The sequence below is a fragment of the Mobula hypostoma genome, chromosome 18, assembly GCF_963921235.1.
Source record: "Mobula hypostoma chromosome 18, sMobHyp1.1, whole genome shotgun sequence".
Lineage (NCBI taxonomy): Eukaryota > Metazoa > Chordata > Chondrichthyes > Myliobatiformes > Myliobatidae > Mobula > Mobula hypostoma.
In genome coordinates, this window is record NC_086114.1 from 56,963,596 (window position 1) to 57,107,774 (window position 144,179).

At 43.9% G+C, this 144,179-nt stretch overlaps 1 protein-coding gene and 1 long non-coding RNA gene across 5 annotated transcripts; one reads left to right on the forward strand and one right to left on the reverse strand.

Moving 5' to 3' along the window:
- Positions 1–55,799: 55,799 nt before the first annotated feature.
- LOC134358563 (uncharacterized) lies at positions 55,800–66,819 on the reverse strand. Its single transcript, XR_010020898.1, has 3 exons — positions 66,717–66,819; positions 65,734–65,865; positions 55,800–56,328 (listed from the first exon to the last, which is right to left on the reverse strand). It is a non-coding gene; the product is annotated as an uncharacterized LOC134358563 (long non-coding RNA).
- Positions 66,820–71,847: 5,028 nt separating this feature from the next.
- Positions 71,848–114,899, forward strand: LOC134358562 (hydroxylysine kinase-like). 4 transcript variants are annotated; one of them, XM_063070936.1, is made up of 6 exons: positions 93,269–93,578; positions 97,752–97,883; positions 109,935–110,271; positions 110,452–110,591; positions 111,999–112,179; positions 113,116–114,896. In XM_063070936.1, the coding sequence occupies exons 3-6, from the start codon at positions 109,935–109,937 to the stop codon at positions 113,586–113,588; spliced, it is 1,131 nt and encodes a 376-aa protein (XP_062927006.1). In that variant the 5' UTR covers positions 93,269–93,578; positions 97,752–97,883; the 3' UTR covers positions 113,589–114,896. The 4 variants fall into 4 exon arrangements, with proteins under 4 accessions (XP_062927003.1, XP_062927006.1, XP_062927005.1 ...); XM_063070935.1 differs by lacking the exon at positions 97,752–97,883 and adding an exon at positions 107,096–107,233; XM_063070933.1 differs by lacking the exons at positions 93,269–93,578; positions 97,752–97,883 and adding an exon at positions 71,848–71,953 and having other exon boundaries at positions 113,116–114,899.
- Positions 114,900–144,179: the final 29,280 nt, after the last annotated feature.

Genomic DNA, 144,179 nt, shown 5'->3' on the forward strand with positions numbered 1-144,179 from the left:
TGATCTACTGTATTGAGATCGGGGTTGCAGTGCGCTCTCCTCTGTGTTGGGGAGATTGCTGTGAGGAAGGGTCTGAGCATCCTGTTAATTCTCCATCCCACTCACACCGTCCGCCGGGAGGATCCCGCACTGTCATAATAAGGCACCATGTGGTCTTGAGGGACCACACCTTATCTGAGGGTGTTGCAATCTCCTCAAAGTCAAATTCAACAACTTCAGGTAACTTCAAACAACACACTAAATGCTAGAAAAAGTCAACAGGTCGGGCAGCAAATGTGGAGTGAAATGGACTGTGACATTTGGACAGGTGAAAGGTCTCAACCAGAAACATTAACTGTCTGTTCCATCCATAGATGCTGCCTGACCTGTTGAGATCCTCCAGAATTTCACGTTGCTTCAGATTCCACCATCTACACTCTCTTGTGTCCCAACCTCGGGTAACTCTCTTTCTCGGTGTGGAACAGAATTGGCAAGAGCAAGCATGTAAGCTGAGGCTTTATAAGGCATTGGTCAGACCACACTTGGAGTGTTGTGAGTAGCTTTGGGCCCCTTATCTAAGAAAGGGTGTTCTGGTACTGGAAAATGTCCATAGGAATTTCAGGAGAATGATTCTGGAAATGAAAGGGTTAATGTATGAGGAACATTTGATAGCTTTGGGCCTGTACTCACTGGAGTTTAGGAGAATGAGGGAGGATCTCATTGAAATCTATTGAATATTGAATAGCCTAGATAGAGTGGGTGTGGAAAAGATACTTCCTACAGTGAGTGAGTCTGGGACTAGAGGGCACAGTTTCAGAGTGGAAGAGAGTCCATCTAGAGCAGAGATGAAGAGGAATTTCTTTAGCCAGGGGATGGTGAATCTGTGGAATTCATTGCCATGAATGGCCGTGAAGGATATTTGTGTTGCACGGGACGACTGAGGAGAACCCAAGTGCAGGATACCAGCACGTCAACTGAGTTGGGGATGCTGGCGTAGACATGAATGTAGCATAGCAAACCGGAGGAATCTTGACAAGGAGATGGCATCTACAGGGACTATCTTGAAACTAGGGCGGGAGGAGAAGATGGCGGCGTGACACAGCGCGTGCGGCCGTTCCGAATGAATATCGATATGTATAACTAGAGGTGCCGTGCACAATCCGGATTTGATGGGGACAGCCGTGAGAAGCGCAGAGGAACATCTGGGGTAACTTCTGAAATGCCCGCTTCACTGCCGTTGCTACTGCGCGATCGAGAATCTCCAGAGACGAAGGCCCCAAATCCTCGGCTTTGCGTATCGCCTGTTGCCAGGGCCAGGGTCAAAACGCTCTGCAGAGATGGTGCTCGGTACTCGGTGTTGGGAGGTGGTCGGAGGCTCAGAGTTTTTTGGATGGACTTGGAATCGGACTGTGGTCAGATGCTTCCGGGATGCTGCATCAGCAAGTTGGCGGCGCTGGAGGTTTACCGTCTGCGTGAGACAATGGGACTTTCGAGTGACTCTGAAACTTTTACTGTGCCATGGTCTGTTCTTATCAAATTACGGTATTGCTTTGCACTGTTGTAACTATATAGTATAATTATGTGGTTTTTGTTAGTTTTTAAGTTGGTTTGTCATGTGTTTACGTGATATCATTCTGGAAAAACACTTTTGTCATTTCTTAATGCATGCATTACTAAATGACAATAAAAGAGGACTGTGTGTCCTCATAATCATAATCATAACTTGGAACTAAGCTTAGAACTAATGGTTCTAAGCGGACGAGAGAACGAAGTAACACACAAGAATAGACCAACAAACTGGCGACCTGTGTAGTGACGCCATCGTGCTCATTTCACAGTCTCTGATGCAAACCGGGTGCACCATAATTAAGTAAACTAGCAGCAATTGGAAATCTAATGGCTGAAATTAGGGCATAATCAGGGAGAAAGGAGCGTTAAAGGGGAACAACCAAATGGAACCATGACAATTTGAGTATATTTAAAGCAGAGTTTTTGATCAGTCAGGGTGACATAGGTTATGGGGAGAAAGCGGGAGAATAGGGTTAAGAGGGATAATAAATCAGCCATGATGGAATGACAGAGAAGACTCAATGGGCTGAATGGCCTAATTCTGCTCCTATGTCTTATGGTCTTATAATATAATATAATCCCATTAATGTGGTCAACCCTTTCTTACTCCTCAGTTCCACTCATGTAGCCTCAGTCGACGAGCCTCTCAGATTGTTGTGTCTTTTCCTGACTAGTAATGCCGCTCCTCAAAACTGTAAACTGTTTACACAGATCAAATCATTGCACGGTGGATTAACCAGAATAAGGTACAGCAATAACAATGCAGAATAAAGAGTAAAGCTACCGGTGGAGATAAGCGATAAGGTAGCAAGACCAAATCGAGGAGGATTCATTTTCTAGCTGGCATTAACAGGAAAAAGGATTAGACCAGCTTTATTTGTCACACGTACACCGGAGCAAAGGGTGCACCGCATTATCTGCATCGACAACCAGCACGGTAGATTGTGAGGAGCCCCCAGAGGAAACCTACACAGTCGTGAGGAGAACGTACGAACTCCTTGCAGACAGCAGAGGGATTTGAACCCCAGTCTCTGGCGCTGCAGTAGAATTACATGAGATGCTATACTACCGACAAAATTGTACATAAACAGATACTGACAAACAACTAACGTGCAAAAGGAGACAAACTGTGCCAGTAAAAATAACTCTTTTGAAGCAAGTGTTTTATAAGGTGGTTGTAATGTGCTTCTGGGGAGAAGGTGGAAGCAGATATGATAGCGCATTAGGCGGGGGGGAAGGTTATGGACCATTTGTAGGCAGGTGACGTTAGTTTAGGTTGGTACACTCATCGTGGGCCAAAGTTCCTGTTCCTGCACTGTACTGTTCTGTATTCACCGCGTTCTCAGTTCCTGCACTCCAATCCACTTCCCCCCCCCCAACCCCCGCAGCCAGGACTCAATTCACTTGCTCCCCCTAAATTTACCCAGCTCATTGCAACAATCATTATGATACTGTGAAACATCAAAAAGAGACAAACATTTTGGAGTCATAACAGAAATAAAATCCAATCTTCCAGTAAATCATCCAGTCCAGCAAAGTCTAAACCCTGAAAGTGCCAGATTCTCAGAGTTCCGCTGCACCTCCATTTGTGCCCCCTTTGTCCACAGTCACTGCGACTGTCCCAGACAAACTCTCAGACATTGAAATACTTCTGTAATGCAAACAAACCTGCAGACCAAAACTGGACACCGCTGTTTGAATTAATTGTACCAAATGTTCCATTTAATACCAGATATGAAATGGTCACATGTTCACTGAATCTTACTTCTCGGATGAAAGAACTTCAAGACTCAAGATTCTAGATTGTTTAATGTTATTTCCAGTACACAAGTGTAAAGAACAAAATAATAATTACTCTGTATCTCACGCAGCACAAAAAACACTAAGATAAAGAATTCAAAAATTAAAAAACACAATAGATATAAATACATAAGTTAGTTTATGTACACAGATTGATATATCTATAAAGTGACACTAGACACAGGAGTGTATGTACATATGGTGATTGACAGGAAATGATAAAGTTGGGGTAGTTGAGGGCATGGAGGGTGGGTTGCTCGGTGGAGGTGTTGATCAGCCTTACTGCTTAGGGAAAGTAACTGTTTTTGAGTCTGGAGATCTTGGCATGGTGGAGGGTAAGACAAACAGTCCATAAGCAGGGTGGGTAGGATCCTTCATGATGTCATTGGCCCTTTTCTGGCACCTTTCTCTGTATATGTCCTTGATGGTGGGTAGCCTACAGCCAGTGATGTGCCGGGCAGTTTGTAATCCATCACAGAGCCCTCCTGCACTGAAGAGTTTCGAGTGAGGTATGAAGTGTTCAAATGAAGGGTCTTCGGCATGAAACACTGACTCTGTTTCTCTGTCCACTGACAGACCCACTGAATGACTTCAGAATTCTCTGATTTAATTCAGATTTTCAGCATTTGCTGTTGTTGGAATTCCATCGGGCTCGGGAGGAAGAGGGAAACAACATCGCCATCATCTGGTCAGATATATAATTGGAACTTCAATTATCAGTTTATTCTGTCCCATAAATTGTCTCAGCCCTATAATCTATTTGAAGTCTAATTTCATATTTCGGTAAAATGAAAGTTGATAAATATGCTCCCTCTCCTATCAGATTCCATTAACTGCAGCTCATTGTTGAATTGAAATGGTTTACTATTGTCACAGGTGAACATCTTGTCTTGCATTCTATTCAAACAGATCAAATCATTACACAGTGCATTGAAGCAACACGAGGTAAAACAATAACAGAATGCAGAATAAAGTGTAACAGGCACAGTGCAGGTAAATGATCTTCTAGGTAGATTTTGAGGTCAAGACTCCATCTTATTGTACTAGGAAAACACTTAATAGTCTTAGATTAGATTAGATTATGAGGACATGTGCTCCTCTTTTATTGTCATTTAGTAATGCATTCATTAAGAAATGATACAATATTTCTCCGGTATGATATCACAGAAACACAAGACAAACCAAGACTAAAAAAACTGACAAAAACCACATAATTATAACATATAGTTACAACAGTGCAAAGCAATACCATAATTTGATGAAGAACAGACCATGGGCACGGTAAAAAAATGGTCTCAAAGTCTCTCGAAAGTCCCATCATCTCATGCAGACGGTAGAAGGAAGAAAAAAACTCTTCCTGCCATGAGCTTCCAGTGCCGCAAACTTGCCGATGCAGCATCCTGGAAGCACCAGACCACAGCCGACTCTTGAGTCCATCTGAAAACTTCGAGCCTCCGACCAGCCCTCCGACACCGAGCACCGAGCATCATCTCTGCCGAGCGCTTCGACCCCTGCCCCGGCCACAGACAATAGGCAAAGCCGAGGATTTGGGGCCTTGCCCTCTGGAGATTCTCGATTGCACAGTAGCAATGGCAGCAAAGCAGGCATTAAAATAATGAGGTAGAAGCTGTCCTTGAACCTGGTGGCACGTGCTTTCAGGGTTTTATATTTTCTGCCCATTGGAAGAGGGGAGGAGAGAGAATGTCTGGGCTGGGTGAGGCCTTTGATCATGACAGCTGCTTTACTGCAGCAGCGAGAAGTGTAGACAGATTAATGGAGGGAAGGCCATTTCCTGTGATGTGCTAAGCTGTGCCCACAACTCTCTGCAGTTTCTTATGGTCACCTGTAGACCATTTGCCACACCGAGCCACTATGCATCCAGTAGAATGTGTTCTATTCTGTATTGACGTAGAGGTTTTCTTGGCTGTGGCGTCCCCGTGGTTTGACCAAGACAACCTATTAGTGATGTTCACTCCTAACAACTCGCAGTCCTCTCATCCTCCACACCATTGATGTAAACCAGAGCATTGGCTGCACCCCCTTTATGAAGTCAACAAGCAGCTCGTTTGTTTTGGCAACTTTAAGAGAAAGGTTTTTGTCATGAGCTCTCTATCTCCTTCCTGTACTCTGTATTTGAGATACTGTGGTGTATCATCTGTAAACCTGTAGAAGGAGTTAAAGCAGAATTTGTCCACACAGTCATGAGTGTACAGGGAGTAGAGTAAGGGCTGTGGACACACTGTTGGGAATAACCGTGGTGGTGATGATGTTGCCTATCCATACCAATAGGGGTCTGCAAGTCAGGAAGTCAAGGATCCAGTTGCAGATGGGAGACTGATTCCTAGGATCTGGAGTTTGGTTATGAGTTTACTTGGAATTTTAGTACTGAATGCAGAGTGGTGGTCAATAAACAATGCCCACCCATCACCACCCTGTCTCTGTCATGATTTTCACTCTCCCCTCCTCCATCAGTCTATCACTACTCCTTAACTCCATCCACTTGCCAGCTCTTGCTCCCCTCTTCTTCTCAGTGTTATATATCGGCTATCTCCCTCAGTCATTCAGCCCAGAAATGAAATGGTGACTGTCCATTTCCCTCCACAGATGCTGACTGACCCACTGAGATCCCCCAGCATCTTGCTTATGTTTCAAAGCACTTCACAGCCGATAATGTAGCTGTGAATTGTAGTTATGTACTGTATGTAGTATCGAGAAATGTCCATCAGGGAGAAAGCACCATGTTACCGTTATACAATTATATGCCAAACTGAAGGACAAAGATATTATGGGCTGGTAAGTAGCACGGAGATCATTTATATAACATGATTCACACAGATCCCCAGTGTATGACAAAGGGTGCAGTATTTACAGAACAGTGATGGGAGATAATACGTTTGCAGTTAATTTATGCACAGTAAGGAGTCACAAAGAACTCCCATTGTAATGAAGAAATAATCTGATTTGGGCTAAATACTGATGAGGCTCTCTTGTTCTTTAGAATAACTCTGTCAGATGCTTTAACCTCCTCCCAGCAGGTCCAGTATGCTCTCAGTCTGTTGTTTGATCCCAACGTCTGACATCAGACACCCTCGCGGAACACAACGGCAACAGCCAGGGTTTGTGCTCACTATCTGGAGTGCGGCCTGAGCTCTCGAGCCTCTGACCTAGAGGTGAGAATTCTGAGCTGCAGCCCAGAGATTCATCAGCACATCAGGCACAGCCGTCTGCAGCGATCAGACACCACACTGCCTCAGGGCTTTGGAACTAACAAGTAGCCCTCTCAGTTGGATAACATCTTGCTGCATTTGTTCAATGTATTCCTACAAGTGTTTTGAACCGTGATGGTCTGCCAGCAATGAATTCTTAGAATGGGAACTCAAACTGTTAAGTGTACAGCCATATAAAATCATTTAACTGTTAAAAAAAATTCCGTCATTGTGGTTTATGAGCAACGATGAGTTTATATTGTTTAACAGGGATGGATTTTCAGGTATTCTTCATTGAGATGAGAATTAACAGCATGATGGGACGTATTCCTTAATGTGTCAGGCTGAAAGAAAGTTCAGATTTCAGCTTCCAATCCGAAGATTCCTTTCTAAAGATCTTCTATCCCAATGTGCAAAGCCTTTGCACCATCTACTGACAGGAGAGTGAAGACATACCCTCGGCCTGAAACGTCGACTGTACCTCTTCCTAGAGATGCTGCCTGACCTGCTGCGTTCACCAGCAACTTTGGTGTGTGTTGCAGTCAACATTTTGGACTGACTCCATTCATCAGGACTCGGCCCAAAATATTGAGTATTTAATCACTGACACAATTTGTTTTCTAATTAACCTTGCAGCTAAAGTAAAGAAGGGCCCAGTGTGGGTATAACTTGGATAAATGGCAAGTGACCGACAGCAACTCTTGTGTGTGCAAATATGGGATAAGAACGATTACAGACATTTCGCAGACAGATTTAACAGTAACTTTTCAAATGAACTGATAGGCACTTTACAAAGAAAAAGTTACAATACAGAAAACAAAGGGGAACAGAATGAATTAGATCATTCTTTCCAAAAACTGGGATAAACATTTGGACCAAAGAGTTCCATCTCTTTCTATGCACCAACATTTAAACATATGAACACAGACCTCAAAGCAATGTAGAGGAAATCCTCTTCCTAATGAAAGAACAATTTTGCATTTACTTAGCTCCTTGTATGACCTTATGGTGTCTTAAAGAATTTCAAAGCCCGCAAGAAACCTCTGAGGGTGGCCATTCTACCATGGGGGAATTGGTACTGCAGCATTAAAACCTGGATCAACAGGCTCTGGGACAGCTTTATCCAACGGGCCATCAGACTGATTAATTCACACTGACACAATTGTATTTCAGAGGTTTCAAAGGTGCATTTAATATCAGAGAAATGTATACAACGTACATCCTGAAACGATTTTTCTTCACAACCATCCATGAAAACGGAGGAGTGCCCCAAAGAATGAATGACAGTTAAAGGTTAGAACCCAAAGTCCACCCGCCGCCCCCCGGCTCCCTTGCCTTCTGCACATAAGCAGCAGAAAGCAGCAATTCCTCCCACCAGCAAAAAAGAGCATCAGCACCCGCCACCAAGCACTCAAGCATGAGGAAGACAACAGCAAGGACACGGACTTGCAATACTCCAAAGACTATATTCTTCACCCTGCATTCGACATACCACAGACTCTCTCTCTCCCGAATAAAGAGATGTCTCCGCTTCACAGCGAGAGGGGAGACATAACAGACAACTTGCTGGTTTACGATGTTAAAAGTCTGTTGCATCGCCTTTTTCGAGCTCTGTACCCAAAGATCTCAGGTCTCTGGGCACACAGCCAAAGATGTTCCAGGTCCCATGACACACCGGTCTGGGACACCGACTTTCGATCCACCCGTCTCCAGAGCCCCGAGATCCTAGGCCTCCAAAGCCGAGCCGAACTCTTAGGCTGAGCCCTTGGCGTGCCGATCAACGGCCAGTCGTGAAACCCCGAGAGCAGATCCCATTCCCGCAAAGAACCGAAGTCAGCGTGTAACTCCAGGTCAGGGTCTTCAAAAGAACCCTGAAAGGGAAAAATAGAGATATTAAAGATGGAGATAGAGCTGTTTCCGAAGATGCAAACAAAGGAGTCACCATTTAGCATCATCATCACTTCGCTCTGCCCCTGCTATATTGACTGTTCTGTTGTATATCTTACTGTATATATGATTATATGTACTATAATTTGCACATTCCACATTCAGACAGAGACGTAACATAAATATTTTTACTTCTCATGTATGTGAAGGATGTAAGAAACAAAGTCAATTCAATTCAATTCAATTTATAGGTGTAACAGTGGATATATAGTAGACAGAAGAGTCCCACAAACAGTAATGAGATAGAAGACGTGATTGAAGGTAATGTTGTAATGTTCAAGTAAAATACTTTAGACAGTGCACCTTCCCTGAGGTATTACAGCCGAATGTTTGAATGCCATCAATGTCAAGGCCAAGATATGAGCGAGAGGCAAAGAACCTCGCCTTTCAGGTGTTGATGTAGATTTGTTTGGTCATCTAGAAGCCAAAGAATGATTATGGTCCATATACCCAACACTTCATAATGGCTAGAAGACTTCATGAATCTCAGTTCAGTGGCAGTATATGCATTGCTGGAAAACAAGGAATGGAAGATTCGGTCAGTTAATTCACACTCTGGGAACATTCTCCCACCTTAGAGTGATAAAGTATACATGGAAATGTGTGAGGTGTCCGGTTGATCTGAGGGCCTGACACAAACCCTCGAGGGTAGCGGTGTCCCGATCTTTGTTGAGCTTTAGCCTGAGTTGCAGAGGGAAAGAGATATCAGATGTTTGTCGATTCAAGGCCTCCTCTGCAATCTTGAGCACATGACCCAGATTTACATCTCCAACATGACGCTGAGGGAAGGGGAAGGTGTGGGGATTAATGGGTATGGATAAATGTTAATAAGGTGAGGGGAGGGGCATTGGGAGTCTGGGGGAGAAGCTTTCAGGTGTTCAGATGGGAGGGGTGGGATCAATGTTTGGGAGGGGGCATTCTGGTGGTCAGAAGTTTGGTTGCTCCTCCTGGTTTATTGTTATTGTCTTATTATTGTCACATGGGCAGAGTAAAACTTTGTTTGGCCTGCCATCCATATAGGTCATCCTATTCCAACAGTGCGTTAAGGTAGTACAAGGTAAAACAATAACAGAATGTAGAATAAAGTTACAGAGGCAGTGCAGGCAGACTATCAGGTACAGGGCTATAACGAGGTAGATCGTGTGGTCAGGAGTCCATCTTGTCGCACCAGGGGGCCACTCAGTAGTTTCATGAGCTGAGCTGGAAGGACACTGACCGGGTGGACCCAGCTCCTGTCCTGTGGCTGGGTTTGACAGCAAGTACAAGTAAAACTGGGTAACTTGATAAAATCAAACCACGCAGTTTCCTTAGTAACTCACTTCATCCTCAGCCAGCCCCACCCTGGTGTCTCTCTCCTTTCAGCAAGAAATATTGGCATCTCTCTCTGATACTTTTGTCATCACCTTCCAAAACTCAAATGAGAGTCAGTGAAGTTGCCATTACACAACAGGAATTAGAGCAGCAGGGACAGGTTGTGGGCAGTCAGGGATCCACAAAGTCAAAGTCAAGTTTATGGCCATGTGCACAAGGACCTGTCCGCACAGTGCAATGAGAAACTTACTTGCAGTTCCATCACAGGCACAAAGCATCGGTGTTCACGTGGAAAGCATATATTAAACACACATTATAAACATTGTTTATCAGAAAGAACAAAGAAGAATGAAGTTTGATTTAGTGCAAAGTAGTCATGGATTTGTGATACTGTATTGATTAGAGTTGTGCTGGTCAGTTCAAGAACCGAAAGGTTGAAGGGAAATAGTTGTTCCTGAACCGGCTGGTGTGGGACTTCAGTTCTACTTGTGGTTTTAACATTTTATTCCCTTGCCACCCCCCACCTTCCCTCAAAGGACACCTGGGATCAAATTTACCCAAGTACTTCGAGCACTTTCTGTTTTAATTTCAGATTTTCAACATCTGCAGGAGTTTTACTTTAATATATACTTCATTTAAAAACTTTCTTCCAATTAAGGAAGACCATTTAAAAGAGAGGGAGCCTGTGCTGGAGTTGAAATTTGTTATTCACCTGCGCTCCCTGTCTGTGTCTGAGTGGACATGAGTAGTATCAATTATCAAGATCTATCCCACAGAATTATTTGCCAGACCGTATATGAGACAGTTCACATCATCTGGATTCTAACTGCACATTAATGAGCCTGTCACATTTTACAAAGTTTTCTGTCTATATACTCTTTGGGTTTTAGTCAAGATACTGGGCCAGGGCTGATTGATATTCCATGATTCTGGCTGTAAGTCTGATGGAAATAGTTCTATCCCTGCTCTATGAAGATGAATTACTGGATTGGTCTGATTCATGTTTAAAATACAAAACTGGTTTGACTGGGCAATTTCAGAGAATTTCCCCAGGAAAGTTGTAATTTTCTGATCTGGGCCGTACCCTCCAAAACTATCCGGACCTGCCTCTCGGTTTTTTGCACGACCTTACTTTCCATTTTTCTATTTTCTATTTATGATTTATAATGTTTAATATTTACTAATTTTTACTATTTTTAATATTTAATATTTGTAATCAAGGGAGCGGGAAGCGCAGAATCAAATATCGCTGTGATGATTTATGTTCTAGTATCAATTGTTTGGCGACAACAAAGTATAATTAAGAACAACAAGCTATAATCTTTTAATGTACAGCAAGATGGGGAGACATATTTTTACGCCACCGGCAGAAGGAATGTGGAAATTCCACATATGGGGGTGGGATTACATTTTATGATCAGTGGCTTCTGAGAATCACGAAAACTGCAGAAGTCGGAAATCTGAATGCAAGGGAACATTCTGGAAAGACTCTGCAGGTGAGGCAGCATCTGAAGGGAGAGAAGCAGAGTTAATGTTGCAGGTTACGGACTCTGAATCAGGTTTACTGCCACTGACATCGGTTGAGAAATTTGTTGTTTTGTGGCAGCAGTTCAGTGCAGGCATAGCATATTTTTATAAGGTACAATAAATAATAGTGCAAAAGATAAATAGCGAGATGGTGTGCATAGGATCATGGACCGTACAGAAATCTGATAGGAGGGGGAAGAAGCTGTTTCTAATACATTGAGTGTGGTCTTTAGATTACTGCAACCAATATCTTATGGTAGTGATGAGAAGGTAGCATGTTCTGGATAGAGAGCACACATAATTCCTTGGAAGAGGCATCAAAGGTAAATGTTTCCTTCCCTTTCTACTACTGTCCTCTCTCCTCTCCTATAAGGTTCTTTCTTCTCTTGCTCTTGACCTCTCCCACCCACCTGACTTCACCTATCATTCTCCAGCTAGCTTCTTTCCTCTCCTACCCCATCTTGTTATTCAGGCAACTTCCTCTTTCCTTTCCAATCCTGAAGAAGGGTCTCAGCCCAAAACGTTGACCATTTACTGTTTTCCATAGATGCTGCCTGACGTGCTGTGTTGCTCTGGGATAATGGACTTTGGTTTTGCTGAGGAGCTGAGTCTACCCACCCTGCGGGAGAGCGCAGTGGGAGGAAGTTATGTTAGAGGCAAAAAGTGGTTTCCAGTCACAGAAAGCTTTGCAAAAACCAGACTGACTTAGAAACTAAAGGGTGAGGCAGTTGGCCACCATTCTGTTCCCAAACAATCTGGCTGCTGTGGGAAAGAATTAATTGACTCAGAAACAACAGCTTTGCTGGGAATTCATTCAAATATTTGCAGGCTTACAGGCAATTGTCCCTGGAACAGTTATCGGCTCAAGTCCCATTCGAGAGTTCAATATGTAGGCTCACTCCATGATGCACTGCTGCCAAGCCTTCAGTCAGTTGTTTAAGCTTGCAGGCGACTTAGAAAAAAGATATTCAGCAATTATTTTTCTGAATAACAGCAGCAGATTTATCACTCAACCAACGTCAATAAACCAGATTAACTAGTCTGTTAATGACTGTGCTGAGGACACTTACTGTCTGCATACCTCACAACCAACTTCAATTCAGAACTGAGTGAAGTATGAAAAAGTTAGTCACGCAACTTTCATTCTCCTTTTCTGTCCTTCATAGAACATAGAAAACATAGAAAACCTATAGCAAACAACAGGAATTCTGCAGATGCTGGAAATTCAAGCAACACACATCAAAGTTGCTGGTGAACGCAGCAGGCCAGGCAGCATCTATAGGAAGAGGCACAGTCGACGTTTCAGGCCGAGACCCTTCGTCAGGACCTATAGCACCTTACAGGCCCTTCAGCCCACAATGTTGTGCCAACCATGTAGCCTACTCTAGAAACTGCCTAGGATTTCCCTAGCTCATAGCCCTCTATTTTGCTAATCCTATTTTCCGGTCCTACACCAATTTATTTCACTTTTATGCTCCTTAGCTTGTTTACAATTATCTTGACATTGAAAATATCTTATGCTGACATTATCAGTTGGCAGTTTGTGAATAGTGTGGGATTTCTGGCTCCCAGGAAGACAGGTCTGGAGATATTAGAATTAGATGTTAAAATGAGGCTTTCCTTTCCAGGACATCAGAGATGTCCTCCTTCATTGATGCTGTCCTCTCCCACATCTCCTCCATTTCCCAGATATTTGTCTTCCCAGTGCCTTGGCAGGGATTGGGTTCCCCTTGTCCTAACCAACCACTAAGTGATCCTTCGCATCCAACATGTCATTCTCTACAACTTACGCCACTTCCAAAGGGATCCTACCATCAAGCACATCTTTACCCCCTCTCCACTTCCTGCAGGGAGCGCTCCATCCCTTGTCCATTTGCCCCTTCCCACTAATCTTCCTCTTGGCACTTATCCCTGCAAATGGCCAACGTGCCACACTCGCCCATTCACCTCCTCCGTCTCCACCATTCAGGGCCCCAAATGTTCCTTCCAGGTGAGGCAACACTTCACCTGTGAATCTATTGGGGTCGTCTACTATATCTCCTGCTCCTGATCTGACCTCCTCTACATTGATGAGACCTGTTGTAAACTCGGCACTACTTCGTTAAGCATCTCCGCTCCATCCGCCAAAGGCAGAATTTTACAGTGATCAACCATTTTAATTGCTGTCCTCATTCCTGTTCAGACATATCTGTCCATGGCCTCTTCTTTAGCCACAATGAGGCCACTCTCAGGGTGGAGGAGCAACACCTAAAATTCCATCTAGTAGCCTCCAACCTGGTGACATGAGCGTCAATTTCTCCTTCTGGTAAAAACTTTTTCCCTCGCCTTTCCCTGTTCTTCAATTTTCCGTCTGACCTGTCCTCACCTGTCTGTCACCTCTCCTTGGTGCCTCTCCTTCTTCCCTTTCTTTCAGCTCCATTCTCCTCTCCTATCAGAATCTTTCCTCTCCAGCCCTTTATTTTCCCACCCACCTGGCTTCATCTATCATCTTCTAGATACCCCTGCCACCAACCTTTTTATTCTGGCGTTTTCCCCCTTAATTTCCATTCCTGGAGAAAGGTCTTGGGCCAAAAATTAACTGTTTGTTCACTTTCATAGATGCAGCCTGACCTGCTGAATTCCTTCAGCATTTTGTGTGTGTTGCTCTGGATTTACAGCATCTGTGGAATTTCGTGTGTTTATGTTAAAACTGCAGTCCTACCTGCTTCCCAACTATTAACTTCAATGACCCAAGAAAATCCGTAACTCTCTATACCATTTTACTTTGAACTTTCAACCAAACACACTAAGTACTTTCTCAACTGCTTGTGCTCCTAAAGGCTGTTTACCAAGAGAAATAATCTATTAAATTCATTCCTAGAAAGCTTGGTTCTGCTGACCTCACTCTTTGTCCCTCTTTCGTACAACCGAGTGGCTTGGTGGCCAATTTCAGGACACAGTTACAAGTTACCCACAATATTGTGGGACCAGTCATATATATTATGTGGTCTGTCCAGAGCCGAACATCATTACTACTGTGTCGATGCAGTCAGAATAACACACAGGCCTACGCTGTCTGCACACAGTCATCGTGCTGCATTCTGAAAGTAGGAGAAAAAGACCACAATCCTCCTAGTTCTTCTATCACCCACAAGCAATGAGAATGGGATTGTTTACTATTCACAGCAAATACTTTCTAATCACTTTCTCCACTATATGGGGACATAAGTTGAGGAATATCCCAAGGATAGACTTCTGAGTTTAAAAAGTCAGTTGTCTCCAAATTAGTGTCACTTTGCACAAGTAATTTGTAAGGAATCAGTGGATTCCGATTAGTTGAGTCACCATTTAATCAGGGCAGCCACTTATTTCGGCCAGCTCTTAAAAAACAAAAACTAATTGCAACAGTATAGCTGGGATACTCTTCATCTATCTGGTACGCGATGCCCCTTAACTGGACAGGAAACTGTTGCCAAATAGTTTCCAACTAGCATCAGTTGCATGAACTTGTGTAAGCTTTAGGCACACCATGTTAGGAGCATTCCCGCGTGGCTCCGACAAACAGCTTGAAAAAGCAGCAAGTTTTTTGACGGGGGTCATCGATTGGAGTACTGTGAGGATGCAACAGGAGAATTCCCATGCAGGTCCAACAAAGAGCTTTAAAATATCCAGTCTCCATAAAAGAGAGGTACTGCCAAGCGGAGCGGTCATTGTGGGAGCGGTCATCATCAGAGTAGTAAGGCTTTGGCTCAACAAGGCTTCAGCAATAACAGGCAGTGTCGAGGTAAGTTCATTCCTTATTTCTTATTTGACTCTTGAGAGAATAGGGAGTATGTCTACAGAGCCAGTATTCTGCTCTGGGTGTCGCATATGGGATTTCCTGGAGACTTCCAGCCTCCGGATGGCCACATCTGCACCAGGTGCATCGAGATGCAGCTCCGTAGAGACCGCGTTAGGGAACTGGAGCTGCAGTTCCGTGACATTTGGATTGTTAGGGAAAGTGAGGCAGTGATAGACAGGAGCTAGTCATCCCAGGTCTGCAGGAAAAGGATAAATGGGTGACTGTCAGGAGAGGGAAGGGAAAACATCAGCCCTTAACAATAAGTACATAATTTTGAGTACTGTTGGAGGGGCTGCGTCCTGCCTGGGAGAAGCAACAGTGGCCATGCCTCTGGCACTGAGTCTGGCCCTGTGGCTCAGAAGGGTAGGGGATGGAAGAGAATGGCAGCAGTAATAGGGGATTCTATAGTCAGGGGGACAGATAGGCAATTTTGCGGACTCAAAAAAGGAAACACGGAGGTTAATTTGCCTCCTAGGTGCCAAGGTCCGAGATGTTTCTGGATGTGTCCACAATATCCTGAAAAGGAAGGGTGAGCAGACAGAAGTTGTAGTACATATTGATACCAACGACATAGGAACAGAAAGTCAAGCGGTCTTGAAAAAAGAATACTGGGAATTAGGAAGGCAGTTGAGAAGCAGGACCTCAAAGGTAGCAATCTCGGGATTGCTGCCTGCGACACGCGACAGTGAGGATGGGAATAGAATGAGGTGGCAGATAAATGTGTGGCTGAAGAATTGCTGAAGGGGTAGGGACTCAGATTTCTGGATAATTGGGACCTCTTCTGGGGTGAGTGGGACCTGTACAAAAGGGACCAATTGCACTTGAATCTGAGGGGGACCAATATTCTTGCAGGCAGATTTACTAGAGCTGTTGGGAGTGGTTTAAGCTAATATGGCAGGGCGATGGGAACCAGTATGGCAAGCGCTGAGGATGAGCCAGCAGGTTTACAAGTAGATGATGGGTGTAACATGAATGTCAGGAAGGACAAGCCAATGATTGGGTACAAAAGCAAACAGAGCAAATAGTTAAATTGTACCACAGAGGCAAAATTCAAAGGGGCGAGGAATGCAGGACTGAAGGTTCTGTATTTAAATGTGTGTAGTACTTGGAAAAAGGTAGATGAACTCATGGTGCAATTAGAGATTGATTGGTAGGACATTGTGGACATTACTGTGGTGGGAAGAAGGCCATAGTTGGGAGGTTAACATCAAAAGATACTCCTTGTATCGAAAAGCCAGGCAGGAAGGCATAGGCGGTAGTGTAGCTCTGCTGGCAAGAGATGGATTTATATCTTTAGAATAAGGTGACATGGGTCAGAGAATGCTGAATCTTTGTGGGTGGAGTTAAGAAATTGCAAGGTAAAATAACAATTATGGGAATCATATCTAGGCCTCCAAATAGTAACCAAGACATAGGGTTGAGATTGCAAAGAGAGCTGGAAAAGGCATGTAATAAGGGTAATGACACAATTGTAATGGGAGATTTCAATATGCAAGGGGATTGGGAAAATCAGTTTGGTGTTGGATCACAAGAGATGGAATTTGCTGAATGTCTACGAGTTGGCATTTTAGAGCAGCTTGTGCTTGAGCCTATTATGGGAAAGACTATCTTAGATTAGGTGTTGTGTAATAACCCAGATCTTATTAGGGAGCCTAACGTAAAGGAATCCTAAGGAGGCAGTGATCATAATATGATTGAATTCATACTGCAATCTGAGAGGGAGAGGCATCAGTCACAGGTATTGGTATCAAAATTGAATAAAGGGTATTACAGAGGTGTGAGAGAGGAGCTTTCCCAGGTGGATTGGAGGAGGATACTGGTGGGGATAGCAACAATTTCTGGGAATGGTTCTTAGCTCTGTGGGATTGATATGTCCCACAGAGGAAGAAATTCTCAAATGGCAGGTGTAGGCAACTGTGATTGACAGAGGAAGTTAAGGACTGCATAAAAGCCAGGGAAAGGGCATATAATGTAGCAAAAGTGAGTGAGAAATTGGATAATTGGGAAGCTTTTAAAATCCAACAAAAGGCGACTAAAAAAGCTATAAGAAGGGAAAAGGTGAAATATGAGGGCAAACTAGCTAACAATATAAAGTAGGATACCAGAAGTTATTTCAGTTATATAAAGAGTAATAGGGAGGTGAGAGTTGATATTGGACCACTTGATTCTGACATGGTCGCAAAGGACTGGAAGATTGCAAACACCACTCCACTCTTTAAGAAGGGAGGAAGGCAAAAGAAAGGAAATTATAAGCCAGTTAGCTTAACCACAGTGGTTGGAAAAGTGTCGGTCTATTAATAAGGATAATAAGGAGACTAATGATAAAATAAGTCAAAGTCAGCATGGTTTCTGTCAAGGGAAATCTTGCCTGACAAATTTGTTAGAGTTCTTCAAGGAAGTATCAAGCAGAGTAGACAAAGGAGAGGAAGTGGATGCAATTTACTTGGATTTTCAGAAGACGTTTAATAAGGTGCCACCCATGAGACAGCTTAACAAGATAAAATCCTTTGGTGTTACAGGAAAGATACTGGCATGGATAGAGGAATGACTGGCAGGCAGGAAGCAGCGAGTGGAATAAAGGGGCCCTTTTCTGGTTGGCTGCCAGTGACTAGTGGTTTTCCTCAGGGGTCAGTATTGGGACTGCTACTTTTCACATTGTTTGTCAATGATTTAAATCATGGAATTGATGGCTTTGTGGCAAAGTCTGTAGATGATACGAAGATAGGGGGAGGGGTAGGTAGTGCTGAGGAAGTAATGCAATTGCAGCAGGACTTAGACAATTGGAAGAATGGACAAAAAAATGGCAGATCGAAAACAGTGTTGGGAAATGTATGATAGTGCATTTTGGTAAAATGAACAATAGTGCAGACTATTATCTAAATGGGGAGAAGGTTCAAACATCAGATGTGCAGAGTGACTTAGGAGTCCTTGTGCAAGACTCCCAGAAGGTTAATTTACAATTTGAGTCTGTGGTAAAGAAGGCAAATGCATTGTTGGCACTTATTTCAAGTGGAATAGAATATAAAAGCAAGGAGATAATGCTGAGGCTTTATAGGGCATTATTTAGGCTATACTTGGAGTATTGTCAACAGCTTTGGACCCCTTATCTCCGAAAGGATGTGTTGTCATTGGAGAGAGTCCAGAGGAAATTCACGAGGATGGTTCCGGGAATAAAGGGGTTAACATATGAGGAGCATTTGGCAGCTTTGGGCCTGTACTCACTGGAATTTAGAAGAATGGGGGAGGGGTGGCATCTCATTGAAACCTGCTGAATGTTGAAAGAATTAGATAGGGAGGATGTGGAGAGGACGTTTCCTACTGTGGGGGTATCCAGAACTAGAGAGCACAGCCTCAAAATTGAGGGCAGTCGAGGTAAGGAGGATTTTTTTTTTTAGCTAGAGAGTAGTGAATTTGTGAAATGTTCTGCCACAACTGCAGAGGAGGCCAAGTCTGCGGGTATATTTAAGGCAGAAGTTGATTGTTTCCTGATCTGTCAGGGCATCAAAGGATATAGTGAGAAGGCAGGTGTATGGAGTTGAGTAGGATCTGGGATCAGCCATGATGGAATGGAGGAGCAGACTCGATGGGCTGAATGGCCTAATTCTGCTCCTATGTCTTATGGTCCTGTGGTCTAACACCGTGCTTTGAGCAAGCAGTTTTTAATTAGCATCAGTTGCATGGCTTTGTCTTCAAAAAGCAGAGATCTTTGCCACTGATAGTTGGCAAGAAATAGGCAGTAAGATAATTCAGAACTGCTCTGCTCGCTATGGTTCCAAGCATTTAAGCTTGGAGATGCCAGAAACAGCGGGAGTGAAAATTAAACGATTTCACTTCTTCAAGTTAGGAACTACAAAGAATTTTAAGGTATTGAAAATCATCTTCAATGATAGAATGAGAATGAAGATTTAGTGGATGCGATTGTTAAAAGGGTTGTGTAAAGTCAGTTCATTGCCCACAGTAGGCGTTTGCACAGATTTTATTCAGTTACAGTCAATCAACAGAACAAGACAGCATACACTTGATTAATTCCTCCATCGATAACTATTAGGAATGAATTCTCAGTTTTATAGTACTGTAGTAGTATTGATGGTATTCTAATTTGTTCTGTTCTTCATTTAAATATATAGCTGCTGCTCAGTTAAATGGTAGTTTGTCTTTTTTATACCTTTTTAACTATTTCCATGAAACTTTGGCTAACTGGGGCAGCCAGTTAACTGTGTCAAAAGGTACTGGTCCTGCTGTGTTCCAATTAACTGTAATCCAATTAACATATATATAGCACGGGTGCCTAAGGTCTTTGCACTGTACCGTAGCAATTTTACGTATTGCACTGTTTTGCTGCAAAAAAAAATGTATTTCATGACGCATGTGAGTGATGATAAACCTGATTCAAATACGGGTCTCTACTGCGGACTGAGAGTTGGAGGGGGGTAGGGAGAGGGGAATCATGGTTGGAAAAAGGGAAAGAGAGAAGGGAGGGAGTGGGAAGCACCGGAGAGACATTCTGTAATGATCAATAAGCCAATTGCTTGAAATCAAATGAACTTGCCTGGCATCTCAGGGCTGGGTGTGTCTGCACCCTTACCAGCTCCCACCCCAGGCACTCCTCTGCCACCTGTCCCACACCCCTGCCATGTCAGTCCACCCTTGCCATTTCCAAAATCCTTTGAAAAACTTCTAGCCACAAGTTAGGCTGCCTCCTCCTCACAGCAGACAGTAGATACAAAAGCCTGAAAGCGCAAACCACCAGGCCCAAAACCAGCTTCTATCCAACTCTTGAATATAACTCTTGTACAATAACATGGGCTTTAGACATCACAATTGTGGTGATACCACGTGCAATGATGTGTCCGTACATGATTGGACAGAGCACTGAGCAAGTGTGGGATTGCCAGAATGTTCTACCACCTGGCTGGGTTAAGACGTGTTTGTTTATCACTGTAAATAAAAATTCTCTAATTCTTCCAGAACATGATTCTTTACTGTTAATCCATGGAACGTTTAGACAGAAGTAACATAACATGGTGACGGAAGTGGTTCTAGAAGAATGATACGGAAGGAATTGAGAAGTGTTATTGAAATGGTGAAGTCTCAGCATAAAAAAGAGATTACACAGTTAATGAATGAATTAGATGAAGAAAAGAAGATCCGTATTTCATTACAAATGGAAGTGGAATGTGAATTGACTGATCAAGGAGACAAAGTGAGGATACAAGATAAAAAGAACGCGTAGACACAGACCAGATCATACATGGTCCAAACAGAGGAGGGAGTGGTGTTAAGAAAGAATTGCAAAGGCTTTAAAAAAGAGCCAACTTCAGAATTTCAGTTATCTGATACAGATGTGTTTTGATTAACGCTGTTAATTGTTTTTTCTTTTTAAGGAAAGGAAGATGTGGCGATATCACATGCAATGATGTGCCATTACATGATTGGACAGAGCACTAAGCATGTGCTGGATTGCCAGAATGTTCCAGCACGTAGCTGGGTTAAGATGTGTTTGTTTATTACTGTAAATAAAAGTTCTCTAATTCTTCCAGAGTATGATTCTTCACTGTTAACCCACGGTACGTTTAAACAGAAGTAACGTAACAACAATCAACCTCATTATTGGTTTGCACCCTTATTGTTTACCTGCACAACACTTTAGTCTGCACTCTGTTACTGTTTTTCCCTTGTACTGCCTCAGTGCACTGATGTGCTGAAATCACCTGTATGGATGCCGTGCAGAACAAAGTTTTTCACTGAACCTCGGTATGTGACAGTAATAAGCCAATTAACAGTCACAGAAAGATCACAACAACTGCATTCTGTGCACGGAATATATTGGATGTCATATACAGTGGCATGCAAAAGTGTGGGCACCCCTAGTCAAAATTTCTGTGACTGTGAATAGCTAAGCGAGTAAAAGATGACCTGATTTCCAAAAGGCATAAAGTTAAAGATGAAACATTTCTTTAATATTTTAAGCAAGATTACTTTTTTATTTCCATCTTTTACAGTTTCAAAATCACAAAAAAGGAAAAGGGCCCGAAGCAAAAGTTTGGGCCCCTACATGGTCAGTACTTAGTAACACCCCATTTGGCAAGTATCACAGCTTGTAAACGCTTTCTGTAGCCAGTTAAGAGTCTTTCAATTCTTGCTTGGGGGGTTTTCGCCCATTCTTCCTTGCAAAAGGCTTCTAGTTCTGTGAGATTCTTGGGCCATCTTGCATGCACTGCTCTTTTGAGGTCTATCCACAGATTTTCGATGAAGTTTAGGTCGGGGGACTGTGAGGGCCATGGCAAAACCTTCAGCTTGCACCTCTTGAGGTAGTCCATTGTGGATTTTGAGGTGTGTTTAGGATTGTTATCCTGTTAGAAAACATAGAAACATAGAAAATGTACAGCGCAATACAGGCCCTTCGGCCCACAAAGTTGTGCTGAACATGTCCCTACCTTAGAAATTACTAGGCTTACTATAGCCCTCCATTTTACTAAGCTCCATGTACTTATCTAAATTTCTCTTAAAAGACCCTATCGTATCAGTTTCCACCACCATTGCCGGCAGCCCATTCTATGCACTCACCACTCTCTGAGTAAAAATCTTACCACTGACATTTCCTCTGTACCTACTCCCAGCATCTTAAACCTGTGCCCTCTTGTGGCAACCATTTCAGCCCTGGGAAAAAGTCTCTGACTATCCACATGATCAATGCCTCTCATCATCTTATACACCTCTATCAGGTCACCTCTCATCCTCCGTCACTCCAAGGAGAAAAGGCCAAGTTCACTCAACCTGTTTTCATAAGGCATGCTCCCCAATCCAGGCAACATCCTTGTAAATCTCCTCTGCACCCTTTCTATGGCTTCCATATCCTTCCTGTAGTGAGGCGACCAAAACTGAGCACAGTACTCCAAGTGGGGTCTGACCAGGGTCCTACATAGCTGCAACATTACCTCTCGGCTCCTAAATTCAATTCCATGATTGATGAAGACCAATACACCATACACCTTCTTAACCACAGAGTCAACCTGCGCAGCTGCTTTGAGTGTCCTATGCACTTGGACCCCAAGATCCCTCTGATCCTCCACACTGCCAAGAGTCTTACCATTAATACTATATTCTGCCATTATATTTGACCTACCAAAATGAACCACTTCACACTAATCTGGGTTGAACTCCATCTGCCACTTCTCAGCCCAGTTTTTCATCCTATCAATGTCCCGCTGTAACCTTTGACAGCCCTCCACACTATCCACAACACCCCCAACCTTTGTGTCATCAGCAAATTTACTAACCAATCCCTCCACTTCATCATCCAGGTCATTTATAAAAATCACGAAGAGTAAGGGTCCCAGAAGAGGTCCCTGAGGCACCCTACTGGTGGCCGACCTCCATGCAGAATATAACCTGTCTACAACCACTCTTTGCCTTCTGTGGGCAAGCCAATTCTGGATCCACAAAGCAATGTCCCCTTGGATCCCATGCCTCTTTACTTTCTCAATAAGCCTTGCATGGGATACCTTATCAAATGCCTTGCTGAAATCCATATACACTACTTCCACTGCTCTTCCTTCATCAATGTGTTTAGTCACATCCTCAAAAAATTCAGTCCGGCTCATAAGGCACAACCTGCCCTTGACAAAGCCATGCTGACTACTCTAATTCATATTATACCTCCCCAACTGTTCATAAGTCCTGCCTCTCAGATCTTCTCCATCAACATATCAACCACTGAGGTGAGACTCACTGGTCTATAATTTCCTGGGCTGTCTCTACTCCCTTTCTTGAATAAAGGAGCAACATCCACAACCCTCCAATCCTCCGGAACCTCTCCTGTCCCCATTGATGATGCAAAGATCATTGCCAGAGGCTCAGCAATCTCTTCCCTTGCCTCCTACAGTAGCCTGGGATACATCTCATCTGGTCCCGGTGACTTATCCAACTTGTTGCTTTCCAAAATCTCCAGCACATCCTCTTTCTTAATATCTACATGCTCAAGCTTTTCAGTCTGCTGAAAGTCATCATTACAATCACCAAGATCCTTTTCCATAGTGAATACTGAAGTAAAGTATTCATTAAGTGCCTCTGCTATTCCCTCTGGTTCCATACACACTTTCCCACTGTCACACTTGATAGGTCCTATTCTTTCACCTCTTATCCTCCTGCTCTTCACATACTTGTAGAATGCTTTGGAGTTTTCCTGAATCCTGCCCGCTAAGGCCTTCTCATGCCCCTTCTGGCTCTCCTAACTTCCTTCTTAAGCTCCTTCCTATCTTTGTATTAGCCTTATAATCTTCTAGATCTCTAACATTAGCCTGCTCTCTGAACCTTTTGAAAGCTTTTCTTTTCTTCTTGACTAAATTTTTCCAGCCTTTGTACACCATGGTTCTTGTACCCTACCATAACTTCCCTGTCTCATTGGAACTTACCTATGCAGAACTCCACACGAATATCCCCTGAGTATTTGCCACATTCCTTCCATACTTTTCCCTGAGAACATCTGTTTCCAATTTAAGCCTCCAATTTCCTGCCTGATAGCCTCATAATTCCCCTTACTCCAATTAAATGCCTTTCTAACTTGTCTGTTCCTATCTCTCTCCAATGCTATTGTAAAAGAGACAGAATTGTGATTACTATTTCCAAAATGCTCTCCCACTGAGAGAACTGGTATCTGACCAGGTTCATTTCCCAATACCAGATCAAGTACAGCCTCTCCTCTTGTAGGTTTATCTACATATTGTGTCAAGAAACCTTTCTGAACATACCTAACAAATTCCACCCCATCTAAACCCCTCACTCTAGGGAGATGCCAATTGATATTTGGGAAATTAAAATCTCCCATCACGACAACTGTGTCATTATTACGCCTTTCCAGGATCTGTTTCCCTATCTGCTCCTCAATATCCCTGTTACTATTGGGCGGCCTATAAAAATCACGCTGTGAAGTTATTGACCCCTTCCTGTTTCTAACCTCCACCCACAGAGACTCCGCAGATGATGCCTCCATGGAGTCCACTTTTTCTGCAGCCGTGACACTATCTCTGATCAACAGTGCCACGCCCCCACCTCTTTTGCCTCCCTCCCTGTCCTTTCTGAAATAGCTAACACCAGGCACTTGAGGTAACAATTCCTATCCCTGGGCTATCCAGATCTCTGTAATGGCCACCTCATCATATCTCCAAGTACTGATCCACACTCTAAGCTCATTCACTTTGCTGACAACACTCCTTGCGTTAAAATAGACACATCTCAAACCTTTGGTCTGAGCGCGTCCCTTCTCTATCACCTGCCTATCCTCCCTCTCGTACTGTCTACAAGCTTTCTCTATTTGTGAGCCAACCTCCTCTTCCTCAGTCTCTTCAGTTCAGTTCTGAACTTAAGGAGGGGTAACTTTGAAGGTATGAGACGTGAATTAGCTAAGATAGACTGGCAAATGACACTTAAAGGATTGACGGTGGATATGCAATGGCAAGCATTTAAAGATTGCATGGATGAACTACAACAATTGTTCATCCCAGTTTGGCAAAAGAATAAATCAAGGAAGGCAGTGCACCCGTGGCTGACAAGAGAAATTAGGGATAGTATCAATTCCAAAGAAGAAGCATACAAATTAGCCAGAGAAAGTGGCTCACCTGAGGACTGGGAGAAATTCAGAGTTCAGCAGAGGAGGACAAAGGGCTTAATTAGGAAGGGGAAAAAAGATTATGAGAGAAAACTGGCAGAGAACATAAAAACGGACTGTAAAAGCTTTTATAGATATGTAAAAAGGAAAAGACTGATAAAGACAAATGTAGGTCCCCTGCAAACAGAAACAGGTGAATTGATTATGGGGAGCAAGGACATGGCAGAGCAATTGAATAATTACTTTGGTTCTGTCTTCACTAAGGAGGACATAAATAATCTTCCAGAAATAGTAGGGGACAGAGGGTCCAGTGAGATGGAGGAACTACATGAGTGAAATACATGTTAGTAGGGAAGTGGTGTTAGGTAAATTGAAGGGATTGAAGGCAGATAAATCCCCAGGGCCAGATGGTCTGCATCCCAGAGTGCTTAAGGAAGTAGCCCAAGAAATAGTGGATGCATTAGTGATAATTTTTCAAAACTCGTTAGATTCTGGACTAGTTCCTGAGGATTGGAGGGTTGCTAATGTAACCCTGCTTTTTAAAAAAGGAGGGAGAGAGAAACCGGGGAATTATAGACCGGTTAGCCTAACGTCGGTGGTGGGGAAACTGCTGGAGTCAGCTATCAAAGATGTGATAACAGCACATTTGGAAAGCGGTGAAATCATCGGACAAAGTCAGCATGGATTTGTGAAAGGAAAATCATGTCTGACGAATCTCATAGAATTTTTTGAGGATGTAACTAGTAGAGTGGATAGGGGAGAACCAGTAGATGTGGTATATTTGGATTTTCAAAAGGCTTTTGACAAGGTCCCACACAGGAGATTAGTGTGCAAACTTAAAGCACACGGTATTGGGGGTAAGGTATTGATGCGGATAGAGAATTGGTTAGCAGACAGGAAGCAAAGAGTGGGAATAAACGGGACCTTTTCAGAATGGCAGGCAGTGACTAGTGAGGTACCGCAAGGCTCAGTGCTGGGACCCCAGTTGTTTACAATATATATTAATGACTTGGATAAGGGAATTAAATGCAGCATCTCCAAGTTTGCGGATGACACGAAGCTGGGCGGCAGTGTTAGCTGTGAGGAGGATGCTAAGAGGATGCAGGGTGACTTGGATAGGTTGGGTGAGTGGGCAAATTCATGGCAGATGCAATTTAATGTGGATAAATGTGAAGTTATCCACTTTGGTGGCAAAAATAGGAAAACAGATTATTATCTGAATGGTGGCCGATTAGGAAAAGGGGAGGTGCAACGAGACCTAGGTGTCATTATACACCAGTCATTGAAAGTGGGCATGCAGGTACAACAGGCAGTGAAAAAGGCGAATGGTATGCTGGCATTTATAGCAAGAGGATTCGAGTACAGGAGCAGGGAGGTACTACTGCAGTTGTACAAGGCCTTGGTGAGACCACACCTGGAGTATTGTGTGCAGTTTTGGCCCCCTAATCTGAGGAAAGACATCCTTGCCATAGAGGGAGTACAAAGAAGGTTCACCAGATTGATTCCTGGGATGGCAGGACTTTCATATGAAGAAAGACTGAATGAACTAGGCTTGTACTCGTTGGAATTTAGAAGATCGAGGGGGGATCTGATTGAAACGTATAAAATCCTAAAGGGATTGGACAGGCTAGATGCAGGAAGATTGTTCCCGATGTTGGGGAAGTCCAGAACGAGGGGTCACGGTTTGAGGATAAAGGCGAAGCCTTTTAGGACTGAGATTAGGAAAAACTTCTTCACACAGAGAGTGGTGAATCTATGGAATTCTCTGCCACAGGAAACAGTTGAGGCCAGTTCATTGGCTATATTTAAGAGGGAGTTAGATATGGCCCTTGTGGCTAGGGGGATCAGAGAGTATGGAGGGAAGGCTGGTGCAGGGTTCTGAGTTGGATGATCAGCCATGATCATAATAAATGGCGGTGCAGCCTCGAAGGGCCGAATGGCCTACTCCTGCACCTATTTTCTATGTTTTCTATGTTTTCTATGTTCCTACTCCCCAACAATTCTAGTTTAAACTCTCCACAGTAGCCTTAGCAAACCTCCCTGCCAGGATATTGGTTCCCCTGGGATTCAAGTGCAAGTGTTGTAAAAGCCATCCTCTTTTCTTCTTCAGCTTTTTTACAGATGGTGTGATGTTTGCTTCCAGAATTTATTGGTATTGAATTGAATACATTCTTCCTTTACCAGTGAAATGTTCCCCGTGCCACTGGCTGCAACACAAGCCCAAAGCATGATCGATCCATCCCCTGTGCTTAACAGTTGGAGAGGGGTTCTTTTCATGAAATTCTGCACCCTTTTCTCTCCAAACATATCTTTGCTCATTGCGGCCAAAAAGTTCTATTTTAACATTATCAGTCCACAGGACCTGTTTCCAAAATGCATTAGGCTTGTTGAAATGTTCCTTTGCAAACTTCTGATGCTGAATTTTGTGGTGAGGACCACAAAAAGGTTTTCTTCTGATGCCTCTTCCATGAAGGTCATATTTGTACAAGTGTGGCTGCACAGTAGAACAGTGCACCACCTCTCCAGAGTCTGCTAAATTTTCCTGAAGGTCTTTTACAGTCAAATGGGGGTTTTGATTTGCAATCCTACAAGCAGTTCTCTTGGAAAATTTTCTTGGTCTTCCAGACCTCAACCGTTCCTGTTAACTGCTATTTCTTTATTACATTATGAATTGAGGAAATGACTACCTAAAAACACTTTGTTATCTTCTTATAGCCTTCTCCTGCTTTGTGGGCATCATTTATTTTAATTTTCAGAGTGCTAGGCAGCTGCTTAGAGGTGCCCATGACTGCTGATTGTTGGGACAAGGTTTGAGGAGTCAGGGTATTTATAAAGCTTTGAAATCTGCATCACCTGACCTTTCTTAATGATGATTGTGAACAAGCCATAGCCCTAACAAACTAATTAAGGTCTGAGACCTTGGTAAAAATTATCTGAGAGCTCAAATCTCTTGGGGTACCCAAACTTTTGCATTGTGGTCCTTTCCCTTTTTTCACTCTAAAACTGTACAAAACAAAAATAATACACTATTCTTGCTTAAAATGTTGAAAAGAATGTTTCATCTTTAGCTTTATGACTTTTGGAGATCAGTTCATCTTCTACTCACCTAACTATTCATAGTAACAGAAATTCCGAACAGGGGTGCCCAAACTTTTGCATGCTGCTGTATATCATAGGAGCTCTTCAAAATATGTTATCACCAATATTTATACATTGTTACATACCTCGTGGGTGTCTTGTGACTGTCTTATGACCATGATGTAATTGAGTATCTTGTGAGCATGATGTAATGGTCTTGTGATGGTGGGGTGATGCAATTTTTCTGCCAGTGTGAGGTCACATGATGTAATTTTCCCGCTGGTGTGATGTCACGTGATTGCATATTCCCAACAGGTATATAAAGGGGAAACCCCTGTTGTCACGGAGTTAATTTGTCAGTTAATTCGTTAGTTACTTCGTTATGCTGTGTATTCGTCTCATGACGCAGTCTCGTTTTAAAGTGGAGTTTTTACTTTCTATTGTAAGTTACAAAACCGTTGTGCCAGCAGTTTCGCCAATCACTGCCTGTTTTTGTTTGTTGCACCATTGATTTGCCTTTACAGTCTAGTATTGGAGAGTGAAGACCTTACCAAAGTACAGAAACCTGAAGGATTGAGTAAAGTTGGTGTAGTTCGGCGGTTTTATAAAGGATCAACCTTATTGAATCTCCATTCAGGAATAGTGGCCTGCATTGAGATAAGCCCTGCAAGATCAGGAAGGTTTGTGCAGTGTTCACCCTGCAGGTAAAAAGTCAGTTCCTTTAAGCTGTTTTATTTCCTTCGTCATGAATTCTTTGGACAAGGCATCTCTCGGCTGGGTTCAACAGTAACGTCATGTCTTCGAAGAAATTAGTTTGCAGGGAAATATCTCCTTACTGACTGTATAAATCACATGGACTTTTGAATTTACCACTTTAAGACTGTGTTCGAATTTGCCACTTTAAGAACTGTTCCAGAGTTTGGCTGCTTGTTAAATGCTGTATAGCAGTTAACTTCTGGTTAAGTTAGTCATATGTTTACTTTTTACTAGTGCTGAGCAGAGTTTAATAAATGTTTATGTTTGTTTATAAAACCTGACTCAGTTCTATATTCATTGTTGCTGATGCCATAACAAAAATTGGGGGCTCGTCCGGGATTTGTTCCAATTTTTAGCTTAAGTGCTTGTTTAATTATCAATCTGATTTGGAAAAAGGAAAGACCCGATTCTTTTGTTTGATTGGTCTGTGGATGGTATTTGGCAGCAATGAATATTGGTGACTTTATGGAATCGCCAAATCCGGAGTTATTAGCGAAGGCGAAAACAGGTGATGTATCCGAGATTGCTAGAAGGTTGAACCTTAAAGGAATTTTTAAGGTTACAACAAAGCCAGTAATTCAGAGGAAAATAGCTGAACATTATATAAATTCAGGTGATTTTGATAAAGAAGTGTTAGATATGTTTCCAATGAGTAATCTAGAGATGCGATTACATATCGGACAGATAAAGTTGGAATTATTTAAAGCGGAGGTGGCCGAAAGTGAAGCCAATAGGAAAAGGGAATTTGAAGAAAGAGAAGCAGATAAACAGAGGGAGTTTGAGCTAATGATGGAAAAATTAAAGTCCGAGAATTAGTCCTCTGGTTCTAGGAAACTGTTTGTTGCTAGTCGGGAAGTTATATTGGCTCTTCCATTTACTGTGGCAGAAATGGATAAATATTTCCAGCATTTTGAAACTATTGCTCTGATTTCAGGGTGGCTGAAAGATAAATGGCCAGTGATGTTACAAAGTATAATTGGAGGTAAGGCACAACAAGTTTATACAGCTTTAACTAAGCAAGCCCTCGATTATGATATTGTGAAGCAGCATATACTGAAAGCATATGAACTGGTTCTGGAAGCTTATAGAGAAAGATTCAGAAATTTGAAGAAATCTGTGGAAAAAACTTATGTGGAATTTGCCTATGATAAATCTGTGTGTTTTGAGAGATGGGTTTCCTCTAAAAATGTGAATGGGGAGTATATTAATTTAAAAGAGTTGATTTTAATGGTGGAATTTAAAAGGTGTGTCCCTGTTGACATAATGATATACTTAAATGAGAGGGACACTGCTACACTACAGGAGTCTGCTCAGTTAGCAGATGAGTATGCTTTAATCCATAACAGTAAGTTTCCTCTGGGTAGAACTTTTAAAAGAAAAAATAGCACAGAGAGTCAAAGTAAACCAGAAATTAAATCAAAAGTTAGTGAGAAAAGTAAGGATGAAGGGAAACATGTGAAAGAAAGACATTTTGGTCCTGTTTGCAATTATTGTAAGAAACCAGGTCACGTAATAGCTAACCGTTTCCGACCGAAGAAAAAGGAGAAGGAGGCAGTCCCAGATGCTTGTGTGCAACATCTTGAAAAACCTGTAAACCCACAAGGTTCGATAAATACAAATGAAGCTTTGTTCGAGTCTGACCATGTTAAGAGGGAATATGATCATTTTATAACCGAAGGATTTATATCCTTGAAAGAGGGATCCACTCCGGTGCCAATAAAAATCCTTAGGGATACTGGAGCTTCTCAGTCACTTATGTTAGACAGTGTTCTAGAGTTTAGTGATGAGTCTGACATTGGTGAGGTAAACTATATTTGAGGTGTTAGGAGTGCCCTTATGCCTGTACATTTGCGTAGAGTAAATTTAAGGTTAGGGTTAGTTACAGGACCTGTTAAAGTAGGACTACAACCCAGTTTATCCGTGAATGATGTTTCTCTATTGTTAGGGAATGACTTAGCAGATAGACAAGTTTTTGTGAAGTGCATTTGACAATAAAGCCCATCTCTGATGAACCAAAGATGGATTCTAACACAGATTCTTCCTGTGTTGTAACCCGAGCTATGGCAAAAAGGATTAATGTGCAGGATGAAGCTGCTACCCATGACTGTTCAACTCAGGATTCGAATTTTGAGGATGTGTGAGAAACTCTCTTACCTTCATTGTTTGATCAAGATTCTTGTAGTGAGTCTGACCATGAAAATTTTTCTCTGTCTCAGAAGGAGATAATAGCAGAGCAGAGCAGAGACCCTGAGATGATCAAATTAAAGGAACAAGCTCTCCCAGATAATGAAATTGAGAAGGTGCCAGTAGGATATTATTTTGAGAAGGAAGTAGTAATGAGGAAGTGGAGATCACCTACAATTCCTACAAGTGAGGAATGGGAGGCTGTTCACCAGGTAGTAATTCTTAAAGTTTATCGGAATGAGATTTTAACTTTGGCTCATAGTATACCCTTGGGTGGCCATCAAGGTGTGAAGAAAACTGTGAACAAGGTTTTTAAACATTTTTATTGGCCTGGTTTAAGACATTTAGCGACATTTTGTTGAACGTGTCATACTTGCCAGATTGTGGGTAAACCTAATCAAGTAACTCTAGTGGCCCCACTGCAACCTATTCCTGCATTTGGTGAACCGTTTTCCAAAATTATTGTAGATTGTGTAGGCCCATTGCTAAAAACTAAAACTGGCCATCGATATTTGCTGACCATCATGTGCACAGTGCCTAGGTTTCCAGAGGCAATACCACTCAGGAATATAATGGCTAAAGCTGCAATAAAGGCTCTTATAAAATTCTTTACCTATTTTGGGTTGCCGAAGGAAACACAATCTGATCAAGGTAGTAATTTTATGTCTGGATTGTTCCAGCAGATAGTTTATAAACTGGGAGCCAAACAGACTACCTCATCTGCATACCACCCAGAATCACAAGGAGCCTTAGAGAGGTTCCATTCTACTCTCAAAACCAGGATTAGGATGTTTTGTGTGGAAAATGAAAAGGATTGGGATGAGGGCGTTCATTTACTTTTGTTCGCTGTAACGGAGTCAGTGCAGGAATCCCTAGGTTTTAGTCCTTTAAAATTTGTGGGTGGGCATAGAGTTAGAGGACCCTTGGCCTTGTTAAAAGAACATTGGATTAATAAAGAGGTACATGCTAATTTGCTGGATTATGTTTTGAAATTTAAAGAAAGATTACATAAAGCTTGTAGCTTAGCCAGGGTAAATTTAAAATCGGCTCAGGAGAAAATGAAAACTTGGTATGTTAAGGAAGCTAGAATGAGGTCATTTAAGCCTGGAGATAAGGTGTTGGTTCTTTTCCCGGTGCAAACGAACCCTTTACAAGCTAAATTTCATGGTCCTTATGAGATTATATCTAAAGTTAATTATGTGGATTATGTGATAAAAATACCAGATCGAAGAAGGCCAACATAGCTTTGTCATATGAATATGATAAAACCATATTATGAGAAACAGTCTGCTTCTATGACTGTTGTGGTGAATAATAATGAGTCTGATCCCACTGGCAACTTAATGGATGATTCATCTGGATCTCATTTTAAACTAAACATTATTTCTGCCAGATTACCAAACTCAACAATACTGGAAAATATTGATAAGAAATTAGCTCATTTACAGCCAGAGCAGAGGCAGCAGATGAAGCAGTTATTTTTTAAATATAGGGATTTATTTCCAGATATTCCTAAAAGAACCACAGTAGCTTCACATGATGTAGATGTTGGAGATGCCAAACCCATAAAGCAACATCCATATCGGAGGAACAGGAAAAAATGTGAACTTGCTGAACAAGAAATTAAGTACATGTTAGAGAAGAATATTATTAGACCTTCTAATTCGAATTGGAGTTCACCGTGTGTTATGGTGCCTAAACTAGACAGCAGTATTTGGTTTTGTACTGATTATAGGAAGGTGAATGCTGTGACAAAAACTGATGCATATCCAATCCACAGGGTAGATGATTGTGTGGATAAAGTTGGAAAAGCAAAGTTCCTTACAAAGATTGATTTGTTAAAAGTTTATTGGTGTGTTCCACTGATGGATAGAGGTAGAGAGATTTCTGCATTTGTAACCCCATCTGGGTTATATGAATATAATGTTCTTCCTTTTGGGGAATCACTCGACCCAAGTACTTTCCAGCAGATGATTGTGGTTCATGGGTTAAAAGATACAGATGCCTATATTGATGATTTAGTTCCAGGAAATGATACTAGGGAAGCACAAATTGCAGTGGAGAAGCTATTTGAAAGGCTTTCAAAAGCTAACTTAACTATTAACTTAGCTAAAAGTGAATTTGGTCATGCCACTGTGACCTACCTTGGTTATATTGTGGGTCAAAGTAAGTTAGCTCCTGTTCAGGCAAAAGTTTGGGCAATTTTAGAAGTACCCACTCCAACTGGTAAAAAGACTCTCAGAAAATTCTTGGGAATGGTAGGATATTACCGTAAATTTTGTAAGAATTTGCTAACATTGCCCTTCCATTAACTAATCTCTTGAAGAAAAGGGAAAAGTTTGTTTGGACACAGCCTTGTCAGGAGGCATTTGATAAATTGAAAACTATGCTATGTCACAAACCTGTGCTCAGGTCACCTGACTTTGAAAAACCATTTTCATTAGCTGTAGATGCTAGTGATGAGGCTGCAGGAGCAGCGTTACTCCAAAGGGATAATGGTAATGAGGTTGATCATCCAGTAGCTTACTTTTCTAAGAAATTTAATGAGCATCAAAGAAACTATTCAACCATAGAAAAGGAATCTCTTGTTTTGGCTTTACAACCATTTTGATGTGTATGTTGGTACAACTTCAGAAACCACTCATAGTTTACACCGATCATAATCCGTTAGTGTTTCTGAGTAAGATGAAAAACAAAAATAGAAGGTTACTGAATTGGAGTTTGAAGTTACAGGAGTATAATATTTTCATAACTTATATTAAAGGTAAAGATAATGTGATTGCTGTCTGTCTATTGAGATGTTGAATGTATAATGTAATTTATTTGATGGAGTGGTGTTTTAACATTTGTAACACTCCTACTGTATATTAGTTTGTAAGGTGCTGTATCATAATACTGTGTATATTGTGTATGTTGTAGATTTTATACATTTGTATTTTTTGTGAATAGTTAGTTGTTAAAATTTTGTTCATAAAAGACCAAAATTTTCCCTTTTTGGAGGGAGGTGTTACATACCTCGTGGGTATCTTGTGGCTGTCTTATGACCATGATGTAATTGAGTATCTTGTGAGCATGATGTAATGGTCATGTGATGGTGGGGTGATGTAATTTTCCCACCAGTTTGAGGTCACATGATGTAGTTTTCCTGCCAGTGTGAGGTCACTTGATGGCATGTCCCCTATCCTCGTTATACGTGTCTTCAGACTATGCAGTTTCACAGTTATACGAGGAACCTATTTCTACCAATGTCTCCTTATATGCATCCAAAGCTCACAGTTATGCGAGGAGCATTGCTTTCCTGCCTATACAAGACACGTGTGCATACCTCACAGTTTCACTGTTGGGATGAGAAGCACCGCTTTCCCGCCAATACAAGTCAGGTGCGCACGCCTCAGTCTCACTCCTGCCACTCTCGCATTGGTTTTGGCAAGGTGTGGATGCGTGACCTTAAACTTTTGTTGGTTTTACCTACTGTGCAGTGATTTTGTGCTTGAAATATTTAACTATGCCTCCTAAGCGTCCGATGTCATGTCCTGGGCCATCAGCCGAGCGGCAGAGAACCGCTTTAACACTTGAAAAAAAGTTGGAAATTATAAACAGCTTGGCATCAGCTGAAGTAACACAGCTCCGCGACATTACTGCTGGAAACAGAATCTTGCCTTTAAAGTTCTCTTGTTGCTTGACAATGCACCAGCCCATCCGAAACATTTGGACATCATTCATCCTAACATAACAGTGCATTTCCTGCCGCCTAACACATCGCTGATTCAGTCACTCGACCAAGGTGTGATCCACATTCAAGGCATACGTATATTTTTACGGCAAACTACCTCTCAGATGCTGCAAGCAACAGACGATTTTGAAAATCCCGGGAGTTTACCAATGGTGAGGGAATGGTGGAAGTCAGAACACTTGGCACAAATGGTGATGGACATGGACACAAGTTTTGAATGGAGTCAGCATTTCAGTCATTCCCTGCCATCAACCCTTCTTCCCTACAAGCAAATTTATGCTGAAAAACAAAATGCCGCTAAGCAAACAACCCTCACCACTTTCATCAAATCGGTGTCATCTCCTGCTGCCGGCAGTTCTAAGAGTTCTGTGAGTCTTCCTTCAACACTTGCCATGCTTGATATGATCCTGACGACCACAACCATCTACCTTATCCATGTAAATCTGCCCAACACCACAACAACCACTCATCTCCTGGAGCGAACACACCCGCCACTGTTGGAGAGTACTGTACACCCTAGGATGTTAACTTTCTATGATTTATTACATTGAATATTACCTTAAATTGATGAAATATAATACAAATGTTATCTTGTGGTATTGCTTTTGTGTTATATTGTTATGAAAATGTGAATAAATTACAGATAAAACATATTTAGGAAGCCCTCTGGAATGCATCCCCATTTTCTCCATTGAAATAATTATTCATATTATGCAATTTCACATTATGCGTTGACTGCGTGAAATGTATCCCTCGCATATAAAGAGGATAGGGTGTATATAAAGGAGAAACCCCTGTTGTCACGGAGTTAATTTGTCAATTACTTCGTTAGGTACTTCGTTATGCTGAGTATTCATCTCATGACGCAGTTTCATTTTAAAGTGGAGTTTTTACTTTCTATTGTAAAATACAAAACCGTTGTGCCGGCAGTTTTGCCAATCACTGCCAGTTTTTGTTTGTTGCACCTTTGATTTACTTTTACGGTCTAGTATTAGAGAGTGAAGACCTTACCAAAGTACAGGAACCTGAAGGATTGAATAAAGTTGGTGTCGTTCGGCAGTTTTATAAAGGATCAACCTTATTGAATCTCTGTTCGGGAATAGTGGCCTGCATCTGAGATAACCCCTGCAAGATCAGCCATTTCTGCTTTTTAAAAATGCACTATTATCACCCAGTACTCATTGTCTATGAACCTGTGAATTTCACCAGTTTTCTGACTTTTTTGTTTAACATGACTACCTCTGTTCCCTTCTGAAGAAACACATGTTGTACTTCTTTTTTACTCAAATGTCATGCTCTCCCCTTGCAAAGGAAAAAAGTGTGCAATAGGTAGATAGTTGTCTCGGGTTCATTTTAAAACTTATTTATTGTCATTGCTTTGTGTTGTAACTCCAGGGATTAATTGAAGGAAAAACATGGGAACCCAGGAATAGTGTGTTTACTTAGTTTCACAATACTGTGGCAGTGTAATGACATTTGCCATTCACGTACTTCATACATATAACCTGTAATGAATTGTGTAAGTAAGCAAAGAATGCTTAATCAAACAATATATTCATAATATTACCCAAATAATACTGAAATATTAAATACACAATATTTTCCATCATACTTTTGGTCATTATCAGTAATATATGTTGAGCAGATGGGGCTTGTCAGCTGTGGTTGGCAGCTTATCTAGGAGAAGGAAAAGACTCAAAATTTGATCCCAAACTTCTGCTGCCTTACAGTTGTACCCACTCATGGGAAAGGCTTTGAAAGTAGACCTTCAGGAAAACCGGGAGCTGCAGCCCCCAAAGCAGTTGTATGTTGAATTCAACGCTGACTGGAAACTCCTGTGACGCGGCTGATGTCAAACTGCATTGGTCTCTGCCGTTCCTTTGGATTCATCGGCTGAGCGGAGAGGGAGATCAGTGGAAGTTGGAGCTGGATGATCAGTGCCAACTCAGTGGGCCAAAGGGTTTGTTTTTATGTTGTGTGATTCAATTTTTCACTGTTCCTGGGAGAGGGAGACAATCAGTCACTAAAAGGAAACTTTGGGTTGACCTGCTCTAGGCTGCTCCAACTTTCTAATGCCATCACCCCAATCCGCACTTTCTTCCAACTCAATTCCCCTCTCTCCCAACACTATCCTCCCTGTATTCCCTTCCACAACCCACTCCACTCCTTCTCTACACTTACTGCCCTATTTCTTCAACTTCTTTCCCTCCAACACTCTGCAGTCCTTCCACCTTCCCACTCTTCCTCACCACAGCCTCACTTCCTTCCCTCCCTACCCTCCGTCACAGTGTCGTCTCCCTCCTCTCACTCCCTGACCCCTCTTTTTCTTCCTTCACCCGAGCCTCCCCTTCGCCTTCTCCTCCCCCCTCTGCAGGACAAGACAATGCACGACACTAGGAAATGAACTAAATCTGGGAAAGAATTGCATGTTGGCTTTTCCTTACCTCAGGACTCATGTGACGTATTGCACTTTAGGAGGACAAGTATATGGGGAAAGTTTACAGTTATGGAAGGAACCCTAAAAGAGGTTGAAATTCCCCATGCAGGTAAATTGGTTAATAAAGAAAGTGTACGGCTTGCTTGACTTCACCAGTCAGAGCAGCACGTGTAAGTCAGGAAGTCATGATGCAATTGTATAAAACTTTAGCTAGGCTTCACTTGGAGGATTGTGTCCAGCTCGTCAATCCCTATTACAGGAAGGATGTAGAGGCTTTGAAGACCGAGCAGAAATGGATTACCAGGACGTTGCCTGGACTACAGGGTATGAGTTATAAGAAAACATTGGGCACACTTTTGGCTGTGTTTGCTAGAGCATCGGAGGTTGAGGAAAGATCTGATAGGAGTTTATGAGACTCATAGAGTAGAACAGCTCGTATCATTTCTGCGGGATAGAAATGTCTAATGGATTTTAGATAAGAGGAGAAATTTTAAAGGGGATGTGGTGGATGCTTGGTGGTTGAGGCTTTTAGATAGACACATGAATATGTGGGACTTGGACTACGGTCAGACAGAAGTCATCATGTTCAGACATTATGGGCTGAAGGCCTGTTCTGGTGCTATACTCTCCTATGATATCCTAAGGACCAGGAAATTGCAAGTTCAGGTGAGGAAAGGGAGACCACTGTGTCCCTGGGCAGGCTGCCTGCATTTATTCAGAGCCCTCATCAGCCTCAGCAAACATGCAAACTTCCTAACTTCAGTTTGCCCTCCCACACCTCTCCTCTGCAGTTAAGCTCCGGTATCAGTTTTCTTTGCTCCAGGTACTTCTCAGGAGCAAGAGATTCTTTAGTTGAAAACTTTGGAGGACAAAAGTCTTCCTAAACTGGTCCCATGAAGTTTCTCCCAGAACTATCTCAGGGGGTTACACGAGATCATGAAACCATGGGTTCTGCACACAAAGTGTCCCTATCAAGGAAAAAGGCTAAGGATTCTTAATCTGGTGTTAAAACACAGCATGGTCACTCAGTATTGCTTTCATGGTCCTTTAAATATTGTGACAGGTATGCACTTACTGCATCTCAGAACAGCCTGGATCATCGCTAAAACTGTTGTAAGAGATGACCTGCACCGGAGGGCTCACTCGTCAGCAGGCAACCACTTGAGCCTTCTAACATTAAATGGAACAAATAATTCCTGAGAATCACAAAGCAATCAACAATCTGCAGGAGGATTCCAGCGCCATGCAGCTGTGGGAGGAAAGGAATTGTCGAAGTCCTAGATCAGGTACTCCTCGACTCGTTGAGTTCCTCCAGCAGATTTTGTATGTAGCTCCAGATTCCAGCATTTGCAGTCTCTTGTGTCCTCTTTGGATCATGGACAACTTGCTTCTGTTTGTATGTTTGAGTTTTGAGGTAGCTAATGAGGACAGTGTGGGGACTGCAGACTCTTCTGTGGATGGGGCAGGAAGGTGGAAAGTTTGTGGAGTACCCCTTCCTCTGCTACGTGGGACTGTACGTGCTCCCAATGCATGGCCTGAAGTTTCTCAATATCATTCCCAAAGTTCCTCCTCCACTTTGAGTTGCAAATGGGCTGATGATCACAGGAGTTACTGGAAATGCTGGGCTTCAAATTTCAAAGTAAAATTATTATCAATGTGCATATATGTACATTGAACCCTGCGATTCATTTTCTTGCAGGCATACTCAATATATTCATAACAGAATAATAACCATAATAGAATACTTCAAGGCATTGAGAACACACTGAAGTTTCTTTTGTCTGTCTAAATCTCTTCCCTTGACAGACTTTGGAATACTGTGCCAGTTGAAGCTGAGTGTAACCAGAGCCACAATATAGGGGTCACTAGCCCAGGGTAGGACACTGACAGTGGTTCACTTCAGTCCAGAGGAGTTAGTATTGATAAAGGTAAAGATGAAGGTGTGCTTTATTTGTCACATGCACATTGAAACATCGAAACATGCAGTGAATTGTGTCATTTGCATCAACAACCAACACACTCCAAATACGTGCCAGGTGCAGCCTGCAAGTGTGCCCTGTGCTTCTGGTGCCAGCATAGTGTGGGCACAATTTACTGACCTTCACCCGTCCATCTTTGGAAAGTGGGAGGAAGCTGGTGGAATGTGAAGGAAACCCACACATTCACAGGAGAACATACAAGCTCCTTACAGACAGCACTGGGAATTAAATCCAGCTCACTGATAGCTGTCCCTGGAATAGTATTACATTAACTGTTGTGCTACCATCTCACCTGAGAGACTTGGGGTACCTGGTGTAGGTGCAGCTCACACCCACGTTACTCTGTGCTGACAACACATGGTCAGTGATGTCAGGGTACAGCAGACATACCAGATAGCCTCCACCTGCAGAACACTCCATACCAAGTGGCCAGACAAGATTCCAGGCACACAGATTCTGCCCCAAACAAGCTCCTCAGTAGGCAGGAAATGTCAGAGGAACTTGTCCATCAATGATTGTTTGTCCTCTGTCAGTTCTCCATAAAGGAGCCACTTTATGGAGAACAGACTGAGGGGAAGCGATCAGTGGTGGACTACCGGGCCGCGGACCGGTACTGGGCCAAAAAGCACGTGCTACCGGGCCGCGAGGAAACAATATGATTTGACGATATGAAACGATATGAGTCACGCCCACTGTTGAACTTGAACGCACGTGAGGTCGTTACACACATGAGGTCATTACCCAAACGAGGTCATCAGTCGGTCATTAACCTACAACTACTCGATGAGTAAAAAACAAACGTTGCTTTCCAACCATTATGTAATAGTAATAATGTAGGTCGCATCTGGAATTTTTCCAGATAGTGGCCGACTGCCTCCCACACCGTTCTGACGTAGTTGGAATTCACGTCCGAGGCAAGTTACAGCAGTGGTTTGCCATTGCTTTCTGCCGGGTGAGTTTTTCTTTTCAAAGAGATCACCAGCTCTTAACCCCGCACAGATGGAAAGCGTGCCGGGGAGAGCTGGCTGGGTTTGAACTTCGGAACCTCCGCCCCGCAGTCCAGCGCTGATGCCACTACGCCACCAGCCAGCACAACCATTATGTAACAACTATGAATAATTTTAATTTAGGATGCACAGTCAAAAAAAATAGGAACTGTAAATTCCCAGCAGTACCAAAGTATTGCAAATATTATTCAACTTTATTTAAAGCTACAAATAAAATTATTTCTTTATTTTCTGTAATTATAGTAAAACCAATTTTCGAGTGTACATTAGTAGTCCAACTATTCACACTGCTTTTACACTTCTCAATGAGATGGATGGGCTTGGTGCAGTGATATCGGCTTCTCAGTATCAGACTGAATGTTTCTCAGCTGGAGTCTCAGATCACCACATTCAGTAATTTGCAGTCTGTTTCGTTGCTTTGAAAGAAGTTGGGTGACTGCACTGAAACTGGGCTTCACTAAATGCGATGTTGGAAAGGCAATAAAGACCATCTTGACCTTTGTCCACAGTATAGGATGGTGTTCAGAGATTTCTTTCTGCAACCAAAAGTCTTAATAACTTTCTTTGAACCCCGGCTTCAGCTGAAAGTTATTTTGTAGCGAGATCAGTTCTTCCTCCATCCTTCCTGTTAATTCCTTATTAGAGTGTTCGGGAATTAATTTATTACTCAATCTGAAATTTTGATCAGGGGAAGATCCAGAAATCTCTCTGACACGTCTTTATGCAGCTCACGTAAATGGGCACACTATACTTGTAGATCATCATCTGGTATTCTTTCTTTCTCTTCCAACTCAGAGAGGCTCCATTACTGAGAAGGTTGTGATGGCCAATAACTTGGGCAGAAATGTGGAGACAACATTGACTTTGACAAGATTCACATCATTTTCTTGAAGTTGAAGTAAAACTTTGTGAATAATTCTGACAAATAAACAATGTCATGCCTAATATTCTTGAGTTGAATACTGAATGAAGCATTTGAGTCTTCAAAGAATTTTACGAGTTTCAAAAAATGCATAAAGGCATCTCAGGCAGTCTGCTTCTGAGAGACATCTGACTTCCAGGTGCAACAGCAAGTTTCAAACTATTCATCATTCTCAATACAAAGCCCTTGAACTAGTCAAGAATGGAGAGTGTGAAACTTGATTTTATTTACCACAGTGATAACAGTATTTAATGACTTGTGCAGTTGAACACTTAGGTTTTTCTGACAAAATCTTGTCTGTGAATTGAAATACGTTAGGTACAGTTTTTCTCAAGTAAGTAATAACCCACAGTACGTCCTGTCATTTTTGGTGCCATTGAAGGTTTTCACAAATAAAAATGGTGGAGGCATTTTATGTTTAAGAAAAACAGTAACAACTCATTTATTGTACTCCAAAAACTGAACACAAAGCGCTGTAAAAATACTTTATGAAATTACGTCAGCATGTCAGACCAGCCTGATAAGGTGAACTCCAACTCAATATCAGTGGTTGTGAAGTATGTATATTTCCACCAATTACAATACCCTACAGAGCACCCCCCGCCCCCAGAATTCACTAAAACCGGCATTATGAGCCTGTCTAGATCTCGGATGAGCAGCTCAGGTCTTAATTTCCATGCCCATATACCAACTCAGCCGTGGACGATCGTGGGTTCACTTCTGGAGCTGTTCTGAGCCCCAGCAGGGCCCATGGGAGATGATCATGACAACACTCATCGGTCAGCCTTTAAGAACCGGTGAAACTGCTTGCATAGGCCATTGGACTGTGGGTGATATGCCGTGGTGTGACATAGCCTAATGCTGAGGTTCTGGACCATTGTAGACCAGAGGTCTGATATGAATTGGGTACATCAGTCAGAGGAAATATCAGGTGGGGTGCTAAACTGAACAACTCAGGTGCTGATGAACGCCCAAGCCACATCTGCCGCCATCGTTGATGCAAGAGGGGTGACCTCTGGTCACCTGGAGGTACAGTCCACTATGGTAAGAAGGTGCGTGAAACGGTGGGGGGTGAGAAGAGGACAAACAAAGTCCGCATTGACGTGGTCAAACCGTCGCTCAGAGACCTCAAAAGGAACCAATGGTGCCTAGATATAACGGTTAATTTTTGCCCACTGGCATTTCTCACAGGCTGCAGTCCAATCATGCACGTCCTTCCTGAGGCCATGCCACACTAACTTTAGTGCAACCAGTTTCTGTGAGGCCTTCCGGCCTGGATGCGAGAGGCCATGTATGGAGTCAAAAATTGTCCACCTCCAGAGTGCGGGTGTTGTGTACTTAATTAGATAGTGCATTTATCATGACCTGATGGTTCATGTTCTGAACATGTCTTTATTTGTCATTCTCACTTCCGTGCTCTCTTACATCACTTGTTGTTCTGTCTCACATTGATGACATCATCACCGTACCGGACAAGTGTCAAACTACATTAACTGACCGTTTCAGTGCATAACCGCAGGCAATATGGGGGCAAGGGCGACCTGCTGAGTGAGACATTGAACAAGAGAGAAACCTTAGCTTCCCCAAACTTGATGTCAGCCAACCACAGGCCCGTGACTGCTGTTCAGTAAGCCTAGACTTCTGGGTCAGAAACTTGGTAAGCTGCCATGCCAGCATAGTCAATCCTTATGTGTATAGCCTCAATGGCTGGCTGTGAGAGGCAACCAGCCACGGCATTATTTTTCCTCTTCATATGTGGCATATCCTTTGTGAACTCGGATATGTAGGCCAGGTGGTGTTGCTGACATGCGGACCATGGGTCTGATAATTTGGCCATCACATACACGGGGGGTTTGTGTCAACGAACGCTATGAAATGGTGACCCTCTAGAAGAGAACGAAAATGGCGGACAGCGAAATCGAGACCGAGAAGCTCTTGGTCAAACGTTTGGGGAACGGAGCTGCCGGCTGAAGAAGGCAATTGGCTGCCACACACCTTCAACCAATTGTGCACTGCACCCACAGCATAGTCTGAAGAATCAGTAGGAATGGCTGTAGGTGCGTTGGGGAGTGGGTGCCCCAGTAGAGTCGTAAGAACATAAGAATAAAAGAAATAGGAGCAGGAGTCGGCCATCTGGCTTGTCGAGCCTGCCCCAGCATTCAATAAGATCATAGCTGATCTGGCCATGGACTCATCTCTACCTACCTGCCTTTTCCCCATAACCCTTAATTTCCCTACTGTGCAAAAATCTATCCAACATTGTCTTAAATATATTTACTGAGGTAGCCTCCACTGCCTTGTTGGGCAGAGAAATCCACAGATTCACCACCCTCTGGGAAAAGCAGTTCTTCCTTATCTCCATCCTAAATCTACTCGTCCGCATCTTGAGGTTATGTCCCCTAGTTCTAGTCTCATTTACCAAAGGAAACAACTTTCCTGCCTCTATCTTATCTATCCCTTTCATAATTTTGTATGTTTCTATAAGATCTCCTCTCATTATTCGAAATTCCAGCGAGTACAATTCCAGGCAGCTCAATCTCTCCTCATAGTCTAACCCCCTAATCTCTGGAATCAAACTGGTGAACCTCCTCTGCACTACCTCCAAAGCCAGTAAATCCTTCCTCAAGTAAGGAGACCAGAACTGCACACAGTACTCCAGGTGTGACTTCACCAGTACCCTGTACAGTTGCAGCATAACCTCCCTGCTCTTAAATTCAATCCCCCTAGCAATGAACGCCAACATTTCATTTGCCTTCTTGATAGCCTGCTGCACCTGCAAACCAACCTTTTGAGATTCATGCACAACCATTCCCACATCCTTCTCTACAGCAGCATGTTGAAATCTTTTACCATTTAAATAATAATCTGCTCTTTCATTTTTTTCTTCCAAAGTGGATGACCTTGCATTTACCAACATTGTACTCCATCGGCCGGACCCTTGCCCACTCACTTAACCTATCTATATCCCTATGCAGACTCTCCATATCTTCTGCACAATTTGCTTTTCCACCCAACTTCGTGTCATCAGCAAATTTAGATACACTACACTCAGTCCCCTCTTCCAGATAATTAATATATATCGTGAACATTTGCAGGCCCAGCACCGACCCCTACGGCACACCACTCAACACTGATTGCCAACTAGAGTAACACCCATGTATCCCAACTCTCTGCTTTCTATTAGTTAACCAATCCTCTATCGATGTTAATACATCACCCTAACTCTATGTACCCTTATCTTATGGATAAGTCTTTTAGGTGGCACCTTATCAAACGCCTTCTGGTCTTCTGGAAATCCAAGTAAATAACACCCATCTTATTCCCTCTGTCTACTGCAATCATTATATCCTCAAGGAACTCCAGTAAGTCTGTCAAACAGGACCTGCCTTTGCTGGATCCATGCTGCATCTGCCTGATGGGTCCATTTCTTTCCAGATACCTCACTATTTCTTCTTTAATGATAGCAGATGTTAAACTAAATGCCCTATAGTTACCTGCGTTTTGCCTACATCCTTGTTTGAACAATGGCATGACATTCACCGCCTTCCAATCCACTGGGTCAAAGTCCAGAGAATTTTGGTAAATCATCACCAAAGCCTCTACTATAACTTCTGCCATTTCTTTCAGTACCCTGGGAAGCATTCCATCAGGACCAGGGGACTTATCTATCTTCAGCCCCACAAGTTTGCTCAGCACTACCTCTTCAGTGATAAATTGTGTTAGGAAGCACTCAATTGACATTATTAAATGCCATGGTCATGTCCACTGACCAGTCAAGCACTTGGTGGGGGTATTTCGTTCAAGTGTGCTATACAAGGGGAGCATAAGTTCAGCAGCTTGCGAAATGACGCGGTGATACAACTTTACCATGCCTAAAAACTCCTGTTGTTTTTTAGTAGAGTGTGCAGCTACTTTTGGTGGGAGGGGTTTTGCACATTCTGCGAAGATGTGATGGCTGAGAAAGTCAATGGTTGACAACCCAAACTGGCATTTAGCAGGGTTAATAATCAATCTGTGTTGACTTAAGCACATGAAAAATGTGCAGAGATGAGATATGTGTTTGTATGTCATCCAGATAAGCAAAAAGAAAATTGAAGTCTTTTAATACAGAGCAGTTAGAAAGTCTGTGCTGCATTTTCCAGCCCAAACATCATGTGCAGAAACTCAAAGAGGCCAAGTTGGTTATCACCACCGTTTTGGGAATGTTCTTTGAGCAGACAGGCACCTGAAGGTAGCCACTAACTAGATTGACTTTGGCGAAATGTGCCAGGTAAATATCAGAGGTGGAGGCCTCATCATCACGTGGGCGGCAACCACCATCAGACTTAGGGACCATACGAAGGGGAGAAGCTCAGGGGCTATTCGACTGGTGTACAATGCCAAGTCTCTCTGTATTGACAAACTCAGCCTTTACGGTTTCCAGCTTTTCTGGGTCCAGTCTACGTGTGCAGGAGTGGACCGGTTGGCCAGTCATGAAAATGTGGTGCTCAATCCCATGTTTTGTGACTAGTGGAGAATGTGGGCTTGGTGAGGTTTGGGAATTCACCCAGCAGTTGAGTAAACACACCTGCAGTAGTACCTGAGCTTGACAGAGTTGTTGTGAGGAACTTACTGGGGGAACAGGGTAACAACCAAAAGTCCTTGACATCAACAAGCCAGCAGTTTTTAAGGTTGACTAATAGTCCTTGGGCACACAGGAAATCTGCACCGAGCAGAGGTCTAGCCGCTTTAGCCAGGATGAAGTCCCATGTGTATTAGATATTAGATTATGAGGACATGCAGTCCTCATTTATTGTCATTTAGAAATGCATGTATTAAGAAATGATACAATGTTCCTCCAGTATGATATCACAGAAACATAAGACAGACCAAGACTGAAAAAACTGACAAAAACCACATAATTATAACATATAGTTACAACAGTGCAAAAGCAATACCGTAATTTGATAAAGAACAGACCATGGGCACGGTAAAAAAAAGGTCTCAAAGTCTCTCGAAAGTCCCATCATCTCACGCAGACGGTAGAAGGAAGAAAAAAACTCTTCCTGCCATGAACCTCCAGTGCCGCAAACTTGCCGATGCAGCACCCTGGAAGCACCCAACCACAGCCGACTCTTGTGTCCGTCTGAAAACTTTGAGCCTCCGACCAGCCCTCCGACACCGAGCACCACCTCTGCCGAGAACTTCGACCCCGGTCCTGGCCGCCAAGCAGCAGGCAAAGCCGAGGATTCGGGGCCTTCCCCTCTGGAGATTCTCGGTCACACAGTAGCAGCGGAAGCGAAGCAGGCATTTCAGAAGTTTCTCCAGATGTTCCTCCATGCTTCTCATGTCTGTCTCCATCAAATCAGGATTGTGCACGGAATCCTACCTAACAAATACAGATATCATTCACCGGAGAGGCCGCGCGCTGCGTCACGCCGCCATCTTCTCCTCCTGTAACGTCGCCCACTGAAGCAGAGCATCGCCCATCGCGTCCCGTAAGTCTGGATCCTGCTGCCTCCAGCGAGGTTTCATCACTCTTTGCCTTATCATCAATAGCTGATGCTAGCAGCACACTCACTTAAGCACCGTGTCACACAGGAAGCATCGCCTTGAAAGGGTGTCCGTAATGAATAGTAGACGTCCTTGGCAGCTGGAACCCACAGTGTTCACAGACCTCCGATGTCCTAAAGTGCTGGCACTGATGAAGCTGCAGGGCAGTTGGCACTTCAAAGGTTCAAAAGGTTCAATGGTTCAAAGGTTCATTTATCAAAGCATGTATCCATATACATCTCTGAAATTTGTCTTCTCCAGATAGCCACAAATAAAAGACATGAAAGTTGTTCAGAGAGAAACACCAAACCCACTCTCCCCCTCACAAATAAGTAACAGAACATCAACCCTCAAATCCCCTCCCCCTGCACAACAAAACGGAAAAGGAACGAGCGATAAAAAAACTCAGAATATAAAAAGCATAAGTTTGAAAAAGGTCCACAGTCCATATCTGCAATAATCCAATCCATAAACGAAGAATCACAATACCATCCTACGATATCACTGACATTCATCGAAAGAGAGAGAGAGACAACACATGGGCACCGAGACCTACCCACCTGGCACAGTGAGCCACCCAGCAGTGGGCAGCTCACAGATTCATTCTCTGGCAGCAATCTAAAGGAAGACAGTCAGCGCTGAGCCCTTGCTCGTTTTCCTAGCGTTCGTACCAAAGCGAGTACGGTAGAAACACAGACCTGGCATAGTCTGTTTCAGAAGTAATTGGTAGTCTGTTTCATGTGCTTATGTTGGTGGCCTTGCTAACTGGGTTTATTGAGGTAGAGAAAGGAGGAGGAATGATGCACCACTACCTGGCTGAGTGTAGACTATCAACCATTTTAGCAAGCTTCTATAGTCCTTCACAGGCACATTAGTGAGGGCTATGTGAATTTGATCAGGCATATGCTGCATGAAGATTTCTTTAAAAATAAAAAAAGGATGGTGATTTCCCAGTATAGACATTAGTTCCAAAGGCCCAGCATTGCCGAGGCCGTGCAAGGAGAGCAACTGCCTGGCGTGCTCAGACTCCGATCGTACAAAATTCTGTACAAAATTAGGTTTTAAATGATCGGTACTTATCGTTTACAGTTGGGTGTTCTAGTAGACTCACCACTCTCACAGCTGTGGAGTTGCTGAGCGATGCTATCATATAGTAGAATTTGGTGTCTTTGGCAGTACTTTCTCACAGTTCAAATTGGACTTTGGCTTGTACAAACCAAGCAATGGCATTTTGCTCCCAAAACTCTGGCAGTTTCAAAGTAACTGTGTTGGTCAGCATGTTGAATAACTCTGGAATTGTCCTAGAGCACCGGGGTCACCAATATAAGTTTTCTCAAATAAAACAATGTGAGGTATTTATGTAGCAACTCATTTATTGAACTCCAAAAAAACTGAACACGAAGTCCTTTATGTAATTATGTCATCCTGTCAGACCAGCCTCTTAAAGTGAAACCCCAACTCCATGTTGGTTGTTGTAAATTCTATACATTTCCGCCAATTACATTACCCTACAGACCCATCTCTTACACAAGCAAGAATGTTAGAGCATGGAATGTCCCTCTCTTTGAAAAATTGCTCAACAACCTGAAGCCCCCTTTGTATTTGCTTCTAGTCCCCTTACAAATAACAAGTCTTGAGCTATGCTTTCACCTTTTACGAAACAAATATAACCAACAAGCAAAGATTTACTGGCAAAATTGACTCATCCAACTGCAGACAAATTCTGTTGTCCTAAGTATGTTGCACAATGTATCTTCCACATTCCCAGACATTTCATCTATTTGGCTTTGAATAGAGTTGTTGCTGAGCTGAATCACTTTACTTACTTGGTCTGGTAACTTGTGCAAAAGCTTATTCACAACCTCCCTTACTGCTGGCAGAATCAGTTCTTCTCCAGTTGTATGGGGCTTTCCAGATTTAGCAATGAATTATATGAAGCACGCAAACCATTGCTGTTTTGTTGTGAAGTGCTGGCAAATATGTTTTGAAGAGTTTTGTATTTCTGGAAGTTTTCATAAAGCAACTAAAAATAAGTCAAGTTCTTGTTTGCTTTATCGGAGTGTATTCTCTTTAAATGTTCAAGGAGACAGGATAGTGTCATGGCCTTATATGAAAAACTTTCACACAGACAAATTGGTTGCTTGTTGCTGGCATAAATCCATATTTCAGATAGCTTCTATGATACTATCTCCTCTTCTTTTTCATTTGGTCTTCTGCCATTTTTGTTATGGATTATTGACTACATTCAATTGCTTATTGCTTAAGCCGAACCTCAAATGCTGTGATCAATAAAGGAGAAAGTTATGACATTATCATATCTCCGGCAAAACCTGACTCTCTGCCCGGATGTACATAAAGTGGAGCAGCAATATCTCAGCTGAGCCGTAGGCCAGAGAAATGCGGTTAAGATCATTCAAAAGGGCATAATCTGAACTTTCATATCCTCATACACAGGAATTGTGTCACGGTATGATTAGAGTGTTAGAATTGTACTACACTACAGTAGTGTATAGCAATGATGTGTAGGCAGGGCATGGAAATAGATTTCTCATGGTATGCCAAATGCAGAACTGTCACATTGTTTTTCAACAACTGTAATGTGCTTTGAGCAAGGTCCAAGAGAACTGTGGGTTAGCAGAAGGTGAGGTGGTTATGTGATCATTGTAATCACTTATGAGGACCAAATAAGTAATTAATTTCTTAAACTCCCTCAGTTTTCCTCCTTGCTACCAAGTGCCTCCCCCACCACCCCCTTAGAAACTCCCACCACACCGGGGGCTTTGTTGCCCACTTTGGAAACCACTGATCTAAATGAATGGCAGAATGGATCTGAGGGCTGATTTTTTTTTAAATGCTTCATTCAAGGTATGTGGGCCGTGCAGACTGAACCAGGATTAAACTGCCCACAGTTACTGCCCTTGAAAGGTGATGGTGAGCTGCCTTCTTGAACCTCTTAATTCCTTCAGGTGCGTTGTTTGGGGGGGGAGTTCCAGGATTTTGACTCATGTATCCAAGTCAGGATGGTGTGTGGTTTGGAGGGCAACTTCCAGGTGCTGGTGGTTCTGTTGCCCTTGTCTTTCCGGCTGGTAGAATTCATGAGTTTGGGAGGTGGTGTCTAAGAAGTCTTGGTGAGTTGCTGCAGTTCATCCAGTAGATGGGACAAGCCTCTGCTACAGAGTATTGGTGGTGGAATAGGTGACTGGATGTGGATGGGATGGGTATCAGGTCGGCTGCTCTGTCCTGTATGGAATCGAGCTTCTTGAGTGTTGTTGAAGCTGCACTGATCTGGGCAAGTGCAACATCTTCTATCCTGAGCCTTCGGCATGACATCTAAAACTTGACAAACTTCTATAGATGTGTAATGGAGAGTATATTAACTGGCTGCATCATCACCTGGTATGGAAACACCAATCCCCTTAAATTTAAAGAAATAGTGGATACGGCCCAGTCCATCATGGGTAAAACCCTCCCAACCATTGAGCACATCTACATGAAATGCTGTCCCAGGAAAACAACACCCATCATCAGGAACCCCTACCACCCAGACCATGCTCCCTTCTTGCTGCTGCCATCAGGTTTAGGAACAGTTATTACTTCTCAACCATCAGGCTCTTGAAACAAAGGGGATAACTTCACTCAACTTCACTTGCCCTTTCATTAAAATGTTCCCACAACCTATGGACTCATGTTCTAGGACTTCATCGCATGTTCTTGATATTTATTACTTATTCATTTATTATTATTATCTCCTCTTTTTGTATTTTCACAGTTTGTTGTCTTCTGCACTCTGGTTGTACGCCCTAGTTGGGCGATCTTTCATTGATTCTGTTATGGCTATTATTCTATAGATTTATTGTGTTGGCGCATGGCCAAGTGGTTAAGGCGTTCGTCTAGTGATTTGAAGGTCACTAGTTCGAGCCTTGGCTGAGGCAGCGTGTTGTGTCCTTGAGCAAGGCACTTAACCACACATTGCTCTGCGATGACACTGGTGCCAAGCTGTATGGGTCCTATTGCCCTTCTCTTGGACAACATCGGTGGCATGGAGAGTGGAGACTTGCAGCATGGGCAACTGCTGCTCTTCCATACAACCTTGTCCAGGCCTGCGCCCTGGAAACCTTCCAAGGCTCAAATCCATGGTCTCATGAGACTAACTGATGTCTAAAATTGAAAATGAGTCTCAGGGTTGTATATGTTGGTATATATGTACATTGATAATAAAATTTACTTTGAACTTTGAACTTTATAGATGGTGAACAATCTTTTGGGAGTTAGGAGGTGAGTTACTCAGTGCAGGATTCCCAGCCCCTGATCTGCTCTTGTCGTCACATTGAGTATACAGCTACTCCAATTTCTGGTCAGCGGTAATATCAATGGTGGGAGATTCAGTGTTGGTAATACCAGTGAACATCAGCATTATGTCTTGTTGAATATTGTCCCCGTCAGGCACTTGTATGATGTGAATATAACTTGCCATGTATCAGTCCAGGTCTGGATACCTGCTGTAATTGCAGCTGACTGCTTCATTATCCGAGGAGTTGCAAATAGGGTTGAACATCGGAGATCATCCTTGCTTCTTACGCCACAATTGAAGGAAGATCACTGGTGAAGAAGCTGAAGGTGGTCTGGGACAGTATCCCTACAGGAACTCCTGTGGAGGTGAGAGGCGTCCAACCAGTACAACCACCCTCCTTTGTGCTCTGAATAGTACCTTGACATAATGAAGAGTTTTATTTGTCACATGTACATCAAAACAGCAAATCATACAGTGCAATGTGTTGTATTTCACAGACCGAGGACGTGCAGGAGGCAGCTGCAAGGGTCCAGCACCAATACAGCATGCCCACAACTCACCTGAACTATACAGCTTTGGAATGTAGGGGGAAACTGGAGCACCAGGAAGAAGTCACACAGTCATGGGGAGAGCATTTAAACTCCTGACAGACAGTGATGCGATTTAGGGTGATCCCCAGTCGGTGATCACTGGTACTGTAAAGGAAGGAGAAGCTTGGGAGGATCAATGGCACCTAACGGTGACTTCTTTGCTTGCATCTTCGGAAACAGCTCTATTTCCATCATTAATATCTCTATTTTTCCCTTTCAGGATTCTTTTGAAGACCTTGATCTGGAGTTACATGCTGACTACAGTTCTTTGCGGGAACCCGTTCTCAGGGTTTCACGAATGGCCATTGTTCAGCATGTTAAGGGCACGGCCTAGGAGCTCAGCTTGCCTTTGGAGGACCGAGATTTCGTGGCTCTGGAGACAGGGAGATCAGAGGTTAGTGTCAGGGCAGGAGATCAGTCTGTTGTGGGAGATAGAAGTTCTCAGGCTGTCTGCCCAGAGACCTGAGATCTTAGGGCACAGAACTCAGAAAAAGTGACGCAATGGACTTTTAACATCGTAAATCGGCAAGTTGTTTGTTATATCTCCCCCCTTGCTGTGAAATGGAGACATCTCTTTCTCCCTTATTAGGGAGAGAGAGAGCCTGTGGTAGGTCGAATACCGGGTGAACAAGTAGTCTTTGGGGCACTGCAAGCCCGTGTCTTTGCGGTGTACCACTTTGGCCACTTGCAGGGTTGAATGCCAGGAGGGAGATTACTGCGGAGGAATGGAGAAGAGCATTGGGGAGGGAGCGATCCCTGTGGAAAGCGGTGGGGGGGGGCGATGGGAGGTAAAGATATGTTTAGTGGAATGGCGAATGTTGCAGATGATAGTATGTTAGATGCGGAGGCTGATGGGGTGGTAGGTAAGGACAAGACAGGCTCTGTCACTGTTACAGCGGCGTGAAGATGGGGATAACTCAGATGTAGAGGAAATGGAGAAGGTGCGGGTGAGGGCAGAATCAAGAGTAGGGCCCGTTCCTTAAAGAATGAGGAAATACCATTTGGACAGGAGACAGGGTGGGAAGGGGTACAGGTGAGATAACCATGGCAATCATTAGATTTATAACATGGATGGAGACAGAGAGATCAAGAAAGTGGAGGGAAGTGTGAGAGATGGACCAAGTGAATTTAAGGGCAGGGTGGAACCAAATCATCAAACCCGCAGACATGGTGGGGGGGGGGGGATGGTGGGCTGTTGTAGTGTGGCAGACTGACCTCCACCTTGTTGAGGCCAAGCGGCAACTCTCAGACACCTCCTCATACCTACCCCTCGAGGAGGACCCCATTCCACATCATCAGAAAACTGTCCCCAACACCGTCACTGACCTCATGCACCCAGCCACTGCCACCAACCTCGTAGTTCCCTTACCCCACACTGCTCACTTCTACCTCCTTCCCAAGATCCACAATCCTGACTGTGCGGGTAAGCCTAATGTCACCGCTGCTCCTACCCTACTGAGCTTGTGTCCTCGTAAGTCGATTCTATCTTATCCCCCTTGGTTCAGTCCCTTCCCACCCACACCCGCGACACTTCTCATATCCTCGATCTCCTCAATAACTTTCAGTTCCCTGGTCCTCAGCACCTCAATTTCACCATGGTTGTCCAGCTCCTGTACACTTCTACCCCCCATCAAGATTGGGGGCTTGCTTCATTGAGCACCTCCATACCATATGCCACTAGCAGAACCTCCCGGTGGCCAAACATTTTAATTCCCAGTCCCATTCACATTCTAGTGTGTTGCCAAGATGAGGCCACCCTCAGGGTGGAGGAGAAACACCTATATGCTGTCTGGGTACCTTCTGACCTGATGGCATGAATATTGATTTCTCTTTCCGGTGAATGGATTTCCATCTCCCTTTCCACTATTCTGCACTTTGACCTTTCACTTTTCCCTCCTGCCTATTACTTCCCCTTGGGTGCCCTCCTCCTCCTCTTTCTCCTATTGTCCACTCTCCTCTCCTAATAGATTCTTTCTACTCCAGCCCTTTGACCTTTCCCACCCACCCGTTGACCCACCCCCACCTTTTTATTCTGGCATCTTCCCCCTTCCTTCTCAGTCCTGAAGAAGTGTCTTGGCTTGAAATGTCAACTGTTTACTCTTTTCCATAGATGCTGCCTGACCTGCTGAGTTCCTCCAGCATTCGGTGTGCATTGCTTTGGATTTCCAACATCTGCAGATTTCCTTGTGTTTGTCTTTTATTCAGACTCAATATCAATCTCTCTAACTTTAAGTAACTCCCTCTTTGTTTCTACCTGTATCTGAATTGGCCATTTCTACTGTCAACATTTTGTCTCAGTTTTTCTCTTTCCAGTTTGGCCTGCTGCTATCAGCAACAGGTTTCACAGGCAAAGAAGCATAATGGGTTTCACTTTGAGTCATTTGGCCACCCCTCTCAGAGATATTCCCTTTGTTTTATCCATCCTGCACCCACCCCCACCCTCCTTCACCTCAGATACTGACAACTAACTCATTCCTTCCCCATTCTGATGGATGATCAGAAACCCAGATTATTGTTTCTCTTCCCCAGATGATGCCTGAGTTACTGAATATTTCCAGCATTTCAGTTGTTTTGAGGGTTGAAGGGCATCGGGATGTGATAATAAAGGACAGGAACCTTGAATCTTCCTTGGTTCCTTTCACATCTGCAGGATAGAAACATAGGAGCATAGAAAATAGGTGCAGGAGTAGGCCATTCGGCCCTTCGAGCCTGCACCGCCATTCAGTATGATCATGGCTGATCATCCAACTCAGAACCCTGAACCAGCCTTCCCTCCATAACCCCTGATCCCTTTAGCCACAAAGGCCATATCTAACTCCCTCTTAAATATAGCCAATGATCTGGCCTCAACTGTTTCCTGTGGCAGAGAATTCCACAGATTCACCACTCTGTGTGAAGAAGTTTTTCCTAATCTCAGTCCTAAAAGGCTTCCCCTTTATCCTCAAACTGTGACCCCTCGTTCTGGACTTCCCCAACATCGGGAACAATCTTCCTGCATCTAGCCTGTCCAATCCCTTTAGGATTTTATACATTTCAATCAGATCCCACCTCAATCTTCTAAATTCCAATGAGTATAAGCCTAGTTCATCCAGTCTTTCATCATATGAAAGTCCTGCCATCCCAGGAATCAATCTGGTGAACCTTCTTTGTACTCCCTCTATGGCAAGGATGTCTTTCCTTAGATTAGGGGACCAAAACTGCACACAATACTCCAGGTGTGGTCTCACCAAGGCCTTGTACAACTGCAGTAGTACCTCCCTGCTCCTGTACTTGAATCCTCTTGCTATGAATGCCAGCATACCATTCGCCTTTTTCACTGCCTGCTGTACCTGCATGTCCACTTTCAATGACTGGTGTATAATGACACCCAGGTCTCGTTGCACCTCCCCTTTTCCTAATCGACCACCATTCAGATAATAATCTGTTTTCCATAGATTACCATAGAAACTACAGCACAGAAACAGGCCTTTTGGCCCTCCTTGGCTGTGCCGAACCATTTTCTGCCTAGTCCCACTGACCTGCACACAGACCATATCCCTCCATACACCTCCCATCCATGTATCTGTCCAATTTATTCTTAAATGTTAAAAAAGAACCTGCATTTACCACCTCGTCTGGCAGCTCATTCCATACTCCCACCACTCTCTGTGTGAAGAAGCCCCCCCAATGTTCCCTTTAAATTTTTCCCCCCTCACCCTTAACCCATGTCTTCTGTTTTTTTTCTCCCCTTGCCTCAGTGGAAAAAGCCTGCTTGAATTCACTCTATCTATACCCATCATAATTTTATATACCTCTATCAAATGTCTCCTCATTCTTCTACGCTCCAGGGAATGAAGTCCCAACCTATTCAACCTTTCTCTGTAACTGAGTTTCTCAAGTCCCGGCAACATCCTTGTAAACCTTCTCTGCACTCTTTCAACCTTATTTATATCCTTCCTGTAATTTGGTGACCAAAACTGAACACAATACTCCAGATTCGGCCTCACCAATGCCTTATACAACCTCATCATAACATTCCAGCTTTTATACTCAATACTTTGATTAATAAAGGCCAATGTACCAAAAGCTCTCTTTATGACCCTATCTACCTGTGACGCCACTTTTAGGGAATTTTGTATCTGTATTCCCAGATCCCTCTGTTCCACTGCACTCCTCAGTGCCTTACCATTAACCCTGTATGTTCTACCTTGGTTTGTCCTTCCAACGTGCAATACCTCACACTTGTCAGTATTAAACTCCATCTGCCATTTTTAGCCCATTTTTCCAGCTGGTCCAAGTCTCTCTGCAGGCTCTGAAAACCTTCCTCACTGTCTACTACACCTCCAATCTTTGTATCATCAGCAAACTTGCTGATCCAATTTACCACATTATCATCCAGATCATTGATATAGATGACAAATAACAATGGACCCAGCACTGATCCCTGTGGCACACCACTAGTCACAGGAATGTCTTAGATTAGATTAGATTATGAGGACACACAGTCCTCTTTTATTGCCATTTAGTAATGCATGCATTAAGAAATGATACAATGTTCCTCCAGAATGATATCACAGAAACACAAGACAAACCAAGACTGAAAAACTGACAAAAATCACATAATTATAACATATAGTTACAACAGTGCAAAACAATACTGTAATTTGATGAAGAACAGACCATGGGCACGGTAAAAAAAAAGTCTCAAAGTCTCTCGAAAGTCCCATCATCTCATGCAGATGGTAGAAGGAAGAAAAACTCTCCCTGCCATGAACCTCCAGCGCCGCAAACTTGCCGATGCAGCACCCTGGAAGCACCCGACCACAGCCGACTCTTCAGTCCGTCCAAAAACTTTGAGCCTCTGACCAGCCCTCCGACACCATCTCTGCCAAGCGCTTCGACCCCAGCCCCAGCAACAGGCAATAGGCAAAGCCAAGGATTTGGGGCCATCCCCTCCGGAGATTCTCGATCGCACAGTAGCAGCGGCAGCGAAGCGGGCATTTCAGAAGTTTCTCCAGATGTTCCTCCGTGCTTCTCACGTCTGTCTCCATCAAATCAGGATTGTGCACGGTACCTACTTAACAGATATTGACATCACTCCCACTGAAGTATCTGTGCAAAGTAGGAACTATTGTATTGTAAAAAATGTAGAGAGGATTTTCCAACAGAAAGGTCTCACAAATAGAAAAGTTGATGTTTAGGTTCAAATATTGGTGGTAACATATTTTAAAGAGCTTCTATGATATATGACATCCATTATATCCCGTGCACAGAATGCGCTTGTCATGATCTTTCTATGACAGTTAATTGGTTTATTACTGTCACATATCGAGGTTCAGTGAAAAACTCTGTTTTGCATGGCATCCATACAGGTGATTTCAGCACATCAGTGCATTGAGGCAGTACAAGGGAAAAACAGTAACAGAGTGCAGGACAAGAGGCATATTCAAGGGTCAGATAGAAGCTGTTTTTGAGCCTGGTGGTGTGAGCTTTCAGGCTTTTGTATCTATTGTCTGATGCAACGAGGGTGAAGGGAGAATTCCGTGGTGGGTGGAGGCTTTGATTATGTAGCCTGCAAGCCAAAAATTGATTATTGTGATTTATTTGATCTTAACCCTTACATACAGTTCATATTCTACGCCTTCACAGTATGGTCCAGGTCAATTTTGACCCAGCCCAAGAATCTCCTCATAACAACTGTCTATACCAAATTTTGAACCACAGATCTATTTAGAATGTATAATTAGCCTATCTGATATTAATAAATGGGTGATTAATCCTTAATTAATGTTTCAGAGATCTAAAATCTATTTCAATAGATACGGGTCAAATTTGACCCGGAGCAGCCTCAATTTACAAAAATTTGTAGCACCTGTACAAAAGGATAACATATTTAAATATTTTCATTTTTGCTCATTTTGGGTCACTTTAGGAAAAGTCATCAAATTTCGGCTAAAAAAAAAAAGGCATTTAGGGTGTTTTTACTGCTGTCAAATGTCAAAACGGATCAAATTTGACCTGAACAGTATGTAAGGGTTAAACAGGAAAGTACATTACTCCGCCTTCTAATTAGCACAAAGCTGGCAGCCTAACTTATGGCTAGAAGTTTTTTTCTAAGGTTTCCTGCTGTCGTTTCTGAAAAGGATATGATTTTTTTTATTGTCTGATGCTGAGAGTACGGTTTTATACCCTACCATTTAGTACTGTGTTAATTTTATGTAGTTGCTTCTATATATATCTATCTTATTGTCCCCATATAGTAGAGAAAGTGATCAGAATGTATGTGCTGTGAATAATAAACAATCCTATTCTCACTGCTTGTGGGTGATAGATGAACCGGTAGGATTCTCCTACTTTCAGAATGCAGCACCATGACTGAGTGGAGACAGGGTAGGCACTGAACAAGGCCTGTGTGTTATTCTGACTGTACAGACACAGTAGTAATGATGTTCGGCTCTGGACAGACCACATAATATACACGACTGGTCCCACAACATTGTGGGTAATTTTTAACTGTGTCCTGGAATTGACTACCAGAGTTGGGCAAAGAGTGAGGTCAGTGATACCCAGCTTTCCAAGAACAAACTTGATGGATTATTTCTCTTGGTACACAGCCTTTAGGAGCACAAACAGTTGTGAAAGTACTTTGAGTGTTTAGTATGCAGCCTTACTGATTTTTTTTTCTGTCATTGAAATTAATACTTGGGAAAATGCAGGTCTGTAATGTTAACATCTGCGCACATGTCCTCCCAGGAACCAGAATAGCAAGACTGTTCCTGGACTGCCAATTGATAATGTCAGCGCAACATTTTCACAATATCAAGATAATTGTAAACAATCTAAGGGGCACAGAACCGAAATAAATTGGTCTGGGACTGAAGGACAGAAAAGGAGAATGAAAGTTGTGTGACTAACTACGTCATATTTCACTCAGTTCTAAATTGCAGTTGGTCGTGAGGTCAGCAGAGAGTAAATGTCCTCAGCGCAGTGCCAGATGTGACAGATTAATTAATCTGGTTTATTGACATTGGTTGAATGATAAATATTGGTGCTGTGTTTCAAAAATAGGTCTTAAAATACCTTCTTAATTCACCTGCAAGGTTAAAAACTTGGCAGCAGTGCATCATGGAGTGAGCCTACATATTGAACTCTCGAATGGGACTTGAGCCGATAACTGTTCCAGGGACAATTGCCTGTAAGTCTGCAAATATTTGAATGGATTCCCAGCAAATACGTTATTTCTGAGTCAATTAATTCTTTCCCACAGCAGCCAGATTGTTTGGGAACAGAATGGTGGCCAACTGCCTCACCCTTTAGTTTCTAAGTCAGTCTGGTTTTTGCAAAGCTTTCTGTGACTGGAAATCACTTTTTGCCTCTAACATAACTTCCTCCCACTGCGCTCTCCCACAGGGTGGGTAGACTCAGCTCCTCAGCAAAACCAAAGTCCATTATCCCAGATCTTGCTACTCCTAGAGACTATCTCAATGCATTTTCCCTTGAAGAAATGCAGGAAATTTCTCCCAGTCTTTTTCTTTCAACGAACATCAATACATCCCCTTTGTACCCTGCCCAAGGGCTTGGCATTTATTATTGTTAAACTACTATTACCAACCCCCTCTCCCAATGGCCAATACTTAATCTCTGGAGCATTTAGGAGAAAAATCATAAGGGTATTAAAACAGCCACATCCATCCATTTTTTTCTGAGCTAATTTTTCAGTGGGTTTAGAAACAAGTGTTGGAGATGTGAAATAGGTAGCTACTTCAATTGGCAGGCATGGAATCGTGTGGTGAATTCTCCAGGAACCTGTCCAACATGTGGTGAGCAGAAATGGACCAATCTCCAGCAGAGGCCCAAGCAGACTTTGATAAAGTTTCAGTTCTATAAGTTTTAAAGTTTAATTTAGGTGTTTAGGTTTAATTTTTTTAGGCTTAGGTCCTTGCCTTATTTAAAAAGCTTTTGAGACCTTGAATGGATTTTCTAACCTTTTTGATGTTACCTGCCACCTTCAAAGATCATCAGCCATCTATTCCCGTTAGCTGAGCATCAGGGTGCAAGGTCCATGTGTTTGACGTCTTCACCTGGGAATGTGAGGCTGACAAAAACTTCTTCACCAGTTCCAGGGATTTTCTCTAGGCCAAGTGCAGAACTGACGGGGGCATTATGAATGATTTCAAAAGCCTTTGACTCATCCAATTTTGATTGAGGGTCAGGGTAACCTACCTCGTTGGTAAAGAACCAGGAATCTGACCAGTGCCAGGAGAGGCACATCACTGTTGAGTGATGCCTGCACTATCAGATAGTGGCTGCAAGTCTCCAACTCTCCTCTCTGCAGCCAGTTTTGCGTTAGTGACAGCACACACACACACACACACACACACACACACACGCACGCACACACGCACACAGTCCTTTAACCTTAGACTACACTCAGTCTCAGTTTTTGCCAGCCTGCCTACAGCTTACCAGTGATTTCAGCATAGCCACTTAGGTGAATCAGAGTCAGGTTTATTATAATTGATATATATCGTGAAATTTGTTAATTTGTGGCAGCAAAGTGCAGGTCATCAAAAAAACTTCTGTCAGTTACAATAAAAGAATAAAATAAATAAATGATGCAGAGGAGAAATAATGAAGTAATTTTCAATGAACTATTCAGAAATCTGATGGTGGAGAGGAAGAAACTGTGTCTAAAACATTGAGTGTGTCTCTTCAGGCTCCTGTACCTCCTCCCTGATGGAAGCAATGAGAAGAGGGCATGTCCTGGGTGATGAGGGTCTTTAATGATACACTCTAATGATACACTTTAACGATGCACCCGACATGAGGCACTGCCTTTTGTAGATGTCCTTCATGTTGGACATGGTGGTGCTCGTGATGGAGAGGGGGGAGTTTACAGCTCTCTGCAGCTTTTTTTCAATCCAGTCCATTGGAGTCTCCATACCCGGTGGAGAAGCAATTAATCAGAATGCTCTCCACCGTACATTGGTAGAAATTTCCCAAGGTCTTTGGTGATCTCCTCGAACTCCTAATGAATTACTGTATAGCTGCTGGCATGCCTCCTTCATGATTGCATCAACACACTGGGCCCAGGAAAGATCCTCTGAGATGTTGATGAATGCTTCCAATGACCCTTTACTTACAGTCCAATTGTACTGGGCAAGAAGGAGATGGGCCTTTGCAGGAAGTCTGAATGCAGCCTTTATGGAACCTGCGAGACTCTGGTCATAATCAGAGAATGGAAGTAAGTCCTTCAACCCAACTTGTCCATGCTGACCAAATGGCCAATATGAGCTCGTCCCATTAGCCTGCATTTGGGCCATATCCTTCTAAACCTTTCCTATTCATGTGCCTGTCTCTAAGACCTCCATTGGTCAGAGTTGATCATGGATATTGTGTCCTAGCTGTCTAGATATGCAAGCCTGGGCAGTACGATATGGAGAGTAAGCTGTTGCCCATGTAGCAAGCTCCCTCTCTCCACACATCTGATGAACCCAAAGGAAATGAAGAGACAGATACAGTTTGGTACCATCAGCATCACAGAAGTTGCCAGTCAGCATTGAACTCAATGCAAGACCGCCTTAGGGACTCTAGTTCTGAATTTTTCTCTTGGGGTTTACTCCTGAAGCCTTCCCCATGAGTAGATATATCCGCAAGGCAATGGAGGTTTGAGATCAGAGTTTTCCTTGTCGTAGGTGAGCTGCCAACCGTGGCTGACGAGGCCCAATCTGTACCTGTCTAAATGTCTATTAAACATTGAAATTGTCCTCACTTCTATCACTTTCTCTGGCACCTTTTCTATATACCCACCTTCCTCTGAGTGAAAAAATTTCCCCTCAGGTCCCCGTTAAATCCTTCCCCATTCACTCTAAATCTGAGCTCCATAGTTTAATAGATCACAGTCCGCAATTTGTGTCACGTTTTTGGAGGGTGATCTGTAAACTGATAGGGAAAACAGCAAGACTTTCCTCTGGATTTCACCCGCAGTCCAATGGCCAGACGGAGCAGGTGAACCAAGATTTAGAATGAATCCTAAGATGCCTGGCCTCAGAAAGATCAGATGAATGGTGCAACTAGGACAGTGGTCACCCTCAACACTTGGCAGCATTTGGCACATGGGATGTCTCTGTTTGAATGCCAGTTTGGGTATTCTCTGCCACTTTTCCCTGAGCAGGAGGCAGAGATTGGGTCTCCTGTGGCTGAAGATCACTTCCAACCTGCAAGGAGAAATGGACTAGGGCAAGGGAGATTTTGTTGGCCTCTACCTGGAAGGCTGAGATAAAGTCTAACTGCAAGAGAAGACAGGGACCAGTTTTGCAACCTGGGCAACAGGTCTGGCTGTCGACTCAGGATTTGCCTCTCCAGATGGGATCTAGGAAATTGGGGCCCAAGTTCATTGGACCCTTCAAGGTTCTCAGGGAAGTAAACCCAGTAGCTTACACCCTGCATTTCCCCAGGACCTCAAGATCAATCCCACTTTCCACATTTCCAAATTAAAACCTGTGAACTCCAGTCCTTTAACCCCAACCATGAGTCCCGCCACCCCCCAGGTTTGTCGATGGGGAACAGGTCTTCACCATGAGAAGAAAATTGGATACACAAACTGTTAAGGGTGTTTGGCAGTTCCTCATGGACTGGGAAGGATCCAGACCCGAGGAATGGTGCTGGGTTCCTGAAAGGGACATCTTGGGTTCGGCTCTCATCCACGACTACCATCATTGTTTCTCTGATCAACCAGGGCTGTCAGGAGCTGGCCTTAACTGGCTTGGTTGTATGAGGCAGAGTGATGTTGGACAGTTGTGTTTCTGAGAGGTGGACCTGTGACTTGAGGTGTTCCACAAGGTTCAACGGGGAGGAGGTCCTGTTACGATACACACCCAACCGCACCAGCTTCTGGGCTTTAGACGCTCTGACTCTTGCAGAATACGGATACCGCTGCGGTCACTTTAAGGATTCAGGACTGTCCCAGTAATTGGCAGCCATGTTTTGGCATCAGGATTTCAATATGTAAGGAGCACCTGAATGGAGGTTCAGTGCTCTATCGTCAGCTCTACTTGGATTATCGGCTAGGGTCCAGTTAGTTCTCTGTTCTCGTTTAAGTTTTGCATTGTGTCTTGATTCCAGCCTCAGGTACTCCAGCACGTGCATCCAATCATCCTCACCTAGATCTCGCGTCACAATTGTAGATAACAGTCTTCACTGTACACTCCATCACCGATCTGGTGTCATCTGCAAACTTATTAAACATACCGACTATATTCTCATCCAAATGATTAATACAGATGACAAATAACAGCAGACCCAGCACTGACCCCTGGGGAACACCGCAGGTCACAGGTCCACCTCTCTGAAACACCTCAGGTCACAGGCCCACTGACCCCTGTGGAACATCGCAGGCCACAGGTCCACCTCTCTGAGATACAACCCTGCAAGATCACTCTGGCCAGACACAACCAGGCCAGTTTTGGCCAGCTGACACTGGACCCCATGGGACTGTAATCTGTCATAATTGGGAGAAATGAACGTAATTCACATCCATCGACATTGAGTTGGAGTTTCAGCGTAAGAGTCTGATCTGGCGTGATGACGTTATATGGGGATTTTTAGCATGGTTTTGTCTGTAGGTTTCAGAGTTCAAGACAATGTGTTAGGGGTTTCATTAAAGATAAAACACCTCATTTAGTTTTATTTGCGAAAACCTACATCGGTGACCCCGGTACGATTGCGGAGCTATTGAACATGTTGGCCAATGCAGATGCTTTGAAGCTGCCGGGGTTTTGGGAGTAAAATGCCATCACTTGGTTTGTACAAGCTGAGGCTCAGTCACAGGTCTGCAGTTGGCTGACATTAAGTTCAGGGAAGCCGGGATTTCTGTCCTGTGCAATGTCCCAACCGTTCACCCTCGCCCCATGGTGCCCGCAAACTGGAGGTGGACCATTTTTGACTCAATACATAGCCTCTCACATCTGGGCCTAAAGGCCTCACAGAAACTGGTGGCACTAAAGTTTGTTTGGCACGGCCTTAGAAAGGACGTGCATGATTGGACTGCAGCCTGCGTGGAGTGCCGGCGGGCAAAAGTTAACCGTCATGTTCAGGCACCATTGGAACCTTTTGAGGTCCCTGAGCGACAGTTTGACCATGTCATTGTGGACCTTGCTGGTCCTCTTTCCCTATCCCATGGTTTCACGCACCTTTGTACCATGACGTATCAAACTAGCATCAACGACAGCCACAGACTTGGGTGTTCATCAGCACCTGGGTTACTCGGTTTGGCGCCCCATCTGATACTTCCTCTGATCGCGGTCCCCAGTTCATATCAGACCTCTGGGGTGCAATGGCCCAGAACCTCTGCGTTAGGATACATCACACCACAGCATATCACCCGCAGTCCAATGGCCTGTGCGGGTGATTTCACCGCTCCTTAAAGACTACTCAGAGGGCTTCCCTGACCAATGAGGTTTGGGGTGATCATCTCCCGTGGGTCCTGCTGGGGCTCAGAATGGCTCCAGAAGAGAACCTGCAGTCATCCTTGACAGAGTCGGTGTCCGGACAGACATTACAAGTGTTAGTTGACTTTATTCCTGATGCCACAGCTACCTGGTCCCTCCTCAGTGAATTCAATTCCTTTTCACCCATCCCGATCTCCCATCATGGCGTACAGCTCTCTTGGGTTCCTGTTGACCTACATTCCGCCTCGTTTGTTTTCATCCACCATGACGCACACCAACATCCCCTTAGGCCCCCCTATGATGGGTCGTTCCATGCTTTGAAATGGGGTGAAAAGATTTTTGTCACAGATAAGAGGGATAAACCTGAATGCATTTCGGTAGATCGCTTCAAACTGACCCGCCGAGATTTGCAGTATTCTGTTGCCATGCCTCTGGCATCACAACATGACCATCAGCGTGTCAATGAACCTCTGGACCAGCCAGAGGCCCCCGCGGTTCCTCCAGCCATGGAACACAGGAAACGAGCCAAGCAGCTCGTACGGGGACCAGACAGACTCACAGTGCTGGTTTTAGTGAATTTGGGGGGGCGCTGTGTAGGGTAATGAAATTAGGAAAAATGTACATAATTTACAACCATCAACATTGAGTTGAGGTTTCGCTTTGAGAGATTGTTCTGATGTGATGACGTCGTAAGGATTTTTAGCAGGCTTTTGTTTAGGTTTCAGAGTTGAATAAAATGTGTTACAGGTTTCATTAAACATAAAACGCCTCACTACATTTTATTTGTGGAAACCTATAGGACCTAACCCTCCAGATCAGCCTCCTATGCAGGACCGTGTCAAAGGCCTTGTTGAAGTCCATAATTTATGGTGACTTAAGTTTTCCAGTCACCTTCTACTCTGTGAATTTAACCATCGCAAAGGGGGATTGCTAAGAGGATGTTGCCTGGATTGAAGAGCATGGCTTATGAGGATAGATTGAGCAAAGCAGGACTTTTCTCTCTGGAGAGAAGGAAGACAAGAGGTGATTTGTTCAAGGTGCTTTGATAGAGTGGACTTTCTTCCAGGGCAGAAATGGATAATACCAGAGGGTGTAATTATCAGGTCAGATGGGAAGGAAGGGTTAAATCGATCTTGGAGTAGGTTAAAGGCCCAGCACAGCATAATGAGCCAAGGGGCCTGTACTGACTGTACCGCTCTGTTCAGAGTTATATTTGTAAAGAAAATCTAAAGGCTCACAGGAAACACCTCACCTCATCCCAGCAGTTGAAGCTAGATTTTGGAATGATGCTGTGCTGAATAATCGGTGAATTACGAAGGAGAGGAGGAGGATCCCATAAAATATGGCTGCCCTGTATTTCACCTCTCTTTACTTGCCTTTCCTCGTATCCCTTGAATTGCTTACTCAGCGAAGATTCAATGCTAATGGTGAAGAATCTGTCACAGACACGAGCCTCCCCACCATTGAGGACATAATGTGTCTTCCCCGCTATCAGATTTCTGAACCCATGAACACCACCTCGCCATTTATCTTTTGCATGATTATTTATTGTAACTTATAAAAATGTGTTATGCCTGCACTGAACTGCTGGCACAAAACAACAAATTCCCAACCATGCCACGCCATGTCATGGCACTGCACACCACATGACCCTGGTCCAGGTTCATCACTGTGCCAGTTCACACCACCCCACCCCAATATCCCCTCCCGCTCTCACTGTCCAGAGAACAACCAGTGAAGCTGTCTGGGAGGAAGTGGCTCTGAAATCAACAACTCATTATTCAGAGTCAGAATCAGGTTTATTATCACTTACAAATGTCATGCAAATTGTTGTTTTGTGGCTGCAGCACAGGGCAAGATGTTAATATTACTATGTTTCATAAAAGAAAGAGAGAAATAAATTAATTAATTGATGAATAAATAAATAGTGCAAAAAAAGGAATCATAAGGTAGTGTTCATGGGTTCATAGATGGCCAAGGGGAAGAAGCTGATCCTAAAACACTGAGTGTGTGTCTTCAGGCTCTCGTACCTCCTCCCTGGTGGTAATTACACAAACAGGGCATGAGGTTCCTTAATGGTGGATGCTGCTTTCCTGAAGCACCGCCCTTTCAAGATGCTTCGATGGTAGGATGTGCTGTCTGTTCTGAAGTCCATAGGATCCCTGTGCAGACAAAGAGAAATGGATTGGGCTAACTGTTAGTTTAAACCCAATATTGTTCTACATATCTAGTGGGATATTAGATCCTGTCCCTTCTCAATCTGCTCTGCCTGTGTCAGCTTCTCTCTTCTTCTGAAGCACCAAGGTCCTTCCACACAGTCTCTTCTTTCTAACGGCCCCTCATCACACACTCCTTCCACTGGGACCTCTCCCTCCAGTTAATCACACCATCTCCCTCATCTGGTTCTACTCATCACCTTCCTATCTTACCAGATTCCATCATATGCAGCAGATTCTTACTTCCACCTAACTTCGAAACTCTGTCTCTACCTTCACCCTTCCCTCCACCACCAGCCTATCTCCCCTCACCTGGCTCCACCTATTGCCCACTACCTCCTGCCCCACCGCTTCTTTCTTTCCAGCCTATCTCCCCTCACCTGGATCCACCTATCACCCACTACCTCCTGTCCCACCCCTTCCCTTCCCTCTATCAAGCCTATCACCCATCACCTGGATCTACCTCTCACTCACTAGTTCCTGTCCCAGCCCTTCCCTTCCTTCTTTCCAGCCTATCTCCCCTCACCTGGATCCACCTATCACCCACTACCTCCTGTCCCACCCCTTCCTTCTTTCCAGCCTAGCTCCCCTCACCTGGATCCACCTCTCACTCACTAGTTCCTGTCCCAGCCCTTCCCTTCCCTCCTTCCAGTCTATCTCCCCTCAAGCTTCCAGTCCACTTCCAAAATGGTAACTGGCCGTTTCCCTCCATAGGTGCAGCCCAACCACAGAGTTCCTTCAGCAGTTTGTGCTTTGCTCCAATTCCTTTCCTGATGAGTGAGTTAGTTTAAAATTACCTTTAAACTTTTCACATCTTTCACTTGCTGATTATGGTCGGGATTAATGAAAATCCAGTGCATATCAAATGTGTGCCAACCCAGTCTGCCTCTTCTTACGGACTTTGCTACCTATTCATTGAGATTCAAAGGGCAACTTTTTTTGTTTTTATTCACGGGATGTGGGTGTTGCTGGGAAGTCTGAGATGGTTGGTTCCAAACTCCTGGTATGCTGTTGAACCAACCACGCGAGTACAGGGACACAAGCAGCTCTGCAGATGCAACACACACAAAGTGCTGGAGAAGCTCAACAGGTCAGGAGGGAATAAACAGTTTCAGTTTTATGAAAGATCTCAGCCCAACATGTGAACAGTTCATTTCCCTCCATAGATGCTGCCTGATCTGCTGAGCTCCACCAGAATTTTGTGAGTGTTACACAAGAACACAGAATGGCTTCACTCTCCTGTCAGTAGATGGTGCAAAGGCTTTGCACATTGGGATAGGAGATCTTTAGAAAGGGTTCTTCTGATTGAAGCTGAAATCTGAACTTTCTTTCAGCCTGACACATTAAGGAATACGCCCTATCATGCTGTTAATTCTCAACTCAGTGAAGAATACCTGAAAACCCATCGCTGTTAAACAATATAAACTCATCGTTGCTCATAAACCACAATGATGGAATTTTTTTAACAGTTAAATGATTTTATAAGGTTGTGCACTTAACAGTTTGAGTTCCCATTCTAAGAATTCATTGCTGGCAGACCATCACGGTTCAAAACACTTGTAGGAATACATTGAACAAACGCAGCAAGATGTTGTCCAACTGAGAGGGCTACTTGTTAGTTCCAAAGCCCTGAGGCAGTGTGGTGTCTGATCGCTGCAGACGGCTGTGCCTGATGCGCTGATGAATCTCCCGGCTGCAGCTCAGAATTCTCACCTCTAGGTCAGAGGCTCGAGAGCTCAGGCCACACTCCAGATAGTGAGCACAAACCCTGGCTGTTGCCATCGTGTTCCGCGAGGGTGTCTGATGTCAGACGTTGGGATCAAACAACAGACTGAGAGCATACTGGACCTGCTGGGAGGAGGTTAAAGCATCTGACAGAGTTATTCTAAAGAAGAATAACAAGAGAGCCTCATCAGTACTTAGCCCAAGTTAGATTATTTCTTCATTACAATGGGAATCCTTTGTGACTCCTTACTGTGCATAAGTTAACTGCAAACATATTATCTCCAGTCACTATTCTGTAAATACTGCACCCTTTGCTGTACGCTGGCTGGGGATCTGCATGAGTCAGGTTATATAAATTATTTCTATGCCTTACCAGCCCCTTGTTATGTTTTGTAACTCCAAAATATAAAACTATTCGAAAGAGAAACAGGGAGCCAGGAATAAACTTTGTTCTTTATGCAACCCCCTCACCAGGGCTCGTATACAGACTTGACTCGTTAGCTATCTCTGCTAACAGCCATGTGATTCAGTGGTGAGAAGGCCACCTTTCATAAACAGTAGATGTCTAGAGTCGATATGATTTGGGGCTCAACCAAACAGGTGTTCTGATTAAAGAAACCGAGATTTGAGCGAAGGCTGTGTAATTGCTGCCCACACACAATTATCGATCGGCAAGGAATAACAGATCGTACACTGCATAATATTATAAAGAAAACATATTTACTAATTACAGTTTTATCAAACAGTTAATAGGAAAAAGAAACAAAAAAGAAAAGGGCCCATTACAGTGAAACCAGCCAAATGTGCATACAAGCGTTGGAGCTCGTACTGGAGTATTCGGGGGTGTATCTCTTATTGCTGGACCCACAGTCTGTGTGAAAACACCCGCCATCTTTTCAAACTTCCCTCAAAGACCATCTTGAGCAAACTGGCTCTCTCTCTCTCTCTCTCTCTCTCTCTCTCAGGGGTATTATACTCCCTCCTTGGAACCATTCATCTGCACAAAGCACTTCTTGCAATGGGGACTCTTATTCTAATGGCATCTTCCTTCTGTCCCGCTCTGCAGGTCCCACCGAAAGATTCCAGACCGGACTACTGTCCGTCAGAAAACTCCCTCCACCCTGCTCTCTCTAGAACTTTCTCCAGATCCCACCATCCTGATTGGCTGACACCACATTCCTAAGTTGAACAGTAGGGCTTCTTATCTTTAGCCTAAACCAAAACATTCTACCAGCAGGATACATTGCTTTTGCAGAAAACTGATAAAATGAAATACCTACAGCATAGCAGTAGAAATCTTATCCAGGCCATCGCATTTACTTTTCATGAGGAATGCAAACATGATATGACGGTGTGATGATGTATGCCATTCACTTACTTTTACATATAGCCCATAATGAATTAAACTACAAAGAATGATTAATCAACAATATACTTCCAATATTACTCAAATATTACTGAAAAATTAAATATATATCTGCAATGCCTTTGTCCTTCAATTTAGCTAATAATTTTACAACCGTAATGTACTGCATCCTTCCCGACAGATATTTCTCAATACTACATACATAACTACACCTCACAGGTACATTATTGGCTGCAAAGTGCTTTGAGATATAAAGAAGATTGTGTAGGAACTCAATGGGTCAGGCTGCATCTATGGAGGGAAATGGACAGTCACCATTTTACGTCAAGATCCAGGGCTGGATGACAGAGGGGAGATAGCCAGTATAAAGCAGTAAGAGGAAGAGGGGAGAAAGAGCTGGCCAGTGGGCAGTACATTTAGTTACTGTAACACCTTACGGCACTATTGAACTGGGTTCAATTCCCACCACTGTCCATCTGCACGTTCCCCGATGAACATATGTTTCCTCCAGATGCTCTGCTTTCCTCCTACAATTCAGAGGTGTACTGGTTAGCAGTTTAATTGGTCATCATAAAAGGTCCTGTGATTTTTATTTTTTTTTATCTCTCTCTCTCTCTCCCTCCCTCTCTCCCCCCAGCCCCTCTCTCTCTCTCTTGATCCAGTTAAGGATTAGTGATAGGCTGATGAAGAAGGGCAAAATGAAAATCATGACAACTGTTGTTTATTGACTACCACTCTGCATTCAGTACTAAAATTCCAAACAAACTCATCACCAAACTCCAGATCCTAGGAATCAGTGCTCACCTCTGCAACTGGATCCTGACTTTCTGACCCTCAGACGCCTATAGGCAACACCTCCACCACAATTATTCTCAGCACTGGTGTCCTACAAGGTTGTGTCCTCGGCCCCTTACTCTACTCCCTGTACACTCGTGACGTGTGGACAAATTCTGCTCCAACTCCTTCTACAGGTTTGCAGATGATGTTGCAAATAGCATATCTCAAATAGCAATGAGTTGGAGTACAGGAAGGGGATTGAGGGCTTTGTAACATGATGTCATGACAACAACTTTTCCCTCAATGTCAGCATAACAAAAGAGCTGGTCATTATCGTCCGCTGGGGGGGGGGGGGGGTTGCGGAGGGAGACAGTGCACATGCTCCTGCATCAATGGTGTTGAGGATGAGAGGGTTGAGAGGTTCAACTTCCTAGGAGTGACCATTACCAATAAGCTGTCTTGATCTAACCACAAAGACACCGTGGCTAATAAAGCTCACCTTCGTCAGGAGGCGAAAGAAATTTGGAATGTCCTCTTCAACCCTTACCAACATTTTGTGGATTCAGTATAGAAAGCACTCTACTGGATGGATAATGGTTTGGTATGGCAAATGTGGGCACGTGGCCAAGTGGTTAAGGCACTGGACTAGCGACCTGAAGATCGTGAGTTCGAGCCCCAGCCGAGGGAACGTGTTGTGTCCTTGAGCAAGGCACTTAATCACACATTGCTCTGCGACTGGTGCCAAGCTGTATGGGTCCTAATGCCCTTCCCTTGGACGACATCGGTGTCGTGGAGAGGGGAGACTTGCAGCATGGGCAATTGCTGGTCTTCCATATGACCTTGTCCAGGCCTGCGCCCTGGAGAGTGAAGACTTTCCAGGTGCAGATCCATAGTCTCGCAAGACTAACGGATGCCTTTACTTTATGGCAAATGGTCCTCTTACCACTTCTCCTCACTTGCCTATCACCTCCCCCTGATGCTCCTCCTTCTTCCTTTTCTCCTATGGTTCAGAATTCTTCTTCTCCAGTCCTTTACATTTCCCAGCCATCTGGTTCACCTATCCCCTTCTAGCTTGTCCTCCTTCCTCTCGCCCACCTTTTCATTCTGGTATCTCCCACCTTCCTTTCCAGTCCTGATGAAGGATGTTGGCTGAAAATGTCGACTGTTTATTCATTGTCATAGATGCTGCCTGACCTGTTGGTTTCCTATGTTAAGATAGTCTCTTGAACTCACTGTCCACCTGATTATGATCTTGCACTTCATTGTTTTCTGCACTACATTTTCTCTGTGCCTGTTACTCTTCATTTGGCATTCTGTTATTGTTTTACCTCATACTATTTCAATGCACTGTGTAATGATTTCATCTGTCCGAACAAATCTCAGCTATATAGACCCCGCTTGGAGTACTGTGTTCAGTTCTGGTCACCTCACTACAGGAAGGATGTGGATACTATGGAGAGAGTGCAGAGGATATTTACAAGGACGTTGCCTGGATTGTGGGCCGAACAGCCTGTAATGTGCTGTAGGTTTCTATGTTCTATAACAGAATGCAAGACAAGATTTTCAGCTCACCTCACTACCTGTGATAATAATAAACCATTTCAATTCAACAATGGGCTGTAGTTAATGGAATCTGATAGGAGAGGAAGGTGGAGCATGGAAAACGGAGCTTCTCACTTCATCTGTGTAAATACAAGTCTGTCTCTCTGGTGCAGAACAATATGACAGTTCACTGTGCTATTTAGAGAAAATGCAAAGGAGTGGGACTAACCCAGGTTTTTCAAAGAGCTGGCAGGATTTGTCAACGATTGTGATATTTATCAACTTTCCTTTTACTGAAATATGAAATTAGACTTCAAATAGATTGTAGGGTTGAGACAATATGGGACAGAATAAACTGATACTGTAATCGAAGTTCCAATTATATATCTGACCAGATAATGGCGATGTTGTTTCCCGCTTCCTCCCGAGCCCGATGGAATTCCAACAGCAGCAAATGCTGAAAATCTGAATTAAACCAGAAATTCTGAAGTCATTCAGTGGGTCTGTCAGTGGACAGAGAAACAGAGTCAGTGTTTCATGCCGAAGACCCTTCAACTGGACCCTTCACACGTCACTGGAAACTCTTTAGTGCAGATGTTGTTTCATCGTAGAAATAAGATTCAGGTATGTTTGTGAACATGTGACAAGTTTTTATCTGGATTAAATGGACCATCAGTACAATTAATTCAAACAGCAGTATCCAGTTTTGGGCTACAGGTTTCCTTGCATTACAGAAGTATTTCAATGCCTGACAGTTTGTCTGAGACATTCGCACTGACTGTGGACAAAGGGGGAGCAAATGGAGGTGCAGTGAAACTCCGAAAATCCGGCACTCTCAGGGGTTTAGGTTTTGATGGACTGGATGATTTGTATTTTATTTTTATTATTACGTCATTACACTTATGTTTTCTTTCCATGTTCTACGTGGACCGGGCAAATTTAAGGGGAGCGTGTGAACTGGGACCCGGCTGAGGGGGAATGGAAATGTTGGAACTGAGTCCCCGGCGAACATACAACAGAAGAGGGGGAAGGAGCACCAGAGGGGGGCGATGAGCAGGCAAGCAGATAAGGTGAAGGAGAGGAGAGGGGGCATTACTGGAAGTTCGAGAAATTGATGCCTCACGCCATCAAGTTTGAGGCCACCCAGACGGAATATAAGGTGTTGTTCTTCCAGCCTGATTGTGGCCTCATCGCGACAGTAGAGGAGGCCATGGATAGACATACCGGAATGGGAATGGGAAATGGGATTAATAAAATGGGTGGCCACTGGGAGACTCTGTTTCCTCTGACGGTTGGAGCGTAGGTACTCGGCAAAGCGGTCTCCCAATCTACGTCGGGTCTCACCGATATACAGGAGGCCACACCGGAGAACCGGACACAGTATATGACCCCAACAGACACACGGGTGAAGTGTCGCCTCACCTGGAAGGACTGTTTGGGGCCTTGAATGGTAGTGAGAGGGGAGGTGTAGGGGCAGGTGTGGCATTTGTACTGGACACAGTATATGACCCCAAGAGACTCCCCGGGTGTGCGACAAACTGACGGGACAAGGCATCTGGTTTCTGTTTTTTTTAAACTCCGGTGGTAAATCAGAATGAAATTAAAGCGGTTAGAGAACAAGGACTACCTGGCCCGTCTGGAATTCAGTCTGTTAGCCTCCTGAATATAAGCCAGGTTCTTGTGGTCTGTCCAATCGACAAAAGGGTTCTTGGCCCCTTATCCCCTAACCCCAACCCTCCAAAGCTGCCTCAACCGCAGGATGGTCCCGATTCCTAACGTCATAGTTGCTCTCTGCTGTGGATAGCCACCCGGAGCAGACTGCACACGAGTGTAGGTTACTGTCCGAAGGAGACAACACTGCACCCATTCCGATGTCTGAGGCGCCCACCTGCACGGTGAAGGGAAAGTCCGGGTTAGGAGAAACCAAGACGGGAGCCGGTGTGAACCAAGAGCAGCCTCCGCTTCGGTAATCCGAACAAAGGAGCCCGTGGAGATGGTGAAACGGTTGTCGCGTGAAATTGGGACTTCTCCAGCTTGACAAAAAGTGCATGGCCCAGAAGCCTCTTTAAGATGTCCCTGACGAGGGCGACATGCTCCTCCATGGACTTCGAGAAGATTCGTATATCATCCAGGTAGATGAAGGAGTACTTGCGCAGAGCTCGCCCACAACACCTTCCAGCATTCGCCGCGCGGGATGTCACCGTTCGAGTGTTTATCCTCTTTCTGGAACGGAGGCAGAGATTGGAGTTCCTGCGGCCCAAGATCTCGTCCAACACTACAAACTGAATTGGAATAGGGTAAGAGATTTTGCCCATCTCTACCCTCAGAAGGCAGAGACCAAGGCGAACCGAAGGAGAAGACGGGGACCCGCTTTGCAGCCTGGACAACAGGTCTGACTGTCCACTCATGATTTGCCTCTCCGGTGGAGTCTAGAAAGTTGGCCCCTAAGTTCGTTGGACCATTCAAAGTCCTGAGGGAAGCAAACCCGGTGGCTTACACCTTGCAGCTCCCCAAGACCCGAAAGATCAATCGCACCTTCCAAATCTTTAAATTAAAAACTGTCAGCACCCACCCTAAGCACCACCACCACCAGCCCCACCGGCACCCAGGTTTATCGATGGAGAAACAGGTCTTCATGGTGAGAAGTCTTTTGGACTCACGGTTCGGGGATATCTCGTGGACTGGGAGGGATTCGGTTCCGAGGAGAGTTGCTGGGGACTACCATCACCATCTCTCGGAGCAGCCAGGGCCGTCAGGAGTTGGCCGAAGAGGGAGGGCTCCGGCTACGAACCGCGCCAGCTTCCCAGGTAAGACGCTCTAACTCTCCGGAGTATGGATAGCTGGTGCGACCGCTTTAAGGGGTCAGGACCGTCCCGCTAAACGGTAGTCATGTTTTGGGCGCCTCGAATTGAGTATTTAGAGAGCACCTGGGCGGAGCTTCAGTGTTCAATCGTAAGCCCGAACCATTGTGCTCAGTTCGGGATCCTAGACTCGGATACTCCAGCATTTAGGTCCAAACCATCCTCATCAAGACCTCCCATCACAAACAGTGCACAGATCGTAGTGCAAGTAGAGCAGGAAGAAATGCTTAAGTAACAGTAAGGGAATAACTGAGAGATGGAATGAAGAGTCCGAGAATGCGGCAGCACCTTGGTGAAAGGGGTGTTAAAGAGCTGATATGCTTATTAATATACAGTGATATATGTACGTACGTGCATGATCAGCTCTGCCTGAGATGATCATGCTGGAGGAACTCAGCAGGCCAAGCAGCATCTACGGGAAAGAGTAAAGAGTCTCTGGAAATGAGGAATGTTTAGATGTGTCATGGTCCGGTCCGTGAAGTCCGCATTCCAGTTCACTGTCCAGTCTGTGGACCCAGGACTCCAGGTCTTCAGGCTGTCCCTTTAGGCACCTGATTCCCATCTTGGAGCTTGGAATATAAGTAGCCTTGGGGTTGAGTATGAGCAGCTGGTTTGTCTTGTCAGTCCCCCTTGGAACAACCTGCTGATGGAAGGATAGTAAAACCATTTGTGATCTCTAGGCCTGGTTGGAGAACCACCGCTTCATAGATCCTTGTTGCCACTTGTTGGAGTAGTCATCATGGTATGGATTCAGCCGTTTCTGTAGCCAGCCAAGGTTGCTGGCTGCCCTGAGACTCGGAGCTACCCTGGACTGAGCTCCTTTCCTGTCCCTTGCCTCTGTCGGGTAAGCCAGGCTGATTGCTGTTACCCTGCGGTTGGTTCTATCCCTTCCTGTCCCTTGCCTCTGTTGGGTAAGCAGGCTGTTTGCTGTTACCCTATGGTTGGGTCCGTCCCTCCCTGTCCTTGCCTCTGTGGGGTGAAGTTCTGTGTCCTGCCCAGGAGTAGCTCCAAGAACCCAAGCCTTGCTCCAAGAACCCAAGCCTCAAAGATGCCAAGCCAAGCTCTGAGAACTGAAGCCTCAAAGACCCCAAACTCCATGCCTCAGGACCAAGACCCCAGCCTGCAGCCCCAAGCCTCTAGACTCCAGCCACACACTGTCCTGTAGTCATGCCATGTCCTTGCCTGGTTTTGGGGCCCGAGCCTGAAGCAAGACCCAGGTTCTGGGTCCTTGTCCAGTCTCTGGCTCAGAGCCCAAGCCCAGGCTCCTAGTGCATAGTTCCTTGTCTGGGTTCCCTGTCTTGTCCATGCCCTAACCCAAGTCTGCATTCTTGTCCCTGCTCTGTGTCTGTATCCTGTCACATCCCTACTCTAGTCAAATCCTGTCCTTGTACTTCAGTGTCTGTGTCTCGCATCTGGGTCTGTTACCAGCACCCCATTGTGACAGAACGAACCGGCCAACCATGGACCCAGTGACACAGACACTGGAGATGAACTCTCACCATCCAGGATTCTCTAGTGTCGAAACCTTCCCTCCCCCAACCCCCTCCCCCCCCCCGCTCAAGTTGTCCGTAGTCCTGGAGAGCCTCTTCGGTCACCCGGAGGCTCCCATAGAAGTGGTGGGGGGGGGGGGTACTGTCATGGTCCGGTCTATGAGGTCTGCATTCTGGTTCACGGTCTGGTCCATGGACTCAGGACTCCAGGTCTTCCAGCTGTCCCTTGTTTTGATTGAGTTAATCATAAGCACCTGATTCCCATCTTGGAGCTTGGAATATAAATAGCCTTGGGGTTGAGTGTGAACAGTTGGTTTGTCTTGTCAGTCCCCCTTGGAGCAACCTGCTGATGGAAGGATAGTGAAACCATTCATGATCTCTAGGCCTGGTTGGAGGACCTCTGCTTCATGGAGCCTTGTTGCCACTCGTTGGAGTAGTCATCGTGGTATAGATTTGGCCATTTCTATAGCCAGCCAAGGTTGCTGGCTGCCCCGAGACTCAGAGCCACCCTGGATTGAGCTCCTTTCCTGTCCCTTGCCTCCGTCGGGAAAGCCAGGCCGATTGCCATTACCCTGCGGTTAGTTCTATCCCTTCTTGTCCCTCACCTCTGTCGGATAAGCAGGCCATTTGCTGTTACCCTGCGGTTGGGTCCGTCACTCCCTGTCCTTGCCTCTGTGCGGTGAAGTTCCGCATCCTGCCCAGGAGAAGCTCCAAGAACCCAAGCCTCGAAGATCCCAAGCCAAGCCTCGAAGACCCCAGGCCAAGTCCCAAATCCCTGGCCAAGCCCCAAGAACCCCAGCCTCCATGCCTCAAGGCCAAGACCCCAGTCTGCAGGCCCAAGCCTCTAGACCCCAGCCACATCCTGTCCCGTAGTCTCATTATGTCATGTCATGTCCTTGCCTGGTTCTGGGGCCCAAGCCCGAGGCAAGACCCAGGTTCTGGGTCCTTGTCCAGTCTCTGGCTCAGAGCCCAAGCCCAAGCTCCAGTGCATAGTTCCTTGTCTGGGTTCCCTGTCTTGTCCATGCCCTAGCCCAAGTCTGCATTCTTGTCCCTGCTTTTTGTCTGTATCCTGTCACGTCCCTACTCTAGTCAAGTCCTGTTCCTTGTACTTCAGTGTCTGTGTCTTGCATTTGGGTCCGTTCCCAGCACCCCTTTGTGACAAGATGTACAATGCTGAAAGCAGTCTGAACTCAGCCTCCAGCCAAGGGTCAATCAAATATTGAAGGACTAATATCACCAGCTAAACATGTAGGATACACACAGCAAGCCTCCTTCACCAAAGGACATATGAATCTGATGACTTGTCATTGGCAATTTTATTCTGGTGTCATCAGTAAAATGTCCAGATCTACCAAATACACTGTCACAGACACCATCTAGTCCACCCACTTAAATTACTTTTTCCTTTGGTGGCAAGGGAGAAGGATGCTTGGTGGACCAACATTAGGTGGCAGTAATGCACCTTATAAATTGGAGTGAGGAACAAAGAGAGAGGAAATATGCTCACTAAATTCCTCCCCAAGAATAATATCAAAAAACCTAATGCTTTTCATAAAGCCAAACATGCACTTGTATACATTACGATGGCAGTGATATCCGAACAAACATTGCATGTTAAACTGTGTCCGTCTCAAAGATGTCAATTTAGCAATTAGATGTTTCCTTTGCACCTCGTAGGAACTGCATTCATCAATACACTGTATGCTGCACCATTTCTTGACAAGTGCCCATGTCATGCTTATAAATTCTGAACAAGAAATTATTGAACCTACTATGTCCAAAATGTAAATAAGTAAGTACAACTTCTTCCCTCTTTTATACCCATCTTCCAGCTAGGTTCCTACCATCCGCTGAATTTTATATAAATGCCGTCCTTTCTTCTGCTTGTCCCAACTTCATTGCCACGGTGTTCAAACGGCCTTTTTAAATTACGGCTTTCACCTCCCCATATGCAAAGGCACCACCACATTTATACCCTCATTTTTAAGTGATTGCTTGGCTAGATTATCTGCCACCTCATTTCCTTCAACACCAACATGGGTAGGGGCCTATAAAAACTGGATACACAAGCCCAAACCCTGTAGCCTCAACAGATGTTGTCCAATCTTCAGAAGAATGTCCAACCTACAATTTGAAACTTTAGAACGTGAACAGAAACACCTGAACGACAACTCTCTCTCTCTCTCCGTCTTGTTTTACGGCGGTTGGCACCCAGCTTAATGGTGCATTACTGCCACCTTCTGCTCCGGAGTGTGCAATACACCAATACACTTACATTCTAAATCCCTTCACCCAATCGCATGCCACACATACCCTAACCTACACTTTATCCTCCCATCTTTGGCCATCCTAGTACCCTATTCCTGTTTATCTATCATATCCTATAAAAAACCCCTGTACCCCTTAATAAAGCTAAAAATACCCTAACCTGTGATCTCTCACCCACGCCCAACAACCCTTTTAATGTGAATTCCTGCACCCGCAACTCCCTTAGTTTAATTCTCATCATCTCTCTCTGTATACCATACTTCCTGCAACACAGAACTACATGTTCTACTGAATCCTCTTCCTGACATTCCTCACACAATCCTGTCTGGTGTTTCCCTATCATTTTCAATGTTTTGTTTAATGCACAGTGCCCCAGCCTTAACCTAGTCCACACAGTTTCCTCTCTTCTTTTTCCACCACCTACCCTAGTACCTGCAACACTCTTTTGTATTTGATATAAATGCCTCCCTTTCCCCTTCCTGACCCATCTTTCTTGCCACATTTGGTTGATTTTTTTCCCAGATTACGCACTTAACCTTTGCTTTACTGATCCTAATTTACATTTCTATATTTTCTTTCTTTAACGCCCTCTTTGCCAACTCATCCACCCTCTCATTCCCCTTCACCCGTACATGTGCTGGAACCCATAGAAATTTTACCTGACCTCCCTGATTTGCAATTCTTGTGACTGACTGAAGGACTTCATAAAGTACATCTTGCCGACTGTTTGAGTGAAAAGACCTTAAACTTGCTAGAACTGAGGATGAATCAGAGCATATCAACACTTTGACTTGTCTAGCTTTCTCCATCCATTGCAATGCAACCAACACTGCCAGCATCTCCACTGTAAACACCCCTAACTTATTAGATGTTCTTCTGCTAATTCCAATTTCTTTGCTGGTATAGCCACCCTAAACCCTGTCATTCCTGTTTCAGGTTCCTTAGCACCATCCGTATAAATCTGAGTATAATCACTACACTTTTCCATCACATGACAGTTAAATGCACTTACCAAATCAGCTTTATATTTTCCTTTCCTTTTTACCTCTAACAAATGCCAGTCTATGTCAGGCCATACAAGCTTCCATGGAGCTATAACCAGGTAAACTACTGAAGGACTTATCCTTAGATCAAACACCCCACATTCTTTAGCAATACCATTCCCTACCCAACTAAAGTTATCCCTCTGAAACCTCCCATTTTCCCAGCACTCCTGCAACACTCCTTTTGCAGGATGAAAATCATTGTGCCCCTGCAAATTAGCCCAGTAGTTTGCCATCAATTGCAAACTTCTTAGTTCCAAAGGTATTACTCCCACTTCTACCTGTAGGGCTGATACTGGTGATGTTTTAAAAGCCCCACTGCACACTCTCAAAGCCTGAGCCTGAATTTCATCCAGTTTCCTTATAAGAGACCTAGCTGCTGATCCATATGCTATATTTCCATAGTCCAACACAGATCTTACTAAAGCCACATACATTCTCTTCAACGCTGAACAACTTGCTTCCCATTCCCTACCCGTCAAACATCTCATCACATTTATTACTTTTTTACATTTCTCCTCAACTTTCCTGATATGGTCTCCCCATGTTAATCGTGAATCAAATATAACTCTCAGAAATTTAAATGATCCAACCCTTTCTAATTCAATCCCATACATCCTTAACTTCTTCCCTACCTCAATTCTTTTCCTGGTGAAAAATACAGTTTGAGTTTTTTCTACTGAAAATCTATATCCCCAATCATAACCCCACTCCACCACTTCATCAATTGCTTCTTGTAGTTTCCTGATCATATGCTCCATGTTCCTGCCTCTTTTCCACAAGGACCCATCATCCACAGACAGTGACCTACCTATATCCACTGGTACCTTTGTGAAAGCATAAGCATCATTGATCATAATAATGAAAAGTAACGGGCTAATCACACTACCTTGAGGTGTGCCATTTTCCACTATGTACTGTTTTGATAATTCTGATCCAATCCAAACTTGAATTTTTCTACCAAACAAAATATCTTTAATCCAATTAAAAACTCTCCCACCAACCCTCATCTTGTGCAGTTTAATTAATAATCCTTCCTTCCACATCATATCATAGGTTTTTCAATGTCAAAAAACACTGCAACTACTGATTCTTTATTTGCCTGGACAAATGATCCATTTACATTGGCAGAAATGGTGAGAGTAATAAAGAGGTCGAGACCAACCTCCCCAGGGAAAGATCTGATATGCTATATTATGCTAAAAAATCTAGGAGAAGGAGCGCTCTTGAAGTTGCTGCATTTTTATAACAGAGTGTGGGAGGAGGGAAGATTACCAAGTGCATGGAAAGAAGCAGTAGTAATTCCAATAAGGAAACCTGGCAAGGATCCATCAAAACCCACTAGATACAGACCAACAGCATTAACATCAAATATATGCAAGATAATGGAAAGGATGATAACAGAAAGGTTATCGTATGAGCTTGAGAAGAGGAGAATGCTGGCAAGTTATCAGAGTGGTTTTAGGAAGGGAAGGAATTCCATGGACTCGGTGTTAAGGTTAGAGACTGAAATAAGGTATGTGTGTGTAGATATAAATATATATATGGATCATTACTGGATAATTCCCATTCCCTTCTATTGTCATAGTCCGGTCCGTGGGTCCGTGTTCTGGTTCACAGTCTAGTCCGTGGTTCCTTGTTCCGGGGTTTCTGGTTTTCCCCAGTTTCTGTTGTGGGCACATGATTCGCGTTTTGGGGCTGAGGCATAAATACCTTTGCAAACCAGGGATTCCCTGCTGGACTGTCCTGTTCCCCTCCCTGTCTCTTCCCCCCTTGCCTGACCCTCTGCCTGGATAGCTCACCTGCGTCACTGTTGAGTCCAATTGCCAATGCAGAGATGGAACTGTCTGTCGTTCTTCGGTGTTTGCCTCTTCTTGTCCCCGCCTCCGTGGGGTAAGTCAGGCCATTCTGCCATTGCCCTGCGGGGGGACCTGTCTTGTCTTGTCTTGTCTTTGCCTCTGTTGGGCTGTTCTGCTGTTACCTGATGGATGGTCCAGTCCCACCTTGGTGTGGAGATGAAGTTGAGTACCGGCTTGTCTAAGTATAAGTCCTGGCTCTATGTTGATGTACAATTCCCAGTCTGTCTCTGAGCTCCAGCCTCCAAGTTGTCAGCCTCCGCATTCCAAGCCTCCGGACCCCAAGCCCGTCTCCAAGCCTCAGGCCTCCGGACCCCAAGCCCTTCTCCAAGCCTTAGGCCTCAAGACCCCCAGCCTCTCGTCCTGCAGTCATGTCATGTCCTTGCCCGGTTCTGGGGCCCGAGCCCGAGGCAAGACTCAGGTTCTGGGTCCTTGTCCAGTCTCTGGCTCGGGGTCCAAGCCTAAGTCTGCGTTCTTGTCCCTTCTCCTTGTCTGTATCCTGTCACGTCCCTACTCTAGTCAAGTCCTGTTCCTTGTACTTCGGTGTCTGTGTCTTGCATTTGAGTCCATTCCCAATGCCCCCCATTGTAACATCTATCTCCCCCCATTCTCTTAATCATTCCCCATCCCTCTCCCACAGGTGTTGTTCTTCCTATTTTGTTGCAAAAACTCCTCCAACTTGCCCTTTTAGCTTGACGTACAGTTCTTCTCACCACTGCCTGTGCTTTCTTATATTGAACCAAATGCTGCATATTATGGGTTCTTTTAACTAGCCTGAATGCTCTATTTCTGTCTTTTACAGCCTGACAACATTCCTCTGTCCACCATGGTACCAGTTTTCTATTCATCCTATTTTTACTCCTGGGTATAGATCCTTCTGCTGCCATAATAATTGCTGAAGTCACCTGACTGTTTAATTCATCTATATTTCCAGAAATGTCAATCCTTGTCAATGCTTCTTCACTCAACTTCTGGAACTTACCCCAGTCTGCTTTTCCAAACATCCACCTTGGGATTCCACCACCTGATCTTACTTCAACTCTTTCACCAACTGAACATAAAACTGGGTAGTGAATACTGACTACTGTTGAAGCAGTCCAAACTCCCCAGTTACTAACTCCAGCCAAGGTATTAGACACTCACGTAATATCTAACACTGAGTCAGTTCCTGTTATTATGTCTATCCTTGTTCCTCTACCATCATTCACACACACTGGAGAACTGCCCCTGTTTGCTAATGGAGTAGCAGTATTTTTCTGCTGCTCTTAGTTCTCTTTCTTTCCCCCTAGTTTAAGCTTTGAATTTAAAATTTTTACTTGTTGATTCTTGAGGGCGATCAATATGTCTATGTCTACAAGAAGTGGGAAGAATTTACCTGAACCTAGTGATAAAGGTAATGGGAAAGGAAAGGTGCAAAAGGAAAGATCTGATGAAATGCCATCGTGGGCTGAAGATATCGTTCGGACACTGAATTCAAATAAGGATCAGAATGGATCAATTAAAGACCAACTGGAAAAGAATAGTAACAAAATGAAGTCATTTCTGGGAAAACTTAAATACCTGAAACCTCAAGTTATTACACATGAAGAGGAATTGAAGATAACTAAGCAAAAGTTGTCTGAAGCTACAACTCGTTTGGAAAGATATCAAAATAAGATTATAGACCTGGAACCTAGGTCTCGACGAAGGAATATAAGAATTATTGGGCTGCAGGAAGGAACTGAAGATGGAGATCTAACGGCTTACTTTGGTAAGCTTTTCCACACTTTATTTCCTACCATTCTATCAAAGCCGTCTACTATAGACAGGGCACACAGGGCGTTTATCTCGAAATTGAAGGACTCTAGTAAACCAAGATCTGTTCTGGTTTGCTTTCATCACTTTAAAATTAAAGATCAAATAATGCGACAGGCAAGAAAACAGTTTTTAGATTTATGGAATCTGAGCTCCGCTTCTACGAAGATTATCCAAGAGAGATAATGGAACAAAGATCAAAATTTGGCCTGGTAATGAAACAAGCATATGATAAGAATCTTTTCTGTCTTTGAGGTATCCGACAAGAATTAAAATTTTCCCTCCTAATTCTCCTCCTCGTACTTTTTTTGATCCAAAAGCTGCACTGGATTTTGTTCAGGCTTTACCTGCCACTGTCACCAACACCACTGCTGAATGATCCATCTGAAAGGCTGTTTGGCTATTTCTATATTATTCGCATTTTGGAAAGAAGATTTATGAAGGTCACTTGTATATTTCATCGAGAGACTAATTAAAGAACACGGGGAGTTGTTCTTTATTGCATGTTATTGGTTTTCCTTTGGAAAGATTTATGGTTTAAGTGTCTCTGCTCAAATGATCTCTGGACATTTTATGACTGAGGGAAGAAGATAAGGCGATTTGTTCCTTTAATTTAATGGTAGCTAACTGGTAGTTTTTTCCTACTAATAGGGCTTTTTATATTTTTTTCTGTTTTATTATAACATTTTATAATTGAATTTAAAGCTTCTTTAGGGAATTAATATTAAATTAAACATGGCGCTCGTTTTTCTCTCTGAGAGATAACATTATTTTGGTTCTTTCTTGTTTATTAGCCGATGGAATGTAAATACCTTTTTTTCCTGAGACTTTATTGTCTTTTTCACAAGGTCACTCTACTTTTTTACTAACTGGGGGGAGGGAAAGAAAACACAGACAGAGCCGTCAGCAGCTTTGAATTCTATCGTAGATCGCTTGCCTTTTTCGGGTTTCTGGGTGTGGGTGGGTGGGTTTAGAGTTAGTTTTTTCCCATTGGGTGGTTCTGGAGCATGTGTGTTTTCTATTTGGTTGTATTCTTCATCACCGCCATCTTTGATCATCCTGCATTGCTATGTGCTTTGTGCACGTATAAAGTAGAATGAAATTATAGTATGCTGTTCAAATGGATTAATATAACAAGTTGGAATGTACGTGGTTGGAATCATCCTATTAAACGAAAGAAGACTTGTAAAATTATTAACCGATTCCAACCTGATATAATTTTTGCTCAAGAGACACATATCAGGGCGGGAGATCAAAATAGATTTTTTAGATGGTGAAATGGTTTACAACTCCATTCTACTTCTCAGACAAAAGGCGTGTCTATTTTCATTAAACCTAATATATTTATTCAAGAGGATATTGAATCAGATTCTAATGGTAGATTTTTAATTGTTAAAGGGACAATCTGTAACAGAAAAGTTATTTTGGTTAATTTGTATGGTCCTAACTTAGATGATCCTTTTTTTTAAAAAGGTATTTGCCTTACTGCCTGACTTAAATGAATATATGCTCATAATGGGTGAGGACTTTAATTGCTGTTTAAATCCTATGATTGATAAGAGCTCAACCAATCAGCAACTTCCAAATCGATCCGCGTCATTTATTAATTCCTTTTTGATTGATTTTGGGTTGATTGATTTGTGGAGGTATCTTCATCCAAACAATAGAGAATATTCTTTCTTCTCACACGTTTATAAAAAATATTCGAGGATCGATTATATTCTTGCCTAGTGTTAAAACTTGCGAATATGACGCTATTGCTATATCTGATCATGCGCCTCTGAGTTTGTCTTTTGAATTTGATGATGTCATTCTTGCCCGCCCACCTTGGCGCATGTCTGCAAAACTCTGACTTTGTCAGTTTCATTGAAACCCAGATAAAAGAATTTTTTCTGTTTAATGATATGGGGGTATGTCTAAATTAGTTATATGGGATACATTTAAAGCATTTTTATGTGGTCAGATTATTTCTTATTCAGCTAAATTTAAAAAACAAACTAAAGCAGAATTAGATAGAATTTCAAAACAAATTAAAGATTTAGATAATATTTACGTAATTTCCCCCAATACTGATTTATTTAAACAAAGGGTGGAACTTCAATCACAATATAACCTGTTATTAACTCATCCCATTGAAGGTTATTTGCTTAAGTTAAAGAGCCAATTTTATATGTCTGGAGATAAAAATAATAAATTGCTTGCATCTCAATTCATACACACCAAATCCCTTTCTTCCATCAAATCTTCAATTACCTTTCCATTTGAAACTGTAATTGGATCCCCCCATATTGTGCTGTGAGCATTGAAATCTGCACACCACACTACTTTATGTCTGTTTTGTCCTTGTATCCTTAATAGGCTGTCCAAATCCAACTTTTTACACGGATTGTAGTAGTTAATTATAACCACTCCCTCCGCTCTCTCCCACACTTCCACCACTATGTATTCCTGATCATCTCCTTCTTCCAGTACCCTATATGGTATAACCTTGCTTAATTAACATAGCACAACCCCCTCCTCCCCCTAGATTTCTATCTTTCCTTATCATTGTATACCCATATACCACAAAGTCTAAAGTTGGTTTCAACCAAGTTTCCAGAATACACACTACATCTGGTTTTACAACTATTTTTTTTATAAAGTGCTTGAATTGCTGGCTATTGGCCAGTAAGCTCCTTGCATTCCATTGCAAAAGAATCACCATAATTAGTATTAACCAACTCATGACACTTCCTGGCTTGACTGATTAGTGAGGTTCTCCCTCACTTCCTCCCATGTCAGTCCTACTAACCCTAAATGGTTCACTGCTGCTTTGACCACCAGCTGAATTTTGTCACTTTTTGACTTTACCTCAGCCGTACTATTAATCACTCCTGCAATGAATGTTACTAGAGCCTTTTTGTCTACATAAATCCTGTCATTTGTTCTTTGCTGCATCTCTCATATCCCTATTGCTCCCTGTTCATTAGGAGCATTATTCTGTTCTCTTGACACTCTTACAGCTTCTGCATAAGTGATCTTCCTTTTCACTCTTATTTCTTGAATTTTATTCTCCCATCTCATAACCTCACACCCACTATATGCCACAGTATGAGTTCCTCCACAATTGCAGCATTTTGGTTGCACTCTGTTCCGCACTTTCTATATTCATGATCACCCCCACATCTAGCACATCTCCTCTGCCTTTTACAGTTTTTAGCTATGTGTCCAAACCTTTGACAATTATAGCACCTCAATGGCTTTGGCACATACACCCTTACTGGGTAACTCATGAAACCCAGGAACACCTTCCTTGGCACTCTTTCTTCTTCAATTCAATCAATACTGTTTCATTTTACTTTTTCACTCCCTCCTTTGTTGTTTTCAGTCTTTGAACATTCATTACTTTTCCTCCTTTGATATTCCTCTTTAATTCCTCCATATTTATACTCATTGGTACCTCCGTGATCACTGCTTTATATCCACCGCCATTTTGTGCTCCCACCCTCCCTGTGTATTCCACCTTGCATTTTCCTATCTCTTTTAGCTTGAGTGCTTTCTCAAGTTGTTCCTCATTCGCACATCTTACCAATAGTTTGCCATCATTAAGGACTTTTACAAATACTACTTCCCCTATCTTATTTGCCAGAGTTGTTGTTAGCATAAACGGGTTAATTTTCTTCATGTGTCCCTGAACCTTCTCATTAAACCTAATTATGACAACACCTTCTCTCTGAACTTGTTCACCTTCCTCACTTTCAGAGCTCTCTCCACTGTCATTTCTTATTCTTTTCTTACCCTTTGTCTCAGTTTTCATTCATCTGTCCCCTCACTATATCCTCATTCCCTTTATTTCTCCCTTCACAATAATCCATTTCTCCCCAGCTGCCTGCCTCTGCTCCTGAATTCCTATCCTCCCCCCACCACCTTGTCCGCCATTTCCAGACCCGCATAATCCTCTTCGAGCGATTCCCGCTCCTTCTCCGCTCTCTTTCCCTCAACAAGTTCCAAACCACATTCACACAAGCGCCCACTCCGAAATCAGCCAACCCAGCCAGCCACCACTTCAGCCAACCCACCAGCCCGCCTTGAACGACAACTGAACCTCTTGACCATATTTGTATGCTTTAATGCATTGAGTTATTGCACCTGGTTGATTGATTACATATTGGCATTAAAGGGTGGGTGAACAGTTGTCCCTAATAACATGGTTGTTTGTCACTCTTTGTCTGCTTATCTACAGTTAGTGACCAAAATGCTAAAAAAGACATTTCATTCAGAACTGTGCATTTTATTCAGAGCTATTGTATGGTGAATATCATGTCTTTAACCAGATGGGATCCAGACTGCAATTCAGGGAGCTGCTCTTTGGCCATTGGGACAGGTAGTTGAGAAATATCTGGGTAATGATTTTCCTTCTGGTAGACAGTAAGGTCAATACGAATGGATTTGTCTCCTTCCTTGAAATAGTCACCATGACAGCATCTCTGGCGTCCCTGGCTTGTCTCTCTCTCCGATATGAGGTTGTGAAACTGTGCGTAGAGGTTCTGGCAAGGACCTTGTTTGCCCTCAAGACCTTTCTGTTCCTCAGTTGACATGCGTCCCTGCAACTTCTTGTTGGTTTGAGGTGACTGCAGACGAGATAGGTGGGGGAATCAGGGCCAGTACACTAAAGGGTCTGTCTAGTTTTACGTCCTTGCCCTCCTCCATTCTCCGCACTTGGAGTGTGTGCTCTACAGTTCTCGGCCGTGATGAAGCCAAAAGCAGGGAGCAAGACCTCTCGCGCACTCTCCACCCACCAGCTGTGGGCAGGCCTTTTAAGGTCTGTAAGTGACATGCTTGCTTTCATTTGTCGGGGCATTTAATTTAGGAGTCAGTAAGTTATATTGCAGTTGCATAAAAGTTTGGTCAAGTTACACATGGAGTATTGTGTGCAATTCTGGTCACTTCGTGTGGAAGCTTTGGAGAGGGTGCAGAAGAAGCATACAAAGGTCCCTTTCCCAGTCACTTCCACAACTCCGGGATTCTCTCTCTCTGCCGCCTGCAATTGACCTGCCCGCTACTTTATCCTGTGTCAGATCCACGCTTTCAATCGCTGGTTCTTCGACTTTCTCACGTCCTGCAAGGATCAGAAGATCGCCTGTCTACAGACCTCAGAACCTGCCGTCTCTGACGCCGGCAGGCACGGGCGTCACCAGACCGCGACTCCGGCTGCCACCGACTCTAGCCATGACCGACAACACCGCCAGGCTGGGTCCTCACGCGCTGCCGCTGGAGCCCGTCTCCCCTCCTCCACTTCCGCCCCCACCACTCCGTAATCCCGTGTCTCTCAGGTCCCACTGCCATCGCTTGGGCCCTCGGAGACTCCATCTTCCTCTCACCCCACTTTCCCTGAACTCCCCAACCCTTCCCTCTCCTCTGATACTACCAAACCTCTTCCCCCCTCCGATCCCAGCTCTCATTTATGCCAGTTTTCACCACTCCCTCTGACCTTCCCCTCTATGGGGTAGGACGTTCTGTCCTCAGTAAGGGCCTCACCTTTGTCCCCCTGCGCCCACACCTCAGCGAGTTCCGTGCCCACCGTGACACTGAGTTTTTCTTCCGTCACCTCGATCTCTGTGCCTACTTCTCTGGCAAGGTCTCTCCATCCCGCACCGATGACCTTTTCTGACATCCCCCTCTCCTTTCTCGATCTCTCTGGAGACAGCTTATCTACTAGTGCCTATTGAAAACCCACTGACTCTCACAGCTACTTGGATAATACCTTTCCACCCTGTTACTTGTAAAGGTGCCATCCCCTTCCCGCAGTTCCTCCGCTGCATCTCCTCTCAGGATGAGGCTTTTCATTCCAGGATGAAGGATATATCCTCCTTCTTCAAAGAAAGGGGCTTCCCTTCCTCCACCATCAACGCTGCCCTCAAGCATATCTCTTCCATTTCACACACGCCTGTTTTCACCCCATCGTCCCACTACCCCACCAGGCATAGGGTTCTTCTTGTCCTCATCTACCACCCCACCAGCCTCCGCGTCCAGCACATAATTCTGCCATCTCTAATGGGATCCAGTCACCAAGCACATCTCCCCTGCCTTTTGTGTTCCACAGGGATTGCTCCCTACACGACCCTCTTGTCCATTCATCCCTCCCCACTGATCTCCCTCCTGGCACTTATCCTTGCAAGTCGAACAAGTGCTACACTTGTCCCTACCCTTCCTCCCTCACTACCATTCAGGGCCCCAAACAGTCCTTCTAGATGAGATGACACTTCACCTGTGAGTCTGTTGGGGTCATCTATTGTATCCGGTGCTCCCCATGCGGCCTCTTGTATATCGGTACTTCTTGATGTAGATTGGGAGACCACTTTGCTGAGTATTGACTCTATATCCATCAGAAAAACCAGGATCTCCCAGTGGCCACCCAATTTAATTCCACTTCCCATTCCCATTTCAACATGTCCAGCCATGGCCTCCTCTACTGTCACAATGAGGCCACACTCAGGTTAGAAGAGCAACATCTTATATTCCGTCTGGGTAACCTCCAATCTGATGGCATAAACATTGATTTCTCAAACTTCCGGTAATGCCCCCCCCCTTCACTATTTTCCATCCCATTTTCCCTTTTTCACCATATCTTCTTGCCTGCCCATCGCCTCCCTCTGGTGCTCCTCCCCCTTTTTCTTTTTTCCATGGCCTTCTATCCTCCCTTATTAGGTTGCCCCTTCTCCAGCCCTGTATCTCTTTCACCAATCAACTTCGCAGCTCTTTACCTCAGCCCCCACCTTCCCAGTTTCACCTTTCACCTTGTGTTTCTCCCTCTCTTCCCCCCACCTTCTAACTCTGACTCCTCATCCCTTTTTCTCCAGTCCTGACGAAGGGTCTCGGCCCGAAACAGTGACTGTACTCTTTTTCATAGATGCTGCCTGGCCTGCTGAGTTCCTCCAGCATTTTGTGTGTGATACAAAGGATGCTGCCTGGATTACGCCACTGGCTATCTGACGGTCCTTGGCCATCTTCTCTATTGTGTGGTTCAGGATCCTCACTTCTGCCTCCTTGGTACGATGCCAAGTTGTCTTTGGTCTCTTGCATTTCCTCCACCCTTCAGGGGTCCCAATGAAGTGTTGTCTTGCTGATGGATTTGGCCTCTCTTCTCATCACATGTCCAATCCATGTCCAATGTTTCCTCATGATGATTGGTGACACTGAAGGAGTAGGGTGTGGTTGAAGATCTTTCTTGGCCAGAAAATACAACAGATCTTCCAGAGGCTCATGGTGTGGAATGACAACACCTTGGCCAAGTCATTCTCTATCATGTTCCAGAATTCTGATCCGTACAAGTCTGTGGACAGAACCAGCTCTGGTACAGCTTCACCTTGGTGTGGACGCTGTACTTGGTTGATCCCCATATGTTGCTCATTGATCTGAAGAAGTTTCTAACTTAGAGTCTGCACTTCACGTCATCCTTGGTCCCACCATTCCGCTGAATGATGCTGCCTGGATTGGTGAATCTGCCAGTGCCGGGTAAGTCGATGTCGTATGCCTTGGTGGGAGGAGGAAATTCTACTTTGAGGGCCATGGTCTCAGTCTTTCTCTGGCTGACTCCAAGTCCAACCTGTCCACTAAAGGTACACAGGCACGGAGTTTTCTCTTGCACGTGCTGGTATGTACCTGAAAGTAATGCGAGATCATCTGCAAAGTCAAGGTCTTCTAAAGTAGAGAATAGAGTCCACTTAATACGTCTCTGCTTATCATTCATTGTTTGCCTCATATCCCAGTCAATCACCAGGTTAAATAATATTGTTGATATCACACAGCATTGCCTAACTCCTGTCTTGACTTCAAAACTCAAATTGCAGCTCAACTGTGCAGGTGAAATTAGCATAGAAACTCTGGATACGCTGGAGAATTTTGGAAAGGACACAGCATGATCTGCGAATTCACCAGAGGCTCTCCCTGTGGATGCTGTCGAAAGACTTTTCAAAGTCCACTAAATTCAAATACAGTTGCCTCTGTCACTCTGCGCACTGTTCTATGATGTTACACAGCATGAAGATCTGGTCAACACAGCCTCTGTCCCTCCTGAAGCCAGCTTGCTCTTTCCACAAACACACATCGACAGCATTTGCAATCCTTGGGACAATGACTTTGGCAAGAATCTTGCTGGTCACTGACAGAAGTGTGATGCCACACCAGTTATTGCAATCACCTGGCACTCCTTTCTTAGGGATCCTTACAATGACTCCCTTTGTCCAGTTCTTGGGTACTTGTCCTCGTTCTCAGATTATAATAAACAGTGGCTACTAAAACTTTTGGTTCAGCTTTGAACAGTTCAGCGTTCAAATTGTCATGTCCTGGAGCTTTACTGGTCTTTAATGATTTAATTGCAGTGACAATCTCTTCTTTCTTGGGTGGATCTGTGTCGATGTCAAGGTCCTCTGCTGACTCTTGTATGTTAGGTTTTTCACCTGCTGGTGGTCTATTCAGTAGTTTGCTGAAATACTCTGTCAATTACGCTTCTTGCTCTTTCTCAGTTGTCAAAAGCAGACCATTTTTATCCCTCATGGGACCACTGGATCTGGCCTGGAAATTTCCGCATACCAAATTTGAAATCTTGTATATATTTTCCAGATCACCTCGACTGGCTGCTGCTTCAGCGACTTCCAAAAGGTTTACGATATAGATTGTTATCTTTCCTTACAAGTCATTTCACTTTTTGTTGGCTTCAGTGTACGCTCGTTGAAGTTTTACCTGAACTCATGTTGACATTACATCTAAAAGTTTCTTCTAAGGCTGTCCATTCTCCTGCTGTATCCATATTTTGTTCTTTTCAGCTCTGTGTCCTAGACAATCCCTGCTGCTCTTCTTGAAGACTGAGACAATCCATTCCCACATTGTGTCGACCTTGTCTTGCAGACACATCCTCGTCAAGTCCTTGCAGGCCTGGAATTTGTTCTTAAGCTAAACAGTGAAGGCAGATCTCACACTGGTATCCTTCAGCTTCTCAACACCAAAATGACATTGTACCTGTGGTCTGGTCCCAGTGCCTCTCAGCTTGAGTTTCTTCACTGCTACGACAAGATAATGATCACTTCCTGTCACAACCAAGAGAAAATATGCCGATGCTGGAAATTGAAGCTGAGGGGGATGGAGTGTTGGAACTGAGTCCCCGATGAACACAGAAGAGTGTAGCACAGGAAAAAAACTTTCAGCCCTCTATGTCTCTATCAACTATTATGCCAGTCTAAACTGCACGCAGTCCATATCCATCTATTCCCTTCACAAACAAGAGAAGATCTGCAGATGTGGGAAATCCAAGCCACACACACTCAAAATGCTGGAGGAACTCAGCAGGCCAGGCAGCATCATTGGAAAAGAGTAAACAGTCAATAAACAGTCTACGTTTTGGGTAGAGACCCTTCATTAGGACCGGAGAGAAAAGATGAGCAGTCAGAATAAGACAGTGAGAGCGGGGAGAAAAATACAAGGTAGTAGATGACAGGCAAAACGGTGGGGGGGGGGGGTAAAGAGCTTGAAAGTTGATTGGTGAAAGAAATAAAATGGCTGGAGAAGGGGGAATCTGATAGGAGAGGACAGAAGGCCATGGAAGAAAGGGAAGAGGGGAAAGCACTCAAGGGAGGTCATGGGCGGGGAAGGAAATAAGGCGAGAGAGGTGAAAGGGAATAGGGAATGGTAAAAGAGAGGGGGGTCGTTTTTCTGAAGTTTGAGGAATCTATGTTCATGCTATCAGGTTGGAGGCTACCCAGAAAGAATATAAGGTGTTGTTCTTCCACTTGAATGTGGCCTCATCATGGCAGTAGAGGAGGCCATGGACTGACATGTCAGAATGGGAATTGGAAGTGGAACTGGGAAATCCCGCTTTTTCTAGCAGATGGAGTGTAGGTGCTTGACCAAATGGTCTCCTAATCTAGTATGGGTCTTACTGATATGCAGGAGGCCACACTGGCAGCATGGGATACTGATGACCCCAACAGACTCACAGGTGAAGTGTCACCTCACCTGGAAGGACTGTTTGGGGCCCTGGATGCTAGTGAGGGAAGAGGTGTAGGGGCAGGTGTGACACTTGTTCCACTTGCGAGGGTAAGTGCCAAAAGGGAGATTAGTGGGGAGAGATAAATGGCCAAGGGAGTCGCGTAGGGAGCGATCCCTGTAGAAAGCGGGAAATGGGGGAAGATGTGCTTGGTGGTGGGATCGCGTTGGAGATGGCGGAAGTTACGGAGATCATGTACAGACACGGAGGCTGGTGGGGTTGTAAGTGAGGACAAGGCGAACCCTATCCCTGGTGGGGTGACAGGAGGTCGGGCTGAGGGCAGATGTGCGCGAAATGGAAGATCACGTCCTGTACCTGCTCCGCTAGTCACCTCTCCATCCTGCAAGGTTCGTGTCCAACTGCCACTGGGCGTCAAATGGTCAGGCTGGTTCTTGTCGCGTCCGTTGGGCGAGCACGATGTCGGGTGGTACGGAAAGTGAGTCGCTCACACGGCCAGATTGTTCACGGCACAGAATTCCACCATCCTTTCACCACTGCCGTTCATCGTTCCACGGGTCAGTGAGGCACGCAATCCTCCGAACCATTCATTCTTGTAAATTTAAATAATCCATTATAAATTACACGTATAAAAACGTGAGTTTTTACGTCATCACGCGATCACGCCCCGTTTAAATTAAACGTAAAGTTAGATCCTGATTTCGGACTTCCGTGTCTTCCTTTGAATTAGTTTAATGTTTTGAAGTTACCAAATGTAACATTGGCGACAAGGTATTTTTTTTTAAATTGAACCCGAGATGGCTACCTACCCGTTCAAGCACAGCGAGATTTTTTGAAGAGCAAAAAAAAATTGAGCACGGGCTGTTTCTTCGGAAGGGAGGACACGATCGAGTTTTTAAAACAAGGCAGAAAACGGAAGGATTCACGGGTTCATAAAGAGAAGGAAAGTTCATAAGGAGTGAGTACCAGGTCATTATAAGCATATAGAAAAAGCAGGTTTGGCTGGCTATACTGGGGAAAAAATGGCTTATTTGATCACACAAAAGATAATTGGAATATGGGTACTGAGCTAATTCAGCAGTATTTTAAAGCAAATGAAATAGCCAATGAGAAACTAGTTCCAATTTTAAAGGCATTAAGGTTTGTTTCAAAGCTTGATTGCTCCAACCAAAGCTGTAGATGGCTGCAAAGGAGACACCAAGATGTCTCCCTGGTGCAAGATTCAGGATGTATCGGAGAGGCTGCAGGATGTTCTCACGGGGAAGAGCGAACTACCGGACGTAGTGGTGCATATTAGCACGGATGACCTGTGCAGAAAAAGGGAAGAGGCCGAAAGCAGTGAGTATAGAGAGTTAGGGACAAGGACCTCCGAGGTGGTAATCTCCGGAATATTCCCAGTGCCAAAGGCGAGTGAGGTAGGAATGGAATGCTAGCACGGATGAATGAGGAGAGAGCCCTGGGGGCAGTGTTATAAATTCTTGGATCTTTGGAACCATTTCTGGGGAAGGGGCGGCCTATACAAGAGGGACGGGTTGCACGTGAACTGGAGAGGAACCAATATCCTGGTTGGGAGGTTTGCTGATGGTAATCGTGAGGGTCTAAACTAGTTTTGCAGGGGGCTGGGAACCTGAACCCCAGGTCAATAAGGCAAGGATCGGACCAGAACGTAGAGGCCAGATGACAGACCTTTCAGTGGGTGAGTAGTTAAGGAACAGAGACCACAACTCCTTAGCTTTAAGGAGAGCTATAGATAAGGATAGTTTGAAATTGCAGGAGAATGTTAAATTGGAGTGTGAGAAATTACAAGATCATTTGGCAGGAACTAAGAAGAGTTACTTGGGAACACCCTCTCTAGCAAGTCCACATCAAATATTTGGAGGATTTTAAAAGATCAGTTTCACAGAGGAGAGGAAAGGTATGTTCCTGTTAGAAGGAATGAGGGGGACAGAACAGTAAGAGAACCTTGGATGTCCAGCGAGGTGATGAATTTAGTCAAGACGAAAAAGGAAAAGTATGTAAAGCTTCAGAAGTTATGATCAAATGAAGCACATGAGGATTATAAAGAGACCAGAAGAGAACTCAAGAAGGGAATTAAGAAAACCAGGAAGAGCTATAAGAAGTCCTAGGCAAGTAGGATTAAGGTGAATCTCAAGGCATTCTGTACATCAAGAGCAAGAGGATAACTAGGAAGAGGGTGGGCCACTCAAACATAAAGGGGGGGGGAACATTTGCTTGGATGCAGAGAATGTGAGTGATGTCCTTAAATGAGTATTTTACTTCAGTATTTACCAAGGAAAAGGATATGGAGGACCAGGGGGTCAGTGCCATGTGCATAAATATGTCAGGGTCTTTAGAGGTCTAGGAGGAGGAAGTGTTGGGCCTCCTAATGAGTATTAAAATGGGTAAGACCCAGAGCCTGGTAAGATTTACCCCAGGTTATTGAGGGAGACAAAAGACGAGGTTACTGGGGCATTGACTTCATGTCTTCCCTAGGTACAGCTGAGGTCATGAAAGACTGGTGAGTGACTAATGTTGTACCTCCATTTAAGAAGGGAACAAAAGAAAATCCTAGAAGCTATAGACCAATGAGTCTCACGTCAGTTGTGGAGAAATTGCTGGAGAAAATTCTTATGGATAGGATATATGAGCATTTAGCAACCCATAGCCTAATTAGGGAGAGCCAGCATAGCTTTATGAGGGTCAAATTATGTCTCACCAACTTGATTTGAGTTCTTTGACAAGGTGATGAGAGGGTGATGAAGGTAGGGCAGTGGATGTTGTCTACATGGATTTTAGTAAGGCATTTGACAGAGTCCCTCACGGGAGGCTAATCCAGAAAATTACGGTACATGGGGTCCGTGGTGAATTGGTTGTTTGGATTCAGAACTGGCTAGCACATAGAAGATAGAGGGGTAGTGATTGAAGGGACTTCTTCAAGATGGAGCTGCGTAATTACTGGTGTTCCACCAGGGATCTATGCTGGGAACTCTGCTGAATGTAATGTATATGAATGACCTGGATGAAAATGTAGATGGGTGGGTTAGTAAGCTTGCAGACGATACCAAGATTTGTGGAGTTGTAGATGGTGTAGGAGACTGGCAAAGAATACAGCACAATATAGCTCAGTTGCAGATAAGGGCTGAGAAATGACAGATGGAGTTTAACCTTGGTAGGGAAAATGCAAGGAGACAGTTCACTTAAGGGCAAGGCCCTTAACACTGTTGCTGAGCAGAAGGATCTTGGGATCCAAGTTCATAGCTCCTTGAAAGTGGCCACACAGGTCAATAGGGTGGTTAAGAAAAGTTATAGAAAGCTCACTTTTATTAGTCAAGGCATTGTGTTCAAAAGTCAAGAGGTTATGTTGCAAATTTGTAGAAGTCTGGTTAGGCCACACTTGGAGTATTGCATACAGTCCTGGTTGCCCCACTATGGGAAGGATGTTGAGGCTTTGGAGAGGGTGCAGAAGAGATTTATCCAGATGATGGCTAGTTTAGAGGGCATGTGCTATCATGAGAGGGCGGACAAACTTGGGATGTTTTCTCTGGACAGCGGGGGCTGAGGGGGTATCAAAGAGAGGTTTATAAAATTGAGAGGCATTGGTAGAGTAGACAAGGAGTATCTTTTTCTCAGGGTAAAAATGTCTAATACCAGAGGGCATGCATTAAAGGTAAGGGGGAATATTCAAAGGTATTGTGAGGGGCGAGTTTTTTTTTACTCGAGTGGTAGATACTTGGAATGTGCTGCCTGGTATGGTGGTAGAGGATTTTAAGAGGTGCTTGGATAGGCACATGAATGAGGAGGATGGAGGTATATGGACATTGTATGTAAGTAAGAGGGATTCGTTTTTGCATTTTAAAAATTTACTTTTTAGCTGGTTTGTGGGCTGAAGGCCCTGTTCCTCTGCTATACTGTTCTATATTCTAAAGCTGATATTGTAAAAGTGATGCAAGAACCCTTTTAGAACCAAAGCCATTGTTGATTGTGGAATGTTTTAGATTTCATAAGCAGAATTAAAAGTTAGGGGGAGTCCATTTCAGTGTGTGTAGCGGAATTGAAGGAATTGTCTGAGCCTTGATCAGTATTGGGCTTATTGATGCACTGAGAGATTGTTTAGTTTATGGAATCTTACAAGAAAGCATTCAAAAACGGTTCCTAACTGAAGTGCAACTTACATTTAAAACAGCAGTTGAAATCACTGCATCTCTGTTTGTGGTTTCCATTGAAACAATGAAAGAGGACACATACATAGAGCAGGTTGGACAGACAAAAATTAATGGACTGCTTAGAGAAGAGAAAAGCTGAAAAGTCGAGTTTCATTTTAAAAAAGAACTAATGTGCATGCTGCTGATGACAAATTTGATCATGGTAAGAGTGACACAGGACTGGCTCACCTTGAGATTTACAATTTGAAAACTAACAGGAAACAAGCAACATAACTGGCACCAGAAATGAACAGAAAATTAATTAAGATGGAACTGGACACTGGCTCAACTGTTTCAATCATTCCACAAAATGAGTTTGAATGGCATTTCAAAGATACTAAACTGATGCCTACAGATATCCAGCTAAGAACTTGTACTGGAGAAAAGGTAACTCCTGTATCAAGGAATGATGGGCACAAATAGATGAAGTATTTACCAGATGAAAAATTTTACTCCATTGATTATCTGAAAGTAACTCTTGAAATTCCAATTCCCAGGCAGCTTTAATTTTATCGTTAGATATCGTTTGTAAATTCAACAACCATTTATAAATTGTAGCTATTAATCCTTTTTGGAGTGGTTTAACCTGGAAGAGGGTATCTATTATATTAGGTGGATAAGCGGAGGGATAATTTGGAAGCAAAGTACATAAAAAAAAAATAATTCCTAATTTGTAAATATCTAAAGAAAAAAATGTACATTGGATAAATTAAATTTATCTGCTAGCTGAGTAAAAGACATTAAACAATCCCCTATAAACAAATCTGAAAAAAGTTATTATTCCTTTGGTTTTCCAAATTTAAAAAGCCTGATCTAAAATTGATGGTTTAAAAAATAGGTACAATATATTTTACTAGAAAGGACAAAATTATTTAATTAAAAAAATCTATGAAACTGAAATCAAATTCTTAATGTATGTTTAATAATAGGATTAAGGTCTTGTCTACCAATCTTAGAGAGCAGAGAAGGAAGAGGAGCTCCCAGTAAAGAGGCCAAGGAATACCCCTTCACTGAGTTTTTCTCCAAATCCACCCATAAAGGACAGTCAATGAATCCAACAGGTAATATATCGAATATTAATTACCCAGTAGTACAGTCTAAGATTTGGCAAAGCCATCCTTTTTTAATCCGTCCTTTTTTAATTTCTGCAGTAAAGGTTTACTCAATCTAGGATTTTTATTGTTCCAAATATAGGATGAAATTTTTAGAGTCTATTCTGTCAAAAAAACATTTAGGAACAAATGAAGGAACTGCTTGAAATATATATATAAAAATTTCAGTAGTACTATCATTTTAATAGTATTAATTCGACCAATTAATGATAGCTTCATGAGAGACCATTTAGAGAGTATTTGTTGGGTATAATCAATTAATGGGAGAAAATTATATTTATACAGGCTTTTAAAATTCTTAGTAACTTTAATGCCAAGATAAGTAAATTGATTTTTAGCAATACTAAAAGGTAATTGCTCATACTGATCCAAATGATTATTAATGGGAAATAACTCACTTTTGTATAAATTTAACTTGTATCCAGAAAAGCTACTAAATTCAGAGAATATGGATAACATAGAAGGAATAGATTTCTTAGGATCTGAAATGTAAACTAACAAGTCGTCTGCATACAATGAAACCTTATGCATTTTGTCCCCTCTCTTAATACCCTGAATACTATTGGAATTCCGAAGAGCAAGAGGTTCCTTGATACAGTTCAGGGTAGTGCATCGGGCACATATGTCAAAGGATAAATTAGCCTGTATTTTTCCCAATATTAATCCTATTTGTGATAGATGTAATACTCAGGTGGCCACTTTAACTCACATGTTTTGGTCTTGCATAAAGTTGGACAATTTTTGGAAAGATGTTTTTAAAATCTTATCAAAAGTGCTGGATCTGGATTTACAACAAAACTTATTTACAGCTATTTTTGGGATTATTCCATCGGAAGCAGGATATACTCCCTCCGCTCAGCAGATGATAGCCTTTTCAACCTTATTGGCTAGGAAAGCCATTTTACTTAAATGGAAGGGCCCTAACCCTCCTACCGCCTTTTATCGGCTTTCCTCTATCATGTTCTGTTTAAGTCCAGAGAAAATAAGAAGACAGACATTGGATACATCCTTTAAATTTGAAGAAATCTGGCGACCTTTTTTTGAATATTTTCATATGATCTAATTTTTGTATTTATTCTCTTCCAGCTATTTTTTCAGAACCTTGGATTTGATCAGAGAGTCTCTCTTCTCTTATTTTTTCTCTCAGGATAGACTGCCCAGTCCTTTTTCTTCTGTTTAGAATAGTGTTTTTTTCTTTTTTTAACATAAAAATTTCTAATAATCCTTCCTTTCTTCATAAATTGATGAGGAGAATGAATTATTTTTTTCTGTATTATACATTCTGTATCAAATTTATACTTTGTAGATCAACACTATGTGATTCTGATATTGTTTATTTTACCTTCGGTATGTACTGTTATTGGCATATATACCAGAGATATTCTCCTCCTGTTTGTATACACACTTCTTTAAAAGATTGAAAAAGAAAGAAAAGGTAACTCCTGGGGGAATGACATCTGTAACTGTGAAATACAATAACCAACAAGTCACATTGGACTTGTATGTGGTTATAAACGGGTGGGCCAACATTGTGGCAATGTGAGTGGCTGAGACAATGTCAACTTGATTATAAACCCATCTACTATTTGCATGCCACGTCATTTGCAGTGAAGCGAACTGAATGCAAATTAAGAAATGTACTGGATGATGTCACAAATGTCTCCATGCCAAACACCATGAGCCATTGCCCAACAGAGGACAAACAGGTGGTGGTGCCAACTTCTGTGCTGCTGGAAAGCATATTGAAACAAAGAAGGACTATGCTGCTCAGAGGAAGTGCAGAAGTGACAAGAGGTGGTCCAACTACAACAGTTTTCATAGACAATATATCTGAGACAGCTTCTGGTATGTTAATCAAGCTGTTACTTGTGAAATGTGGCTTGGTTTTAAACTGAAAGAGTTCAAGGAGCTTCAGGAAAGTTGCAAGAATTTGGCTTCTGTGAATACAAAGAACCAAAATCTACTCTGCGTGCGTGAATTATATAATTGCATGAACTTCAAGTGGGAGACAAAATGTTATTTGTAAAAGTAGATGCAAAGACCAAAGCCCTGCTGGATGAATGAAAGGCCATGAAGAGAGGAGTCGATGGAGATATGAAAACAGAATATATCAGATGATGTTGTGGGTGCAGAAACTAAATGGATCTTCCCAATATCAAGATGCACAAACTAGAAGAAGAAAAGAAAGTGAGGTGAAGAGAGAGATTGTGAATGAGAAAGAGAAAAGTGTAAAAGAGAAAATATGAGAAATAAAAAGAAATGGGTTGAAGGAGATGCAGAGTGAGAAGGGGAGAAGAAAGGTGTGCAGAGATATGAGAACCATTCCCTGCATTCCCAGGGTCAACTCCTACAACCAGCACGGAGGAGGCCCCATAACCTAACCTGTAATTGTTTCACAGCCACAAATCTCTCCTGCCAAACAGAGGGATCCCCTTGTCAGGAAAGATGTTATCCAACAAGAGTAAGAATTCAACATTTCAAAGTAAATTTATTATCAAAGTACATGTATGTCACCATGTACAACCCTGAGATTCATTTTCTTGTAGGCATACTCATCAAATCCTATAGAATAATAAGTGACAGAATCAATAAAAGATGTTGAACCAGGACCTTCAGCCAGACTGCAAATGACAACATGCTGTGTAAATAGAAAAGAAACAATGATAATAAATAAGCAATAAGTATCAAGAGCATGAGATGAGTAGATTTTACACGGACACCACCAACACCGCCCCCGCCCCCCAGACAGTATGCGGGCATCCCCGGGTCACCGCTCCGGAAAGTTCAGTGGCTGACACTGAGAACCATCCGGGCTCCATGGCAGGGGGTCTGAGGTTCAGGTCCCGGTAGTGGTGGCCTGGGAGGGGCCTTGGGCTGGACCCCTCACGCTTACGCTACATCTGTCCACAAAAAACTCCAGATGAGAGTAGCAAGAAGAGTCCTGCTGGTTCGGATGTCATCCGGATTAACAAGGTCCCCCACAACGGTTGGGGAACTGGGACCATCTGCTGAGAAATTGGCTTCGGGAACGAACCATACATCGGCGAGACTGGACAACATGGAATTAATGGAATGTTACTTTCACAGCAACCCACATGAAAGTGGATTCATCAAATGCGATTGTAGGGACTCTGACAACAACGAAGACCATGGTCCCCATTCACAGGGGAGAAAAACGTGTGTATGCACGCGCACACACTCTCAGAATTCTTATATTCTTTTAAATAATCCATTAAGGGTTTTGTATATGTAAATATGTACACACCTTACTTAAAGTAAACCCATAGTTAAACTCTCATTTTGGACCACCATGTATTCCTTTGAATTAGTTTAATATTTTGAATTTACCAAACATAATACATTCAGTTTAATTTGGTATCGTGTTTGGTACAGGCATAGGCCGAAGGGCCTGTTCCTCTGCTGTACTGTTCTGAAGATCTATGGAGTTTTCGACTCTTTGAGGAGTGCAGTAGTTTCTTGCTTATTGAGGAAATTAGTTCTCGAGCCTCCCGACCATGTCGTCAAACCAGACCTGCTCCTTTGCACACAGGCTGGGAGCCTGTTGAAACCAATGCTGACATTAAAACGCAGATCACTACAGGCAGAGTGAATATTCCTGTTGACTCTCAGTTGTCAGGGTTTGGAACATTGCCCACTAATTAACTGCATTGACTTAATAAAGCTGAAATATTACTGACCTCTCTCCCTAGATTGTGGTTATACAACTTGTAAAAGACACTATCATTTACCATTCTGCTCACCTTATTTCTATGCATTATTTCCCCACCCCCTTGCAGAAGACGATACCTCATGGGGCAAAAGAAGGTGCTGGAGTAACTTGGGTGACTTGGTTGGCGGTATCTGACTGGATATGGCAGTCTCTGTCAACCCGAGAGTTCGTAACTGTTGAGTTTGCAAGTTCCAGCAAAACAAAATCCACAATTCCACCACGTTTGGTTTGCTTTAGCAACCACTGGGTTCCTTGGGATTACACAACTCCAGGCTGCTCTGGGATCCTTTGGAAGTTAAGACTCTGAACTCATTGTTTGAAAAAACTTTAAATTAGTTACAGCAGCTGTTTAATGATTAAACTAGCCTTGCCTTCAGTTTTGCTGTTTTGGGCTGAGATCTACGTCAAGGACAGGTGTTCAACGGGAGCAGAGCCAAGGGGTGGCAGGATCGGGGACAGGCGACTGGTGAGCTCAGGTTCAGTGGAGAGAGAGAGAGCGGGCGGAAAAGCCACAAACAATCAGCACTGACCTAACAAAGTATCGGTTACTTTTGTTAAGGAGATTAACTGGCTAAACTTAAATCATTACAGTCAAATTTCCAAAGGGGGAAAGAGTGTGAGAATGGTTATATTGTAGGATTAGAACTGCAACTCGGATTTGTGACTGCGAATTTAAATTCAGTCAATCAAATACACAGAAATTGAAAATAAAACTCCCCTGTGCATACATGAGTTACACCTACTGAATATTAAGTGCTCCCTTTTTAGAGCATAAAACATTACTGTACAGTGCAAGTCCTTCAGCCTACAATGTTGTGCTCAGATTTTAATCTACTTCGAGATCAATGTAATTCTTTTCTCCCATGTAACCATCCATTTTTCTTTCATCCATGTGCCCAAGTCTCTCAGATGTCCCAAAGTATCTGCCTGTACCATCACCTCCCCAGCAATGTGTTTCATACACTTAGCCTTTCTCTGTGTTTTAAAAAAAACACCTCTGATATCCCCCCTTCATACTTTCACCTGATCGTCTTAAACTTGTGAGCTCTTGTATTAGCCAATGTTGCCCTGGAAAAAAGCACTGGCTGTCCAATCTACCATGTTGCCTCTCATCCTGTTTCACTTTAAAGAGTAAAGCCCAAGCTCACCCCAGATCCCCAATCTGGTTAACATCCTGGTTAATCTCCCCTGCACCTTCTAAATCTTCTACATCCTTCTGAGAATAAGGTGACCAGACCCAACACAACACTTCAAGTGTAGTCTGCCCAGTGTTTTATAAAGCTACAACATTACCGCACAGTTCATGAACTCAATCCCCAGAGTAATGAAGGCCAACACATCATATGCCCATAAACTCCCTTTAATTTTGCACAGTAACTTTGAGGCATCTATGGATATCAACCGCCAATCCCTCTACTGTATTCCTCCACACTGCTGAGAATCCCACATTCAGCCTGTATTCTGTCTTCAAGTTTGACCTTCCAAAGTGTATCACTTCACACTCTTCTGGGTTGAACTGCATCTGCCAATTCTCAGCCCAGCTCTGCATCCTATCATTATCCTATAGGAACATTTACCCAATCCACCACACCAACCTTCGCGTCATCTGCAAACTTACTAACCCCCCCCCCCTTGCAATTCCTCACCCAAGTCATGAATAAAAATCACAAAGAGCAGGGGTCCCAGAAGCTATCCCTGCAGAACATGCTCCATCTACTGCCAGTCTCTGCCTTCTATGGACAAGCCAATTGTGAATCCATGCAACCAAGTTTCCCTGGGTCCCATGCCTCCTGACTTCCTGAATGAGCCTACTAACTTGCTAAACTCTGTACTCACCACTCTACCTCCACCAATTTGTTTGTTACTGTCTCAAAGGGCCCCCATGATTGCTCTCTACACCCACAATTATGTGGATCAGCATAACTCAAACACTCTGTAAATCTGCCGGCAGCCCAACTGTGCTAGCAGAATTTCAGATGGTGAAGAGGCGGCGTACAGGAGTGAGATAGATCAGCTGATTGAGCGGTGTCACAGCAGCAGCCTTGCACTAAATGTCAGTAAGACCAAGGATTTAATTGTGAACTCCTGGAAGGGGAAATTAAGGAAACACACTCCAGTCCTCATGAAGGGATCAGAAGTGGAAAGGGTGAGCAGTTTCAAGTTCCTGTGTGTCAACATCTCTGATGATCTATCCTGGGCTCAACTTATTGATGCAATTTAGAAGAAGACATTACAGCAGTTATTTTTTCATAATGAGTTTAAGGATAATTGGTATGTCACCGAAGGCCCTTGCAAATTTCTACAGATGTACCTTGGAGATCATTCTAACTGATTACGTCACCACTTGGTATGGACAACCATTGCGTAGGATCATAAAATGCTGCAGAAAGTTATAAACTCAGCCCACTCCATCATGGGCAATAGCTTCACTAGCCAGGACCCCTTCAAAAGATGATGCCTCCAAACTGTGGCATCCATCGTTAAGGAGCCCCGTCACCTAGGACATGTCCTCTTTTCAATGCAGCTATCAAAGATGAGATGCAGGAGCCTGAAGACACACATTCAATGTTTCAGGAACAGCCTCTTCCCCACTGCCCCCCCCCCCGTCATCCGATTCCTGAATGGACAATGGACCCATTAATACTACCTCATCATCTTCCTCTTTTTGCAGTACTAATTTAAATTGTTTTCCCTTTTTATATGTATTCACTGTAATTTATAGTTTATATTATTTATGAACTGCACTGCTGCCATAAAACAAATTTCACAACATTAGCCAGTGATATTAAATTCTAACAATCTTCACCAATAATTTGCCCACCAAGAAGTAACCCTATTACCTTCCTTAAACAAAGGAATAAAATTTTATCTCCTCCAGTCTTCTGCTGCTATTCCTATGGCCAGTGAGGTCACAGAGATCATTGCCAAAGGCACAGAAATCTCTTTTCTTGCTCCCTGTAGCAATCTGTTGTGCAGGGTGTTCAAGAACTGAATGGTTGAAGGGAAGCAGCTTTGCTTCAACCTGGTGACATGGGATTTTACACTTCTATACGTTCATAAACTCAGGCAAGCTCAAACATTATCATAAACACAAGTCCAGGGTTTTATCCAAAGGAATTCCTCTTCTACTGACATTTTTGTTCAATATTTATAAGACCATAAGACATAGGAGCAGAATTTAGCCATTTGGCCCATTGAGTCTGCTCCACATCCAATCATGGCTGATCCTCTTTTCCCCTCGTCAGCTCCACTCCCCAGCCTTCTCCCTGTAACCTTTGATGCTGTGTCCAATCAAGAACCTGTCAAGCTCTGCTTTAAATACACCCAACATCCTAGCCTCCGTAGCTGCCCGTGGTAACAAATTCCACAAATTCACTACACTCTGGCTAAAGAAATTTCTCTGTATCTCTGTTTTAAATGGATGCCCCTCTATTCTGAGGGTGTGCCCTCTTACCCTAGACTCTCCCACCATGGGAAACATCTTTTCCAAATCTGCTCTGTCTAGACCTTTCAATATACAAAAGATTTCAATGAGATCTGCCCCCCATTCTTCTAAATTCCAGCGAGTACAGACCCAAGCGTTCCTCATATGATAACCCTGTCATTTCTGAAATCATCCTTGTGAACCTCCTCTGAACCCTTTCCAATGATCGCACATCTTTTCTTAGATGAGGAGCCCAAAACTGTTCAAAATACTCAAGGTGTTTTATAAACCGGTGTTTTTTAAAGCTTCAGCATCACATCCCTGCTCTTGTAGTCTAGGCCTCTTGAAATTAATGCTATTTTCTTGCCCATTCTCCTAATCTATCTTAGTCCTTCTGCATCTAGCTGTTTCCTCAACATTGCCTGCCTCTCCACCAACCTTCATATCATCTGCAAACTTGGCGACAAAGTCATCTATTCCATCATCTTAATCATTGATCAAAAAGAAGTGGTCCCAACACCGACATCTTGGGAGGACCACTAGTCACTAGCAGCCAACCAGAAGAGGATCCTTTTATTCTCACTCACTACCTCCTACCAATCAGCCAGTGCTGTAACCATGCTAGTAACTTTCCTATGATACCATGGGCTCTTAACTTGGTAAGCAGCCTCATGTGTGGCACCTTGTCAAAGGCCAAATATACAACATCCACTGCATCCCCTTTATCTATCCTACTTGTAATCTCCTCATAGAAAATCCAAAAGATTCATCAGGCAAGATTTTCCCTTAAGGAAACCATGCTGACTTTGTACTCTCTTGTCCTATGTCACCAAGTACTCCATCACCTCATCCTTAACAATTGACTTTCACATCTTCCTGACCACTGAGGTCAGGCTAACTGGTCTATAATTTCCTTTCTGCTGCCTTCCTCCTTTCTTAAAGAGTGGAGTGACATTTGCAATTTTCCAGTCCTTTGGCACTATGCCAAAGTCGGATAATTTTTGAAAGATCATTGCTAATGCCACCACAATCTCTAACGCTATCTCTTTCAGAACCCTAGGGTGCAGTTCATCAGGTCTGGGTGACTTGTGTACCTTTAGGTCTTTCAGCTTTTTGATCATCTTCTCTCTTGTAATAGTAACTGCACCCACTTCTCTTCCTTCACACACTACAACATCAGGCATACTGCTAGTATCTTCCACAGTGAAAACTGATGCAATATACTCATTACATCTGCCTTCTCCTTGTCCCCCATTATTATTTCTCCTGCCTCATTTTCTCACAGTCTTATATCCACTCTCATCTTTCGTTTATTTTTAAATATTTGAAAACGCTTTTACTATCCGCTGTGATATTGTTTGTTAACATGCTTTCGTATTTCATCTTTTCCCTCCTAATGATTCTTTTAGTTGCTCACTGTAGGTTTTCAAAAGCTTCCCAATCTCTGTCTTCCTGCTAATTTTTGCATTGTTGTATGCCCTCTCTTTTGCTTTTACATTAGCTTTGACTTCCCATGTCAGTCACAGTTGTACTGTTTTGCCATTTGAGTATTTCTTTGTTTTTGGAGTACATCTGTCCTGTACCTTCCTCATTTTTCCCAGAAACTAATGCCATTGCTGCTCCGCTGTCATTCCTGCCAGCATCTCCTTCCAATTTACTTTGGCCAACTCCTCTCTCATACCACTGTAGGTTCCTTTACTCCACTGAAATACTGCTACATCAGACTTTACTTTCTCCCTATCAAATTTCAAGTTGAACTCAATCATATTGTGATCACTGCCTTCTAAGAGTTCTTTTACCTTAAACACCCTAATCACCTCCGGTTCTTTACATAACACCCACTCCACTATAGCTGATCTCCTAGTAGGCTCAACGACAAACTGCTCGAAAAAGCTCTCTCTCTTGAGATGAGCAAACTCACTCTCTTGAGATCCATTACCAACCTGATTTTCCCAATCAACCTGCATGTTAAAATCTCCCATGACTACCATAATATTCAAACAACAGGAATTCTGCAGATGCTGGAAATTCAAGCAACACACATCAAAGTTGCTGGTGAACGCAGCAGGCCAAGCAGCATCTGTAGGAAGAGGCGCAGTCGACGTTTCAGGCCGAGACCCTTCGTCAGGACTAACTGAAGGAAGAGTGAGTAAGGGATTTGAAAGGGGGAGGGGGAGATGCAAAATGATAGGAGAAGACAGGAGGGGGAGGGATAGAGCCGAGAGCTGGACAGGTGATAGGCAAAAGGGGATACGAGAGGATCATGGGACCGGAGGTCCGGGAAGAAAGACGGGGGGGGGGGGTGACCCATAATATTGTCCTTTTGACACGCTTTCTCTATTTCCCATTGTAATCAGTTGTCCACATCCCAGCTACTGTTGGCAGGGCTGTATATAACTGCCATCACCCTTGCAGTTTCTTAACTCAACCCACAAGGATTCAACATCTTCCAGTCCTCTGTCACATCTTTCTACTTGTTTGATGCCATTCTTTACCAGCAGAGCCACGCCACCCCCTCTGCCTACTTTCCTATCCCTCTGATACAATGTGTAACCTTGAACTTTCAGCTCCCAGCTACAACCATCCTTCAGCGATGACTCAGTGATGGCCAAAACATCATACCCGACAATCTGGAATCCTGTAACAAGATCATCCACCTTGTTTCTTGTACTCCGCTCATTGAGATGTAACACTTTGAGTACTGTATTTACTATTCTTTTTGATTCTGCATTCCGAATGTATTGATACTCACCCTGCTGGTTGCAATTATGTCCTATAATCTGTCTGCCTTTCCAAACAGTCAGACTACATGTCATCTTTGCTTTTTTATCATCCATCCTTTCCTGAGTCCCTGCACTCCAGTTCCCACCTCTTGCCAAATTAGTTTCAACCCTCTCCAACAGCTCTAACCTGCCCGCGGGAATATTGGTTCCCCTCGGGTTCAAGAGCAACCCATCATTTTTGAAAAGGTCATACCTCCCCTAGAAGAGGTCATACTTCCCCAATGATCCAAGAACTTGAAGCCCTCCCCCCTGCACCAGCTTCTCGGACGCTCATTAATCTGCCAGATCATCCTGTTTCTACCCTCTCTGGTGTGTGGCATGGCAGCAATCCAGAAATTACTACCCGGAGGTCCTGTTTCTCAGCTTTCTACCTAGCTCTCTTTTCAGGAACTCTTTGCTTTTCCTTCTTTTGTCCTTGGTATCGATATGTACCAGGACATCTGAGTGCTCTCCCTCCCCCTCCAATATGCTGTGGACACAATCCGAGATGTCCCTGACTCTGGCAGCTGGGAAGCAACATACCATCCGGGTGTCCCGTTCGAGTCCCCAGAATCTCCTGTCTGTTCCCCTGACTATTGAGTCCCCTATCACTACTGCTTCTGTCTTCTCTCTCTTCCCCTTCTGCACCACGTACCTATGCTCAGTGCCAGTAATCCAGTCTCCGTGGCATTCCCCTGGGATGTCATCCCCCGCAACAATATCCAAAATGGTATACTTACTATTGAGGGGAATGGCCACAGGGGTGCACCGCGCTAACTGCATATTCACATTTCCATTTCTCCTGGCAGTCACCCAGCTGCACACCTGCAGCTTTGGGATGACTACTTCCCTTAACTCTGATCGGTTATCTCCTCACTCTCGCATACCAGATCATCCAGCTGCTGCTCCATATCCCTGACAGAGTCTTCCAGGATCTGCAGCTGGATGCGTTCAGAGGCACTTTAGTGAGTAGCTCCTGTACCTAACGAAGTGGCCTCTGAGTGTCGGTTTGTGGTCTTCTGCTGCTGTAGCCTATCCACTTCAAGGTTTGGTGTGTTGTGAATTCAGAGATGCTCTTCTGCACACAACTGTTGTAATTCATAGTGTTCATAATAATTCATAATTCATAGTGGATTTTTTGCCTCATTCCCTGTCAACTCCAGAGACTGTTGTGTGTGACAATCACAGGAGCTTAAGTTTCTAAGATACTACTCAAACCACCCAATCTGGCACCAATAATCATCCCACTGTCAAAGTCAATTAAATCAAATTTCTTCCACATTCAGATTTTTGTCGGTACAACAACTGAAGCTCTTGACCATGTCTGCATACTTTTATGCATTGAGTTGCTGCTATATGATTGGCTGATTAGATATTTGCATTAACAAGTGCGTGTACACGTGTACCTATTAAAGTGGCCTCTCAGTGTATGTATTATGCTTTGGGGATAAGGACGTGAACAATAATAATACTTCAAGACATGGTTGCTTGCTTGTATTATATAGGCATCCGTTAGTTAGTCTCACGAGACCATAGATTTGTGCCTTGGAAGGTTTCCAGGGCGCAGGCCTGGGCAAGGTTGTATGGAAGACCAGCAGTTGCCCATCCTGCAAGTCTCCCCTCTCTACACCACTGATGTTGTCCAAGGGAAGGGCATTAGGACCCATACAGTTTAGCACCGGCGTCGTCACAGAGCAATGTGTGGTTAAGTGCCTTGCTCAAGGAAACACACACTGCCTCAGCCAAGGCTCGAACTAGTGACCTTCAAATCACTAGACGAACGTGTTAACCACTTGGCTTGTATTACTGATGTGTCATTTGCTGTTCTTTCCCTCTGTAATTAAAACTGACTTGTACCCATAAATTACGTCCAGTGTAGGTGGGAAGTTGGGAACTAGAGCACGTCAATGGGTGTGAAAGAAAATGTCTCAGAAGGACAATGAGATTGATGGGCTTGTTCAGTGAACAATAATAGACTCAAGGCACTGAATGGTCTCTGTTATGTTGTAAGGAAATATGATACAAATATATAAAAGATCAAGAGCGTTGCAGTTGTTGGAATTCATTATTTTCCTGTCTTTCAGATGTCCAACTCAGAGAAAGCCATTCTAGTCAAGCCCTCACTAAATGAGACCCAGGTGGTGGAGCTGGTAGGACAGTTGTATGGTCTGAAGGTCTCAGAGGTCCAACCGATGCCCAGCTACGATGACCAGAACTTTCACATTCAGGTAGCTGAGACCCAAGCAAGCGGGGATCACAGAAGGAGCTACGTCCTCAAAGTCCTGAACGCCACCGACAGCCAGGATGCAGATTTGGTGGAAGTACAAACACGAGTCATGATGTTCTTGAAGCAGAAAGGTTTTCCTGCCCCCACATCCATCCCAACCACTGATGGCAGGATTATGTCGCTGGAGACGATTAGTGGGTATCAGATATTCATCCTTGTACATTAAGTCTGTTGATTCATCATTCATCCCTTTTTAAAGATTAAAATTTGCCTTGTTTATCTAATTGTCCATGTTTTCATAATTCACTGAAACTCATTGGAAACAAAGGTTTGTCAGACTAATCTAACCAAAAACCATGCTCTATATTTTGCAGATTCTGGTCAAGAATATAAGACCCATATGGTCCGCTTGCTGACCTATTTACCGGGAATTCCGCTGCAGCAGATCCCTGCAGACCCACCGATCTTGTACAAGGTTGGGCAAACTCTCGCTCAGATTAATAAGGTTCTCAAAGTAAGTCCATGTATTCTGTGTCCAGACATCTAAGTAAGCCGTGTTTTGCCTTTAATACCAGTGCAGGTACAATCAAAGCGCCATCCTGTGGTAACAAATCAGATTTACTTCAAATCTCCAGTTTGAAACAATTACATTTTAAAGCAATTTGTTGAAATGTCTTCTATATTATTTTGGGTTATTGGGCATCACAGACATGATGCGAAATATTAAGCAGCAAAATGAAATTGTAGAAACACTCAGCAGGTCAGGCAGCATGCGTGGAGAGGGAAACAAAGTTATTGCTTTATATTTGTCATTTATCAAGATACAGTGAAAAGCTTTTGTTTGGTGTGTCATCCAGCCAGGCCAGTACACTGAGGTATAAAAAGAAAGCAAAATGTAAAATATAACGTTCCAGTCTCAGGAAGTACAGCACAGGTAGACAAATAAAGTACTAGGGGCACAGCAAGGTAGACCGAGAGATCAATCCTTACTGAGTTAAAGGTTCGTTCAAGAGACTGAGAGTGGCTGAGAAATGGTCCTTGAGTCTGGTGGGACATGCTTTCCAGATTTTTTATCTTCTGACCAATACTAGAGAGGAGAAGAAAGAACGTCTGGGCTGGGAGGGCCCCACTCTTTGTAATTTTTTAAAAATACATAAATGATTTGGATAAGGAAGAGGAAGTGCTGGAGGTGATGGTAGAGGGAGACACATTAGGACAGTTAAGAAACTCTGAAATTAATAGGCATGTGGATGAAAATAGTGGGATATATAGGTGCAAAGGATTAGATTCATCCTGGTAGGTTAAAAGGTCAGAACAACATCATGGACGGAAGGATCTGTCCTGTCCTGCAACGTTGGATGTTCTATTTCCCGAGGCAGTGGCAAAATTAGCCAGAGCGAAGAGGGTAAAGCTGCTTTATATGTTCGTAAGAGCTGCAATGACTCTCAGCAAATTACCATTTTGTCAAACAATTTAAATTTCTAGTGTTTTGACGTTAAAGTTCTTTTTCTTTGAAAGAAAGATAGAAAATGTCAAGCCGCATTTGAAATCAGCCAGTCAACCTTTATAGTCCACTATAAACTTCCTAAATGAGTGACTCTAGAGAACACAGCTACCTTTGGGAGAGAGGACTAGCCAACAGAAGATGAAGCTGGGACAGTTGTTTTGAGCTTCCAGCTGTGCAGGATGAGTTAGCCTCACGGTTACAGTTGCTTGAAGTGGAAATGATCTGTTCATATTGACTAATGTGAGTGATCTGTCTCCCACAACTATAATGAATAACGTCAGTATTCCACTCTGGGCTGTTGGTGCTAAATTTGTGCAGAAAAGCAGAATTTTGTGGCAATTATCTTGAAGTTACCTTTAAATGAAGTTAATGTGCTGGAGATGGGTGACTGTAATGGACTTGTCTAATTATTAGGAATTCCAGCATCCCAAACTGAAGAGTCTACAGAGAGATTCCTTCGACTGGAAACTTACAAACATTCACCAGCTGAACAAGTACCTATACACACTGAAGGACAGTGAGCGCAAAGTTGTGGAGCAAATTATTCAGCAAATTCTAGAGAAGGTGCTTCCAAATATCAAGAGCTTTAATGAAAGTAAGTGCCTGTCTGGCGGTCATGAGGTTTGCAGGGTGGGACTTCAGATAATTTGAGCAGTTGTGAAAATGAGTGGTTTCAATGTGCCAGGTACACTTCCTTCACCTTCTGACCACTGTGAACAATGGAATGAAATAGGTGCCTAAACACCCATCCGATGTAACCCATCCAGAGTCACAGACTGATGTGGTGAGTCTGTGTGATTCATTGCCACAGGCGGCTGTGGAAGCCAATTCATTGGGTAACTTTAATTAAGGACATCAAGGTTACGGGGAAAAGGCAGGAGAATGGGATTGAGAGGGAAAATAAATCACCTATGATGGAATAATGGAGCAGATTCGATGGGCTATATGTTCTAATTCTGATCCTTTGTCTTATGATCTTATGGTCTTGTACAGCAGGGAAGCAAATCCTTCAGTCCAACTCATCCATGCCAGGAAAATGTCATCTAACCTGGAACCATTTGCACATATTTTGCCCCTATCCCTCTGAACTGTTCCTATCTGTCCAAATGTCCATCAGTTTTATTAACCTTTACCCCTTCCACTGGTCACTCGTTCCTTAATCACACCTCCCTTTGTGTGAAGAAATTGTCCTTTTGAAATATTTCCCCTCTCAGAATACTGTGCATTCACTTTGTCAATGCCTCTCAAGATTATATCCGTCTCTGTTGGTCCCTCTCAGCCACCAAGGAATAAAGCCCCAGTCTGCCCAGCTTCTCCCTACAACTCAGGCCCTTGAATCCTGGTAACATTCTCATAAATCACCTTTGCATTTCTTCCACCTTTCGATAACAGGGTGACTGTGACTGTGCACAATTCTCCAAGTGCAGCCTCACAAATGTGTGTACTGCAACATAACGTCCCTCACGCTCAGGAGTGTATGTTGCCTTTAGTGACGGATGATACAATTGTACAACCTTTGTGTCTCAAACAGGCATCAATCATGGAGACTTCAGTCACACCAACGTTCTCGTGCAGCCTCGTCATTCATCAGCCGATCGCTCCAACCCAGGTCACCTGCAACAGGAGTTGGACATCTCTGGCATTCTTGACTTCAGTGACATGAACTGTGGTTACTATGTATGTGACCTGGCCATATGCATAATGTACATGATGCTGGACAACAACGATCCCATGCATGTGGGGGGCCATATTCTCGCGGGCTTTGAAAGTGAGATACCTTTATCTCCCCAGGAGAGGGGTGCCTTGTATTTGCTGGTTCTTGGCAGGTTTGCTCAGTCGCTGGTTATAGGGAGATACGTGGTCCAGTTTTACCCAGACAATGAGGAATACCTTATGACCACATCAAAAACTGGTTGGATGCTTTTGCATCAACTCTGGGAACTGGGTGAAGAAGCAGTGCAGAAAGTTTGGTTTGAGACAGCTGACTCCTACCTCAGTCCATGACCTCCCCAGTGGTTCGAAGTGACCCAGGCACAAACTTCTCATAAAATATCCACGTATTTAAGGGAGAAATCACTGAACTGGAATCATAAAACAAGTCCACCAACTGAACGCTCCATTAATAATATTTTAAAAGATCTTTAAACCATCATGCTTGCCCAGACATGAAATGGTGTATCAACTCACTGAGGCGTGAGACTGGGTTAATAGTCTCACTATCCTGAGTCCAATTGTCCTGGAGATAGTGTAGAGAAGCTCATGGGTTATCTTCAAGCCACATGTCATTGCTAATGACAGTATAGGTGATGTTTTGGTGTGGGTTTGCGTTTGTTAAAATTCCACCAACACTCCTCTGCACACTAATTTCTCGTGATCTTGGGCCGAGCTACTTCCACTGTCAGTAGCTGAATTGTCACCCGAGGATCTGGTGTGAAATGCTTACTGTCAGCACAGGGTGCTCAATCTGTGCCATATGTCGGGGAGAATCAGCTCCTTGATAGTCCATTCCCCTCAACTTTTCCTTCCTCGGGTAATTTCAGATTTCGTTCATCTCCTGCTTCGGCTCCACCTGGCACCTCTTGTGACTCAGCAGCCCTTGCCAATCTCTTCCACCAAGCTCCATCCCCATTTCCTCAGTCACCTCTGCCCCCTTCCATCCAGCCCACTTGGAAAATTCAAACTTCATCTGAACTTTTCCCGGTTCCAGCGAAAGATTATCAACACGAAACATTAACTTGCTTTCCCTTTCCACTATGATATCTACAGATTTTTTAAAAATTTCTATTTCTTTCTGTAGCATTCAATTATGGCAATATGGTGATGGGGTGGTTGTGGATGTGGCACTGGTGTGGATAGGGTAAGAGGGCAGATGTGATGGGGCAGATAATATGATGAAGGGTTGTATATGGTGATGGGGCAGATTTAGCATATCTACTGTCTAGCGATGTGGCGGATAGGGTGATATGGATAGAGAATGCGATGGCATCTCTGCTGTTAGCACACAAAACCCTGAAAGATTTGGAATTTTAATTCTACTAAAACATCAACTGTGTATACATTTTATGCTGTAATATCTGTACCCATGCCTATTAATACATTTGATCAACAATATTCAGTTATTCGACATCGTCTTTTTCATTTGAGATTACTACATGGTGGCTGCTGCAAGGAAGTTTTCCAAGAAAGTGCTGATTATTCAAAGTTGCCCTGACGTGCCCAAGTTACTATCAGAAGAAGCACTAAAATGGAGTGATTGTATTACAAGGGAAAGTTTGTAATGGAGGCAAAATGAGAAAGGGAAGAATTTGTGGGGATATGCGGAACAATGGAGGGTGTGTGTTGGGTGAATTGCTGTTCCATAGAGCTGGTGGAGACATGCGGTCCGAATGCCCTGTTCTCGTGCAGTAACCACTCTGATTCTGTACTCTAAGGGAAATGACAACCAGAGAACCTGCTGTCTTCACAATCAGATCTTTCAAACCATTGGATGCAGGTCATCAAATCACTAGAGCTGATAGAATTTTAAAATCTTGTTTTCCAAACAATGAGACATTGTTTTTAACACTCTTACTGTGCATCATTTTAATTCAGATTTATTTTTTCATTTTAAAGATGTTGCACATCTACGTTTCAGTAAACCCAGCAAGTTTCAAGGGACTGCAATAGCAGGCATTGATGAGATTAAAGAAGGTACAGAACCTGAGGTCCTGGTGAATGGTGGGAGCACCAGGCCATTGAGTGGAATTGCAAACATCATCAGGAGAGCTAGATACCCAACCACTAGGATTCCCAAATGGTCAGACAGCAGATTATCCAAGTTTTACTGTAATACATTACCCCACCAACTAATGGATTTGGGATTCAGCTGAACAATCGGTGAAATATGGATGAGAGGAGGAGGCTGCCATTAAATATAGCTGGCCTGTATTTGCCTTTCCTCATATCCCTTGAATTCCTTCTCAGCGAAGATTCAATGCTAATGGTGAAGAGTCTGTCACCGATACAAGCCTCCCCACCATTGAGGACATCTTCAATAGGCAGTGTGTCTTCCCCGCTATCAGATTTCTGATCGGTCCATGATCCCATGAACACCACCTCTCTATTTATCTTTTGCACTATTATTTATTGTATCTTATAAAAATGTGTTATGCCCTGCACTGTACTGCTGCCACAAAACAACAAATTTCTCAACTGATGTCAGAGGCAATAAACCTGATTCTGATTCAGAGTCCGTAGCCTGCAACATTAACTCCGCTTCTCTCCCTTCAGATGCTGCCTCACCTGCTGAGTCTTTCCAGAATGTTCCCTTATATTCAGATTTCCAACTTCTGCAGTTTTGATTCTCAGAAGCCACTGATCATAAAATGTAGTCCCACCCTCCCATAAGTAAATTTTCACATTCTTTCTGCCAATGACGTAAAAATATGCCTCCCCATCTTGCTGTACATAAGATTACAGCTTGTTGTTCTTAATTACAACTTTCCTGGGGAAATTTTCTGAAATTGCCCAGTCAAACCAGTTTTGTATTTTAAACATGAATCAGACCAATCCAGTAATTCATCTTCATAGAGCAGGGATAGAACTATTTCCATCAGACTTACAGCCAGAATCATGGAATATCAATCAGCCCTGGCCCAGTATCTTGACTAAAACCCAAAGTGTATATAGACAGAAAACTTTGTAAAATGTGACAGGCTCATTAATGTGCAGTTAGAATCCAGATGATGTAAACTGTCTCATATACGGTCTGGCGAATATTCGCTCAGACACAGACACAGAACGCGGGTGAATAATAAATTTCAAATCAGGCACAGGCTGTCTCTTGTTAGAGTTGGCCTTCCTTCATTGGGATTATGTTTTTAAATGAAGTACAGTGGATTCTGGTTAATTGCGACACATCAGGACTTGTACATTTGTCCACATTAAGCAGCTGTCTCAAAGCAGAAGTTTTTATAGAAGTAGATAAAGATACAAAAAAAGACAAACTAATTTTAACTGAGTAACTCATTGTGTACTTAAATGAAATACAGAATAAATTAGAACACTACCAAAGCTGTGACAGTACTATAAAGTTGTGTATTAGTTCCTCATGGTCATCGATGGAGGAATTCATCCAGTGTATGCTGCCATGTTCTTTTGATTGACTGTAAGTGAACAGAATCCGTGCAGCCACCCACTGCAGATAATGGCCTGCCTTCAGATGATTGTATCCTCCAAATTTTAAATTTCACCGTAACGTTCAGGGTGATTGACAATATCTTCAAATTCTTCGTAGGTCCTCACTTGTTGAAGAAGTGAAATCGTTTAATTTTCGCTCCGAGTCGCATCTCCAAGCCTGAATACTTGAAACTGCAGTGGGCAAATGTTTCTGAATTGTCCTACTGCTTATTTCTCACCAATTATCAGTGACAAAATCACTGCTTTTTGAGTAGAAACACACACCAACTGACACTATTTAAAAACTGTTCACTCTAATCACAAAGTAGTTGAGGATGAAGTGAGTTACTACGGAAACTGCATGCTTTTACTTTATCAAGTTACCCAGTTTCATTTGTACATGCTATCGAACCCGGACACAGGACAGGAGCTGGGTCCACCCAGTGAGTGTCCTTCCAGCTCAGCTCATTGTCTAGAAACTAGAAATGAAATGACTGGGTGGCCCCCTGGTGCGACAAGATGGACTCCTGACCACACGGTCTACCTCATTATGGTCCTCAGTAACTGTTACCCTTTATTCTACATTACGGTATTGCTTTACCTTGTACTGTCGGAATGGCAGGCCAAACAAAGTTTCTCACTGCCCATGTGACAATAATAAACCAAAACAATGAAATAGGAGAAGCAACCAAACTCTGCACTCTGCAGGGGCCAGTCGCCGCGACCTTTCTCTGAACGGGGTGACCTCGGTCACCCGGATGGTGTGATAACCCTCTTGGAGCAACCCACATCAAACTAGTCAGTGGAAAAGACGCTTTCCAGTTCAAGCATCTTTATCAACTTCCTCTTCCAACCCGCAGGTACTGGGAAGTCCCCGAAGTTGAATGACTCCCAGGTCAACTTTTCCTCTTTGCAGATAGTTTTTCCCTGACTTGTCTCACAGGGTCGCTGGATGTTACCATCATCTGGAAGAGATGCGCTTAAAGGTGACCTCCCTCTTCGTAATGTTCCTGATAATCACTGCCATTCTGTTCACCTGTACAACCGAGGACTTCTGCAGTTCGGGCCTCACCAATACCACAGTAAGGTAAGCCAGACTCCTCTTCACGGGCTTCCAGAGCATCCACTAAGAGGGCCTCGCCCTCTGGCATTCCGGGAAATTTGGGGTTTCCCATTACTCTCGCCACTTCCCTGGGCCATAGCATGATTGGCTTAGACTGGGTGAATCACACAGTCCCTCGTCTAAATGAGGTCTTTAAATGTAAAGAATGGTCTTTACATTCTTGGACCACTGGGGTATGTTTCGGGGTAAGGATGAATTGTACAAAAGGGACGGGTTTCACCTTAATAAGCGGGGCACCAGCATTCTGGCAGGCAGGTTTGCCTCTGCAACACGGGTGTGTTTAAATTAAGTAGTGGGAGGGAGGGGACGAACTGGAAACATAAGGATGGAGATAAAGGGAAAGTGAGAATAAGAAAAGTTAAGAAAGACAGCAGAATCAACAGAGCAGAAAGCTCAAGAAGGGATCGTACAGTATGGCCAAGTGAGATTCGAATTGATATGGGAGGTGAGGGCAGTAATGAATTAAAAGTATTTTATATGAATGCACGGAGTGTAAGAAATAAAGTAGATAAGCTTGAGGCACAGTTGGAAATTGGTAAGTATGATGTTGTGGGAATAACAGAGATATGGCTTCAAGTGGACAGGGCCTGGGAAATGAATGTTCAAGATTATACGTCCTATCAAAAGGACAGACTGATGGGCAGAGGGGGTGGGGTAGCCCTGTTGGTGAGGAATGATATTCAGTCCCTTGCGAGGGGGGACATAGAATCAGGAGACATAGAGTCAGTATGGATAGAACTGAGAAATTCTAAGGGTAGAAAGACCCTAATGGGAGTTATCTACAGGCCCCCAAACAGTAGTCTGGATGTAGGGTGTAAGCTGAATCAAGAGTTAAAATTGGCATGTCACAAAGGTAACGCTACAGTTGTTATGGGGGATTTCAACATGCAGGTAGACTGGAGGAATCAGGTTGGTACTGGACCCCAAGAAAGGGAGTTTGTGGAGTCCCTCTGATATGGATTCTTAGAACAGCTTGTACTGGAGCCTACCAGAGAGAACACAATTCTAGATTTAGTGTTGTGCAATGAACCAGATTTGATCAGGGACCTCGAGATAAAGGAGCTATTAGGAGGTAGTGACCATAATATGATAAGTTTTAATCTACAATTTGAGAGGGAGAAGGGAAACTCGGAAGTGTCAGTATTACAGTTGAACAAAGGGAACTATGGTGCTATGAGGGAGGAGCTGGCCAAAGTTCAATGGAACAATACCCTAGCAGGGATGACAGTGGAACAGCAATGGCAAGTGTTTCTGGGAATAATGCAGAAGGTGCAGGATCAGTTTGTTCCAAAGAGGAAGAAAGATCCTAAGGGGAGTAAGGGGAGGCCGTGGCTGACGAGGGAAGTAATGGACAGTATAAAAATAAAAGAGAAGTAGTATAATATAGCAAAGACGAGTGGGAAGCCAGAGGATTGGGAAACTTTTAAAGAGCAACAGAAGGTAACTAAAAAGGCAATACACGGAGGAAAAATGAGGTATGAAGGTAATCTAGCCAAGAATATAAAGGAGGATAGTAAAAGCTTCATTAGGTATGTGAAAAGGAAAAAAAATAGTTAAGACCAAAATTGGGCCCTTGAAGACAGAAACGGGTGAATTTATTATGGGGAACAAGGAAATGGCAGATGAGTTGAACAGGTACTTTGGATCTGTCTTCACTAGGGAAGACACAAACAATCTCCCAGATATAATAGTGGCCGAAGGACCTAGGGTAATGGATGAACTGAAGGAAATTTATATTAGGCAGGAAATGGTATTGGATAGACTGTTGGGTCTGAAGGCTGATAAGTCCCCGGGACCTGATGGTCTGTATCTCAGGGTACTTAAGGAGGTGGCTTTAGAAATCGTGGATGCATTGGTAATCATTTTCCGATGTTCTATAGATTCAGGATCAGTTCCTGTGGATTGGAGAGTGGCTAATGTTGTCCCTCTCTTCAAGAAGGGAGGAGGAGAGAAAACAGGGAATTATAGACCGGTTAGCCTGACTCGGTGGTGGGAAAGATGCTGGAGTCAATTATAAAAGATGAAATTACGACACATCTGAATAGCAGTAACAGGATCGGTCTGAGTCAACATGGGTTTACGAAGGGGAAATTGTGCTTGACTAATCTTCTGGAATTTTTTGAGGATGTAACTATGAAAATGGACAAGGGAGAGCCAGTGGATGTAGTGTACCTGGACTTTCAGAAGCCTTTGATAACGTCCCACATAGGAGATTAGTGGGCAAAATCAGGGCACATGGTATTGGGGGCAGAGTACTGACATGGATTGAAAATTGGCTGGCTGACAGGAAACAAAGAGTAGCGATTAATGGGTCCCTTTCGGAATGGCAGGCGGTGACCAGTGGGGTACTGCAGGGTTCAGTGCTGGGACCGCAGCTGTTTACAATATTTTGATGAGGGAATTAAAAGTAACATTAGCAAATTTGTTGATGCCACCCAGCTTTGTGTCAGTGTGAAATGTGAGGAGGATGTTATGAGAATGCAGGGTGACTTGGACAGGCTGGGTGAGTGGGCAGATGCATGGCAGATGCAGTTTAATGTGGATAAATGTGAGGTTATCCACTTTGGTGGTAAGAACAGGAAGGCAGATTATTATCTAAATGGAGTCAAGTTAGGAAAAGGGGATGTACAACGAGATCTAAGTGTTCTTGTACATCAGTCACTGAAAGCAAGCATGCAAGTTCAGCATACTGTGAAGAAAGCTAATGGCATGCTGGCTTTCATAACAAGGGGAATTGAGTATAAGAGCAAAGAGGTCCTTCTGCAGCTGTACAGGGCCCTGGAGAGACCACACCTGGAGTACTGTGTGCAGTTTTGGTCTCCAAATTTGAAGAAGTACATTCTTGCTATTGAGGGAGTGCAGCATAGGTTCACAAGGTTAACTCCCAGGATGGCGGGACTGTCATATGTTGAAAGGTTGGAGCGACTGGACTTGTATACTCTGGAATTTAGAAGGCTGTGAGGTGATCTTATTGAAACATATAAGATTATTAAGGGATTGGACATGCTGGAGGCAGGAAGCATGTTCCCGCTGATGGGTGAGTCCAGAACCAGAGGCCACAGTTTAAGAATTAGGGGTAGGCCATTTAGAACAGAGATGAGGAAAAACTTTTTCACCCAGAGAGTGGTGGATGTATGGAATGCTCTGCCCCAGAAGGCTGTAGAGGCCAAGTCTCTGGATGATTTCAAGAAAGAGATGGATACAGCTCTTAAAGACAGCAGAATCAAAGCTTATGGGGATAAGGCAGGAACCGGATACTGATTGTGGATGATCAGGCATGATCACAGTGAATGGCGGTGCTGGCTCGAAGGGCCGAATGGCCTACTCCTGCACCTATTGCCTATTGTCTATTGTCTAAACTCGTTAACCAGCCTAAAGCAGCCACGCACTTCCTCAAAAGCAGCTCGAAACACCGGGTGAAGGGACAATGTTCTCAGGAAGCTCTCTCCAGCCTTCTCCTTGCAGGCCCCCAGGAGCCTCCTCACAATAGGAGTGTTGGTCCCCACAAGAATTGAAACACCGCCCTTCTCACCGGGGTCTGGACAGACCAGAGCTCAAGTATCAAGGACCTCAGCCACTCCCATGTCTGCCTACGAAAACTCCAGCTTCTGTGACAAATAACCATCGCACAGATAATCACCCGCACTAAGACCCCAGATCTCTTGTGCATTGTGGCGCCAATGGTAAATACGTCAGATACCGATTGTGAAACAAATGGTGTGGCAAAGTGACCTGCGACACCGTGTTGAGTATGGCTCCAGCATAAATACCCTCTATCCATAGAGATTTGTGGAGCTTGGCCCCACTAAGCCTTTGGGAATAGGGTTTTTTGCTTTCGAGTGTTCCTTGGGATGTTGCTGGGAACGTATTCTCCCTGAGACGCTAGGCCGTTTTATCACCAATTTTCCCCCAAGTTTCCCGACATCTCTGCTTAGGTACCCGGCGGCTCACTCTCCGAGGGGCTTCCCGTCGTTCACACTCTCGCCTGAAGTGTCCCTCTTTTTCCGCAGTTATAACACACAATACCGGCCACTTCCCTTCTCGCATGACACCGGTTGCTAGCAGCCCTCTGCATAGTCCGTCCCTTTAGAGGATCTGCCTCCCTATCAGCTCCATCATATGGAGGGGTCACACCTGCTGATAACAACCAGGACATCTCAGTTCTCAACTCTGCCACAATCTCCTTTACCACTCCCCGGGTGGGGCTATCCGTGATCACTTCAACACAAGGGGCTACTACAGAGGACTGTACCCTGCTGATGGAGCCCTCCCGCGCCTCCAACGTTTTCTCCACCTCCCGTACTTCTCTGATCAGCTCAACAAATGAGGGAGGAGGGCACGTCTTACGAGACAGTCAGAGACCACAAGTCCTGGGACTGGGCGTTCTTCGCTATTTGGTGCACTCTTAACTGATCCAGCTCAGCTGCCTGAATGGCCCTTCTGCACCGCCAGCAATTTAGCTGCCTCCCTAGCCTAAAGGTGTAGGCAAAAAGCTTCTTCACCTTCTCCTGGCACATGATGTGAAACCCTGTCATAAGCTCCATTGGGCTCTCTGTCATGCCAAACGCATTTTCCAATGCTCACATGGAAACGGCAGCAGCAGCAAGAGGGTACTGGGACTTTATGGCTCTCACAACGTCAGCAGCCTGCCCCCCAAGCTCTCAACCACTTGCTGTCTCTTCATGTTATCAGAGCACTGCCACTCATCTAACAACTGAGAGGTCTGCTCTGCCCAAGTCTCATACTCCTCGTCCCCCGCGGGGGTGGGCTTCAATCCAGAGAACATTCTCAGCTTCCGATAGCTAGGACCCTCTGCCCGAGCACTGGGCTATTTATTCAATGGAGGAATAAGGGCTGATACTAGCTCAGAAGTCTCATTCTTCACTGGGGGATGGGGACTCATGAGACACTCCAAATCAGACCACTCCTTCCTCTCACTCCGCAGAAAAAAAAGAACCCTGTCCTTGAAGTCTCCAGCCCAGCTACTTGAGACTCGACCTGCAATTCGGCCCGTTCCCCTACACTCCCTTTCCTGGAAAGTAGGGACAGTCCACAGCTCCCCCTCTTTTGGGGCTCCAGTAGTACCAGGCAGATCCACTGATGTTACATCAGCGCTAGTCTGAATGAAAACAAAGTCTGTGCCTGCCATTTTATCAAACCTCCACCCCACAATCATAACTTTCCCTACAGCTTCAACAGTACTTAAAAGTCGAATTAACGATTCATCAGGAGTTCGAATATCTACACCATTCAATATGCACACATTTGCTACTAGTAACCCCGTGGATTCACACCACTGCTCAACCTTGGCAGCATCCATAACCATGTACCAAAATCACTTTACCTGACGATAGTTTAGCACAAAACCCACTGGTTTAATGCTCAGGACAATCACACAGCATCAAACAAAATCAATCCCAGATGAGCCCCCACAACTGTAACCCTCCGGTTCTGTCGGCTGCGTACGACTAGGGAAGACAATCTCTTTCCCTGCCAAATGTGCGAGATTGAGGTATAAGCTCACACGAGACCTACTGTTTGGGTGGATGCTGCGTGATTTGTTGCCCTGTTACAAATCAGTACCACGAAATAATACCATATACAATTAAATGATTTAGCTTTATAATTCTGAATTTGACTAAATGGTTAATAAAGAAAAAGCAAAATAAAAAACACACCTTTTAATGAAACAGTCTAATGGGCACAAGTTGGAGCTCACGGTTTCCCTTTCGCTGATCCTCCATTGAATTCCGTGGGCTTCATTGACTCCCGGTCCCACTCCAAGTCCACTCCTATGATCTCTCCTCTCCTTCATCTTCTCTTTCCATCTCCTGCTGAACAAAAGACTCAGATCACCTCGGTGTCAGGCACACAACATAAAAACACACTCCCTTCATTGGGTGGCTCATATTCCAAAGCACCTGTTATCTCTAAGCATAACCCAAACACTGCTTCTACAGAAAGACCATTACATTAGCAGTGAACCCTTTCCCAGGGTGTTAACTCAGGCTAAAGCGCAAAAAAGATTGGGACAATGCCAACCTCAAGGGATTGTGTTCCCACAGTCTCAGGCCCTCAGATCGGCCGGACACCTCACACGTTTCCATGTATACTTTATCAGTCTAAGGTGGGAGAACGTTGCCAGAGTGTGAATTAACTGACTGAATCTTTCTTCCCTCCAACTCATCTATTGTCCTGACGTGATGGCACTCAAACATTCTGATGTCGTACTTCAGGGAAGGTGCACTGATAAAGTACATTACCTGAAAGTTACTAACATTACCTTCAGTCAAGTCTTCTATCTCATTTCTGTTTGTGCAACTTTTCTGTCTACTAGATTTCCACTGTTATAACAATGACCACCCTTCAGAGGTTTCTCAGGGCCTTGCAGTTGCTAAGGCACCATACGACATACAAGGATCTAAATAAATGCAAAATAATTCTTTCATTATAAAAAGATTTTGTTTAAGTTGCTTCAATCTGTGTTGGTTGGTTTAAATGTTGGTGCATAGAACCCTTTGCAAAGCTATTTAATCTGAATGTCCACACCAGCTTTTGGACAGAATGATCTAATTCATTCTGTTCCCATTTGTTTTCACTATTGTGATTCTTTCTTTGTAAAGTCTGCATCAGTTCATTTGGAAAGTTACTGCTGAGTCAGTGAGAGAACAGTACAGTAAATGTCTGTAATGGTTCTTATTCCATGTTTGATAAGGTCACAGAGTTATAGAGCACAGAAAACAGGTCCTTCTGTCCAACTTGTCCATGCCCACCAAGTTGCCTGACTGAGCAAGTCCAGTTTTCTGGTGTTGATTCACATATTTCTGGTCCAGGTGACTAATCCACCTGACGACCTTTGAGTTTGCCTTGCACTTTTTCCTTTCTAATAGTTATGGCACTGACACTCACAGACCTCTGGCATATGCTGTTAGTGTCTTCTACAGTGAAGACAGATGCAAAATACCCATTAAGTTCATCTGCTGTTTTTTTTTGTCCCTCATTACTACCTCACCAGTGTCATTTTCCAGTGGTCCAATATCAAGTCTCACCTCACTCTTACTCTTTAAATAACTCAAAAATCTTTTAGTATCCTGCCTTACATTATTGGCTAGTTTGCCCTAATTTTTCATCTTTTCCCCTTTTATAGTTTTCTCAGTTTCCTTTTGTTGCATTTTAAAAGCTTCCCAACCATTCAACTTCCCACTCACTTTTGCTACCTTATACACCCTTTCCTTGATTCTTACTTAGTCCTTAACTTATTTCATCCACCACAGTTGCCGCCACCTGCTATTTGAGAACTTCTTCCTCTGTGGGACATATCTATCCTGTGCCTTGTGAACTATTCCCAGAAACTTCAGCCATCTTTGACCTGCCATCATCCCCACCAGTATCTTCCTCCAATCCACCTGGGAAAGCTCCTCTCTCATGCCTCTGTAATTCCCTTTATTCTGTTGCAATACTGATACATGTGACTTGTGCTTCTCCCTCTCAAACTGCAATACAAATGCAGTCATATTATGATCACTGCCTCCTAAGTGTTCCTTTATGTTAAGCTCCCTAATAAGATCTGGGTTATTACGTAACACCCAATCTAAGATAGCCTTTCCCCAAGTAGGCTCAAGCACAATCTGCTCTAAAAAGCCAACTCGTAGGCATGCAACTAATTCCCTCTCTTGCAATCTAACCCCAACTTGAATTTCCCAATCCCCTTGCATATTGAAGTCCCCCATTACAATTGTGCCATTGCCTTTATTGAATGCCTTTTCCAGCTCTCTTTGCCATGTCAACACCACATCTTGGCAACTATTTGGAGACTTATTTATGATTCCCGTAATGGTTTTTTTTAACCCTTGCAAATTCTTAACTCCACCCACAGATATTAACATTATTTGACCCTATGTCACATCTTTCTCAAGATGTAATTCTATTTTTTTACCAACAGAGCCACATCACCGCCTATGCCTTCCTGCTTGTCTTTATGATGCAAAGTTTATCCTTTGATGTTTAGCTCCCAACTATGATCTTCTTTCAGCCACAACTCAGTGAGCTCACAATGTCATACCGACCAATCTCTAATTGGGCCACAAGTTCATTCACTTTATTCCGAATGCTACACGCATTTAAACAGAGCACCTTCAGTCCTGCGTTCTTCATTCTTTTGAATTTAACAATTTAACTCCCTGCTCTGTGTGCATTTGTATCCAATCATTTACTGGTCCTTCCTTACATTCATCATCTACTTGTAAACATGCTGACTCATCCTTAGCTCTATCATTCAGGTTCCCATCCCCCTGTTGTATGAGTTTAAACAACTCCCAACAGCTCTAGTAAATCTGCCCACAAGAATATTGATCCCCCTCAGATTCAAGTGCAACCTGTCCCTTTTGTACAGGTCTCACCTGTCCCAGAAGAGGTCTCAATTATTCAGAAATGTGAATCCCTGCCCACTCCTCCAATTCTTCAGCCACTCATTTATCTGCTACCTCGTTCTATTCTTATCCTCATTGTCTCATGGCACAGACAGCAATCCCGAGATTACTACCCTTGAGGTCCTGCTTCTCAGCTTCCTTCCTAACTCCCTATATTCTTTTATCAGGACCTCCTCCCTTTCTGCTCCTATGTCAACTAATGGCTGCTCACCCTCCCTTTTCAGGATATTATGGACACATCCAGAAACATTTTGGACCCTGTCAAGCTACCATCCGTGTTTCCTTTTTGCGTCCACAGAATCGCCATTCTGTCCCCCTGACTATAGAGTTCCGTATCACTGCTGCCAACCTCTTCCATTCCCTACCCTTCTGAGCCACAGGGCCAGACTCAGTGCCAGAGGCATGGCTGCTGTTGCTTCCCAAACTAGGTCGTTCCCCCCAACAGTACTCAAAATGGAGTACTCATTGTTGAGGGGGATGGCCATGAGGGTGCTCTCCACTATCTGACGTTCTCCCTTCCCTCTCCTGACAGTCACCCATTTATTCGTCTCCTGGAGCCTTGGGGTGACCACCTCCCTGTAGCTTCTGTCTGTCACTGCCTCACTTCCCCTAACAAGCCGAAGGACATCAAACTGCCGCTCCAGTTCCCTAACACGGTCTCTAAGGAGCTGCATCTTGATGCACCTGGTGTAGATGTGGCCATCGGGGAGGCTGGGAGTCTCCTCGAAATCCCACATGTGACACCCAGAACAGTACTCTGTAGACATACTCCCTGTTCTGTCTAGAGTTGTATTAGAAATAAGGAATGAACTTACCGAACCTCTACCTATTCTTGCCAAAGCCTTGATGAGCCAAAGCCTTCCTATTCTGATGCTGACTGTTCCGACGATGGTCAGACAGTACATCTTTTTTATAGAGACTGGGTTTCCTATCGAACATCTTTGTCAGACCTGCATGGGAATGCTCCTGTTGCATTTGCACAGTACTCCAATTAACGACTCCCATCAACAAGCTTGCTGCTTTTTCATGCTCTTTGTCGGACCCCATTTGCGCTTCCACAGTACTCCAATCAATTGCTCCCGTCAACAAAATTGCTGCTTTTTCAACCTCTGCGGACCTGTGCGGGAACGCTCCTGTTGTATCTGCACAGGTCCTACCCCTCACCTGGGTCCACCTACCAGCCACTTGCTCCTGCCCCACCTCTTCTTGTCTCTTCCTCTAGGCTATCACCATTCACCTGGATCCACTGAATACCCACTAGCTCTTGTGTCACCTCTTCCTTCCCCTTTTCCAGCCTTTCTCCCCTCACCTGGATCCACCTCTCACCCACTAGCTCCTGTCCCAGCCCTTCCCTTCCCTCCTTCCAGTCTATCTCCCCTCAAGCTTCCAGTCCACTTCCAAAATGGTGACTGGCCGTTTCCCTCCATAGGTGCAGCCCAACCACAGAGTTCCTTCAGCAGTTTGTGCTTTGCTCCAATTCCTTTCCTGATGAGTGGGTTAGTTTAAAATTACCTTTAAACTTTTCACATCTTTTACTTGCTGATTATGGTCGGGATTAATGAAAATCCAGAGCATATCAAATGTGTGCCAACCCAGTCTGCCTCTTCTTACGGACTTTGCTACCTATTCATTGAGATTCAAAGGGCAACTTTTTTTGTTTTTATTCACGGGATGTGGGTGTTGCTGGGAAGTCTGAGATGGTTGGTTCCAAACTCCTGGTATGCTGTTGAACCAACCACGCGAGTACAGGGACACAAGCAGCTCTGCAGATGCAACACACACAAAGTGCTGGAGAAGCTCAACAGGTCAGGAGGGAATAAACAGTTTCAGTTTTGTGAAAAATATGGACAGTACAGTATACAAAGTACTTGTGTGGACAAAAGAAGAGAGAATGGCTTCAATCTCCTGTCCTTTGCACATTGGGATAGGAGATCTTTAGAAAGGGTTCTTCTGGTTGGAAGCTGAAATCTGAACTTTCTTCAGCCTAATACATTAAGGAATACATCCAACAATGCTGTTAATTCACAAAGAATACCTGAAAATCCATCGCTGTTATATATTACAAACTCACCGTTGCTCATAAACCACAATGAATGATTTCATAAAGCTGTACACTTAACAGTTTGAGTTCCCGTTCTGAGAATTCATTGCCGGCAGACCATCACGGTTCAAAACACTTGTAGGAATACATTGAACAAATGCAGCAAGATGTTATCCAACTGAGAGGGCTACTCGTTAGTTCCAAAGCCCTGAGGCAGTGTGGTGTCTGATTGCTGCAGACGGCTGTGCCTGATGTGAAGATGAATCTCCAGGCTGCAGCTCAGAATTCTCACCTCTAGGTCAGAGGCTCGAGAGCTCAGGCCACACTCCAGATAGTGAGAACAAACCCTGGCTGTTGCCGTCGTGCTCCGCGAGGGTGTCTGATGTCAGACATTGGGATCAAATAACAGTCTGAGAAAAGAAAAGGGCCCATTACTGTTAAACCAGTCCAAGCACACAATGAGTTCATACTGGAGTATCCGGGAGTGTATCACTTACTCATGCATGTGAAAACACCCGTCACGTTTTCAAACTCCCCTCGAAGAGCTCCTCGAGCAAACTGGCTCTCTCTCTCTCTCTCTGGAATATTGTCCTTCCTTCTTGGATCAATTCATCTGCACAAAACACTTTGGGATTCCCATGGGATTCAGCAGCATCTTTCCTTCTGTGCCGTTCCATAGGACCCGCCATAAGACCCCAAACAGGACTACAGTCCATCACCAAACTCTCCATTCCCCTGCTCTCTCTAGAACTTTCTCCAAACCCTTCATCCTGACTGGCTGACACCACATTCCTAAGTTGAACAGCAGGGCTTCTTTTCTTTAGACTAAACCAAAATATTCTACCAGCAGGACACATTGCTTTTGCAGAAAACTGATAAAATGAAATACCTACAGCATAGCAGTAGAAATCTTATCCAGGCCATTGCATTTACTTTTCATGAGGTGCGCACATGATATGGTGGTGTGATGACGTATGCCATTCACTTACCTTTACATATAGCCCATAATGAATTATTTAAACAACAAAGAATTATTAATCAACAATGTATTTAGAATATTACTCAAATGTTACTGAAATATTAAATGCACAACATCTATAATGTCTTTGTCCTTCAGTATAGCTTATAACTTTACGATCGTAATGTAGTGCATCCTCCCCAACAGATATTTCTCAATGCTACATACATAACTACACCTAACGGGTACATTATTGGCTGCAAAGTGCTTTGAGATATAAAGAATATTGTGAAGGAACTTAATGGGTCAGGCTGCATCTATGGAGGGAAATGGACAGTCACCATTTTACGTCGAGATCCAGGGCTGGATGACAGACGGGAGATAGCCAGTATAAAGCAGTAAGAGGAAGAGGGGAGAAAGAGCTGGCCAGTGGGCAGTACACTTAGTTACTGTAAAACCTTACAGCACTAGTGAACTGGGTTCAATTCCCACCACTGTCCATCTGCACGTTCCCCTGATGAACATATGTTTCCTCCAGATGCTCTGCTTTCCTCACACAGTTTAGAGATGTGCCAGTTAGGAGGTTAATTGCCATTGTAAAATATCCTGTGGTGAGGCGAAGGTTAAGTATGTGGTTTGCTGAATGGAACGGCTCATCAGGCCAGAAGGGTCTTCTCCTGTTTTCTCTCCCTCTCCCTCCCCCTCCCCCTCCCCCTCTCCCCCTCTTCCCCCATCTCTCTCTCCCCTTCTCCCTTTCCCTCTCTCTCTCAGGGTTTAGATTTGCTGGTAGATTGGATTTTATTTCTATTATTATGTCACTACCCTTATCTGCTCTTTCAATGTTCTTGTGAACGGGGTAAATTTAAGGGGAGCATGTGAACTGGGACCCAAATGAGGGGGAATGGAATGTAGGAACTGGGTCCCCGGTGAAGACAGAGCAGCACAGAGCAGCTAACTGTGCCTGTACTGACTATTATGCCAGCCTCAACTGCACACAATCCAAATCTTTCTAATCCCTACCTGTTCATCTGTCTGCCAAAGTTAAACACTGTTACTCTGTCTGCTTCCAAGTCAGCATGTTCCAGGCACATTATAAAACAACGGCCTCAGGGCAGCACAGTAGTGTAGTGGTTAGCACAATGCTTTACAGCACCAATGACATGGGTTCAAGTCCCACCGCTGACTGTAAGGAGTCTGTACGTTCTCCCCATGATAGTGTGAGTTTCCTCCAAAGACATACCAGTTGGTAGGTTAATTCAACATTGTAAGCTGTCCCATGATCAGGCTAGGGGTAAATTAGGGCTTGCTGGGCAGTGCACCCATTCTCTCTGGGAAGGGGCTATTCAATAAATAAATAAATCCACTTTAATATTGAGAACTCGTAATCAGCATTATTTTTACTTGCAGTTTGTCTCCTTTTGCACATAGGTAGTTATTCAGTCTTTGTCTGTTTCTGAATAGTTTTCTGGTCGAGTAACAGTTCGTGTAAAGCTATTACAGCACAAGCCATTGGGGTTCAAGTCCCAGCGCTGTCTCTGAGGGGTTCGCATGCTCTCCCATGACTACATTTCTATAGGTTTCAATGGGTACATTTAATGCCAGAGAAATGTATACAATATGTGAGTTGCCTCTGGGTGCTCTGACTTGCTTCCACATTCCAAAGGCATTCAGTTGGGGTCAGTGAGTTGTGTGCTCGCTATGCTGGTAGCAGAAGCACGGCAACGTTTACGGGCTGCCCCCAGCACATCCTCTGACTGTCCGCATTTCAGCGCTTGTTTCATTGTACATGTGACAAAAAAAGATAATCTCATCTTTTTTCCTGTAGTTGCTTGAATCGCAGTGTAGTATATCTACCTTATTATAATCTTGCACTTTATTGTTTACCTGCACTGCACTCTTTTGGATGCTTTTACACTTTATTCTGCATTATTTATTGTTTTGCCTTACTCTAGCCCAATGCACTGTGTAATGGACAGTATGTAGGACAAGCTTTTCTCTGTATCTTTCTACGTGTGACAATAATAAACCAATATCAATACCAATAATAACTTTACTTTGAACACGCCTCCCTCACTTTACACCTTATATCCTCTCATATTTGACATTTTCACCCTGAGAAACAGACCCTGACAATCTACCTAACTGGTCCCCTCTCTATTTTATATACTCTGGGTGAGTGGGAAGGGAGAGCTGCAAACATCAAACGTCAGACCTTCAGGATTTCCAATTAGTCAGACAGCAGGTTATTGATGTTTCACTGCCCTTTGCCCACGGCCAATGACTAAGCTGGGCTGTCCTTCTGTGGGTGAGGAGATTGAGGCTGCACATGGTCCTCCAGGTCTGATCTCAGCAACATCCTGCTACGTTGCTGCAAATCCCGACTCTCCTCATCCAGTCCTCTTGCGGTAAAGGCCGGCATCCTGATCGCATCTCATTCTCTGCGTGCACCTAATTCTTAATTGATGCTAAAATTACAGTGAAATGTTCAGCCAGGGTGCTCTCACTCCCACCCTTTCCGCAAAAAACACGCGGTCCTGAGATCAGTGCTTGACTCACAGAAATCCACTGCCCTTATTTCCTTTGGACAGTCGCGGCCTTATGGTCTCCCAGCTGTGATGGGCACAGCTCAGTTTACCCCACACCAGGATCCACAAGCAGGACCGCTCTGGGAGACACATGGTCTCAGACTGATCTTGCCATAGAACTTATTTCTTTTAACTTTGACTCGATTCTCTTGTTCGCACCCATCCCACAATCATCTCAACTCCTCTAAAACTTTCCACAACTTTCCACAATCATAATCACGCTCAGGTTTATTATCAGCATATAGTGTGCAATACATAATAATAAAAACTGTGAATTACAGTAAGAAATTATATCATGTTAAATTAAATAAGTAGTGCAAAAACAAGTAGTAAGGTAGTGTTCATAGGTTCAATATCCATTCAGAAACCTGATGGCAGAGGGGAAGAAGCTATTCCTGAATCATTGAGTGCGTGCTTTCAGTTTCCTGGTCCAAACTGGCTCATGCTCATCATGAACATCCAGCCTCTCTGCACCTCCATCCCTCAACAGGAGGTCCTTGTACAGAGGCCCACAGCACCACGCACCTACCACCACTCTCCTTCAGCTGACTAAACCCATTCTTCCATTCAGTTACTTAGCTCTTAATTCCACGTTCTTCCGATCAAAAGCATAGCAATGAGAACTTATAGAGGACCAGGCTAACCCTATCTCTCTGAGGGAGACACAGGACAGTCCTCCCAGAACTCTCCCTCAACCGTTCTCCTGCACATTGATGTTGGTATTGGATTGCTACCTACAAAACTCATGTTCCATTTTCGTAGCTGACAGATTCCACCCTTCTCTCACCTTTTTACTGCTTCATTATGGTGGAATTCTTCATTAAGATGGAGAGTGACATAGTTAATTCAGAAACAAAGGTTCTGAACTTAAAGAAGGGTAACTTTGAAGGTATGAGACATGAATTAGCTAAGATAGACTGGCAAATGACATTTAAAGGATTGATGGTGGATATGCAATGGCAAGCATTTAAAGATTGCATGGATGAACTACAACAATTGTTCATCCCAGTTTGGCAAAAGAATAAATCAAGGAAGGCAGTGCACCCGTGGCTGACAAGAGAAATTAGGGATAGTATCAATTCCAAAGAAGAAGCATACAAATTAGCCAGAAAAAGTGGCTCACCTGAGGACTGGGAGAAATTCAGAGTTCAGCAGAGGAGGACAAAGGGCTTAATTAGGAAGGGGAAAAAAGATTATGAGAGAAAACTGGCAGGGAACATAAAGACTGACTGTAAAAGCTTTTATAGATATGTAAAAAGGAAAAGACTGGTAAAGACAAATGTAGGTCCCCTACAGACAGAAACAGGTGAATTGATTATGGGGAGCAAGGACATGGCAGAACAATTGAATAATTACTTTGGTTCTGTCTTCACTAAGGAGGACATAAATAATCTTCCAGAAATAGTAGGGGACAGAGGGTCCAGTGAGATGGAGGAACTGAGCGAAATATATGTTAGTCGGGAAGTGGTGTTAGGTAAATTGAAGGGATTAAAGGCAGATAAATCCCCAGGGCCAGATGGTCTGCATCCCAGAGTGCTTAAGGAAGTAGCCCAAGAAATAGTGGATGCATTAGTGATAATTTTTCAAAACTCATTTGATTCTGGACTAGTTCCTGAGGATTGGAGGGTGGCTAATGTAACACCACTTTTTAAAAAAGGGAGAGAGAAACCGGGGAATTATAGATCACTTAGCCTAACGTCAGTGGTGGGGAAACTGCTGGAGTCAGTTATCAAAGATGTGATAACAGCACATTTAGAAAGTGGTGAAATCATCGGACAAAGTCAGCATGGATTTGTGAAAGGAAAATTATGTCTGACGAATCTCATAGAATTTTTTGAGGATGTAACTAGTAGAGTGGATAGGGGAGAACCAGTGGATGTGGTATATTTGGATCTTCAAAAGGCTTTTGACAAGGTCCCACACAGGAGATTAGTGTGCAAACTTAAAGCACACGGTATTGGGTGTAAGGTATTGATGTGGATAGAGAATTGGTTAGCAAACAGGAAGCAAAGAGTGGGAATAAACGGGACCTTTTCAGAATGGCAGGCAGTGACTAGTGGGGTACTGCAAGGCTCAGTGCTGGGACCCCAGTTGTTTACAATATATATTGATGACTTGGATGAGGGAATTAAATGCAGCATCTCCAAGTTTGCCGATGACACGAAGCTGGGCGGCAGTGTTAGCTGTGAGGAGGATGCTAAGAGGATGCAGGGTGACTTGGATAGGTTGGGTGAGTGGGCAAATTCATGGCAGATGTAATTTAATGTGGATAAATGTGAAGTTATCCACTTTGGTGGCAAAAATAGGAAAACAGATTATTATTTGAATGGTGGCCGATTAGGAAAAGGGGAGGTGCAACGAGACCTGGGTGTCATTATACACCAGTCATTGAAAGTGGGCACGCAGGTACAGCAGGCGGTGAAAATGGCGAATGGTATGCTGGCATTTATAGCAAGAGGATTCGAGTACAGGAGCAGGGAGGTATTACTGCAGTTGTACAAGGCCTTGGTGAGACCACACCTGGAGTATTGTGTGCAGTTTTGGTCCCCTAATCTGAGGAAAGACATAGAGGGAGTACAAAGAAGGTTCACCAGATTGATTCCTGGGATGGCAGGACTTTCATATGATGAACGACTGAATGAACTAGGCTTGTACTCGTTGGAATTTAGAAGATTGAGGGGGGATTTGATTGAAACGTATAAAATCCTAAAGGGGTTGGACAGGCTAGATGCAGGAAGATTGTTCCCGATGTTGGGGAAGTCCAGAACGAGAGGTCACAGTTTGAGGATAAAGGCGAAGCCTTTTAGGACTGAGATTAGGAAAAACTTCTTCACACAGAGAGTGGTGAATCTGTGGAATTCTCTGCCACAGGAAACAGTTGAGGCCAGTTCATTGGCTATATTTAAGAGTGAGTTAGATATGGCCCTTGTGGCTAGGGGGATCAGAGGGTATGGAGGGAAGGCTGGTGCAGGGTTCTGAGTTGGATGATCAGCCATGATCATAATTAATGGCGGTGCAGGCTCGAAGGGCCGAATGGCCTACTCCTGCACCTATTTTCTGTGTTTTCTATGTTTTCTATGATTTCTATGTTTTCCTATCAGGCACCCATAGCTGTCCTAACCATACCCTTCCCATCGGTCTTCCCGCAAAGATTATACCCCATTCCCTGAGCCTCTCTGTCTCTGTTACAAGTATTTTTATACAGGATATTTCTGAGGCATCTTCTTTTCTTCTTAGTCCAGACGTTGTCTCCACTACAGTCTACCAGCCTCTCAACTCCAGCTTTTCAATACCCTGAACTTCTGCTCTCCTATGGAGACACAAAAGTCAAACATAATTCACCTGCATTTCCATCCATGAGTCACCTTCAATGCTCACAATTCAGTCTCTTCGACAGCAGGGAAAGAAAACGTAGATTGGAAAAGGGTTTTGGAGAACACCTTCAACAATGTTGACCTGAGTTTCTATTAATTCTCCATCACATTCTCATTTGACCCTTTTGTCTTTAAACACCTGGTTCTCCTCTTTTTCTTGTCAGACTCCACCTATTGCCTGCCCATCTCTGCCTTCCAACTCCACCTGTCCCCCTTCCCTACCTGCGTAAATTCCTGTACAATATATGACAATAGACAATAGGTGCAGTAGGCCATTCGGCCCTTTGAGCCAGCACCGCCATTCACTGTGATCATGGCTGATCATCCACAATCAGTATCCAGTTCCTGCCTTATCCCCATAACCTATGATTCCACTTTCTCCTGTGTACTGCCTGTACCTATGTGTCCATAATGCAGCTTAGGACACAACTCAGCACATCACAGGAACCAGCCTCACCTCCATTGACTCTGTTCTCATTACATTGTCTTGGCAAAGCAGACAACATAATCAAATACCCCGCAAACCCATTCTTTTTTCTTCCAATGCTACCCCTTGCAGAAGAAACACAAGCTTGAAAACAGATACCACCAGGCTCAAGGACAGCTTCTATCCATTGTTTTGAACAGGCCTCTTCTATGATAAAGATAAATTTTGATCTCTTAATCTACCTTGTCGTGGTCCTTGTACCCTATTGTCTACTTGAAAATAAGCTGCAGGTAATACTGTGCGTTCTACTGCGGGGGGATCTGTCTTGTCTTGTCCTCGTCTCCATGGGGTAAGTCAAACCATTCTGCCGTTGCCCTGCGGGGGGTCATGTCTTGTCTTGTCTTGTCTTGTGCTTGCCTCAGTGGAGTAAGTCAGGCCGTTTTGCCATTGCCCTGTGGGGGACATGTCTTGTCTTGTCTTTGCCTCTGTTGGGTAAGTCTGGCCGTTCTGCCGTTACCAACAGGTGGCCTTGTCCCACCTTGGTGTGGAGAGGTTGAATCCTGGCTTGTCTAAGTATAAGTCCCGGCTCTATGTCTATGTACTGTCCTGTCTCATGTTGGTGTCATGTTAACGATGAGTCCCAGCTTTTCGAAGGACAAGTCCCAGCTCTATGTTGATGTTCAGTTCCCAGTCAGTCTCTCAGTTCCAGCCTCTGCATTTCAAGATGAAGATCCCGCCGCCAAGCTCCAAGAACACAAGCCTCGAAGATCCCGCAGCCAAGCTTCAAGAACCCAAGCCTCAAAGACCCCGCAGCCAAGCTCCAAGAACACTAGCCTCGAGGATCCCAAGCCAATCTCCAAGAACACCAGCCTGAAGTCCCCAGCCTCCAAGCTCATGACCCACAGCCCCAGCCTGCAGCCAAGCTCAAGACCCAAGACCCCAGCCTCCAGCCTCAAGAGCAAAGACCCCAGCCTGTGTCCAAGCTCAGGCCTCTAGACCCCAGCCACGTCCTGTCCTGAAGCTATGTCATGTCCTTGCCTGGTTCTGGGGTCCGAGCCTGAGGCAAGACCCAGGTCCTGGGTCCTTGTCCAGTCTTGCGCTCGGAGTCAAAGCCTTGTCTCCTAGACCATGGTTTCTAGTCCTGGTCCCGCTTTCCCTGGCCCAGGTCTGCATTCTTGTCCCTGCTCCTGGTCTGAATCCTTTCACGTCTTTACTCTAGTCAAGTCCTGTTCCTTATACTTCAATGTCTGTGTCTTGCATTTGGGCCCGTTCCCAGCACCTCACTGTGACAATCAATGTCCCACTGTAACCTTTGGCAGCCCTCCACACTGTCCACAACACCCTCAACATTTGTGTCATCAGCAAATTTACTAACCCATTCCCCACTTCCTCATCCAGGTCATTTATAAAAATCACAAAGAGAAGGGATCCCAGAACAGATCCCTGAGGCACACTACTGGTCACCAACCTGCATGCAGGATATGACCCATCTGCAACCAAGCTTTGTCTTCTGTGGGCAAGCCAGTTCTGGATCCACCGAGCAATATCCCTTTGGATCCCATGCATCCTTACTTTCTCAATAAGCCTTGCATGAGGTACCTTATCAAATGCCTTGTTGAAATCCATGTGCACTGCACTTACTGCTCGACCTTCATCAATGTGTTTAGTCACATCCTCAAAAAATTCAATCAGACTCGTAAGGCATGACCTGCCTTTGACAAAGCCATGCTGACTCTTCCTAATCAAGTTATGCCTCTCCAAATGATCATAAGTCCTGCTTCTCAGAATCTTCTCCATCAACTTACCAACCACTGAAGTAAGACTCACTGGTCTAAGATTTTCTGGGCTATCTCTACTCCCTTTCTTGAATAAGGGAACAACATCCGCACCCCTCAATCCTTAGGAACCTCTCCTGTCCCCATTGATGATACAAAGATCATCACCAGAGGCTCAGCAATCTCTTCCATTGCCTCCTACAGTAGACTGGGGTACATCTCGTCCAGTCCCGGTGACTTATCCAACTTGACGCTTTCCAAAAGCACCAGCACATCCTCTTCCTTAATATCTACATGCTCAAGCTTTTCAGTCCACTGTAAGTCATCCCTACAATTGCCAAGATCCTTTTCCATAGTGAATACTGAAGCAAAATATTCATTAAGTACCTCTGGTTCCACGTACACTTTTCCACTGTCACACTTGATTGGTCCTAATTCCTCGCATCTTATCCTCTTGCTCTTCACATACTTGTAAAATTCCTTGGGGTTTTCTTCCTGCTTCTTTCCTGCTAGCCTTAAAATCTTCTAGATCTCTATCATTACCTAGTTTTTTTGAACCTTTTGTAAGCTCTTCTTTTCTTCTTGACTAGATTTTCAACAGCCTTTGTACACCATGGTTCCTGTACCCTACTGTCCTTTCCCTGTCTCATTGCAATGTACCTATGCAGAACTCCACACAAATATCCCCTGTACATTTGCCACATTTCTTCCGTACATTTCCCCGAGAACATCTATTCCCAATTTATGCTTCCAAGTTCCTGCCTGATAGTTTTATATTTCCCCTTACTCCAATTAAACACTTTCCTAACTTGTCTGTTCCTATTTCTCTCAAATGCTATGGTAAAGGCAATAGAATTATGATCACTATCTTTAAAATGCTCTCCCGCTGAGAGGTCTGACACCTGACCAGGTTCATTTCCCAACAACAGATCAAGTACAGCCTCTACTCTTGTAGGCTTATCTACATATTGTGTCAAGAAACCTTCCTGAAGACACCTAACAAACTCCACCCCATCTAAACCCCTCAGTCTAGGGATATGCCAAACGATATTTGAGAAATTAAAATCTCCCACCACAACAACCCTGTTATTTCTACACCTTTCCAGAATCTGTCTCCCTATCTGCTCCTCGATGTCCCTGTTACTATTGGGTGGTCTATAAAAACACTCAGTAGGGTTACCGACCCCTTTCTCTTCCTAAACTCCACCCACAGAGACTCCGTGGACAATCCCTCCATGAAGTCTTCCTTTTCTGCAGCCGTGACACTATCTCTGATCAACAGTGCCATGCCCTCACCTTTTTTGCCTCTCTTCCTGTCCTTTCTGAAACATCTAAAGCCAGGCACTCAAAGTAATCATTCCTGCCCCTGAGCCATTCAAGTCTTGGTAGTGGCCACAACATCATAGCTCCAAGTACTGATCCATGCTCTAAACTCATCCACTTTGTGCATAATACAGATGTAGGGATTATGTAGGGAGTAATCTTCCTGGATATCATACAGACAAAAGCTTTTCATTATACAGCAATACATGTGACAACAATAAACTGTGATGGACTCAAGATTCCATTCGACTTTTAAGATAATGATTAGAAAATACTGTGTTGAGAATAAAAGAGACTGGGATGAGGGGGTGCATTTGTTTTTGTTTGCCGCCAGAGACACGATCCAGGAATCTTTAGGGTTTAGCCCGTTTGAGCTTGTTTTCAGTCACAGGGCCGGAGGACCTTTAAGCTTGCTCAGAGAATAGTGGTCTGATCAGAGAGTATGTGTCGGTGTGCTGAATTATGTTATTGGAACATCCGACCACAGGAAGGCCACTCAAGTGGTACACGTCAATATGATAAAGCCTTATTATAACTCAGAGACAATACCTGTGAGTATTGATATGAAAACACATGAGGCCAAGAAGTCTGAGAAAGGGGTGGCAGAGAATTTTAACAAGCCAAACATGGTCCCCACCAGGCTCATGAATTCCGTTGTTTTGAAAACTTTCATTACAAAGTAAGCCATTTGGAGCCCGAGCAGCAAAAACAATTGAAGGAATTAAATTTCAAGTATGAGAATTTGTTCCCTGATGTACCCAAACAATGCACAGCTGCTGTGCATGACGCAAATGTCGGTCAAGCTGACCCGGTTAAGCAGCACCCCTACAGGATGAATTTGGGAAAGAATAAAATGTCTGAACAAGTGATTGAATACATGTTGAAAAATGGTATCATTAGGCCACCTACATCTGATTGGGCTTTGCCCTGTGTTATCCTGCCCAAATCTGATAGAAGCATGAGCTCCTGTACTGATTACAGAAAACAAAATGCAGTGACAAAGACAGATGCTTACCCTATTCCTAGGGTGGATGGTTGTATTGATAAGGTTGCAAAGACTAAATTCCTTAGAGATTGACCTGTGAAATCGATGCTGGTGTGTTCCCTTGACTGAGAGGGCCAGAGAAATCTCTGCATTTGTAACACCTTTTGTACTGTATGAGTATAATGTTTTACCCTTTGGATTGAAAAATGCTCCAGGGACATTCCAAAGGATGTTTAATTCTGTGATTTGAGGATTAGAAAATACAGAGGTTTACATTGATGATGTGGTTGTAAGGAGTGAGACGTGGGAAGAACGTATTTCAGCAGTAGAAAAGCTGTTTGACAGGCTTCCCAAGGCCAATCTTACTGTCAACCTCACCAAAAGTGAATATGGCCATGCCACAGTCACTTATCTTGGCTATGTAGTAGGTCAGGGACAATTGACTCCTGTTCAGGCCAAGTACAGGCCATTGCTGAGGTTCCCGTTCTGACGTGCAAGAAAGCTCTGAGAATGTTTTTGGGAATGGTTGGTACTACCATAAGTTTTGTAAAAACTTCGCGGATATCTCTCTTCCCCTAACAAAACTACTAAGGAAGGGTGGAAAGTTTGTTTGGAATGCACATTCTCAGGACACGTTCGAACGACTGAAAACGATTCTATGTTATCAACCTGTGCTCAAAGCATCCGATTTTACAAAGCCATTTTCTATAGCTGTAGATGTCAGTGACAAAGCTGCTGGGGCAGTATTGTTACAAAGAAATGATAGAGGATAGAGGACCCAAATGCAAAACACAGACACTGAAGTACAAGGAACAGGAATTGACTAGAGTAGGGACGTGACAGGAAGTTGGAATAAAGTTGGATCTAGACCTAGAAAACAGAAAAATAATCATAATATTGGAGTGTTTTGTGGCAATGGAGAGGATGGCAGGGTTTTTTTTTTGAATAAAAAGGGAAGCAAGAATTTAAGGTATTGTTTAAATTTGACTCGGTACAACCCTCTTCCATCAATCTGATTAACTAGAGCTGAAATCTGCTATAGAGGATATAGATTGTACTCCTACTTTGAGAGAAGGGAAAGTGTTAATTGTTTGTTAAGATAATAAACAGTGCGATACACCATTCAGTTTGAAGACTTGAGTGAGGAGCGAGGGGTGCCAACGCAAAGCAACGGTGTTCCAAGATGCAGCCAACCGCGCCAGCTTCCGGGGTTTAGACGCTCTAACTCTCCGAAGGATAGCTGACCTGGCGCCTTTGACAGTTCAGAGCCATCTTGCTAACTGGCAATCAATTCAATGGGTTTCAGTGGGTGCATTTAATGTCAGAGAAATGTGTACAATATACATCCTGAAATTCATATTTTGGGCATCAAGAATTATTTGGAGAGCACCTGAGCGGAGGTCGGAGATATCGTCTAGCGTTTTGTTCTGTGCTCAGTTCTCGATCCAGTTTTACCCCGTGTCTCGATCCTTGTCTCGGATACATCAGCATTTGGGTCCAAACTATTCTCGTCAACAATTCTCGTCACAGTGCTATTGAGACTGCATGGACCCAGCGGGGTATCAGAGTCTTTCGTAGGCTGTGACAAGCCACAGCGAGATTTCCAGACAGCGCCTGGAGATACACGACCTCTAGGTTGCTGTTTGTCAACTTTCGCAAGGAGGAAGCCAGAGTCACTCGGGAGAGACATTCGGTCACTCTGCGGCGCCAGACATTTCTAACCCCGGAGAGATTGGACAGTGACCCGGGTTCTTGCTGTGGCTTCTTCATCTATTGCTCATGAGTGTTTGAACTCCAATAGTCCCGGTTCCCTTCGGTGCACGGAAAGGCGGCCTTCATTACAGTATCTCTCTTCTGACTGGGAGAGCCCCGGCCTGGGCTACCGCGCGTTAGGAACGAAGTTTGGAGGTTTGCTCAGATTCAAAGGAATTCATGGCTGCCGTGAGGAAGGTATTCCATCAGCCTGCCGGAGCCAGCCGAGCCTGGGACCGTCTGATGAGATCCGACAGGGCGGACGGTCAGCGGTTGACTACGCTATCGAGTTTCGGACCTTGGCCCGAGAGAGCGGCTGGAACGGCTTGGGCACTCTATACCACCACGGACTCCGAGACCAACTGAAGGATGCCTTCGCCTTAAGAGATCCATCAAAGGACTTAGAGCAGGGGTTCCCAACCCTCTTCATGCCATGGACCCCCTACCATTTATTGAGGGGTCCGTGGACTCCTGGTTGGGAACTCCTGGTCGACCAATCCACTCGTCTCGATAATCATCTGGCAGAATGCAAGAGGAACTACATCAAGAGGTCAAAGAAGTCTATCCCGGGCCCGGCCTCATTGCTTCATAGTTCCACCCGCCGATCTCGGACCATGACCCATCTGACCCCTGTTCAGGACTCAGTCACGCAGATTGGCTGCATTAGACTGTCCGCCAATGAGAGGTACCGGCGTAGGAGTCAAGGCAGCTTGCTATCACTGCGGGAGAAAGTCATCGTGGGCCAAATGCCCAAGGGTGTAGTCGTCGGAAGAACAGCAAAGACCGTCCAGTGTCAGGAGAACCGTAACGGTAGCAGCCATTACTCCCAATCCCAAGGATTGTGGTTTTGTGCGGAAGGCAGCGATCACCTGGAGGAAAAACCAGAGGCAGGTGTAGGCTTTTGAGGACTCTGGAGCAGTGGGTAATTTTCTGGACTTAAGAACCGCCCGTCGACTCGACATACCTCTGAGAGAGCTGAGCCAGCCCATGCCCACAACTGCCCTGGATCGCCGCATGCTAGGTTCCGGGCAGATGAGGATAGACGATCGCGTGGAAGACATTAGATTCTACATCGTTGATGATCGACTTCAGGAGAAGGAAACCAGAGCCAGTTCTCGGAGGAGCAGACGGGGAGAGGGTTAGCAACTTTAAATTTCTCGGTGTCATTGCTTCGAGGACCTGCCCTGTGCACAGCACATAAGTGCAATTATGAAGAAAGCATGGCCACATCTCTATTTCCTTCAGGGTTGGCGGAAATTTGGCATGATATCTAAAATATTGACAAATATATTGCAGAGTATATTGATTGGCTGCGTCACAGCCTGGTATGGAAACACCAATGCCCTTGAATGGAAAATCCTATGAAAAGGTCCAGTCCACCACCCTCCCAACCATTGAGCACATCCACATGAAACGATGTCACAGGAAAGCAGCATCCGTCATCAGGGACCCCCATCACCCAGGACATGCTCTCTTCTTGCTGCTGCCATCAGGAGGATACCAGAGCCTTAGGACTCGCACCACCAGGTTCAGGAACAGTTACTACCCCTCAACTATCAGGCTCTTGAACCAAAGGGAATAACTTCACTCAGCTTCACGTGTCTCATCTTTGAGAGGTTCCCACAATGAATGGACTCACTTTCAAGGACTCATCACGTGCTTATTGTCTATTTATTACCGTTGTTTATTTTGTATTTACACAGCGTGTTGTCATCTGCAGTCTGGATGGAATATCCTGCATCGGCAGTCTTTTATTGATTCTGTCACGTGTTATTCTATAGATTTGATGAGTATGCCGACAGGAAAATGTATCCAAGGATTGTATATGGTGACATACATGTACTTTGATAATAAATTTACTTTGAAATGTTGATTTCTTACTCTTGTTGGAAAACGTCTCTCCTGACAAGCAGGATCTCTCTGCTCTGGCAGGAGAGACCTGTGGGTGTGAAACAATCGCAGCTTCTGGGCTGTCCTCCATGGTGGTTGTAGGAGTTGACTCTGGGACTGTAAGGAGTGATTCTCACAGCTCTGCACATCTGTCTTTTTTTTTCGCCATGCATCGCCTTTCATACCTTTCTTTTTATTTATCAATCCTGCTCTTTCTGTCACAAGGTGGTGGCTGGGAACGGACCCAAGTGCAAGACACAGACACTGAAGTACTAAGGACAGGACTAGGATACAGGGTGAGGGCTAAGACCTGGACATGAAAACCAGGAACCGGGAACAGGACTGGACAGGAGAGATAGGAGCCTGGGCTTGAACTCCGAACCAGAGACTGGGCAAGGACCCGGAATCTGGGTCTTGCCTCTGGCTCAGACCCCAGAACTAGGCAAGGACGTGACTAGGCTGGCAGGCAGGACGAGGCTGGAGTCTTCAGACTTGAGGCGAGGCTGGAGACCAGAGACAAGAGGTGAGGCTGGAGACCAGAGACTTCGGGCAAGGCTTGAGACTAGAGACTTGCAGTGAGGCTTGAGACTAGGGACTCAAGGCAAGGCTTGAAACTGAGGCTTGAGGCATGGGGTCTTGAAGTTTGGCTTGGGGCAAGGCTCGAGGCTTGGGGTCTTGAAGCTCCTCCTGGGCAGGGCACAGTACTCCACCCGATGGAGGCAAGGGACAGAACCAACCGTAGGTAACGGCAAGATGACCTGGTTTACCCAATAGAG

Excerpts from the sequence above, each read along its gene's own strand:
- LOC134358562 (XM_063070933.1), top strand. The coding sequence starts at position 71,867 with ATGCCGAAGACCCTTCAACTGGACCCTTCACACGTCACTGGAAACTCT. Across the intron at positions 110,272-110,451 it reads TATGTCGCTGGAGACGATTA|ATTCTGGTCAAGAATATAAG; the intron begins GTGGGTATCAGA and ends TATATTTTGCAG. Across the intron at positions 112,180-113,115 it reads TATCAAGAGCTTTAATGAAA|GCATCAATCATGGAGACTTC; the intron begins GTAAGTGCCTGT and ends TGTCTCAAACAG.